Below are 106224 nucleotides of genomic sequence, written 5' to 3'. Positions count from 1 at the left end.
AAAAATGGGATGAGATGTTTTTGGGAGTGATTTGGGATTGATAAATTTGAAAGTTTGCATCGAACAGTTCTCTCTTCGAGGACAAAGAGTGAAACACAAACAAATGATGGGTACTCTAAAGTCAAAACCTAACTCGTGGGATATAGAATTCCTGGAAAATGGAAATGTGCTGGTTCTGCATCGGATGAAGACATGTTTGCTTCTATGAATAACATTGTAGCCAAGAAAAGTAGAAGGTTTAGATTTTGAAGCAAACTTACTGGTGGCCGTCCTAGCAAGTCTTAGTCCAGGCCGTTTGTAAGTGGCTAGCACTATGTCTATCTATTTCTCACTTTCCAAATCACATTTAAACCCAAAACCAAATAGATTGCACACTTAGGGACCATTTGGATACCTCCCATTTTGTATTTGGATTTGGAATTGAGTTTTGAATACAAAATTAATAGATCCGGCAGCTCATGTAGAGGGAGACAGAGAGGAAAGGGGGTACTTCCTAGCGTAGGGGAGAGGTTGAGGAGCAAAGAGGGTGAAAGAAACTTCCACATCTGTGGATTTCCAATTTCTTATATCCACTGCAAACTTAGAAATCTGATTATTTTCCCTGTCAGCCGCTGAATTAAAAATCCAAGAATTTGATCCGATCCAAATTTCAATGCAAAAAGGGCTGCAAATGTGAGAAATCCAAATCTTCTCGGCATCCAAACGGGCCCTTATAGTCCGCATTTAAGATAATTATATTTTACCGTATTCCTACAATCCGCTGCTGGAGAGTGCAAATTTGAGAATTTCTCAAAGGTTTCGTTTGGAAACCATTTGACAAAATGGGTTCTACAGATTTTTTTGCTACAGAGAATGAGAAAATCTAGATTATTCAGTTTGGCAAACTAGATTCGACCAGTCCATTTCTCTCGTTTCTACTTCACTCAAGGCCATAAAATGCGGAAAAATGAAATTTTCTGCTTAGGAAGATTCTTGTTATCCTGTTACGTTTCTTCAGGAGAGAATGGGAAAGCCTTACCGAACAGGTCCTAAGCTGTTTTTTTTTTTTTTTTTTTTTTAACCTGGAAAGATAACGACCCCGGGGTGGATCGGCAAATTTATAGATAAAAAGTTGGGACCATACAAGAGGAGGAAAACCTCCTAGCCATCAATACAGGAAGCCGTAGCCCTAGAAAGAGAGAAAGGAGGAGGGGAAGCCTCTAACTCGACAAAATAGCAAGTAAAAGCCATAGGAAAAAGACAACAATCAATGCTTATAAGGGAGAGTGCCCTTAGATGATCTTGCTTCTGATGTTGGGAAGGCCAAGTGCATCACATCTTGCTGCCCCTCTTACCAGGCGAGGCATGGAGGCCCAGGAGGGATAGAACAAATTGGATCTTGATGAGCAGCCGAAGTTTGCAAGGGCATCTGCAACTGAGTTTCCCTCTCTGAATTGGTGTTTGCAAGTGGGAGACAAAATGCAAAGAAGTGGTTGAATTTCCTTCCAGAGATATTGGATTGCCCAAGGGATTTGCCCTTTCCCGTCGATGAGATCGATCAGAACTTTGCTATCAGATTCCACGATTATCTTGCTCATATTAAAGGCCATGCAACAGCGGAGCCCGTCCAAGAGTGCACGAGTTTCCGCAACCATGTTAGAGCCTTTCTCGTAGTAAAGAGAGAAAGCTAAGATAACCGTAGATTTTTCATTTCGAATAACTCCTCCTCCACCTGCTTCTCCAGGGTTCCCCTTCGAAGCTCCATCTATGTTGAGCTTAAGAGTTCCTTTAGGTGGTCTCTTCCATAGAATCCAGCAATCCTTTTGAATCCTTGGACGGCAAGGAGAAATGCCAAGCTGGGACAGAGAAAGAACCTCTAACAAGATTGGTTCCTTGAGAGGAGAATTGCTACAATCCAAGTTTCTGATACCCTCTGAAATGGTGCTGATGATTCTATTGGTGGAATTAGATTTTCCATCCATTCGTCTGCGACACCGCTCTTTCCAAATTTCCCAAGCTATGATGGGAGCTGTGAAGCTGAATAGATGGGCTGCTTGAGTTTTTCTTTTAGTTCCTGCTTTCCACCAACTTATAATTCTAGTCTTGATAGACTGAAATTGGATCAGATTGAAGTTCCAAAGGTTGGCAAACTCTGACCAAATAGATCGAGCTAACTCTCCATCTATGAATAGGTGGTTCATGGTTTCCTCTTTATGGATCGAGCAACAAACACATTTGGATGGCGCCTGAATGTGCTTGCTTTTTATTCTTTCATCTGTGGCAATGGCATCCTGGAAAACTTTCCAGAGGAAACAGCTGATTTTTGGAGGGATAGATCCCCAGGTTGGTGCGGCCCAGTTCACATTGCTATTTCTAGTTCTGTTGACGATCCATGCTGAATTGGTAGTAAAGGTGCCTGATGGGGTGGGACACCAAATCAAAATATCTGGAGATTCATTCAATTGGAGCCTGGTGTTGAATAACACCTCAAGCCAGACTGTCGAGAGGTGTGGTTCAATGATCTCCATGTTCCAGCCCCCTGATGGAAGGAGCATGTCTTTGATAGTAGCAGTGATGTTTATGTCTTCTCTATTTTCAGCCAAGAAGAATAATGGGGTGCTACCCATCCAGAGATCAGCCCAAAAAGAGATGGATCCATTTCCAATAATCCATCTCGAATTTTGAATCCAAGTAGCTCGAACAGATAAGAATTCGTTCCACATTTTTGAACAACCACGAGATGGTTGAATTAAATTCAAGTGATGTTTTCTGCAGTATATCGATCTGATAAGGGAGCTCCATAACGAGTTGTTAGAGTGGAGGTGGTGAAGAGACTTTAATCTGAATGCTGAGCTGAGTTCCGAAAGGGATTTAGTAGCCAGGCCGCCCTCCACTTTGGGCTTGGATATACGGCTCCATGATACCCAGTGCATTTTGGCTCCTTGATCACTGCCGCCCCACCAAAAACTTGACAACAAGTTCTCTATTCTCTTTAGGACCTCTTTGGGAGGACACATTGCTGATAATGTGTGAATAGGAGTGCTGGACAGGACATGATTGATGAGAACTAATCTCCTAGCTTGGGAAAGAAGTTTACCTTTCCAGCCCTCTATCTTTCTTCTTATCTTCTGAATTAAATCATCGAAGAAGCTGGATTTCACACGCCCTAGATAGAGAGGTACTCCCAAGTAAGTGATTGGTGGAATTTTATTAGTGAATCCAGTTGTGCTTGCGATAATTTTTCTTCTAGATGGAGAGGTTTTCTCAGAAACAGCAAAGCAACTCTTTGATTTGTTAACTAGTTGGCCTGATGCTTGTTCGTATTTACCGAGGAAGGACATGACTTGCTGGAGGCTATGTTTACTCCCATTTGAGAAGATTATGGTGTCGTCCGCAAACAAGCAGTGGGTGATCGGGATGCTGTCTCTGCACCTTTGAAAATATGTTGCTCGACCGTCTCTAAAAACAGAGGAGAGCCCTCGGCTTAGAACTTCCTCTGCTAGAATAAAAAGGCAGGGCGACAGAGGATCTCCCTGTCTCAATCCTCGTGAAGATCTAAAGAATCCATTGGGCTCACCATTCAGAATGACTGAGAACCAGCAACTTTGGGTAGCCTCCTTGATAAGCTTTCTCCATTGATTAGAGAATCCAAACCTTTTTAGCACATCTTGCATGAATTTCCAGTTGAGTCTGTCAAATGCTTTGGCCATATCTATTTTTAGCATCACATTGCTGCCTCTTACTTTTTTCTTCAACCCTGTCATCATTTCTTGAGCGATTGCTATGTTGTCCGAAATGAACCTGCCTTTGACAAAAGCTCCTTGTTCTAGGGAGATTAGATTTGGCAATACTTTTGCAAGTCTTGATACAATAACTTTGGAGAAAATCTTATAACAAATGTTACAAAGGCTGATGGGTCTGAAGTCTGAAAAATCTTTTGGGTTTTCCAACTTTGGGATCAATGAAATGAATGTAGATGAGTAGTGTTTAGATAATTTACCTCCCGCCAGGAAAGCTTTGGAAGCAGCCACTAGATCAGATTTGATTGTGTCCCAGCAAGTGGAATAAAAGAGCCCACTGAACCCATCGGGTCCAGGAGAGCTTTCCTGAGGCATGCTAAAAGTGGCGACTTTGATTTCCTCCTCTGAGGGAGGGGCCAGTAACATTTGGTTGTCCTCGGTAGAGATCAACATGGGGATGTGATTAAGCAGTTCTTGATTCTGCCTTGAACCTTCTTCTGATAGGGCCTTTTCAAAGTGTTTTCTTGCTAGCTCTTTGATCCTGCATTGGTCTGTAATCCATTCTCCCGAGTGTCTGATTTTGGTGATCCCTACTCCTCTTCTTTGGTGTTGCATAGAAGCATGAAAAAATTTGGTATTTTGATCACCTTCTTTGAGCCATTTCTCCTTTGATTTTTGTCTCAAGAAGATTTCCTCATGGAGAATAGCTTCATTCAAGTTAGATCTAGCCCTGCTTAGAGCCTCAATATTTTATGGGTTTGGATTGCCTTGGTGAGCAACTTCTGCTTTCAGGACCTCGTCCTCTTGACTTTTGATGTTTTGAAATACATTGCCAAAGATCTCCTTGTTCCAGGTTTTGAGGACTCTTTTGGTATTTTTCAGTTTTACAGAGAGTACCTCCAGTGGGTTTCCATCCACTTGGATAGACCAAGCCTCGGCTACAATTGCCTGGAATTGGGGGTGCCTAGTCCACATGGCTTGGAATTTAAATGGTCTGATGATTGGTGAAGATGGAGCATGGATGCTTATTAGGAGAGGACAATGGTCAGAGCATGTACGAGATAAGTGGGTAACTGAGGTAGCTTGAAGTCATTCAGCCATTGGGAGTTGAAGAGCGCTCTATCAAGTCTAGTCCAAACACAACTTCCATTTCTTTGATTGTTACACCTGGTGAATCTCGATCCTGTGAAGCCTGCATCAATCAGACCCGCATCATCAATGGCTCCTTGAAATTCCCTGCAGGAAACAGGGTTTGGAGGCCTCCCACCCAATTTTTCTCTAGCATTAAGAAGGGCATTAAAGTCCCCCCCCACCAACCAGGCCGTGTGAAATATCTGGCTGCAATCACTAAGATAGGACCAGAGCTCTCTCCTCTCTACCATAGAGCAGCTGGCGTAGACGAGAGAGAGAAAGGCCACACGTCCAGAGTGGAGGTGAGTTAGCTCAACTGACATGGCTTGAGACATGGTAGATACCAGTCTCATACTAAGGGATTTGTTCCAAAGAAGCCAAATCTTAGAATAACCAGTGAGGTTAGTCAAAGAATGCTCGAAATTCAATATTTTGGCAAGGTTTTGAATTTCCTGATCATTTACTAATGGTTCCATCAAAGCTATATAGCTAAGGCTGTACATCTTTGATATCACTTTCAGTCTCCTCCGAGTGAGGCTATTTCTTACCCCTCTGATATTCCATATAATGCCGCAAATCATGGAGAATACCTTCCTGAGGGCCTTCCTGACGGCCTTCCTGATCGGGTTGAGGTGCTTGTTTTTTTTGTTTTTTTTTTTCTGCCCTCTTGGAGTCTCTTGAAGATTTTGAACCGCTAGGACAATGTCTGATGAGGGTTCTAGGGGAACATGGTCTTGCAAAGGATCTTCAGTTAGGAGAGCTGCAAGTGAAGGGTCTGATGAGGGATTAGGTAGAGTTGTGCCAAAAGATGGATTTTCAGGAGGCAGAGTAGCCAAGCTACCGGTTGGACAACTAAACAATAGAGATTCTGTTGGAGTGAGGCTTTGCATAGGTTCTTCTGAGGGTTGCAAAGTGCTGTCTTTATCTAAAAGGATAGCAATGCGGATGTTGTCCTCTCTTACTTTTTCAGAAAGCTCTTGTATGCGGACATCAAAAGAATCTTTTCCTGCTATTAGTTCTGAATACGAAGGATTTTTTGATGGGATTGAACCTACTGAAGCTGGGCCAGGGTTGAGGAGGTTTTTTGACGATTTAACGGGAACAGATACAGGTAAGGTAGAGGGTTTTTGTCCTTTGCCTTGTTTTGGCTTTGGGTTTCACCATGCTTGATCAATGATCTTGAATCATCCGATGAAGGTAGGATCAAGGGCAATAAGACAGACTTGGGATGCGTTGGCCCTGATCTCCACACACTTGGTTGGTCCCATCTGCACATGGTGGTTTTGGTTAGGCTCTATTTCTTTCGAGGTGTAATAGCAGTAAAACAAAATTTACACCCATATGGTAAAACAAATTTTCTGTCCATTTTACTTCGAAAGAGACAGATCTTTAATGAAAACAATGCTCCTCTTAAAAGATATCTTCTTTGGAATTGAAGTGAAAGTATTTTTAGACCCCTCTCTAAAAGGGATATATTCAGGTGGAGAGCGAGAGAGGGTAGAATTTCTCTAACGTCCCCATCTCAAAGTTCTACTTGTTAGATATTGATTTCTCCAATCGCCATTGGATTTGCTAGGGACCATAGCTGATGGCATTTCACGGACAGGCTGTTGCATGAGACAGCAGCCACATCGGCTCAAATTTTGTCTTATTCATTTAATCAATCTGAGGTGGCAGCTCTCTCATGCAACAGCTCGTCCTCGAAATTCCTTATGCAATGGTCCCTAGCAAATCCCATCGCCCATTTATATTTGTCTCATTATGGTCCATGAAAAGCAAAGAGAAATCAGCAAAATATCTTCAATTTAGTGAGAAGGGCCAAATTGAAAACCAAAATCCGTTCTGTAAACAATAAGATTTTGCAAATTACGATAAAATTAGAGGGTGGGGTCAGGTTTGCGTGGTCCCAAGGCTTGAACACTAACCCAACCCAAAATTAAATCAGGCTGGTTTTTCCCAACGCCACCCAAGCCCAAATTGGGTTGAACCCGTCCCGTTCAGTTTGAGCCCGGCCCAAGTTGCACCACTAATAATGATTACTGTATAAGTTATACAAGGTCAAGCTAAATCAAAAGGAGTCATATGAAATTTATGCCATGTTTAGTCCAGGGAGGGTTCAGCTCGTGCAACATCTTCCTCTCACCCATTGCCACCCACTCACCCACCCGTTTAATGCCCTTCCAAAACTGATCAAATTTGAAGGTATGAAAAAAGATGGTGTTATATTTCCAATATCTTCACTTAAAACACAAGTGCGTCGCTTGCCCTCTACACTCTTCTTCTTCGAAGCCTGCCATACTCTTAACAACTTAAAATGCATTTGTCCCTCTTCAAACAGAAATAAAATGACATATTCTCAAACTCTTTTTACGGGGAGTGCGAAATTCACCTCAAACAATTAACACTGTGATTTTGGTGGTGCAAAAACTGCAAGCAGTAGCAATACATTGGAGGCCGCGTGCACGTACGGACTACATATATAGTATTCCTGTGAGTAAAAGTAAAAGCAAATCACTTTATTACAGATAGATAGTAGGCGAACGTACTCTCTTTGTTAGGTACTTCTCCTATGGCCCAATGGTAGTGGTGGCCTTCTGAGAAGCCTTTAAATGTTAAACTGAAAAGTAAATGGTAGAGGAGTGTTATTACTAAAACAAAACAAGGGGGTGCGGATATTATTTTCCACTGTGTATAAATAAGTAGAGAAATGATATTATAAAAGGGGGTGAAAATATCATTTCCCTCGTCCACATAACTATACATATAAATTTGTGTATTTATAAGTAAAGATCTTACCTTAGATTCGACCCAATTTGGAAGAAGGGACAAGGAAGACTTTAAAAAGCTTAAAGTTGACAAGCACAAGAAGACATTGATTGGAAACAAGTATAATCCATATGGAAAGAACCCTCCATTTCTTCTATATTCTTCTATATATATGTTTATATGTATGAAGAAGACATGGAAAGGTTTTAAGGGAGAGGGGAAACTAGCACTTAGAATAAAAAGCACATGAATAATTGAATATGGGATTTGCTAGGGTGGTCTCCATTCATGAGGTGGGTGGTCTGACATGCGACAGATCAGCAGCGAAATGCCTTTTGCGATGGACGCTAGCAATTCCCATTGAATATAATGTAATTCTCCTCATAGAGTAAAGACCAAAGAGGACAAATGCACCCTTCACTTCTTTGCTGCTGTAATTTGTAAGCAACTTTGTTAAATGAATAAATGAAGAAAGGTAGAGCTATTCCATTTACTTTTAGAACATGGGCAAAGGAGAATGTGCAGATATCATATCTTATGCAAAGATTGGGATTTTCTACTTTCTATTTTACATTTTACCACAAGGAATGAATGAAAAAGGGAGAAGGGGAGAGAAATGAGAGGGAAAAGAAAGGTTCTTCATCTGTTTTTTGTGGTCCTCTCTAGTCTCTCCATTGCCGAAATGGGAATGGGTGCAATAGAAGCATTGATGGCAGGACTTCCTCAAATGTGGAACAACTGTTAATCTCACATGCCGAGGAAGAACTGGGATCTACCCTAAAGCTAAAGGCCCAAAACGCAGAGGAATCCTCCAATAATATTGCATTCCGAGTGCAAGCCAAAGTCGGCCCAAAACGCAGAGGATGTACCCTCTCTCTGCCTTTTATAAAAGCTGAATAGATTTCCACCATGCAAATCTCGTTGGATTTTTATATGATTTCGTCGTGTTATATACCCATGGTTTTAAATTTCAACCCAAATCCGAAATTTCGGGTTTCGGTCAAGGCCAAAACCGAAATCGGGTATACCCGTAACGTTGCAAAATTTGGACCGAAATTTCGTCCGAAATTTAAGGAATTTCACCCAAAAAACTCGATTTTGTTCATTATTTAATATTTTCCCAAAATTTATGGGGAAACTGAAATTTCAGCCAAAATCTTGTATGAGATAATTTTCCCGAAATTTCCTCGGTCCTCACCAAAATCAAACCATTATATACCATGCGACATGTGTTTAATTGAAAGAGATGATATATTTGCCCCTGTTTTTAACTTAGGAGTTGGGATAGCCCCTCTAGTGTAGAGGGGTAGTCATAATCAAGGTTTTAAATTTCGGTTTCGGGGGTAGTTTCTGTCCTCATCGAAACCGAAATTTTCGGGAAATTTTGGGCAAAATCCACAAAATCAGATAAAACAATATTTTATTCCATAGAAAATTTTGGCTGAAATTTAGAAAAAATATTATTTAACGGAAAAAAAATCTACTTTTTGGATGAAACCCCTAAAATTTCGGCTGGAATTTACAGGGAAACCGCCGAAATTTTATACCATTTCGTGTATACCCAATATCGATTTCGTTCTCGACCGAAACCCGAAATTTCGGCTCGAAAGTTTGGATTTCGGGTCGAAATTTAAAACCTTCATTATAATACACTAGAGGAGGCTGTCACAAGTAAAAATTGATCCTATTTACATACCAAATTGGTGAGATTTTATGTGGTGTGCACGAGAAATCCACTATTTTTCAAAAAGAAGAGTGGAACCCACTTCATAAGTCGATCTAAACCGTCCATTTGTTCAGCATAACATAAATAGGATGTACCCCGAAAATCATTTACATAGGATGATCATAACCTCTGATCGGTAGAGGGTTAAGATCATTCTATAGAGATGATTTTACAACCTATTTAGGTTGTAGAGCAAAAAATGAACGTTGTGGATCACCCTTTGAAGATGTTTTCAAAAAATAATGGACTTCAGGCTCACACGAAATAGCCTTATATGAGACTAGGCTTTGTGCTTCGTAGCTTTCTTACAGGAAGAAAAAACAAAGAAAAATGTACGAGTTCAATATGTGATTTTAGTTGTTTTTGTTTTTATCCCAACTCCACGTTAGAAAATTCTATCCGTTCGATCAGTGGACTGTGTATATAAGATCCAAATCTGAATTGGAAGGGCCCATCTAGCCCTAGCGAGAATGTGAAAGATGAGGAAAATGTGGTGGGGGGTCACATCGAGGCATGATTTCATCTGAGCGCACGAGAAAGGGAAAGGAAACTACTTGGGACCACCATGAAAGAAACCCACTTTTTTCCGTAACCGAAGGAGAAGCAAGGAACAAAAACTAGAAAATTTCTCTTTTCTAACACCACCGGGTCCTTTCCTTTTGGGTCCCTTACCTTACGTAATCCTCTCTCACCTCACAATCTCTCCCTCTACACTATTCTAGGTAGGGCTGCAACTCGAGCCGGGTTTTACCCGACCCGCATCGACCTGACCCGAAAATACCCTGGGTTGGGTTCAGGTTTCATGGGTTTCGGGTCGAGCCGGGTTTAGCATTCAAAAGCCCGCATGAATCTTGGGTCGAGCCGGGTTTGAAGGGGCCCGACCCGACCCGACCCGACCCGAGTTACATAAGTTATAGTATGTACATTTTTTTCTATTGTTAGTTAAAAGTTAAAAGTGAAAACCCACGCACCCACTGTTACTGTATGTGAGTGTAATTTCTGCTTCTATGAGTTGAGTTGATTCAAGTGTTTGATTCAGCATTGTTTGATTGTAATTACAACATTGTTTGATTACAGCATTGTTTGATTCAAGTGTAATGTGAGTGTAATTACATCATTGTTTGATTCAAGTGTAATGTGAGTGTAATTTCTGCTTCTATGAGTTGAGTTGCCTTGCCAAACAAGAATTTTCCTTAAAAAATTGCGTCAACGTGAAAAAATCTGACCCGACCCGAACCGACCCGAGATTTATCATGGGTAGGGCCGGGTTTGGGAATCATGGGTTTTCCGAAAAAAAACCCGACCCGACCTGACCCGAGATATTTCTCGGGTAGGGTTGGGTTCTCCAAAACCCGACCCGCCCGACCCGAGTTGCAGCCCTAATTCTAGGCCAATAAAGCCATGTTTTCTATGAAAATGAAATGACCTAAAGGACGAAAGGTGTTGTATTTGCCAACTTCCTCAGCCCTTTTCTAGGCCTGAGAGCCTAAAGGTATGTGAAAGCCCAAGGGGCCGTTTGGGTACGCGGATTTTAGAATCTTGGATTTCCTCAAAATCGTAGGTGGGAGAGAAGAGTCTTAGCAGACCAGCCGTACGTTGTTTTCAGATTTCACGCCCTTCTTTTCGTCAGCAAGAGAGCAAGATATCATCCCATGTTTCCAGGTTTTAGAAATCTCTGGATGTGGCAGAGATTCTAAAACCTGGATTTCGTACTTAGAATCCAAGAAACTCTGTGAGAAGAGCATGTAGCAGCTTGATCATGACCCCTCTTTTACATTGTTTTCAAACTAAAACCTGGATTCTAAAATCTGCATATCCAAACGGCCCCTGAGAGCCACGAATTTTCTTGAAATTTCATGCAGCAAAGAGAATTATGTAAGTTTATATATAGTAATCAAATATTACTCGACAAGGTAAACAAGAAATGCAAGAAAAGTTATAATTTGAAATTCTTCTCTTCACTCCTATCTTCGCTTAGCCTCTCCTATCCCCTCTCTTCTAGCACTGTGGCATCAAAACTCTAATTACCAGTACAACACAAAAGAAATGGTATATTTACTAGTATATGTGAAAGGGCAGTGATAAATCGACACCCAAATGTCTTAAATTAACCCCCAGAGGAGAGAGAAAGAGACATAGGGTGTCGATTTAAGATATATGGAGGTCGATTTATCACTCCCCTATGTGAAATTGTCTTTTCTATATGGTGTTTTAATTTGGATAAAAATACATATTAACAGCTAGAAGTACTTATTACAAAAGAAGAAAATAAAATCTATAGGTTGACCAAGGCTCTTTATGGACTAAAACAAGTGCCACATGGATTATGATATAGTGAAATTGATCGATATTTCATTAAAAAGGTTTTCAAAAGAGTAAGAGTGAGCCTACCTTATACATCAAGACCCAAAAGTTCAACTGCACTAAAATAAAAGTAAAATGATACATGACTTTAAGATGGATGTGGTGAAGTCAGATGTCTTTCCTTCTCTTTAAGGTTGCTCTTTTATGGTTCTGTTCAAGGGAAACTTGAGACATTGATGATACAAGGATGACACAACCAAGTTAGTTAGCATACTTAATGAGTGATATGTGTCTGATACACTAAGTCAAGAAGAAGGTAGAATTTCTACTTTTCAAAAGAAATATGCTAAAAGTATTCTAAAAATTTTCATGACGGTTGGTGGAGGAAGATGGGACAAAAAAGGTAAATGTTGCTGACTATCGAAGCTTGATTAGATGTCTATTATACTTGACAACTAAACATTGTGTTTGCAACAAGTTTACTTTCTAAATTCTTGAATGACTCTAGGCAAATCTATTTTAGAGCAACAACAAAAAGAATTTTGATATTTGCAAGGAACTATTGATTATTAAATAAGATGCAATCTTAAATCAGATTCAACGTTATTTGGATACACTTACATTGGCTGGAAAGGTTCCTTCTGCTGGAAATTGAAATTGTTTATGGTTTTGTTAAAAGCCTTTGTGGTCTTCTAGGATGGTTATTAGAGTTTCTATATGGTGCCCAAGTGGGCATGCTTGTGCAAGAGGCAGCACCCTTGATATTTGATCCATTAACATCACGTTTTTTAAGATGCTGCTGTTGTATCAAATATCAAGGGTGGCATGCTTGTCGTACAGCTTGCACGAGAATGCCCGCTCGGGCACCATATACTTTCTCTACTTATTATGTGTGGAAAATGTAAAAGTATAGAGTTCTTAATGTCTAGACTAGATTATTAAAGAGTCAATGGGAGCTCCCATGATGCATGTTACTTAGGATACCTAAAGGACTAAGTGTTTATTGTATTTAGCTAGTGTTTTCTGTCTATAAGTATGAAGTCATTTGTGTAGAGATTGTAAGCTTAAAGAGTATAGCGTCAAGGGAAAAGGTTCAAGGGAGAAGAAGTGTAGAGATTTTAAGGAAAAAGTGAAAAGAACACCAAGTCATTTATAAGGTTATATATATATATATAAAGTCCTTTTATTATAACTGTTTTATTTGTGTTTTTAGTGGAGCCCTACACGGGCCCTTTGGCCGTGTATTTTCCAAGCTTCCTTACGTTGATCTTATGATCACAACTAGGGCTGCAACTCAGGTCGAGCGTGCCGGATTTTGAAGAACCCTACCCTACCCCAGAAATATCTAGGGACGGGACGGGTCGGGTTGGGTTTTTTTTTCGGAAAACCCACGATTCCCAAACCCGGCCCACCCATGATAATTCTCTGGTCGGGTTTTTTCACGTTGACGCATTGTTTTACATTATCTAACTTCAGCTCATTGAGATTAAATGCAAAGAGAAACAAACTCAGTGGCATGGGATAGCATAAAGGTATATATGGGTGTATGAGTGCTTAGATGCTTGCATTTAACCTTTTCTATACAAAATACTGGTTCTGTGCTTATTAAGCAATGACTCACTAGCAGCAAAATGCAAACATGCATCAATCATACCGCAAACCAAAGAGGGTAACCATAACTTCATATAACCGCATAAACAATTCATTTAAACATGCAACAACAATAGCGTTGATGTTAAATTCAATGACATTTACTAACATGCGCAATACTCAATTTATCTGTTTCAAGTCGGGTCGATCGGGTGTTGGGTTTTTCAACATGAAACCCGACTCTACCTGAGATTGAGTTGGGTTTTTCAACCTGAAACCCGACCCTACCCAAGACCCATGATTTAAGAACCCGACCCAGAGTATTTTCGGGTCAAGTCGATGCGGGACGGGTAAAACCCGACCCAAGTTGCACCCCTAATCGCAACACTGCATAATCAATCTATTTGAGGGAAAAGATTTGCTTGGAAATATTTTTTAGAATAGAGAATAATCTTCTTCTCTATGTATACCTGTGGGTTTCCATTTAATTACTGGTGCAAATTTTTTAGTGGCTTGCGAAGAGAACTCATTTCTCTTATTTTTCAAGAGTTGATCTATAGACAAGTGTCCACTTTTGTGTATTGGGAAAGAGAACGGATTTCTCTTATTATCTCGATGAATGTTATCATTTATGTACAGGAAAAAAGTATAAATTTAATTTTTTATCCCGATGATGTTGCAAGAATGCAATGATTTTGGTCTTCGTTTATGCAGAAGCACTATATAAGCCGTTTCTGTCAAAGTTTCGTTCAAAGTATTTCTAAAGGAAGCTACTCAAAAATTGAATCTAATTCCTCCCATTTATAACGTTTAGAAAGAAGGATTAGACCACAGACCCCAAGACTGAAATTTTCAATGAATTTTCAGGAATGCGAGGAATACCAAGAAAGAAGCTGAAGAAAGAGCATGTCGTCCTTCATTTCTTGCCGGAATGCTATTCGGTCGTTTTTGTCAATGCTAATCATCACAATTTTGTAGAAGAGAGAGAAGAAGTGAAAGATTTTGATTTAAATAAGGGTGTTGGAAATTGTAAATAAAAATCAATGTTTGTGGTTTTGTGAATAGTCTTTGTGGTCTCCTGGGATGTTATTATGTGTGGAAAATGAAAAAGTCATTGTATGTTCTCTAAAGTTCTAAATGTAAGGCTAGATTATCAAAGAGTGAATGGGGCCTTCCTATGATGTTGCTTAGGATGCCCAAAGGACTCATTGGGACTGCAACAAAGTGTCTAATGTATTTAGCTATTTTATGAGTGTTTTGTGTCTATAAGTATGAAGCCATTTGTGGAGTGATTGTAAGTTTAAGGGGTGTTGCTTTAAGGGGAAAGATTTAAGGGAGAAGTGTATAGATTCTAAGGAAAAAGGGAAGAGAACACTAAGTCACTTGTATAAGTTGGTTCGATATATAAAAGTCCTTTTATTTTGGTGTTTAATATGTGTTTTTAGTGGAGCTCTACACGGGCCCTTTGGCTGTGTATCTCCCAAGCTCCCTTACCTTGCTCCTATGATCACAACACTGCATAATCAATCAATCGAATTGGGGTGAACAACTTTAATGAAAAAATTAAGCATATGGAAATGCATTTTCTTTTGAAAGTGGTGAGTTTTCATGGGCCTCAAATAAAAAAAGGACAATATCTTAATCTTCTACCAGAGCAATATATTGCAACAGAAAGCAGCTTCTCAAGCAATTTGGCTTTGAAGGATCTTTGAAACTATTGGCCAGAACTAAATAAAATAAATTAAAATATTTTTTGATAAAAGGCTTAATTATTTTTGCAAGGGTTTCAATTGAACAGAACGAAGCATATTGCTATAAAGTATCATTTAATAGAAGAGACTATTGAAAGAGGATAAATTTAATTAAAGTAATGCAACATGGATGATCAACTGGCGGGTATCTTCACAAAGAGTTAATGAAAAAAGTTCCATTATCTCAAATATCTGTTAAAAGTTTAAGGAAAGTATATTAATAATGAATGTATAAATGTAATGCATTCAAGAAGTGTTTAGAAATATATTTTGGTTTCTAAAAAAATGTCATTTTTTATTCTTGTATTTGTATTTCGTAGAAACCTATGAGTCTAGAGATAAGTGATAGTCAATGTGAAACTACAAATTACTCCAAAAGCTTAAGCTGTTGGAGAAGGTGTTATTTAGTCTTTCATACTTTAACACTCCCCTCACGCGTGGCCCCTCTTTTTAGGGTTGGCCTACACATGGCACATGTGGCCCCTCTTTTGGTTTTGCCATTACATGTGGATTTTTAACAACAGGGAGTTTTGAACTCTGGACCTTTCCTCTGATACCATGTGAAACTACAAATCACTCCAAAAGCTTAAGCTGCTGGAGATGGTGTTATTTAGTCTTTCATACTTTAACAGTCAAAGAGTCTAAAGATATTTGAAAACCTACGAGTGAGTCAAGAATTCTCTAGGGATATCATGCAAGTTGCAAAGAGGGTTTTGTAAGTCTATAAATAGTTATCAAACTTTAATCATCAAGGCAATCAAGAAATGAAAGAAAAGTTTAAATTTGAAAATCTTGTCTTGAAAACCCTATCCCCTTAAGACTCTTTTCTATCCTCATCTTTTTGACTTCCAATGAAAAAATAGCTATTGCATATGGTCCCCTTTATTAGGGACAAAGAATATTAATGTTAATAGAGAAAACTCATAACTTGCTTGCTTGTTTTCACTTCTCCAATTATCATGAAGAAAGTAATATTCTCCAAGGTTGTGATATTCAGCTGTGAATCTTCATAGGGGTGAGAAAGGAAACGTTTGTGACCTCAACGTATGGATTGGATTGCTTGTGTAAATATCATATGTGCTTGTAGGAGCATTTGAGTCCATGTGTTTGGTTATTTTTGTGAATATGAAACATATATGGGGACCCAAATGTTTACTATTATTTATTTTGTTTAATTGAGCTTAATTCATTTTGTTACGATTATTATATGAGCCCTTGAATCACATTTTAAGAGATCATTTGTGTAATTATGATGCACCTAACTCCCTTAATGTGGACAGGTAAAATGAATCCTAGTACTCTGTACTTGCATGATGCTACTCACTGTCTTCTTTTCCTATTGCTATGGGGACAAAGTTTTAATCCATGTACATACCCCCTAGTCTGAGATAAAATGAGATTCCTCTCAGTCGAAATTAAAAATTCATAGGCCAGTATGGAGATATAAAAAGTAAGAAATATATGGAACTTCTTGCATTGTTTGGCCACATGGTTTTACGTGGAAGGAATAACTATAAACTTGGAAAGAACATCATTTCTTCGGAAGCTTGTTTGGTGTAATTTTTACTTTATGGGTCGAGTATAAACTTCTTCACTATTGTTCACAAGCCATTTACAAGGGAGACAAGAGAGCCAAAGTGTGTAAATGTGAGTAGCTTTGGTGAATTGAGGAGAGGTAGTTGGGCAAGCAATCATTGGTTGTGGAGGGTGGACAAAGAGTGCTGCAATTGAACAAAAAAATGGATATATATCTTCGGCCCTCTTTTTTTACTTGGGACAGCCCCATCTAGTGTATTTATGACTACTCTTTTTACACTAGAGGGTAGGGGTGTAAATGGATATTCGGAAATTCGATTACCGTCCGCATCCGAATCCGTTTAAAGCGAATATTATCCGAATCCGTTTCAAGCGGATATTATCCGAATCCGTTTATGAGATATCCGGCTCTTAGCAGATGCAAATCTGGTAAATGGTATATCCGATCCGTTTAACATCCGAATCCGAGAAGTAAATCCTTTTTATTTATTATTAATAATATCATTAATATTTATTTTTAGTAATGACACACTATCTTTTGTTTCTATAAGAAAAGTGAATATTCTTTTTAGAAAAAAAATAAAATAGCCCAAACCCATTCCATCAAAATAACCCAAACCCATTCCATCATATATAAAAAAAAAAAAGGAAAAACCCAAAGACCACTACCAACACTATCATCCATCCTCATCGCCTCCCTCTCTCTCTCTCTGCCTTTGTTTTAAAAGGAAGAAGAGGATCTCATATATTTTAGGGTTTGAGAGTTAATTTTGTGAAGAGAATGTAGAGGTCTAGTTTTAGGGTTTGGAAAATTCATTCGAGTAACTAGGAGAAAAAAGATGAAGTGCTGCAATAAAATGTTCGAATTTACCGGATAAACGGATACGGATAATATCCGAATTCGTACAATATCCGACGGATACGAATTCGGTAATAGATATTAAATATCCGTCGAATCCGAATCTGAATTCGGATAGTGTATACTGTAATCGAATTCGGATATAGCCATATCCGCTCCGAATTCGATCCGTTTACACCCCTACTAGAGGGGGCTGTTTCTAGTAAATAAAAGGGGTGAATATATCACTTCGCTTGAACAATCACATATAATCACCATAACATGGCACTGCTAAAGTGGGGCCGGACGATGATGTCGTATAACTACTCTAGTAACTAGTACTTCCAAGGTGGATGCACATCTACGGTGACATAGCATCGCCAAATCAGCAATGTGTGGGGTGACAACAAACAATGGCTAGGTCCCACTCATGTGGATAAGCCATGGGGGAATGCTAAGTTGGATGCATTGGCACAGTCAGATAAGTGGAACGTTGAGTTGGCCATCACTTAAAAAAGAGAAGGTAAAATAACAACTTAGAATGGCTACTGAGGCTTCCTTTCTTACAATAAATGAGGCTAAAGAATTGGGAAATGGAGGGCAGGAAGTCACATGGGAGTCACCCTCGCTGGTGTCACAGCCATATGAGAATGAAAAAGACATAGTAGATACTGTATATATATTATATTTTTTTAGCATACGATGTCACGCATCCTCGACACATTTTATTAATTACCATGCTTCCTAGTTTCAATTGTATGTTTAGGGTTGACCATGATTTACCTAATCCATTATTGTGGTAGACCCTGCCTTAGATGGTTCATTGCCCAAAATTTTTTACCGTTCGATGTTCCAAACTATCTAATCGGGTCCATAAAGAACAGGAAAAGAATATAAACATGCATTTACCCAGATTCAATCACCAAAGAGGCCATTGAACACACGCTAAACGTGCTTCATTTATGGGATCTTGCCAACCTAATCTAAACCCAGCAGTGTGAGTAGTTCGTATCAATCAATATATAGACCCTATGGGCATGATAGAGCTAGGAAGTATTGTAATACAATGGATGCTGTGTGATCATATCCTCCTCCTCCTCTTCCTAGTACTAGTACTACTAATAATGATGATGATGATGATGATGATGATGATAGAGGAGTGCTAAATCGACCCCAATATATCTTTAATCGATCCCTTTTAACGGAAAATGTTAGGGCGCGTGAGTTGTACACCTGTACAGTATTTTGACGGTAGATGAGAACTTTATTCACATGCCCTAACATTTTCCGTTAAAAGGGGCCGATTTATCACTGCCCTAATAATAATGATGATGATGATGATGATGATGATAGGGGGGGGGGGGGGGGGGGGGGGGGGGGGGTGTTGATAAATTGACCCCCATATATCTAAAATCGACTCCTTTTAATTGAAAACCTTAGGGCGTGTGAGTTGTACACTTGTACGGTGTTTTAACGGCAGATGAAAACTTTATTCACACGCCCTAACGTTTTACATTAAAAAGGGGTCGAGTTAAGATATATGGGGTCGATTTATCACTGCCCTAATAATAATAATAATAAAGTGAATAGGAAAAAAGGAAAATAGTAATAATGAAAATGAGAAGGCTTCGTGTTGATTGAGGGAGATGTCACATTCCTAATGAATTTCGACCTACAACCAGATCAGGAAAAGAATCTTGCAAAAAAGTAAAAGAGAACCCAAAAATAAAAACAAAAGGGTCACCTCCCTCTTCACCCTCCCTTCATTTTTTTTTCTCTCTTTTTCCGTTGGTATTAGCTTGAGTGCAACTTAGCCCAACTTACGTCCTATTCACCCCATTAATACTCACTTTCCAAAAGTCCCTTTCTTTTCTTCCCCTCCCAAAACCATCATTCATGAAATGGGTGGTAATGGAGTCTGAGTAAATATCAAGCCCTTGCTTTGTTTTGGTTTATGCAATACAATAAGAGAGAGAGAGAGAGAGAGAGAGAGAGAGAGAGAGAGAGAGAGAGAGAGAGAGAGAGAGAGAGAGAGAACAAGTAGATGATGAGGAAAGAGAGTCCCTTTTAAGCATATAAACACTAAAACTCTTGCAGAAAAAACCCTTCTATTTTCTTCATCTATTTGAGTGCAGGGCCTCTCACAAAAAAGAGGGGGAAATAGAGAGAAATCCTTTCTCTCCTGTCCTCATATTTCTCCCAACTTTCTTTCCTTGTTGAACCCAGTAAGTAAAACCAGAACAAAATTCAAGCCCCATGCCTTTCCTCACTCTTCTTAGATCCATCTTTTTTAGCTTCCACCCCAACTCAAACCTAACTATTTTGCTAATAAAAACTAATCTCATCTCTTGTGCTCTCTTTTCCAAATTAGGGAAGGGATAGAAGAAGAATCCAAGGAAAAATGGGACGAGGAAAGATCGAGATCAAACGGATAGAGAACACGACCAACCGGCAGGTGACCTTCTGCAAGCGCCGAAATGGCCTCCTCAAAAAGGCCTACGAATTATCAGTCCTCTGCGAGGCTGAGATCGCCCTTATCGTCTTCTCCACCCGTGGACGCCTCTATGAATACGCGAACAATAGGTAATATTTGTTATTTCTTATTACCATTCTTCACTATCTTCTTATGTGATCTTTATATCTTCCCTTCAAGATCAGATATCTCTTTCTATTTATTTTGTGAAGTTGGGTATCGACCTATTCTTTGCAGATTGCTAATCTTTTTATTCTCCATGGAAGATTTGAATTATACCCACCCATACCTGTTTCGTTTTAGTTTCAAGGCCTTGTTCTCTACCTAGATGGTAATAATAATTGTTTCTCTTAGGATACAATGAAGTTTCTGGATTTTTCCAAGGCATGTCATTTACTTTATATGATTTCCCAATGACAATCCAGCTAAAAGTTAATCATTTTTATGCTGTTTTAGATTGTGCTTAGCAAATGCTCACTTGGTTTTTTCTCTATTTCTATTTATTTGATTTCTTTTCTGGGTCAGTTTTATTATTTTTAGTTTTTATATTATATATTTTTTTTCTTTTGTTTATTTCTTTGGAAGATGTACAGATCTGTTAGGGTAGAGAAAGAATAAGAATTTGAAATAAGTAGGGCTTGGGAAACATCCAAGAGAGGGAATTAGCATTCTTTGTGTATCTCCTTCCATTGTTTTTTAGCATTGCCATTTCCTCTCTCTTTTCTTTAGCCTTTATTCTTTCTGCTGTTTGTTCCCTTCCTCTCTGTTGTTCTTCCTTGATGTCATCCATCAGGCATAAGAAAGCCTGCTACAAAGGTGTCACCTTCTCATTAGCCCATTCCTAAACCGAGGAACTATTCCATTTGACATTTCCTTAATAGCACGTCAGTTTTTAGTTTTTACAACATAAAGGAAAAGAGAATATGAACAAGAGGAATCCCATGCCTTGTGCTTTTTCTTCCTCATCAGTCATCACCCACCAAAACCCAGATTAGGTTTTCATGTAGGGGTACAAAAAATCCAAAATAACCTGGATTTTTCTAATAAATATCTGATTAGGTTGTGTCAGAGTTTATGGGTTTCTCTCTAATGGGTGAGAGAGAAAGGGATGACGAAGTCTTACACCTTCCTTGCCTCATTTGAAACTTACACCGTTTTACCCTTATGGGTCTGGGTTGGTTTGAAGGAGGTATAGTATGAATGTATGTATTTTATGCTCCAGTTACAAAACTTAGGTCACGTTACACAAGATTTTTCACCTCTCCTCTTGTCAGAAAAAGGATCAGTATCATGATTTCTACTGTGTGTTTTTTTTGTTCTTTTTCTTCTACGTAATGAAAGTGAAAATGGTATTGTTGGTCTTCTATTGTTCAAGTATATGAAACACTTGAACAAGCTCTACCAAAGAGTTAAAGGTGGGGTAGAAGTTACAAGTATAACACTTTCTTTTTGACATGAGAGAGAGAGAGAGAGAGAGAGAGAGAGAGAGAGAGAGAGAGAGAGGGAGGGCCAATGAAAATGGCTAACGTTGTGTATTGATAATCTCTTTACACTGTCACCAATAAGGTTCGTGCTAGAAAGAGCAGACAGGGAACGAGAAAAAAGGGTTTGTCTTTAACCAAATTGAGGTCGGATTTGGTGGAGAGATTTTATAGATTTGTTCAATATAGTGCAGTAAAAAAGAGCTTCAAATCAAAGAAGAAGAGATGAAAAGGAAAAGAAAGGTTTGATAGAAAACGAGAGGTACGAATACTGGTAACCAATGGGGGTTTTGTACTTTAGTTTTTTCATGCTGGGGTTCTGTTGTTTGTCAGTGCAAAAATATAATATAAAAAGACAAGACCAGGTCTGCCAGTGGCAATTTCGTGATTTTAGCGTTAATCGAGGCGGCTAATAGAGGGTATTTTGATAATTACACATTTACAGTCCGTGTAAGAGAATCAAAGTTCTCTGTGTGGGCTTGTTTGGAAGGAGAGCCAATCATATCGTGGGATCTCGTGCCAGCGTGGCATTGCTGACCAATCACCGTATTGGGGAAACTAAGGTAATAGAGCAGATATCGAGAAAAGAGATAAGGATTTGTAAATTATTTTTTAATGTTGAACTCAGTCCCTGACTTTTCTCAGATATGTTATATGAGAAAACAGTGTAGATAAGTTTACTACACACTTGCTTAAAACACAGTGTAGGGCATATTGTTTGGGTGATCCAAGCCATTCATTTGATTGACCCTCACATAGATCGGGTGTCCATAAAAGATAAGCTTCATAGGATCATCCTAACCCTTCGAACCGTGGAGGCAAAAAATGGACAGATTTGTGAAGGTTTATACACGTCCATTTTCCACAAATCGTACGGTTGGGATGATCCTATGGAGCTGATTTTTTGTGGGCACAATATCTATGTGAGGGCCAATAAAATGAATGGTTTGGATCACCCAAACAATATGCCCTCCACTGTATTTTAAGCTAGTGTGTAAGTAACTTATCTAAACTTCTGTGTAGAAACCGTCTTCTCATGTTTTATTGCTGTTTCAGTTGCATCTATACTTTTGAAGCTCTGTATATGTAATATATCTTGCTGTTTTAGGATTAGATATGGCTTCTCTCATAGATTTCCCAGGGACAATCCTGCTAAAAGATAATTAATTATTTTTACACTGTTTTACAAATCCTCACTTGGGTCTTTCTCTAATTCTACTTATTTACTTTTTTCTAGGTCAGTTTTATTATTTTTGTTTTTTATATTATATATAATTTTTTTTCTTGTGTTTCTTTCTTGGGTAGATCTTGTTAGGGTAGTGGAAGAATAAGAATTTGTGATAAGTAGGGCTTGGGCTTTGTATATCTCATTCCATGGTTTTTAACATTGCCATTTCCTTTCTTTTTTTCACCCTTTCTTCTTTGTACTGTTTGCTCCCTTTCCTCTCTGTTTTTTTCATTGTTCACATCATCCATCAGGCATAAGAAAGCCTGCTACAAAGTTGTCACCTTCTCATTAGGACATTCCTAAACCGAGGTACTATTCCATTTGACACTTCCTTAATAGCACGCCAGTTCTTACAACATAAAGGAAAAGAAAAAAAAATAAGAAGAGAAATCCCATGCCTTGTATTCTTTTTCACCAAACCCAGATTAGGGTTTCATCTCTAAGGATATGAAAAATCCAAAATAACATCAATTTATCTAACAAATATCTGATTAGGTTGTGTAAGAGTTTATGGGTTTCTCTCTAACGGGTGAGAGAGAAAGTGATGACGAAGTCTTACGCCTTCTGTTCCTTACCTCATTTGTAAATTATACCGTTTTACCCTTGTGGGTCATGTTTGGTTTGAAGGAGGTATAGTATGAATGTAAGTATTTTATGCTCTAGTTACAAAAGTCAAGTCATGTGTGTATTTTGTTGTGTTTTTTTGTTCGTTTTCTTCTAAGTAATGAAAGTGAACCCAGCTTATCAATAAAAAAAAGTAATGAAAGTGAAAATGTTTTTATTTTTTTGGGCTTCTATTAGTCAAGTACTTGAAACACTTGAACAAGCTCTACCGAAGTGTTACAAGTAGGGTAGAAGTTACAAGTAGAACTCTTCTTTTTGACATGAGAGAGAGAGAGAGAGAGAGAGGGAGAGCCAATGAAAATGGCTGAAGTTGGGTAATGATAATCTCTTTGAACTATCACCAATACGGTTCAAGTTAGAAAGAGAAGAGAGGGAGTGAGAAAAAGGGTTTGTCTTTAACCAAATGAGGTTGGATTTGGTAGAGATATTTTATAGATTTGTTCAATATAATGCAGTTAAAAAGAGCTTCAAATCAAAGAAGAGATGACAAAGGAAAAGAAAGGTCTGATAGAAAAAGAGAGGTACGAATACTGGCAACCAATGGGGGTTTTGTACTTACTTTCTTCATGCATAGGGAGTGAAAAAATAATAATATAATAATATAAAAAGACAAAACCAGGTATGCCGTGGCAATTTCGTGATTTGAGCTTTAATCGAGGTGGATAATAGAGAGTATTTTGGTAATTACACTCCGGATAAGAGAATCAAAGTTTTTTGTTTGGCAGGAGAGCCAATCATATCATGGGATCTTGTGCCAACGTGGCAGTGGTGGCCAATCAGTGTGTCGAGGAAACTAAGGTCAGAGAGCATATATAGACCGGGAAGAGAGATAGGGGTTTTGGAAAATGCTTATGGGAAACTGACACGTGGAAGTCAGTACCTGAGTTTTTTCTCAGATATATATTTTTATTGTGGTTTCAGCCTTTCAGGTGCATATATACACTTGAAGCTCTATATATATGTACCAACGAGATGTACTTTCTACTAACCAATGGGAGTTCGTAGATGCATATAGAAAGAGAAGGGGGTGTTCTTATCAGAACAAAGCGGAAATAAGAAAATTTGGAAATCAATATGCTTTTATTTTTTATTTTTAGGGAAAATTACATTTACACCGCCTTTAGTTTCTGACACATCCACTTCTACCCCTATAGTTTAAAACGTGACAACTACACCCCCTGTAGTTTCAATTTCTATAACGTAGCCCCCCTTAGTTGACGGTTCGTCCACATATTGAAGGGTTAGGATGATCCGATGGAGCTGATTTTTTTGGCACACCATATCTATGTCAGGGCTCATCAAATGAACGCTTTGGATCATCCAAACAATGTGGGCCCACTGTGTATTTTGTAGTGTATGTATTAACTTTTTTTAGTTAATTTCGGGTTTATATATGGAAAAAAAGTTAAAAAAAAAATAGAATATATGAAAAATATATAATTTAAGAACAAAATTAGAACATCAAACAACATCATAAATTTAGGGAAATATTATCAGCACAACCATGTTTTGATATTTGAACAAACACATCTTATCTTTCATTATTTAATGAGCTGTCAAAGGTCATAACCGTTCCCAAAAAGCTCTACAAGCCAATGAGAGAGAGAGAGAGAGAGAGAGAGAGAGAGAGAGAAGGTGCATTTGTGCAATTCTTAAAACATGGTTGTGCTGATAACATTTCCCTAAATTTATTGCAATATATTCGTCATATCTTTTCTCTTAAAAATAAAATATAGAGATATCTTGATGATTTATCATAATCTCAAATTTTTTTTTTGGAACTTTTTCATTTTATAAAAAATTGGCAAAAGAGTGATATTTTTGAAAATATCCAAGATATTCGTGACTATGACTATTATTATACAATTGAATGAGATTCAAAGCATGGTCAGCATTACCTCAGTGGTATAACGATGTGCTTCTGTATGAGGTGAAATGCGCGTGAGTACGTTTCAATTATAAATAAGGTGAAAGGGCGCCCCCATTGGTTTAAATGCCTTCAGTTTAGACTACCTCTTATGATTGTTAGCATTCTATCACATGACTTGTGTGATACTATACTAGGTATGACTAGTTTATTGAACACATCGCACTGAAGTAAGTCATGGAGGTTTGGATGTTTTGCGATGATGTATGATGTATCTTTCTTTTATCTATGTATCTATTTACATATTTATTTATACTTATGTGACAAAAAAAGCAGATATTTTTATTGCAAATGTTGTTATTGTTAGGGGTCCCATGCGAAAGCAAAGATCCCGCATCGTAAAAGTGAAAGAGTGGATGGGTTTATAAAAACTTGGGTGCCCTCTTCTTTATGGCTAGCTTTTAAGGGTAAGTTCTACCGGGTCCACAACAAGTGGTATCAGAGCCGGGGCATGGTAACCCTGTGTACGCTCGAGGATGGAGACAATCCCTTGTGGAAGATCTCGGTAATCCCGGTGTACCCTCGAGGACAGAGAAAATCCCTCGGAGAGGATCTCGTAGTTTTCACGTTGCTTCTCCGTGGAAGGAGGGGATTGTTGGGGGTTCCACGCGAAAGCAAATATCCCACATCGGATAAGCGAAAGAGATGAGGGTGGGCTTATAAGGCCTTGGGTACCCTCCCCTTAACGGCTAGCTTTTAAGGGTGACTTCTACCCAGGTTCACAACAGTTATCTCCTTGGTGTTGGGAACTAAGGATCGATTGGTTATGAGAGTAAATGGTTCTTTCTTATGCTTTCGTTTTCTGAGAAAGGTCATGAGGTGATTTAGAAGAACCCTTAAATTGCCCAACTGCACTTGATTCAAGAAATTGCAGTAAAAGGTCCCCACAAATCCAACGACTGTTGTGCCTATCCTCCCAAGGGGCAAACCTAACCCCCCCGGGATGCTTGCCTGAAATGGGAACAGTTCCATTCATGTCAATACCCAAGAATTGATTACCTTTTGGACAACAACAGATCAAAATACTCCATATATCATTTGGTAGTTGGTTGAGAGATAATCTAAATATAGTCATGGGTTTGAAGACCCACCAATACAGTCCCATTATCTAGGTTTTGAAGTTCATGAACAAGATTCAAACCAAGAACTAACCCGCCTACGAGGTCACTTTGCATGATGCAGAAGAAGCTTGCAACAATTGGTTGACTCCAATGGGTTATTTAGCAAGTAATATCCCACAAACCCTAGAGACTAAAGCAGTCTCCTCATTCGCTCGTCGACATTTTCTAAATGCCATTATAAGTAATGATGAATACACATCACAGATATGCGCTCTTTATATAACACTTTCCACAGCCGGCGTTTATTTGATCTTGTTGCTTTTCCTATCTTACCAAAATTTTATTTAATGCTAAATCACAGGTACTGTTTGTTCTTATATATATATGGCATTAGCCCGACTTTCTTTATGCAAAGGGCTTTAGTTTCTTCACTTCATTTACTCTATCTCAGAGCCCTATGTTAACCTTTATGTTTTCTGGTACATTCTGCATTATTAATATGCTGAATCAATTCATTATTTATTCTTCACCTCAGCACTATTGGTTCTTTTAAAACATCTAGTTGTTTTTTTTTTTTTTGGTTCATTGTGTAATACCCACACCTTTATATGAGGAGACTTTCTTGAATATGTAGTTCTCAGTTCTCACAACATTAACTTATTCAATATTTAGTAAGTTCAGCCCAAATGTATGTATGCACCTAGCTTCTCCCATATATAAAGGACCCATGATTTGGAGTTTTAAGATATGTTGAAGCATTAGATGTGTCTTATATATTCTTTTTTATTCCCTATTTCCTCTGTAAGCAATAGAAATATAATAAAAAAATGAAGTACATACACAAGCTGTCACCCTAACATATCTTAGTATATACATAAAACTTCCTTCATTCTCCACAATGGCATTTTTGGTTCTTCTGGGAACGTACAAGTCCAATTAGTTAGTTTACTCTAGCGTATCAAGTCAATGATAATTTGATTCAGCATTCTAATCAGAAAATTTATCAAGGTGTTTTTTTTTAATAGCAATATGTATCACGGTTTTAAAGCATAAAAAATGTTTCAAGTTCATATTCATTTCATTCAATGTTGTTTTATCTCTCCCTTAATTACCTAAACTTAAAAGTGTAGGATTGTTTTACATCTTTTGGAAGAACATTCCTTTGTTTAGTTGTGTAATAATTAAATGTTACAATAAAGTTATTGTTCCAAGCTATTGATTCTCTTGACAATTGTCTTAGGAGAACTTTATTCCGATATTTTCTTTGGTGCTTAAAATATTATTTCACTCTAAATCATTTTGTTACGATCCCGAATCGGTTCACAACAGATTTGATCTTCTTAGAGGGAACACTAGCCTCTTGACCCAGTTTGAGAGACGGATCAATCCTCCTTTGTGCAGAAAGGCACACTTTCTGGAATAATATTCTTCATTCCTTTAAAAAAAGACTGTTTACATATTAAATAGAAAAAATCTAGCCACTTACCATTTGCTCTAAAACTCATACCCTAGCTAATCTAGATAACCCTTATCTCTAAGAATCCTACCCATAAAAAACAAAGAAAGCAAATCTCTAAAATCTAAACTGATTTATTCCTCCCTAAGTGGGACCCATATAAGCATGTAACATTCCTCTCCCTTGAAATCAATCTTGTCCTCGAGGTTTGATTATTGGAGAAAATAACTTATTCCATAGGGGTCCCATATGTTATTGGGCATAATCTTGTTGAAAAACATTGTTGGCATTAGCCTTTCATGTTCTTCAAAAATAGCAGTCCCGATCATTCGAACCCTGCCTTTCAAATCCATCGTGATCCAAGTTGGAAATAAATATGATTTTTCATGGAGTTGCGTTGAAATTACAAAATGACCGAATAGTTGAACAAAATCAATATGCTCTTTGGTAATGCTCTTCTATCGGTTTTGAAATAAATGCTTTGAACTTTGAAAAATCCTCACGCATGGAATCCAAAATCTCCCCAGTCATAGCCATGGCGCATGATGGATTGCTCTGAAACTAATTGTTACAAACCCGAATTGGTTCGCAACAGATTTGATCTTCTTAGAGGGAAGATCAGCCTCTTGATCCACTTAGAGGGAAGGGACAATCCTCCTTTGTGCACAAAGACACATTCTGGAATAATATTCTTCATTCCATTAAGAAAAGTTGTTTACATGTAAATACCAATTGTTACTACACTTGCTCTCCCTTGAACCTTAACCCTTGAAGCTTCTCTCTAATCTTCCCCTTGAAGTTCTTAAGCTTACAATCTCTACACAAAGACTCCATACTTATAGACTCAACATACACCTAAAAATAGCAAATACATTAACAACATAGTTGTAGTTCCCATAAGCCCTATAGGAATCGTAAGCAAGTACATAGGAACTAGGGCTGCAACTCGAGCCAGGTTTTACCCGACCCGCATCGACCCGACCCGAAAATAGCCTGGGTTGGGTTCAGGTTTCATGGGTTGCGGGTCGACCCGGGTTGAGCATTCAAAAGCCCGCATGAATCTCGGGTAGAGCCGGGTTTGAAGGGGCCCGACCCGACCTGACCCGAGTTACATAAGTTATAGTATGTACATTTTTTTCTATTGTTAGTTAAAAGTTAAAAGTGAAAACCCACACACCCACTGTTATTGTATTGAGTGTAATTTCTGCTTCTATGAGTTCAGTTGATTCAAGTGTTTGATTCAGCATTGTTTGATTGTAATTACAACATTGTTTGATTACAGCATTGTTTGATTCAAGTGTAATGTGAGTGTAATTACATCATTGTTTGATTCAAGTGTAATGTGAGTGTAATTTCTGCTTCTATGAGTTGAGCTGCCTTGCCAGACAAGAATTTTCCTTAAAAAATTGTGTCAACGTGAAAAAACCGGACCCGACCCGACCCGAGATTTATCATGGGTAAGGCCGGGTTTGGGAATCGTGGGTTTTCCGAAAAAAAACCCGACCCGACCCGACCCGAGATATTTCTCGGGTAGGGTTGGGTTCTCCAAAACCCGACCCACCCGACCCTAGTTGCAGCCCTAATAGGAACTCAACATTTGACTCTTTGATAATCTATCTAGACTTTAAGACTATAAAAAAACACAAAAGACACTTACATTTTCCACACATAAATAACTATCTAGAAGACCAAAACGACTTTTCAGAAAACCAACAAATACTAATTTTGATTTACAATTTCCAACATGAGGTAGCTTTTCATCAAGTTGAGGTGGCCTGCCCTAGGAGCACTTGTCTATGAGAGAAATATTGAAGGGGTCGGAACCATTTTGAATATTTTCTGTGCTGGTTTATTTTCATGGGTAATTAGGTGTACAATTACAATTCTTTAGAGGCAAATATTGTCATGGTTAAGTAGGTGTACAATTACAATTCTTTAGAGGCAAAGACTACCGCAATACACTTTTTTTCCTCTGAGGTAGTTATTAGTTCATGCTGCATTTCCATAACTTAATTGTACTGTAACAGTTTTCATCAGCATCTAGTCTTACTTTTTACTTGACGTATCATGTGATCTGCACCTTATTCAAGTGTTGGAGCCAGTCATACGGATGGGTGATGGTAAAAATTCTCGAAGATCGAATGAGCAAAGTAATTTGATCAATGGTCTTTTTCTTGTGTAACCCAAGAATTGATCTGATGAACCTATAGTCATCTGTTAGTATTAATTTTGCCCATTTGCAAGCTCAGATAAGATGACCGGGACCATACCTGGTTGATGAGACTTTTGGATAAGCTGACAAAATGTTGGGCACGGCAATGGACTACCAACTTTCATAGTCCAAAGGCTATGAAACTATTGCCACATGTTCTTATGGCTGAAACCATACAACTTTATAACCGAATTTAAAAAGAGAAAGAGAAAGAAAGAATCCTATTTGGCTGCTTTGACTAATTGGTACGACTTTGCTTACATATGGGTGTGATTTTGATGGCTGGTAATCGATTGAGAAACTAGAAATAGGAACTCAAATCCTAGTTTTGTTGTAGTAATGGCACATCACTTATGTCATGATATGTTTGAAGTTGTTTTCAAGATTTATTGGTTTTGAATGCCATTTCCTAGTGATGTTTAGAAACTGATTGTCAGTGGTATTTGTCATTATGCAGCGTTAAAAGAACAATTGAGAGGTACAAGAAGGCATGTGTGGATACATCGAATTTGGGATCTGTCTCGGAAGCCAATGCCCAAGTAAATCTTTCCTCTTTTAGTGTGCATTTTGTTCATCTTCCAAGTTAGAAGATTTTCCATGCAAGAAAAAGGAATTATCAACTGCGCAGACATTAAACTCATACAAACTCCATTGTAACCTTTTTTTTTTGTTTGTGTTGTTGATCCAACGGCATGAAATAACCCAACAACCCATGGAAAAATCCTTTACTAGAATTTGGTCTGAGAATTGAGGGGTGAACATTAATCGTGAATGCATTTAGTTTCACCGAACTATTGTGCACTTTCAACAGGGAAGCCAAATATTTTTATGGGTTTTGCTAACGAGTGCCCTTAGGCATCATTTAATTGCCCTTGGGAACCTGAATTTACACATACTTTTAGACTTTTACACATGTTTTGAGGTTTTTTCCTCAAAGTATGTGTAAATTCAAGATCCCAAGGGCAATTAAATGATGCTTAGCAAGTACCCTTAGGGCACTCATTAGCAAAACCCTATTTATATATCATGCAGAATTTAGCAGGGTTTAACATAAGTTGTACCGGGCACGAACAAAATAGTGTTGGAATTCTAAGCTGGACCACTTGACCACTCCCTTCTCTTGGAACTTGAGGTACTTGGGGCTTGTCACCTTCTACATTGGAACCTTGCTACGATGAAAATTTACTCCTAGGAGTTTGCTATAATGGAAATTTGCTCTCTTGAGAGTTTATTATATTCTTGGGACTTGTTTTTTTCTCTTGAAATTGCATACGTCCTTTAGGCCACGTTTGGATACCAACAAGATTTAGATGTGGATTTAGTTGATATTTTGAATTGGATCAGATCCTTAGACTTCCAAATCAGCTCCAACAGTGCAAAAAATTCTGATTTTCAAATCTGTTCTGCGAGACATTATTTGGAAATCAATATTTGTGGCAACTTCCTTAACTGTCGCTGCTCCTCGACGTTGCTCCGACAGCAGCGAGACATCCCTCCCTCCTTCCCTCTCCCTCTTTCTCTCTCTTCAAAACAAGATCATGAAGATGACTGATGTGTTTTGTATCCAAAACTCAAATCCAAATCAAAATACAAATGCATGAGGTATCCAAACGGGCCCTTATTTTATTTATGTTTTGTATTTGATACAGTATTAGTGGTTGCTTAGGAAAGCTAGGTTTAATTAATGTGCTAGCTCAAATTTGAAATTTAGCCTATAATTTGAGTTTTATGGTGAAAGTGGAAGTCTTTTGAGTAGTACAACAACTTGAACTTTAGTCTTTGTGTGTTTAGCATTGAGAGAACAAGTTTCTTCTCTTGAATATCTCTCTCTTCTTCCTCTAGTTAATTGGTTTCATTCCTACAAATAGCAGGTAAAATCCATTCCAAAGAAGGGAAAAAATGGCAAACAAAATTAAAGAAATTCGAGACAAACATAACATGTCGCATATGGATGTCTCTGTTACTCTTAGTGACACCATATTGTCTGGTGAGAACAAGAGACGTGATGATGAACTCTACAACTATTTAAATTAACGAATGGAAATCATATTTGAGACAAACTCGACGAGCTTCTTGCCACTGTTAGTTTGCTAATCTCAATAGTACATGACATGAAAGATTTGAGTTAGTACATGACATATGAAAGATTTGAATAGACAATATTAAAGACTTTTATCTATTCAAGTCACAGCCTAAAAATAAGCCTAAGACACTGTCCTAGTGGTTCCATATTGAGTTAATACATGACATAAAAGATTTGAATAGACCAAAGTCTTTACTGTTACACTCCACCAGATACATCTACATCAGTGTAGAGCATCTATCACCAATAATAACAAAATATATGTATAACTACAAAATATAATTTCTGAAGTCCATGCTAAATGTAATTGTGTGAAAGTTAGAAATTATCTTTCTTCATAATGTAGATTTTCTGGTATTAGGGCATGGGAGATATATTATGATGTGTGAGCCGATCCATGGAGTCATGACCTTTCATTGAAGTAGGTTTTCTGGGTGTTTTCATAGTGAGGCAAGTGATGATGACTCATTTAGATGGGAAATTGGTAAGGTGGTATGAGTGGTTAGAATTAGATTATGACCGAACTTTTTTGAGAAGTGAAAATGGTGCGGGAGCTCATGGGGATGCCTGATTTGACCTATATACTGATAGGCAGCAGAGAACTTCGCTTTGAAAGTGGTGTTCAGATGGTGTAGTTCTTGAATCAATCCATTTTTCAAATAATGGTGGGGATACGCATGTGCTTCCCGTCTCATCAAGATTGATAATGGAAAATCCTGGCGCCTCCTTGAGACATTTTTGTCTGCTCAACGACATGCTTGGGAAAGATCCTCATGGTTCATTCTTTGAGAAACAATGTGCAGGGTTACCATTAACAGTTATGTCATGTGTAGGGTCGATGCAGAGGCTGGGCAATACGTTGTTTCATCTATGATCACCCCAAATACGGCTCTGACACTACTTGTTAAGAAATCCGACAGGCAAAAATGATCTGATTGAACACAAAGTAATAGAAAGATAATATAGATATGCAAAGATGCACAAGCATAGATATATGTGGTTCGTCAATGATACCTACATCTGCGGGAGAGTTTTGAAGTATATATGAATAAATAACACCAACTCTAACAGCTTAAGCTTTTGGACTAATTGATTGGTTCACATGGTATCAAAGTTATTGCCTCACAGCAGGATTTGGATTCAAACCCAACAACTCCTTGATATTAAAAATCCATGTGTACAATCAATCACAAAAAGAGCATGTGCCACATGTACGTTCAACACAGAAAAAGAGGGGGGCCACTCATGAGGGGGTGTTGAATTATAAATGATTAAATAACACCAACCCTAACATTCAGAGTAATTGGTTGTTTCACAGATTTTGTATTCTTTCCTAATGTTACATTTGTGTTTTAGTGGAGCTCTACATGGGCCCTTTGGCTGTGTATCTTCTAAGCTCCCTTGCCCTGCTCTTATAATCACAAAACTGCATAATCTATCCAGCCATTTGGGGTCAACAATTTCCTTCTCTTCTACCCGATATTATTATTATTATTAGTAGTAGTAGTAGTAAAAGCAGTAGCAGTAGTAGTAGTTGTTATTGTTGTTGTTGTTGTAGTAGTGGTAGTATTTTCTCATGGATCCTTCTTCACTGTTTTTATAACTTCTAGATTACTGGATCGACCTGGAGCCATGGAAGGCTAGCTATAGCTTGATGACGATGGTGGTGGCTGAGACTCCCCCGGCGGAGTTAACTTTTGTGGAAGAGACATAAAAGGGATTGGAGAATGACCCGCCGCATTTTGGTGGTGGTACGAGGTGGAGGCCGCCGAAGATGCGACAGTGTTGTTGGGTGGTCGGCTATCGTACACGGTTAGGGGTGCACAATAGCTCTTGACCTTCGAGCAGGATTTTTGAAAATCGAATTCGGAATGTGGTGGAGAAGTCTGTTTGACGTGGTAGGTCACGATCTTGACTTGGTTTGCCCCACAATATTTTTGTTGGATTCGTTACAATGGAGGCTATTGGGTAATGTAAGGGGTAGTATGAGAGAAATTGGGCTTTTCTTTTGGGCCAAGGAGAATTCTCCTGGGCAATGCATACTATGTAAATCTGGTGGGACTACTGGTCCCCATTGTAAAGTTTGCTAGTATGAATATATTTGTCAATGGCTATTATGGATCTGGAAGCCACTAAAAATTTGTTTCGGTTTATGGCTATTAGGGATCTGAAAGAGTGAAGGGAGGTTGGACTTGAGAAGGATGATGGTGAAAAGGTGGATGAGGGTAGCAACCCTGAATGAAAGGCCTTTCGGCCCCAGAAAAAAATGGCGAAGAGAAAAGAGAAGGGAAGAAGAAAAAGGACAAAAGGAGAAGGAAGAGGAAAAAGAGGAAAGGAAAAAAAGAGAACAAAATGAATAGATAGAGAAATGAAGGAGAAATGAAAAAATAATTCAGTGAGAAAATTGAAGACCGGACTATAAGAAAGAGATAGGTATTTTGGGATTGCTTCACTAGAAGCGTTTTCTTCTGTGGGAGGCTCTTCCCCATAGGCTTGAGAATCCCTCAGTCCAATGCCTTTTGGTGGCAGTATAGGTTCGTTTCTAATCTGGTGGTTTTTTAATAGAGTTTTAGAATTTGGGACTGTAGGTCGTTAAAGGGTAAATCCCTTTCATAATCTTCCAGGATACCTAACGCTTAATAGCGCTGCGAATTTCCTGTCGTTATCCAGAAGTCGTCATTTTTCCATAGCCATAGCTTGAGATATTCGTTCTTTCGCTTAGGTTTTTCTGTCTGGATATTTAACTTTGCTATACCTTCTTGGAGTTTTACATCAGATATGGAGTTTTAGAGTTTCAGGAGGCAGATTTGGTAGTTTCAGATGAATCAGTCAGCTTGAAGTTTCAAGAGGTTTTTGTTTAGGAGATCTACAATTATACGCAGTCTCAAAAAGGTACAGGTGAAAGTTTTAAAAGATTGCTATGAAAGATGTAAAGAACGCATACTACAGAATAGAGGAAAGGAATGTTTAGTTTCTACTGCAATTTTTTGTTACTTTTGAATTGGTCTCGGGTATGCCCGTGCCAATTCACCTTAATATTTTGTATTGCAGGTTGGGACTTCTGATCCCGAATGCTATATGAATATTAATGAAATAGGTCACTTTTCAAAAAAAATTTTTTTTTTCAATTTTCAAAAAAAAAAAGAAAAGAAGATTACTAGACCTAGGCTTTTACAATGCTGCAGTACCCAAATATTTTTTGCACAGATATTTTAAGCCAAGAAGAGGGACGAGGCATGTTTAGTATACACCAATTTTACTAACAAGATTATCTTCGGACGGTTTTCCGTTTCTTTTATCTACGTCTTGGACCATTAAAATATCTTCCCTTTTTATAATGTAGCGTATACCATAGAAATTCATTATTTTGTTTAAATGTCTGAAGTTCTAGATGGGTTAATTTGAATAAATTTCCCTTCCAAATCCTCTCCCAAAAGAGGTTTTCTAACCCAATTTTCTTCACATTGATCTTAGCACTACCAACAAGAAGCCAAAAAACTGCGCCAACAAATTGTGATTTTACAGAATGCAAACAGGTAACTAGGTTGTCATTTCAGCTCATTCTGTGATTATCTAAGCAGTGAATTTTAACACAGATTATATTACAGGCATTTGATGGGTGAGGCTGTTAGTTCTATGTCAGTTAAGGAACTCAAGAGCCTGGAGACTAGATTGGAGAAAGGCCTTAGCAGAATCAGATCTAAAAAGGTGTGAATGTCTTACAAATCACCATTTCTTGCTAGGCTTTGCCTGGTCAGTTTATCATAAGATTGATGTTTGTGATCATAAGAACACTTTCTGTATTCTCTTACTAATGTGCTTGAATTTTGCCAGAACGAGTTGCTGTTTGCTGAAATCGAGTACATGCAGAAGAGGGTAACTACACTCTTTTCATAACCTCAGTCTTGAATTGCAAACATCGACCAATACTATAAGACTGTTGTCTTATACATGGTGTATCCATCAGGGCTTATATTCTGTAGCTAGAATGTGGAATAGTTAAATGATTTTGTTAGGGGGATGATCAAATGGGCTCTTTTTAGTCTTTGTATGACTGGAGACAAGATGGTTCAATAGTCATATAACCATTACAAGGGGGGCAGAAAAGGGGTGCATTTATCATCACCCACTTTTTATACTGATTTAGTTTCTTATAAGCCATATATTACAAAAGTTTTTTTTTTTTGTTTTTCTTTGTTTAACCTTAAATTTATTGATAGGAAAAAAATAGTTACTAGAGAAGCACATAGAACCTCGCCTCTAACCCATCAAGATAATAGAAGAGGAAAATAAACATGCTTTACAAATAAATAAAGCAACATTTATTTAGCGGGAATATAAGGAATACATAATCGATCGCATCCAGATCCAACCGCTCCTCTTGAGTTTATGGGGAGAGTAACCCATTCCCAATAAACGGCATTAAAGTTGTTATCGCAAGCATGATTGGCCAAGCTGTTTGGTCCAAGATTATTTTCCTTGAAAATATATGTAATAATAAAATCCATAGCGGATTGAATATTTCTTGTTTCTTTTAAAATATAGTGAATGTGCCAAGGTGTATATTACAAAAGTTGTTTCCACAGATTAAAAAATAAGAAATTTTCTGATATAGTTTTCTCTTTGGTATGCAGGAGATAGACTTGCAGAACAGTAATCTGTATCTTCGAGCTAAGGTCTGTGTGTGTGTATCTGTGTGTATTTTTATATAGAGAAATGTTAAACTCGAGTGCCCAGGCAAACATCAGACGAAAGGGCGACCCCGTTGGTTGCACGTAGGGCTGTAAATGAGCCGAGCCTGGCCTAAATCGGGCTCGGCTCGGCTCGTTAAGGATTCGAGCCGAGCTCGAGCGAGCTTCTGAGCCCGAGCCAAAATTGACACCCTTAGTTGCACGTCATCATAACGCATTTAATGTTCTTTGATTTTCATTTTATAAATGCACTATGGTGTGCAACCAATGAGGGCATTATCAATTTTGTTTTTCCTTATTTGTTGTTTCTGCCTTTTGAGTTGTTAAGTTAGGTCTCTTCCCACATGTTTTCTATTTTAGAAGATTAGTGGAGTTCGGAGAATTAATTAAGATAGCTTTATGCAAAGAATCCATGCACAAAATTATTGCCAAAAGTGTGTCTTGTGCACAAAGGATGACAGACCCTTCCCTCGAAGCTGGTCAAGAGGCCGATCTTCCCTCTAAGAAGATCAATTTTGTTGGGAATCGAATTGGGTTTGTAACAGCCGTCCTTTCATTTGATTTTTGCAAGGGCACCCTTGAGTCTAGAATTAATCCTTTCTATATACATGGGTAGTTGAGATGCTTTTGTGCATTGTCAGATTGCTGAAAATGAGAGGACCCAACAACAAATGAACATGTTGCAGCATCAGCATGGGGAATACGAGGTGATGCCTGCATTTGATTCTCGAAACTTCTTACCAGTAAATCTTTTGGAACCCAATCTCCACCACTACTCTCGCCAGGATCAAACAACCCTCCAACTTGGGTAATTAAATTTCTCCATTTTATTATTTGCCTTGGAAATGAGTTCATCATTTCCCATATGTTAGGTAACTCCCCATCTTTGTTTTTCTTGGAAATATGAGTTCATCATTTCCAAATTAGCTCGCATAGGTCTTTAATTTATGTACTCTCTGATTGTAAGACTAATTACAAATCTTTCTTTAATAGATTATTTTTGCTTGAGTGTCTGTGCAGGTAATATGCGGGAAAATTCATGTTCTCTGAAGGGTGGAAATATCAAAATCGAGAGCCTTAGCGTCCTCTATTTGTAGATGGTCATAACTCATAAAACTCATGCTGTGGTAATTAAGAAAACAACCAATTTCCACTTAGCAATATTTTGTACCCTAATGTCGTCTATGACCATACATTTGATGTTTTTCCCCTCCTTACACCTCTCATTCACTGACATATTTCTGTTTTGGTATTCATCTTCTCTGCTTCAATAATATTTAGGGATAATTACATTTACACCTCCTCTAGTTTCTGACACATCCACTTCAACCCCTATAGTTTAAAAAGTGACAAAGACATCCCCTCTAATTTCGTTTTGTTTAAGGTTTGCCCCCTCAGCTGAAGGTTCGTCCATAGATTGAAGTGTTAGGATGATCTGATGGAGCTGATTTTTTTGGCACACCGTATCTATGTCAGGACCCATCAAATGAACGCTTTGGATCATCTAAATAATGTAGGCCCATACCCGAATCCAAACACTACCAAATGCTTTGGATTCAGGTATGGGCCCACATTATTTGGATGATCCAAAGCGTTCATTTGATGGGTCCTGACATAGATAGGGTGTGCCCAAAAAATCAGCTCCATCGGATCATCCTAACCCTTCAATCTATGGACGTACCTTCAGCTGAGGGGGCAAACCTTAAATAAAATGAAACTAGAGGGGATGCCTTTGTCACTTTTTAAACTATGGGGGTTGAAGTGGATGTGTCAAAAACTAGAGGGGCGGTAAATGTAATTATCAGGAGAGTTTAAAAGAATTTTATTTATTTTCCTCTGGTAAAGCAAAAGATCGAGTAGTTTGTTGGACTCTCATCAACACCATACACGTGGCACAATGGTTGGTCATCCGACTTTTCCAATTAGATATAGTATAGATAACAAAATTATTAGGGAGATGATATTTTCACCCCTTCGCAGTACGCATTCGCCCCACTTATAACTGTTCTGGGCAACTTTAACGCTTTTTTACTTCAAATCACATTAAAATGGGGGCGAATGCGTACCGCAGGGAGGTCAAAATATCAGCTCCCAACTATGAACTACATCATAACCCCAAAAACTTGAAATCAAGAGACCTACTCTCTCTCTCCCCTTGACCTGCATATTTCGTTTCGCTTTCTTTTTGTCCGTTTACGGAAATGTTATCACCACAACCATATTTTGATATTTGCACAAACCCAGCTGTCTATTCTTTTTTAATTGGCCCCTGAGAGCATTTTTTGGAAATGTAATAACCTTTTGACAGCTCTTTAAATACTAAAAGACGAGATGGTTTGTGAAAATATCAAAATATGGCTGGGGTGATAAAATTTCTCTTTGTTTATTGATCATACCCTCAAAATCTCCCCTTCTAAATGTACGTTCGTTATCCTTTATATTTGCTCACTGATTGCAAAAAGTTTTCTATAAACATTCATTTGCGGACAATGACTTAAAGGTTAAAGTTTAGGGTAGGGTTGATCTCGAGGGCTAGGTTTCCTTTAAACGTTTCTGTGACAGCCTCAACATTATCAGGTAAAGGGGTCACAGAAAAATCGGGTGGCTTCATGTTATAGGCACGCTTGTTGTGGTGTCATGGAGAGACATGCTAGGACCAAGGAAGAGTACTATGATCATTGAAAAAATGTTCCCAACTTGGACTTTTCCTCATATATTAGACGGAATTGTGCTCAAAATTCTACCTTTCTTAATTAATTCAATCCTTTTGCCAACTCTTTTCATGCTGAGGGCTCATTATGCCTTGCCTTTATAATCCCAACTTGAGCCAGATGTTTGATGGGTTTTTCCTATAAAAAATAAGCCCTATCAGATTTTCAATCAGGTCCACAAAATAAGTGCCATAAATGGCCCAGCAATAGTCCTTGCCCTATTGCCCCTTACATCCCAGCATCAACTACTTCTTAATGGAATTGTAATTAAAGCAAGCCCAACCAAATTATGTGGTGGGTGTACACGATAGCTACACGGCCCATGCCATTAGTTTTGTGGGCCAGTAATTTAGGATCAGACCCAACTCATTTAGCTTATGGTGAATCTCAAAAGCCAACCCAGCGCAACCTTACTATTGCCAGCGCAACCTTACTATTGGGACCCAGATAGAACTTGCCCTTAAATGCTAGCCATTAAGGGGAGGGTGCCCAAGTCCTTATAAGCCCATCTACATCCATTAACTTTTCCAATGTAGAATCGTTGCTTTCACGCGGTGCACCCAACACTTGCAAATTGTGTCAGAGTATTTCTAGCTCCCCCACACATCACAATTGTTTGTTCGTGATCAATTGGCATTGAATATTACATTATATGCCTAGTGTCTATCTCATGAAACCGTATTGTTCCTCGTAAATAATGCTTAAGATTGATTAAAGTATGTAATTTGCATCAGTTTAAAGCTACAAAAGCTTTCATTAAAACTCCCTTATACCAAAAGCATAAAAACTTATAAATGCAGAAAGCACGTATACAACCCTCGTTACCCAAATAATAAGCACATGACAAAGTCACGTTTATTACCCAAATGTGTATTAATACAGAAACAAATGATAAACCTATTAAGAAAACCACAACCACCACCATTGTCATCATCTCTATCTTCAAATCTGAGCAAGATGGCGGATGTCGATCGGGTAAGCATCGGCCGAAGATTCAGCACTGTAAGCTCTCCTACCAAATATCTCGTTGAAAGCCTCCGTTGGATGGAAAGCATCCCAGAAAATATACTCCTCTCTGTTTTGGCATGGAGTTTGAAAAGGAAGACAAGTAATTTGACCGTTGTTCCTTCCGATTCCACAGCACCCGGTATTTTTAACAGTAAAACCTGAAAAAAAAAAAAAGAGAAAATAATACATCAAATTAAGAGAGAGGCGTCTTGCGAGGGCATGCTGAGCCCCCTGGCACGAACTCATGAAATGCCTAGAGATTGGCTTACCCACAGAGAAAAAAGAGAGGGAGTAACATAAATTATAGTGGCTAATCTTTCCTAATATAATAGAGAAGATGTTGTAATATTGGCATCATAATTAAGACAAATTAAGAGTTTAAATAAAGATATGGGTCGTTTATAATTGAGATTATTACCATAGGATGAAGCGCTTTGCAAGACATCGACGAAAATCTCGTACCCATTCACAAAGATGAATTTCGCACCATCTAGATTGTTGTTAAAATCATCAACGAGAGATCGAATCCTGCCATTAAATATCTGGATTGCGCTGTTGATTCTGTATACACATGTGGCACCGTTTGGGCTATTTTGAGCTAATTCATTTGGGCTGCAACCGACTGCTCCCACGCCTATCAGGGCAACTTTCCGCGCCCCATAATTGTATAAAGTCTAGAGAAAACAGAGAAATGGGCTATTATTAAGAATATTCACAACCCATTTCACTATGCTTTTCTATGTATGAACGCTTAGCCAAATAATTTATTTTTTCTATAAGATCATAATGAGCATTCTCAACAACAGCTCTCGGATCTATCGATACTGATATACCAAGTATCTGATGATACGAAGTATGCCGGTAATCCCAATGATCCGAGCCCGGGCTGCTGGAATTGGAATAGGTCCGGCTGCAGATCACATAATCTTGGCGATTTTGTTATAAAATGCACTACATTATGTATTAATATTTTTTCTCAGTTTCCGTTCTTTTGGCCTAACACTGTGGAGCCTCACACCTTTTGTCATATATTGGAGGGCAGTTTAGAAGTGAAAAGTGATTCCTCTAATACTATTTTGTGAGCTGAAGGGATTTGTGAAAGGTAGTGCAGACTAACCAATATCATAGATGAGATCAAAAATCTGTGTTCAGGTGATGTTTTTTCTTTTTTCTCTCATTCCTAGAAGTGCCAACGATTTAGCTGATCGTTTAGCCAAATCAGGAGCATCTATCACCTCATTTTATATGGGGCAATCTTTACCCCCGGAAGTGCACTTGTAATCTTTTCTGTTTAACGACTTCGGTCTCTTTATCAAAAAAAATAAAATCTGTTGGATTATAGCTAAGGAAAGAACTAACCCTTAATTGTTGTGAATATTGTTGGATGAGAACATCGGCGTACTGTTCGGGTGTGTATGTACGGCTAGTCGAGTAAATTGCAGGCATGAAATAGTTGTTGAGGTAATCGTTGCTTCCCATTCCGACCGAATACATACATTTGCTCAAGTAATTAGCGGCGGAATCTTCGTCGCCCAATAAATTCACCACTTGTTCCACTGTAGTCTGGTAATTTTGTAACTGCCCGTTCATAGTGATGCGACCACCCTGTAGGAAAATGAATTATTAAGTGTTAAATGCCTAAATATAACTTCATATATAGCTGAATTTTCTCATGGGTTTTTGTTCTTTCAAGGAATAGTAATCAGCCTTGTACAAGAACAAAATCGATGAATTTGTGGGAATGAAGCAAAAACAAAAAATTGTATATACTTTGAGAAGAGATTTGTTGTACTAAATTTGTTTAAATTGTATATACTTAAGAAGAGATTTGTTGTACTAAATTTGTTTTAGGTAATTACCAATTGTTGCCCTGTTTCTTCCCTTATTCCGGCAGCCGCGGATGCATAATTTACGCCGGTGAGAATTTGTTCTCCTCTTGTACTTACATAAGGCGGAATGTAATCATCAAATCCCAATAGTTCAGCTGTATCCCACAAAACATTGATTAATAAAGTATTTAATTTTCTTATAAAGCTATAATTTTTTATAATGCTATAATTAAAGGTGGGAAATGTATGAACATAAAAAAGAATTCACTTTACCGTGAATGTTTGAGATTGGTCTGAAAAAAAAAAGGTTCTTTAATCAAGGGAAAGTGAATGAGCCGAGTCTCGTGTTGACTCACCGAGTTTTAGTACTAAAGGCAGGGAAATTACAAAGATCCCTAAAGAAAAATATATGGATTCATAATGCATAAACAGGCAAGATGCTTAGGCCCTGTTCTTGTTAGATTGTTGCAACTCTTTGGGGGCCCAAACCGATTATTGGGTCTAAGGAGACTCTTCACATGGACAAAAGACTCAAACGTACCTGCACCATTCTTCATTAACTTAATCCACAAAGTAACTCGAGACATAAAGCATAAGATAACTTTCAAGTTGACTCACCTAGATTGAAGAAGCTACTCGAGACTAAAAGCATAAGTTTCAAGTTGACTCACCGAGTTTTAGTTTTATGACCAATTAAGGGGATGTAAATGTCATCAACCTCTAGGCCAGGGAGTGTCTAGGCAATTTGGAATAAAGCCAGCTGAATTTGTCTTATTCATTTAAATCAAATGAGGTGGCACTTGGGTCCCAATTTCTGTTCAGAATTGCCTAGGACACAAGTGCACAGGGGTCAGCATTGTATAGGGTGCCACACACACAATTCTTTAATGTGACCAGTGCTATCTAGAAGCCATATTTATTGTGATCATTCAAATTCATTGAATTTAATATTTTCTCGGGTCAGTGCTATGCAAAATTTCATAACACTGTGTGTAAAGAAATGCCCCCAATTCAACCATGTTCACGTATATTGCAAGAGCGGCAAGATTGAATGAAAGCATGGCAAGAAATGCGTGAGGAAGGGAATCCTTGGCAAAAGAAGTCAAAGTTTCTACTAAAAAGGTAAAGTTTTAAATGCTTTAACGGTAAAAATAAAAGACAAGAAGCAAATGGGTACAAATCCAAACAGTGAAAAAGTTACAGTAATGAAATTTTTCCTCTTGGCAAAAACTAAGAAAAGACTTAAACACTGAAACGAAGATTCTCTACTCTAAAAGACCAGAAAGTTTTTCTTCATATATAGTAGCTAACACTGAAAATTTGATGTAGTTGATTACACTGGATCATTTCTAGTATTGCTTGGTTTCTTTCAACTCAAAATGCATGGGTGCGCGCCTAAAACAAAAATTACACCCAAAATTTTTATGTTGAAAGAAACTTATCCTAATGCTCTGTTTCTTTCGACGTAAATGGGTGTGAAACAAATTTTCTGCTCATCTTTCAACTTAAAAATTGGGGTAAAATTTGTTTTACGCCCATTTTAAGTGGAAAGAAACAGATCCTAATGCTTTGTTTCTTTCGATGTAAAATCAAGGTAAAAGAAATTCTATGCTCATTTTTCCACTTCAGAATGAGCGTAAAATTTGTTTTACGGCCATTTTATATTGAACGAAAAACATGCCTCCTAATGTGTAGCTAATGTGGTCTACTGGTCTACTAGGAGCATAGATGCAACACAAATTCAGTGTATGATTCAAGTCATCCCAGACAATTGAGGTATCATGATCCATTTCACCATACTTCTATTGAATCCTACAGACATAGAAGAGAAGTGAAGACGAGACCATTACCGATAATATCGACCGTAGTTCTACCATTGCAGAACCTTCCAGTGGGTCCGCGACGGAAGTCGATTCCATAGGGCTGGTAGTTGGCTCTCGCCAATGAGGCAATTACATTGTTATTGCCATTGTCGACTAACGAATCCCCGAAAATGAAGTAGCAAGGGACTTGGGGGTCTGATTCAACTCTAGGAAGTGAATTTAAGACCAAAAATAAGAGACCCATAACCCACATTTTGCTAAATTGAGCAGCCATGAGCAAAGGGAAAGAGAACAGTACAGTTGGGTAAAGGGAGATAAGGGGAAAAGATGTGTGAGGAAATTAAATGAAAAGATGGAAATATATAGGGATGGATTTAAAGGAGTAGGGCAGAAGATGAGTTCGTCCTTGCTTTTACAGTTGAGAGAGTTGGCCGATGCATTCATTTCACGCGGACATAACGTGGATTAAATATGACAAGTCCTTACATGCGTACTTTGAGAGCATGAAAGTAGATAATGTGTACTTTTGAACTTCCCAAAGTGCCGCTATTGGCATATTAGAATTACATGTATGCCTTGGTTGCAATTATTGAGAAGTGGCAATGTTCGTGTGACACCTATGATCACCGTTTCTAAGCTCATGCATGGTTAGCAAAAACGTCAATAAAAGGGGAGGGGAAAATTCAAGTTTAATATTGTTAAAGTATAAAAGATAAATAACGCCTCTATCCAACGGCTTAAGCTTTTGGAGAAGTTGGTAATGTAACATGGTATCAGAGTCAAAGGTCTCAAGTTCAAGCCTCCAGGATAGCAAAAATCCACATGTGATGGTCGGCCCAAAGTGGGACCACATGTGCCACGTGTTTGCCAAGTGGGTCACACGTGCGGGGGAGTGTTAAAGTATAAAAGATAAATAACGCCTCTCTCCAACGGTTTAAGCTTTTGGAGAAGTTGGTAAGTTAACAAATATGATATTGGCTCAAAAAAATGTAGTAAAAAAATGGCCAAATAAATGAAAAACAAAAAAAAATTACGTTTAAACTTTATCATTTACAAAATATAACCGAGGTAAATTGGAAAATTGGTTGAAAAGTGCATTTTATATGTTCAGAGTGCGTTTTAAATGTTTTCATTAAATATTTTTTTTTGTCGTAACATGTTTTAAAGGAAGTATTAAACGGGAATACTACAAAACACTTCCCTTTTATTTTTTTTGGAAAAAACAACGTTTAAAACAAAGTTTTGCTAACTATGGCCGTGAGCAGCAATGCAGCCTTAGTCCAACCCAAGGACCCAAAACCTCAACCGAAGTAGACACAACATGAACCTCGAGTCAAGGAGGGTCAACCCTAACATAACCCACCCTTTAAATGTCTAAACCCTAACCAAACCCGATTTTCTAAATCGGGTCGGGTTGGGTCGAGTAGGAACGAACTGGGTTTCGGGTGCTCCGAGGCAAAACATAAAAAAAATACAAGAAAACCCCATAAAACTGAGATTTTTATATCGCGATAAAATCACGATAATATTAGTGGGATGGGTCAGGTTCGAGCCAGATCGGGTTGTCCAAGGCCTCAACCCTAATCCAACCCCAAATTAAATGAACCCATCCAGTTCGTTCGGGTTGAGCCCGACCCAATTTGCACCCCGAGTCGTGACCTAACTAGAACATACATGATCCTAATTCAGATACAGATTCAAGTTGGATCATACTGTCCCATTGGATTTAATCTATTACCAATTGAAATTTCTATCGGACTATATATCTGGATTTAACTAACATTTTTTTTTGGTAGGTAAGCTGGAGTTTGGCGGGACCCCTACCGGTGTTTAAGAACAAGAATAGAGTTACAATGCGGGCATAGCTCTCCACACTTCTATCGTGGGATGCAAAACTTAGGACGGAAGGGGGGGGGGGGGGGGGGTATATCATCCGATTTAACTAACAGTAGTCAAAGATAGAGGCATATCAATGAAAGAAAAAAGGAATGATTGAATGAAGGGCGCCCTTGCAAAAATCAGCTCCAAGGGCACCCTTATTTATTGATTTATGAAAAGTGCAGCACCGAAAAAAGTGGAATGCGCCTAAATAAGTGGAAATGTGCCTAAAATGGGAGTTTGACCTGGATCAAAAATCAAGGGGAAAGTAAAAAAAAAGAGTTTGACCTGGATCAAAAACCAAGGGGGAGAGTTTTTTCTCTCTCCGCCCTTCTTGTTTGACAGTCGGCTACCATATAAATTCTCCTAATTAAAAAGGTGGAAAACTTGTCGACTTTGCAAAAATCAACCAATAGGGCGCCCTTGGAGCTGATTTTTGCAAGGGCACCCTTCATTCTATCATTCCTTCAATGGGAAATTAAAAACGACCTAAAATAGATTCAAGGGCAGTGATAAATCGACCCCCTAATATCTTAAATTGATCCCCATATCTCTCTCTTTAAGCACTGCCCTAAATGGGGGTCGTTGGGGAGATCCAATCACTACCTTAAATTTAATTGCATCTTATAATTTCACTATTGATGTGATTTTTAGGTGGGAGATCCAGCATGTCCTATAATGATCTTATAATTGACTATTGACGTGATTTTTAGGCAATTGGAAGTCCAACGTGTCCTATCACATGCACAACTAAATGTGGGTCCATTATGCAAGTGGTGCAGCTCATTGATTGACCATACTTTTAAAATCCATTCGAAGGCAATTAATCGAATGGATAGGTTCATAAAACCAGCATTTATTTCAAGAGGAATGATAGATAGAAGGGAGCCCTTGCATAAAGAGCCGCAGGAGGGCTCATGATTGGATCCACGTCATCAAATGTTACTGATTTTTCTTTTTCAACTGATTTTAAAATGTAACTGAAAATGATGTGGATCCAATGAAGAGCCCTTTTCCCACTCTTTATGCGAGGCCTCCCTTGTATCTATCATTGCTCTTATTTCAAACTCCTCTAAAGACTCGCATATAAAAACAGTGGGACCATTTTGTTAGGGGAGTGATAAATCGAGTCCCAAATAAAGACACATGGGGGTTGATTTAAGATATTTGGGAGTCGATTCAGAGGAGAGAGAGAAAGACACATGTGGGTTGATTTAAGATATTTGGGAGTCAATTTATCACTGCCTCTTTGTTTATTACAAAGAAAGTCAAATATGTGACTATATCTTCTGGGAATTGATATCCCCGTTCCATTGTTTCAATAATGGCATCTTCACGTTACACCTTCTAAATTGCTTTTGAAGGTTGTTATAATTCTAACTATATATTCTCAACACTCAATCAGGCAATTAGAAAAGTAGGGTGTCAATAGATTTACTTTGGATTGGATCCACCTATGTCCTAGTAGCGATCCGTTCAGATCTTCTATAGGCACGATCAGAGTGTTCTTCGTATCTTACTTTTTTAGTTTGAGTCCCGATTCATTTCAAATCGGACAGTTCATTGGAGCATCCTAGGTACTACTTATGTTATACGAAGTTAGAGCTCAGAGAGAGAGAGATAGAGAGAGTAGGTCATAATCATAAAAGAATGGAAATATGAAGGGTATTTGCATACATTGGCACTAGGGGTGGACATGGTTTGGGTCCAACCCGAAGAACCGAACTGAACTGAACCGGCCTCTTTAGTTTGGCTTGGATCGGTTCTGAAAGTTGGTGGTTCGGTCCTGGGTCCCAAATTTGGGAACCATCGGTTTTCGGTTCGGTTCTGGGCTTGAGGTCTTGGTACTCAAAACCAAACTGAACCATTTGACGGCTCGTTAAATACTAAAAGACAAGAAGCAAGAGTGTAGATAACAAAACAATTTTTGTACAATTCAGGTACCTGTGTATTGCAACAGCAGTCCATGCATCTCAAGTTCTTGGTGATGCAATTTTATTCAATTTTCTTGAAACCTATATAAAAATCTTTTTGGGGTATCTTATACTCTTCTCTATTTAACTCTTCGATCTAGGCTTATGAGTTGCCACAGATTGATCATGAAATACTGGCAAACATTAGAGAACACTGCATCTCAAAAATCTTGAAATTCATCAGAAAAAGTTGGGTAAACCCAGGAGCGAACTGAACTAACCCGATTAAGATGGGTTCTGGTTCGATTCGGTTCCATGGTTCGATTCTGATTCCCAATATTAGGAACCGATAGGGATTGGTTCGATTTTGGGGATACCCCAGATCCGAACCTACCCGAACCATGTCCAGCCCTAATTGGCACCAGTCATTTGGATCCAAGATGCTCCATTTGTTCTTGTAGCTATGTATTGGTCAAGATACGAATTAACCTTAGGGTATGGATCCAATGGACACAGTTCACGATCTGCAATTGTGCCTAAATCCGATAAATTGATGTTGCCCAAAGGATCCATGATCCTCATATCGGACCTTCTGGGTCCACTGACACCCCTACATGAAAATGAAGATGAAGAGTGGAATGTGGACTGCCTTTATCAAAACAAGGAGTATGGATATAATTTTTCCCTTTCACTCTCCAGCTGGCTGAAGAAAGGGTGTTCTGATAGCCATTAATATGTGTTGGGGTATAATAAGGAAAGCCATTTTAATGTCAGGTTTAAAGCCAGCAACATGGGTCCGGACAAATCATGCGTATGCACAAGCTGTCATCACCGACTTCCACGTCCCAAGACTAAGGCCTCTAAACGAAAGTAGCTAGGAATGGCCTTTCAAGACTTGAATGGGCTGTATTTGAGCACCTTTCTAATCACCTCACCTTCCTATGTGGTAAGCTGATTTTTGGGATTGAATGAACCATCAAATAAACTCAAATCTTATCAGATTAGAGGTGACATAACCTAGTTCTTCTCCCCACAATATAAATATAAATATATATGAGGAAAAGGATTGTGAGCTTCAGCATTGGAACATATTCATGAGCTTGAGCTCAAAAACCATTGAGGCCCACATTGTTAGGATGATCCAAAGCATTCACTAGAAAGGGCCTTACATAGATAAGGTGTGTACAAAAAATCAGCTCCATAGGATCATCCTAACCCATCCATTTGTGGAGGTCAAAATGGACAGACCACAAATCTGCCCATTTTTGCCCTCCACTTTTGGAGGGGTTAGGATGATTCAATGGAGCTGATTTTTGGTACACACCCTATCTATGATAGGCCCTTGCAAATGAATGGTTTGGATCCTCACAGAAATTGTGGGACCCATGTGATTGGTGCACTCAAGCGCACCATTCCTTATTAGAGCTTGAGCGCACGAACATATTCCTCTATATATACATACGTGTAGCTAACTTAGAGAGAGAGAGAGAGAGAGAGAGAGAGAGAGAGAGAGAGAGAAAAGTGAAGCTACACCGCCGGCTTAAAATACAATGGGCCCACATTGTTTTGGTGATCCAAAGATTTCATTTGATTGGCCCTCACATAGATAGGGTGTCCACCAAAAATCAGCTCCATAGGATCATCCCAACCCTACGATTTGTGGAGGCAAAAATGAACGTGTAAAAACCTTCACAAATTTGTCCATTTTTGCCTCCACAGTTTGAAGGGTTGGGATGATCCTATGGAGTTGATTTTTTGTGGACACCCTATCTATGTGAGGGCCAATCAAATGAATGGTTTGGATCACCAAAACAATGTGGGCCCATTGTATAATATATATATATATATATATATATATATATATAATGATTTTTGCTGGCTGATATCAGCTAGGGGTGCAACTTGGGTTGGGCCCAACCGGAACCAGACAGGTCCAACCCGATTTCGGCTTGGGTTGGGTTGGGTTGGGTTTAGGGGTGTAAACGAGCCGAGCCGAGCTTGGCCAAGCTCGGCTCGGCTTGTTAAGCTCAAAAGCTCGGCTCGGGCTTGGCTCGGGCTCGGCTCGGCTCAGTCAGGCTCGCGAGCGGCTTGCGAGCCTTACCGAGGTCGGGTTATATTATGTTCACACCCTCATCTTCCCTGGACAACCCTCTTAGTGTAATTTGACTACTTTTTTTACACTATGGGGGGTGGTCCTAGTAACAAATGGGGTTCCAAAAATGAAGTGATATATTCCCCCCCCCCCCTTTCACTCCCTGGACAACCCTTTTAATGCATAAATTAATATATAATATATATATTTAAATATATTAAATTCTTAACGAGCTGAGCTGAGCCGAGCTTGGCCTAAATTGGGCTCAGCTCGTTAAGCTTAAGGAGCCTGGAGAGCCGGCTCGGCTCGGCTCGGCTCGTTAAGGATTCGAGCCGAGCTTTTTTCGAGCCGAGCTCGAGCGAGCCTCCGAGCCCGAGCCAAAATTGACACCCTTAGTTGGGTTGGGTTAATGTATTGAAAAGCTGACGTGAGTTAATTTCCGGTTGGGTTAAGGTTGAGGCCTTGGGCAACCAGAGAAGACCCTAACCCGACCTTCATCCTCTAACTTTATAGTGATTTTCAAAATCTCAGGGTTCTGTGTGCTTTGCCCCAAGCTAGTCTAATCTGAACTCAACCCTCTTAATTGGATAAAAAAAAGGGTTAGACAAGTAAGGTTAGGGTCGACCATCCTTAAACTGAGGCTAGAGTTAGGTCGGGTTAGGGTTGAGTGGTGCAGGACTCTAATAGAGGGATTCTAATTCATTACCAGTAGTTTCGTAGGTCTGTTGGGAGCTTTTAAGTAGTTGGATTGTGTTTCTTAAATTTAGTAGTTGAGTTGATATTTTTTTTCTTTTATAGATAGACATTGTCAACTCCAAAGGGAACATCCCATATTGAAGAAAGCTTTACACCTCTCTCTCTCTCATCAACATCTCAGAGATATGTGAGCCTAGATCAGGGGTTCCCACATGCAAGATAATATTTCACATGTGGATTTGCACATGTGTAAATAATAAGATAAACGTCAATGCAATAATGAGCTGGGAGGTCTCTCATTTATTTTGTTGGAAAGAGTTTCTCTTAAGAAGGGGAAATAGAATATCTCTGGTAGAAAATATCTCAAGTAAACTTAATAGTTTTAGCAAGCCTTCATCCACAATTACTATTTATGGTAAATATGGGATTGAAGGAAAGGGGAATGATATTACCCCTCCCCCTGATGGAGGTGTTCTTTTTTTCTTTTTTTTTTGCAAGCTTTCCAAGAATGTACGTTTCCCATATCATGTAAGCTTAGCAAGTTTCCATTTTGTCAAAACACCTCCTTATTTACGAAAACTTTCCGTATCTTCCACTTATGAATCTTCCTAAAATGGCCATTTTCAAAATTTATTGCTAATTTTTGGATTACATCAGTAAACCACATTTTTGGATTGCTAATTTATTGCTAAAATGGTCACTGTGTGGGATATTTGTCAACCACTCGATGAGTCATCATCATCAAATTGACAAATACATATTCCATGTATTAGATAATGAGATTCATTGAGAAAATTAATTTGTCTATAAAATAAAACGCATTTGGGTGTGTGCACTGTGTCTGGAGTTGAGCCTTTACCTAAAAAAATGTGTCTAAAATACGCGTCTAGGGCTTATCACATGATTGTCACCAACAATGGTCAATGGCTACCCGGATCCATCAATATTTACAGTGCTCATATATAATTATTACAAACATCCATTTATCAAGTGTGAATTTTGGGCATTCGAAACAATCTATTTGCCTTTTCTTCTGCCCGACCCTACTTTAGGACCCTGGCGGTCATGTGGCCAGTTTCCCTTACCCATGTTTCTCTCTCATTTTACTTGATGGAGTCGTCTTTGTCGTGCTTTTGTGTACTTAATGAGGAGCTGCCTGTGTGCATGTTTGCCATGCACGATTCATGGACCTTGCCGCCATCATGGTTTCAAATTCAGTTTCGGAATGTGTTTCGGTCCTCACCAAAACCGAAATTTCAAAGTTTCGGCCGAAATCCCATACACGAATTAAAAATAATATTATATTTAATACTAATTTTCGGTTGAAATTTCAGGAAAACATTATATAATTAAAGAAACCAGATTTTTGGGTTGAAGTTTCAAAATTTTGGCTGAAATAAAGTACCATTTCGGGTATTCCCAATTTCGGTTTCAGTGCCGATCAAAATTTAAAACCATGGCCACCATAAGGTGAGCGTTCAATTGACTTTTGCTCAAAAGTACCTTCAACTTAATTCGTGACCTACAAATTTGGTTGGCTTTTATATGTACACATTCTCAAAATATCCTAGGCATAACGTCAAGTCAACTAAGCATGCAATGCAATTGAAGGCAGCCATTAAATAGCCAATTGGAACTCCAGTATAAAAAAAAGGGAGTGATAAATCGATCCTCATATGTCTTAAATCGACCCCCTATGTGCCTTTCTCTCTCCTCTTTTTCTCTCGAACTCAGAGGAGAGAGAAAGACAAAGGGGGTCGATTTAAGATATTTGGGGGTCGATTTATCACTGCCCTAAAAAAGCTTGGTAGATAAGAGGGGAGTAGCTCGGTGCATGTGTTTACAGTGCCTAATAATAAATGAGAATATGTCAAGAACATGGCACTAGGCTTGAAGCTTGTTTCTTCATTTTTGAACAATGTAACAGATCTTTCTGTAACTTGCTCCCGACCTTGAGAAAGCCAAGGTGTTAATAATAGACAGAATGTGATGGGAACGATCCAAGAAATGAAGAGGCCATCACTCATTATACTTCCCAATCTCTGTCATTACTTCCCAATCTCTGCCATTCCTCTCCAAATTTACCAATCAGTGGGCATCCCACGCATAGGGAGATGAACATGCACTCCTTCATATTGATTTTTCGAGATATATATAAGGGACTTATTTTTAAATAGGGGTTTTGCTAACGACTGCACTCGTTAAGGTGCATTGGGTACACCCATTTTGAGAATGTTTTGGGATTTTTATCAACCGTTTAAGACTCTTTTGTTGGAAATAAGTGTGAAAACCAGTGTTTTAAAACACGGATGTGACGCGGAACGCGACCAAGAAAAATCCTTCTCGACTCGGAGCGAACGCGGCCAAGAACTCGGTTGACGCGGTCATAACTCGGGCGAGGCAAAGGAGATTATTGACTTTGTAGGGCAAAACGCGGAATTAAGATGTGGTGCAACGCGGAATAGGAGTGGACTCGGGCCGGGCGAATTCCTTATCGAGTCAAGGAGTTTTTTTAAACAATGGTGAAAACACATTCCCAATGCATCTTAGCAAGTACCCTTAGCAAAACCCTTTAAATAGAGGGCTGCTAGCAAAATCGGACTTCGTCTGATAATAAAGACTAAACCCCTGTCGTGACATATGCACATGAACATAAGTGAGCTCGAATCCCCACAAATGCAAAATACACTGGAAAAGTCCAAATCGTTGGTCAATTGCACTTTTGTTTATAGCAGGTAGCAGCCCTCTTAAATATAGTTCATCACCTTACTTACTAAAAACAAGGAATCTGCTAGGCAATTTCTCAGAAAACCATTTCACAGCTCCTTTTGCGTGAATTAAATGAATAAGACAAAATGTGGTAAAAAGTCAACCCGTGTGGCTATTCTTACGTGCAAAAGTGCACTCTTAATGCCTTTATGTGTTGCTCCCTTCAAGTAACCAATTATAACAAGAGATTAGTTAACTACAACTATTGCTAATAATAGACCTCTAGTTAGGATTACCGTAATTAGCCTCAAACCTTATTTAGGTTTCTAACATTGAAGTGTGGCTGGTTTTGTTTGTGATGTTTTTAGTGACGTTTTGGTTTTATATGCTTTTCTTTTAAATTGTTGAAAAATAAAATATGCAAATGACATAGGCACTTCCATTTTTTATAGGGATTTGCTAGCCTCCATCGCATAAGGCATTTCACGGAGCGTCTCTTGCATGACAGAGCAGCCACCTCAGATGAATTAAATGAATAACTCAAAATCTGAGCCTATGGCCATTAAACTAACCAAGCATGCATGTACTTGCCATGAAGCATAAAAGGGATTTTGCAAGTCATTAGGGGGCCATGGCCCCCCTCATGCTTTATGTGCCTCCGCCCCTGGGTGAGTTTTACCCGATTAAGTTCCCTACAAATTGTATCAGAGCTCAGGGCGTGGTATCCCCGGTTTGCCTCCGAGGACGGGAATGTCCCTCGGGGAAGATCTCGGGTGTAGTTATCTCGTGGTTCCCACGTTGCCACCGTGTGGAGGGGTGAGATGGTCAACGTTGCTTCCTTGTGGAGGGGAGATTGTTGGCGTTCCATGCAAAAGCAAATAGTCCCACATCGGATAAGGAAATGGATGGGGATGGGTTATAAGGGAATGTGTACCCTCCCTCTAACGGCTAGCTTTTAGAGATGAGTTCTACCGGTTTAGTTCCCTACAGAGGGGGTGGAAGTAAAGTTAATGATCTGATTATTCAAAGTGAGTTTGAAGGTTAGATAGGGTATTGGGGTTGACAGGTTGGAACAGGTGTAAAGGCCTCTAAGGACAACTTGTTTCATCGATGAAACGTTTCAATGGCTAATTAACCATTTCAGATTTTGGAGTGGGTGATTTTGTTCCATTGTGGATATCAATAGGCTGCAGTATGTAGACATGTTAGGGTTCCTCGTGTCAGCCATTAGCCACAGAGCTCTTAATTTTAATTGCCAATGGGTATCAATTGGTGGGTTCAGGCCTGATGGAGAGAATGTATAGAGTTTTCCTGGGTATATGATATGACTGATTAGATTGAATGTGAAGATTGGATGCGCTCAAGGGTGGATTGTTGAACAAACACCTCTTAGATTAGATCCCCCAACCAGCCATACCCCTCTCCACAATCCCAACCCTTCTATGAGCTTCTGCGCCATCTTGGAGTGGCAATTTCACGCACTCAAACATAAACTGACTTTCCTATGCGTTGGAAGTACTAAATCTTGAGTTTCTATATATGGGGAAATGATACATTAGCCCCCCTTTCTTCCTCGGTACACCTCCTTGTAGTGTAAAAAAGGAGTCATGAGTCATAACTCATAAATACACTAGAGGGGATTAGGCTTTAGAAGAAAAAGGGGCAAATATATCACTCACCTTTATATGGTGTCCCCACGGGAAAAAACATAGTGGGATATACATTATTGGAAGGTAGAAACCGTTCATTTGTTGTCCCAAAATTTTATAGGCATTGCCCGGAAAATTCTCTACATGGACAATCCTAACACTCAGATCGATAGGGGTTTTTACCAGGCAGTCCTACTTAAATCTCAAAAGATTGGAGGTCAGGATCGTCCTAACATGGCCTAAGAAGGGACCCAGCATATAAACAGTTTGGATCGTCCAATCATGTGGACCCCCTCTTCTTTCTGGGTGTAATTGGCAATAAAAAAAACGGGAGATGATTTTTTCAACAACCCGCCCCCAATAAGATTGCGCGCCCTACTTTTAACGTGATTTTAAAGTCCGCCCACAATTCCATTAAAAGGGGGGCGCATAAACCTACATGAGGGATGAAAAAATCATTTCCCTAAAAAAAGTCCTTTATATCACGTGAGGCATCGGTCCGAACAGAGATCTGTCAACATTGGATCTGGAGAGGGTGAAAATGAGATGACATGCAGTTCCTCTATACATCATAGGGTTGGGATCATCCTATAAAAATGCACCCCCACCCCCCCAATAGGATTACGCGCCCCACTTTTAACGTGATTTTAAAGTCCGTCCACAATTCCATTAAAAGTGGGGCGCATAAACCTACAGGGGGTGAAAAAATCATTTCCCTAAAAAAGTCCTTTATATCATGTGAGGCATCAGTTCGAACAGAGATCTGTCAACATTGGATCTGGACAGGGTGAAAATGAGATGACCTGCAGTTCCTCTATACATCAGAGGGTTGGGATCATCCTATAAAAATGCGCCCCCCCCCTTCCTCCAACCCAATAGGATTACGCTCCCCACTTTTAATGTGATTTTAAAGTCCGCCCACAATTCCATTAAAACTGGGCCGCATAAACCTACAGGGGGGTGAAAAAATCATTTTCCTTAAAAAGTCCTTCATATCGTGAGGCATCAGTCCGAACAGAGATCTGTCAACATTGGATCTGGACAGGGTGAAAATGAGATGACCTGCAGTTCCTCTATACATCATAGGGTTGGGATCATCCTGTAAAAATGCAACCCCCCCCCCCCCCCCCCCCCCAACCCAATAGGATCATCCTATATCACGTGAGGCATCAGTCCGAACAGAGATCTGTCAACATTGGATCTGGACAGGGTGAAAATGAGATGACCTGCAGTTCCTCTATACATCAGAGGGTTGGGATCATCCTATAAAAATGCGCCCCCCCCCCCCCCCCAAATAGGATTACGCTCCCCACTTTTAATGTGATTTTAAAGTCCGCCCACAATTCCATTAAAACTGGGGAGCATAAACCTACAGGGGGGTGAAAAAATCATTTTCCTAAAAAAGTCCTTCATATCGTGAGGCATCAGTCCGAACAGAGATCTGTCAACATTGGATCTGGACAGGGTGAAAATGAGATGACCTGCAGTTCCTCTATACGTCATAGGGTTGGGATCATCCTGTAAAAATGCCCCCCCCCCCCCCCCCCCCCCAATAGGATTACGCGTCCCACTTTTAACGTGATTTTAAAGTCCGCCCACAATTCCATTAAAAGTGGGGCGCATAAACCTTTAGGGGGGGGTGAAAAAATCATTTCCCTAAAAAAGTCATTTATATCACTACAGGCATCAGTCCGAACAGAGATCTGTCAACATTGGATCTGGACAGGGTGAAAATGAGATGACCTGCATTACATAAGAGGGTTGGGATCATCCTATAAAAGTGATTTTGGATGGGTTGGATCATCCTATAGCGGGTCCTTAATTTACTTTTAAAAAATTGTGGCTGCTGGGATTCGAGCCCAGGTCTCCACGGCCACAACGTGGAATTCTTACCACTAAACTACAGCCACTCTTTGTTGCCTATGTTTTGCTCAAATGTTTATTATTTTAATGTTAATCATCAGCGCAACCATGTTCTTTATAGTTGCACGGCCCAGCTTGTCTTTTAAGTACTAAAGGACAAGATGCTTGAGTGGAGATATCAAAACATGGTAGTGAAGATAACACTTCCCTTATTTTAATAAAAACATTTTAGCGCCCTGTTTTTGTAAGACAACAGATGAACCTCATACAATTCTCAAAATTGGGAACCAAATAGAGGCGCCATGCCCCACTTCTATCCAAATTAAGTAGACAATTCAACCGTGAAACAGACATCAATCACCATCTATCAAAGTTTTACCAAGATAAGAAGTGGACCCTCTTGGAAATGTGGCGTAGCCGGTAACCGGAAGCGTGAAGAACGAGTCGAGGATTGATCTCTGTCAACCACTGATCAAATAAACCTTCGAATCCACGAAGGGCGCTCGTCGAATCCACAAGAGCTATTCTTCGAATCCACGAAGAACGAAATAAACAACTTTCTCTATTAAGAATGAAGAAAATTTCTTTATTTTATAAAACAAACATGAACTGTGCAACAACCCTTGCACATAGGCTTTTATAAAAACACTAACTTCTTATCCAAGTAAATCTCTACTTTCTAAAATTATTTGAAGCCAATTCCTCCTAATTGAACTAAATTTCTAAATCTGCATAGAGTCAAGTCATAAGAAAAGGCAATAAGCCATATTTATGTTGTGGATTTAGGGAATAGTACAGCTTACCAGATTTCTATTGAGGAAAAGAAACAACAAACAAACAATGTTAGTAAAACCTTTTCCGATGCGGCGAGATGAAGCACGGACTATGTCGCTCTCTTTAAGGTGAATTTGCGCCTCTGCGGAAACTAATTTCTATGCAGCAGATTACAACTAGGGGTGCAACTCGGGTCGGGTTGAGGCCAACCCGACCCAACACAAGGAACCCATTTTTCCAACCCAACCTGATTTCCAATTCGGGTTGGGTCGGGTCGGGTTGACCCGCCCATCATGCACATGTTTTTTTTTTGTGGACCCCACTTTTTTTTTTTTGCTCACATTCCTACATAGGCATCCACCGTATAAAAACTCTCGTAACTGTAGGATAAATTTATGTTGAAATTTAAGTACATTTCTAGCTTCATAAGGATAAATTTATGTTGGAATATTCACTCGTTTGCTGTTTTAACTTTTAAAATTAATATATATGGGAATACTTGTCGGGTTTCGGGTCGGGTCGGGTTGCCCGACACCCCAACCCGATTTCCAATTCGGTTTGGTTTTTCCCAACCCAACCCAACCCGATTTTTAAAAAAGCTTAACCCGACCCAACCCAAATTTGGGTTCGACCCGTCGGGTTCGGGTTGACCCGACCCGAGTTGCACCCCCAGATACAACAGCCCGACGCACCGTCGATCTCCAAGAACTGAACGATCAAGGAGATTCGAACCCCCAAACACTCCAATTGCCCAACAAAAATACTTAAAATAAAAGAAGAAGATAGAAATTTTTGTTTACAATTTAAGAAAATAACCGTTCAAAAGACGTTACAGATGCCAAAGGTCGCATCCCAACATTCACAACGTTCAGGAACGGCGCAGTTATTCGTAAAAATGAACGACAACGTTATTTACCCAGTTAATTGACGTTCCAGTAAGCTGGCTTACTTCAGGTACGCCAGCTTACCTTATCAATAACGGCGAAGGTAAAGAGAAGTTAAACGGATGGAAACAAAAATTACAATATAGGGGAAGGAAAAACCTTGACTCACGCGCGCGGCCGGCCGAGCCGGGCAGCGTGCGTGTGGTATAGCCAAAAGCCCACCGGGTCCACTTGGTGGTTCATGCGCGTAGACCCCTATTCTCCTCTTCTCATTCACAAAGCTTAAGAAGTGAAAAGCTATATAAGCACATGAAGCTTTTCTCAACTTTCCAATACGGGACTATTCACTTTTGTGAAGGAAGTGAGCAAATCATTTTCCAAAACCAAAGTGGCTTCTTTTTGTAACAAAAGAATTTTGTAAAATACCAACAATGCCTATTTTTGTATTAAAATACCAACAATTTGTCTAAAACTACCTAATAGCTAGAATGACACAAATAAATTAAATAAAGAAACTCTATTTATACCCACTTCATGTATGTATTGGATTCTTAGAATACTTTCTAAATTTTATCCTTTGGAGCCAAAAGTAGTGGCCACGTCAAAATGCAAGAGAAGTTTATGTATAGCATTCCCAGCCCTGTGTGGTATGTGAAAAGAGCAGTCAAATGCTCCATGATCTTGAAAGACCAACTTAAAATGTTCAATAATCAGTTTTGGACTCACGATAGGTTCTCAAAATCCAAAAAACAAACACAGCCAAAGTGAAAAACAACCCTCAGATTGATCACTCTATATCCATATCCATATCTATATCCAATGAACAATGACCCCTTCTTCTCTCCTTTGTTAGGGTAACTAAGGAAGATTACTGACAGCCCTTATGCCACCGTATACATAAACCATATGATTACTCCTTTTGCCACTGTTGTCATGGAAATCTAAACTTCTCAAGTGGTGAGCAACATTAAGATGGGTCCCGGATTGAAGAATTGCAGCCTGCAAGCACGAACAAACATCAGAAAGCCGCCTGGACTCAAGGGAGGCTCTCTAATGCCTAAGTCATAATGAACAGGCAACAGATATGACTGAGCTCTCTGCAAGCTAAGTGAATTGAAAGCAAGAGAATGAATGGGAATCCGTAACTTTGAGCCTTAATCCTCTTTTTATAGAGCAGTAGTCCCTAACTCGGGTTTCTAAATTTATCTTTGCAGAGTCCTTGTGAAGGCGGCTAGGGTTTTTAAGGCTTCCTGAAGAAGAGCTATGAAATTACTCTTTCGTTCCTGTAGACACCCCATTTTGACCGACCTCCTTTCTTTTCCCATAGATGAATAAATTCCCGAAGTTGAAAAATACCCATTTACAAGTTATTGCTAAAAGCCTTTTCTGAAACGCGAGTGACCCCTGAGCTCGGCAAATTGGCCCAAGTCGTACCCCAACCCATGGTCTTGGGTTTAATCCGAGCTTAATATAAAGAAATGCAGAGTGGGGTGGATCAGATGCGTAGGAGTGCCCTGCAAGTGAATTAAAGAAGAGAAAGTGTACCCTGTTTTATACTTGGCCCCCCCTGCAGAGTTGAAAAGAGCATTCATTATACACTAGAAGGGGTTGTTAAGAGTAAGAGAGTAGGTATAAAATACACTTGAAAGGGAGTGCCCTTACCGGATTTTTTTCATGTATATTTAACTAAGAAAGAATGGAGTGTGAAATATCAAGGTAAGAATGTGCCCATACCGGTCCCCATTTGTGCACAAGAATAAAAAAAAATAAAAATGAGAGCATTTACCTCCCCATCATTCTTACCCAGACCACCTTCCCGTGTCTAAAAGAGTAGTCACAAATACACTAAAAGGGGAGTGTCCCTGGGAAGAAAGGGGTCAAATATATCATTTCTCATCTTTGTTTCTTCCTCCTTTCTTCACCCGAGCCACCCCCTTTTGCTGTGAAAAAGTACTAAAAATACACTTAGATGAGGCTGCCCATGGGAGAAAAGGAGGCTAAATATACCATTTCCCCTTGCATAAAACCCACGAACTAGGGTTCTCAAAGGGAGGAAGAGGTTTCGGTTTTTCTTCTCCCAACAGGGGAGCCCCATTTGCGGCTCCCAGCAGGGAAGAGTAGGAAGAGAGGGAGTTGCAGGGGAGAGGGCGATGAAGGAGAATCGAGATAGAGAAGGAAGAGAGGAAAGCCCGGCCACCATCACCATCACCCCTACCACATCCACCATCCTCTCTATGACCGCCGACCACTGAACCCAAACCCACTTCACTTTACTCCCACTTCAAGCCCCGACCCAAAACCCATTCCATTCTCTCCGGCCACAACCCACCGGAATCCGGTAACCCCATTTGCCTCCACCTCCATCTTCCATTTCCCATCTCCATAGATTCCGGCAATTTCGCCGGAATCCGACCGAACCCCTCTTTGCAATTCGCAACCTCCTATACCACCATCTCCTTCTACCCACCATTGAAGCCACCATTTCTGCCCAAGCCATCCACCACCTCCTCAAACCCCATCTTATTAGAACCCAAAACCCCTTTGTTTTCCCCATTTTCTCCATTTTCAGAACTAGAAAATGAGCTTGGGTTTGCTCTCGATCTGTTAAACCTTAACCCCTTTGATCTATCTCTACAATGCGTCTTTCCTCCTCCTCATCCTTCGCATTTCGAAGTACTAGAGAGCGCCATAGATCTGATCCAGATCAAGAAGATCCAGGATCGTACGGAAGCAGATTTTTACCTTCGAAATCTCTCTGTTGGGGTTTCAGCTCTTGAGTTAGGGTTTGTTCGGGTGTTGATCCCAAAAATTAGCGGCCAAGATCAGAGGTATTCTCTGCAGGCCGAGATTAAAGGAGCTGAGAAGGGCGAGATTGATCGGAAGTACAAATGGACGACTGAGATCAAAAAAAAAGAAAAGAAAAGAAAGGGTGTGGGAATTGAGGGAGTGGAAAAGAGCTATAAATGGACGGTTGAGATTAAAGGGAAAGGAAAGAGCGCTCCGTTCTCGCGCGCATATACGTTGAAGGTGTCGTCGGCTCCGGTCGGCGGCAAGCCGGAAAAGGCGAAGAAGGAGTCGAAGGGGAAATGTTCCGATGCCACAACTGTGGTTGAGAAGGGTTCAGGGACTGCACATGTGGGGGAGATTGAAGATACGGATCCAGCAGGTCTTGCTGTAAAACAGGTGTTTGCTAAGAAGAGAGCGAGGAGAGTAAACTGGCATAAGGTATCCATCTTATATTTTCTCTCGTTTTTGATGTATTTACTCTTCGATTTGCCCCCTAAATTTCATTTTGGTGAATGTTATGTGGGTTCTCAATGTTTTTTTGAATGGGTATTAATGCCTTGATTTACTCTCTATTTGATTATTCTCTTGGTACTCCAATCTGATGAATGGCACAGATGAGGTCTTTGTTCCCCCCTTGGTTTGATCCTCCATTCCGTTGTAGTTTTAGCAACAATCACTTGCTTTATAGACCCACCCATTGTCTCGGTAGATCCTTGATTTCACCCTCACATTTTACTCTGAAGTTTGGGATGTTTGTATGGCTTCTATGATTTTGGTCTTAGTGCGTGATTCCTATAGGACTTTTAGGATCTTCTCTGTCCCTCAAGATTCATCGTAGGCTTCGGGATTACCTCCAGAGTGTCTTCAAGATCTTCCTCTCGTGCTTGGGGTTTATCTCTTGTCTCCTTCGGCATATTAGGGTTGTTTATAGGGTTAGGGGTTCTTTCTTCTCTAGGATTATCACTTTCTACAGGGTTTGGGTTTTATTCCTCTCTTCTCTTTCGGAGCTATTTTTTTGCATTCCTCGGGATCCTTTTCAAGTTTTGAGATTTCATCGATTTTGGCGATGACGGAATATTTCTTGAGCCAGCCCCTTGCCCTTCTTATCATTTCCCCATCTTAGGGTCTTCGCAGGGTTTGAGGGGTTTTCTTTCTTTTTCGGGACTGTCCTTTGCGTGTTCCTTGGGATCCTTTTCAAGTTTCGGGACTCCATCTATTTTGGGAACACTTCTCTTGGGTTTGGCTATGACGGAATGTTTCTTGAGCCAACCTCTTCTCTTCCTGCCTTAGAGTTTTCGCAGGTTAAGGGATTCTCTCCTCTTAGAATGTTTAGCCAGTTAGGACCCTTCCTTAGTGGCTGATTGTTTAATAGTTCTTATTATAAGGTTTTTGTCTGGCTCTTTTGTTTAGTAGGCCTACCCAACCTTTTGGATTTCTTTTAACCTTTTTTTTATTTTTAAAAGAACCCTTCTCTGGGCAATGATAAGGTTACTTGGAGCCCGTCTTTATGTTTTGTGACTCACCGCTTCGCACTTGGATCTGCACAAGTTGATGTCCCCTGTATGCACTAAAATTTTTACTAATTGGAATTATCATAATCTTTTGATATTTCTAATACTCTTCTTATCTTAAGCATTGAGTTAGGTTCTGAAGACAATAATGAATGGACTGTTCAGATGAGATTATCTTGAAGCTTATCATATTTGTTTAATTTAAATAAATTGTTTTAGGAAAGAAGGAGATCAGATGACTGCTCTATTCGATATTATCGACATGAGTACTGTCTGATTTCAAGGCGGGATTAGAAATATTATCATGTGTATTATGATATCAGATGATTACTTTAGCATCATCTGATTTCATCCCCATATTGGGGTGGTGTTCGTGGTTGGGCATAGAAGTGTTTGATATTATTTTCTTTTACTTTATTAGGCTATCCAGCGGCTGGTCTGGACTAATTAATGTTGTTTATCATTTTATGATTGTTATAGATTGTGTATTTTTTTTATTGAAATTTTTTCTTTTTGCTTAGCACTTGTTTTATTTTTATAAGAATAGAATGAGTTTGCGATTATCTGGTAGCCTTTTCTTCTCTCTTTGATAGACTAACACAGTCTTATAGATTTCTGTTAATTTTCTTTAGACACTAGAGTCCCCTCTCATTGCGAGGGCGATGAAGGCGCTAGCCCAAGCCCATCCTTAGGGGACTTGCTCAGTCCAAGTAGCATACCCCTCATTTGTATATAGGAGACTTGCCCAGTCTTGCGAGCATTTTTCTCTATCCTACCTCTGTGTCTAAGAGACTTACCCAGTCTCATTCTCTTGCTAAACCTCCTCTTTCTGCGTCGTTTGGTTTTGGGACAACACCTTACTCGGCTTGACAGCATACCCCTACCCTTATGGGTATTGGGTTGCACATTTGTTGCACCCTTGGGCTAGGTAGCTGTCCGGCCCGGCTGGGTGTTTCACCTTTGCCAACTATGCGCAGGGTCTTTTATTCCTTTTTACTTGTGAGCTTCTCCTTATTCGATAGTCCTTTCGCATAGGAGTCAGCCCTGATTAGAGAGTCTTTGACTCATTCATCCTTTGTAGTGTTATTAGAGTCTCTGACTCATTTGTACTTCCTCCCTAGTGTTATTAGTTAGGAGTTTTTCCATTAGAGACTAACTCAGTCATATAGAGCCTTCCCTGCTTAGGATCTTAGATTGTTTTCTCTGTTCTTGGGGCACTATCTTTCTTGTTGTGGTTTGTCTCTTTGAGACGCCAGTTTCTTGTTGTGGATCGTCTCTTTGAGACCTTTGTTGCTTGTTTGGGGTTTCCCCTTTTCGCTTTAAGGCTTTGCCTTAGTTTATAGTATTACTTGCGTGTCCCCTTTAAGATTGAAAGCATTTAAAGGTTTAGAGCATTGGAAAAGCTTTAAAATCCAAAAACATTAGAAATTTAAAACTCAAAAATATTTGAAAACTTTAAAAATATCAAAAACATTTGAAAAACATAAAAAAACCTTTAAAAATCTAAAGTGTTGAGTGTTTCTTTTAGAAGCGTATTAGGCGAGTTCGATTTTCGAACTACGTTGGCTTGATCCTCTTCCACGAGGTACGTAGTGCAGCTTGAGATCTTCATCCCAAGTCCAGCCAAACTTTGTAAATAAATGCTTTAACCTTTTTTTTCTTCAAAACCTTGTTTTCAACAAAATCTTCCTCTAGAGTTAGGAGTTTGTCCTAGATAGAGAGTTTTAGAGTTAGGAGTTCGTCTTTGATGTGTTGTGTGTTTGTTGTGTGTTTGTGTTAGAGTTAGGAGTTTGTCCTAGCTAGGAGCGCCTCCGTCCGGTCAGTTGGCGATTCACATCGCCGACTGATGACTAGGTCTAGGATGCGCCAGTGACCCCTTTGTTTTCCTTAGGAAGCACAGCCTAGTTACACATAGGTTGTAGGAATCACCTGCGTTAGCTTATGGCTAATCTGCATTTAGTTAGGGCATATAGGGCGTCCTAAAATTCATCATTCACTGGAATTTAAATAATCGTATAAGAAACTTTAATAACTAGTCCGGTCTTTTAGATCGAGTCTAAGATAGAGGTCTAGGTGTCTTAGGCATCCTAGCTTAGAATAGGCGCGAAGAACTACGTTGCCTTGATTCTCGTGGAAGCGGGGATACGTAGGCTTCTTTGGATGAATATCAGACCATCCGAGGACTCGGGCTAAATCGTTTTAGAGTCTTAGGATTTGTGGTGTTGTTATATTGTATATTTTGTTGTGTTTTCTTACTTTCTTGTACTGATCTTATACCTTTAGTTATAGCTTGCATGTGTTTGCACATCAGAACTTAGACACCAGTTAGGTATGTCACTCATAACCTAGTTATCATTATGTGACATTTATTTCGGTTCTTTTGTGTGTGCTTATTTTCATCTCCGAGACATGCATGATTAGATAGACGTTTTCTCGGAGATGCGTGTTCCCATTTCACATGATTTTCGCTTGAAACTCTTCAAGGTTAATAATAAATGGCATAAGAGACCAAGTGTTCGCACTCGGGCGAATTGGGGGCGCTCTTCGGACCTTCTCCATTCGTCATCAGGCACGGACCTTTTGTATCTCTGGTTATCCATTGCAAACAGAGCATTTGTTTTGGTTCCATGGCGTGTCCATGGATGGCGACTCTGAGTTATTTTTAGATATATCTTGGTTTCGAGCTCTGGCTCCGGATCATGATGTATCTCTTTCTTTTTATGGCGCCACTCATGCTATGCTGTGAGGGTGGCAACAGTTTCGAGAGTTCCTTGGCAGAGCTCTCCTTCACATTGTGGAGATCTTAGAGGATTGCAGGAGGGATCTCGCGTCCCCTCGGCACTCGTCCTCGGATCGGGGTCCACAGTTCCTAGCACCTTAATTTGTGTCCGCGCGCACATGCCATGTGTTGGCCTGTGTCAAGGATTTTGTCACAACAACTGGATCAGACTGTGTCCATTGGATCTATATCGTAAGGTATCAAATTATTTTGAATTTTTACCCAAGCATAATATATAACAAAATCTGATGGAGAGTCCTAGATCCAAACGGAGAGCCCTAATGTATAACAATACCCTTCATATTTCGGTTCATTTCTGTCTATTCATATTCATGAGAGGTATTTTCATAATATTTGAAAATCTTCTCATAATCACAACATTTCATTTTCCAGCTTTTGTTTCAATGATAACTTCACAACATTTCATTTTTCTAGCTTTTGTTTCAATGATAACTCTCTCTCTCTCTCTCTCTCTCTCAACCCTATAGATGGTCGAAATAGATCGTGACACAGACTCAAAAAGTAAGATCCAAAAAGTACCTCAAAAAGGACCAGATCAATAAAGGATCCAGATCATGACCAAGACATAGGTGGATCGGACCTGAAGTAAGTAGGTCCATTGGCACCTAAAAACATAAACCGTTGGTGCTATTATTCATTTGTCGTGAACACAATTGAACCCATATCGCACAATCCAAAGGTACTACATTGTTGAGTTTCACTCGCTGCGAAATTCAAAGAACCATGAATCAATTTAAGGAAGAAGAATCAAGGAGGATAAGGTGATTCAAGCAAGAGAAGCTAGAATTTTATTAAAAATGAAATCTTTGTGGGGTGAAACTCATGGCCCTTGTGTCTACTTCAAATCCTTTCACATATTTATTATCAAATATTTTCAAAACTTTTGCATGAAAAAGTTACTCAACCTTCAAAAATATTGTCAAAATTGTCCCCTCAACTATAGTTTGGAAAATCTGGTTAGAAACATGCAAAAGAAGAAGAAAATCAGAAGGCCAATATCAATCATAGTAAAAATAAAATCATGATATGGCTTAAAATCTAGGTGATAAGGTTAAATCCATTTCCAATTACAACCTCATAGAAAGATTATCTCTGAAGCATATCAACTTTAGAATTAGAGTCCCATGATGAAAAAATTTCCTTCTTTACAAAAAAAACCTAGATATGAGTACTAACCTGATGGATGAAACCAGAGCAATGACAGATGGTCGTCCCTAATGTTCTTCTGCGCCTTTAGGGATTGATAAAATCTGGATTGAATTTGATACTCCTGTCCTTGTCAAAATCATCAAAGGTAAAGAAAACACATCTTGGCACATTCACTATATTCTAGAATAAAATATATATTCCAGGAGAAATAAGAAATTTTCTTCGGACTATGATTTTTGTTATTACACACATTTTCATGGAAGGTAATATTGTTGCGGATAGCCTGGTCGAGGGTGCTTGTGACACCAACATTAATGTAGTTTAATAAGATTGTGCTACTCTCCCCAAAGACTCTGTTAGATGTGACCAATTATGTATTCCTTATATTCACACTAAATAATTATTGCATGTTTCTTTGTAGGTATTGATTTGCTAGAGATCATCGCATAAGGCATTTCGTGGAATGGCTGTTGCATGTGCGAGCTGCCACCTCAGATGAATTAAATGAATAAGGACAAAATTTGTTGAAAAGTGAGCCTGCATGGCTGCTCTCTCATGCAACAGCCATTCTGGGAAGCCTTAGGCGATGCTCCCTATCATATCTTTCTTTGTAAAAGAGTTTTATTTTTCCTCTTCTTGTATCTTACATTAAAGACCAGGTTCTACGTCTCCTCCTGTAACTATTTTTTCTTCTCATCAATATTTAGGGATTTGTTAGCCCATTTTGCGGAAAGCCATTTTGTGGCTGGCTTTTGCATGTGAGAACAGCCACACAGGTTATTTTTTTCGGAGATTTTGTTTTATTCATTTAATTCATTTGAGGTGGCTGTTCTCACATGCAAAAGCCAGCCGCGAAATGGCTTTCCGCAAAATTGCCCAGCAAATCCCTAATATTTAATGTGCACCCTGGCTTCCTAGTTAAATTCCAGGTTAAAAAAAAAACTTTAAAGCTATCCTTATTGGAAGTGATGTATTATTCTCCCTTTTCTTCCTTGGGCCATTCCTCTAGTGTATATATGACTACTCTTTTACACTACAAGAGGGTGACCTAGGAAAGAAAAAGGAGGAAAGTATCATTTCCCTTAAGAAGCCAAACTACCTTGATGGGGAAATGATAATGCTGCTCCCTTTTCCTAAATCCGCCACCCTCTTGTAGTGTATTTCTGACTACTCTTTTTACACTACAAGAGGGCGGCTCGGTGAAGAAAAAGGGACGGATATATAATGGGAAATGTTATCAGCAATACTGTATTTTGACGATCGCACTCCTCACTTTATTAAAAGTACCGTATGGCCCGCACCATAGGATGATCCAAACCGTCCATGTGATGGGCCACGGCCTAAGTAGGTTGTGCCTCAAAAATCATTTCCATAGGATGATCCTAGCCCTCCGATCTATAAGGTTTCCATAATATCCAGTTCATCTACAGATCGGTGGGTTAGGATCAACCTATGGAAATAATTTTTGGGCCATGCATCTAATGGACCGTTTGGATCATCCTATGGTGCAGGCCATACAGTACTTTTAATACTTTTAATAAAGTGAGTAGTGCAATCATCAAAATACAGTAGTGCTGATAACATTTCCCTATATAATTTCCCACTCGATCCTCTCAACATTTTTAGTATAGTCTCGGATTACTTTCTTTAGGTGAATGAAAAAAAAAATTCAGTTTGATCCCACATCTATGAAACATCTGCATCTCAATAATGTAATAGAAGCCATATTCCCACTTCCATGTCGTTTTCTTCACAAAACTACAAACCCGGATTAGGGCAAAACCTGAATAGGAGAAAGGACATCCTTTTCTTGAAAGCATATGCTCTTGTGTAACGATCATCTCTTTTTTTTGATGGGACGACCATCTCTCTTCTCATTGCTTTTGCTTGGGGATGTAAAATTCATTTAAATTGACATCAACGGAACAATAGAGGCAACGTGGGCCCACTCATTGAAGTATTCAACTTGGCGCCAATGTTCTGGATAAGCTTTGGTGGCATTAGGGAAGAGGACCCAGATTTTTTTTTATTATTATTTTTTTATGGGATTTTCTAGCCAATTTCGCAGAAAGTAATTTCGCGGCTGACATTTGCATGAGAGAACAGCCACATAGGCTCACTTTTCAGAAAATTCTGTCGTATTCATTTGATTCATCTGATGTGGCTCTTCTCTCGTGCAAAAGTCAGCCGTGAAATGGCTTTGTGAGAAATTCCTTAGTCAATCCCTTTTTTTATTATTTTATTGTTAAGAGGAATTAAGTGAAGTCACTGACCAAAATCATGAGTTTTAATTATTTTAGGGCGCTGATATCCCCCTCCCCCCTTCACGGCTGGCTAACGTTAAACGTTAGGGTTTAACGTATTTTTATGTTACTTTCCCACCATTTGACCGGTCTCTCTCTCCACACACACACACAACAGGAACAGTTGGTGGGCCCAACAGAAACCGTTGGTGGAATGGTGGGCCCATCTTTGAACAACGTAGGCCCCGCCCATACCATACCATAGGATAATCCAAACCGTCCATTTGATGGGCCATAAACGTAAATAGGTTGCGTCCCAAAATATCATTTCCATAGGCTGATCCTAGCCCTCCGATCTAAATAGAAACTCATCTTATGCAACTTCTATAGATTGTAGGGTTGTGATCATTCTATGGAAATGATTTTTGGGGCACAACCTTTTTACATTGTGGCCCATCAAATGAATGGTTTGGATCATTCTATGGAGTTGGTCGTAAAGTAACATTAAGGCCCGTCCACAACATAGGACGATCCAAGCCGTCCATGGTTTGGATAATCCTATGGAGTCGGTCGTACAGTAACATTAAGGCCCAATCATAGGCCCCACCGATATTGTTTCAAATTGAAGCGTACCGTCCACAACATAGGATGATCCAAGCCGCCCATGGTTTGGATCATCCTATGGTGTGGTTCGTACAGTAACATTAAGGCCCAATTTAGGCCCCACCCATATTTTTGAAAATGAAGTGTACCGCCCAGACCATAGGATGATCCGAGCCGTCCATTTGATGGGCCATAACGTAAATGGGTTGTGCCCCCAAAAGGGTTGGCCCATCAAATGAATGGTTTGGATCATCATGTGGTCATACAGTAACATTAAGGCGCGTCTCCAACATAGGATGATCCAAGCCGTCCATGGTTTGGATAATCCTATGGAGTTGGTCGTACACTAACATTAAGGCCCAATCGTAGGCCCCACCGATATTTTTCAAATTGAAGCATACCGTCCACAACATAGGATGATCCAAGCCGTCCATGTTTTGAATCATCCTATGGTGTGTATGATGATCACAACCCTACAATCTATAGAGGTTGCATAAGATGTAGTTTCTTTTAGATCGGAGGGCTAGGATCAGCCTATGGAAATAATATTTTGGGAGGCAACCTATTTACGTTTATGGCCCATCAAACGGACGGTTTGGATTATCCTATGGTGTGGTATGGGAGGGGCCTACGTTGTTCAAAGATGGGCCCACCATTCCACCAAAGGTTTATGTTGGGCCCACCAACTGTTCCTGTTGTGTGTGTGTGGAGAGAGAGAGAGAGGTGGGAAAACGTTAGCCAGCCGTCGGGCGGGGGGGGGGGATATCAGCGCCCTTATTTTAATTGGATCCCAAAGTATAAATATTTATATCCATAGCTGTGCTCCTTCCTTCAATATCGGATAAGCTTACGCAGTTAGAGTTAGTGTTATTTAATCATTTATACTCCAACACTCCCCTCATATGAGTCATATGGGCCCCTCTTTTTGTTTTTTCTTACAGATTTTTAATATAAGCTGTTACAGTTGTGTTATTCAATTGCTTATACTTCAATAGCTCTGATCAATGAATCACTTGTGCCTGTGTTTGTTTTGGCTTTTTAGAATCCACTTTGAGTCCAGAACTGATTATTAGACTCGAAAATACGTTTCAGCCAACCCTGTTCGATTTTTCACTTAATGGCACCTTCAGTTTATGATTATATTCCTCTGAGTTAACAAAAATGTTATCATTTTCCATTTAAAAAGCGGAAAATGAAAAGTTTCCAAGAAATTTTTGTTGTCTCAGAAATGTTTTTTCTTGCAATCCAAAAGGTTGGTAAGAGATCACATTTCTGTTGCCTCCTCTTTGATTGGATGAACCCAGACATTTGATTTCTTCCATGTATCTAGTTGATCATGATGACCCATCAACACAGTCTTAATTGAACATAGGGGTTTAGCCTCTAGCTCAATTGGCAGGAAGAGGCTTTGTTCCTCAACCAAAGATGAGAAAGAAGTCCATTACATTAACCCTTATAAGTGGCCCCCATTTCTGCCTCATTTATATGATTGGATCCTTTGATTCGAACTTAGTTCATAACGATGCGTAATTGGTGTTGAGAATACCTTGATCAGATGATTATAGGTCATTGATCGATCGAGCCTAGTTTAGGGTTCCACCAAGAGAATCTAAATACTTGAATTTTTGTAGTCTGTGATCTTACGCATGAGATGTTTGTTCGGGATGGGATTAGGATCATGTGGGCCCTTTCATGATGCTCTATAATATCAACGGCTTTGATCTCACATATATGCTCCCAGACGCCCTCTCGTGGCACCCAAAAAATTTGCCTAAATTATGTATGGTGATTAGGGCCATTGATACAGTAGGCGACTACGTAACTGTACAAAGAAAAGGGGAATGATATCCACAACCGTGTTTTGATATTTTCACTAACACATCTTGTCTTTTAGCATTTAAAGAGTTGTCAAAAGGTCATTACATTTCCCACAATGCTCTCAGGAGGCCATTAAAGAAAAAAAGACAAAACAGGGTTTGTACAAATATCAAAAGATAGTTGTGCTGATAACATTTCCCCAAAAAAAATATCCTGTCAAACTAACATTGAAGTAGCAAATAACTTGCTTTAACTAACTCATTGGACAAATTAAAATGGGTGTCGTCCTTAAGCTCAATGGTGCACCTCTAAATGCCCTTTAATGTTGTCTCTTTTATTACTTTCCTTTAAAAAACATGTTAGGTAACCTGAGATTGAACTTGGTAGTCAAAAACGACAAAACGGGGGCGCTCCTAATAAATAGGGGGGGGGGGCTCTTTTAATGTTTCTATCTCGGCTTATAGTTAGAAGAGAGTGCACCACACATTTCCCGCGTCTATAAATCAACACCCATTTGTCCATTGCCTAAGAAATCAAAATCAGTGAAAAAAAAAAAAAAAAACCAAACATCTTCATTTCCCATTCTTTGTTTTGAGCTATGGAGGAATTCCAAGAATCTGATATGTTTTGGGCTGATCATGGCCGAGAAGAACGCAATCTTCCAAAATCATCTTCCTCTTCCTACAATAAGAATTCGCGGGGACGGAAAGAATCCGTTCCGATCAGAATTCCTGCCGTGAGTTCGTGGAATCTTGATTTTGTTTGCAGGGAATCAGACCAAGAAGAAGGAAAGATGATTCCACCACACGCTCTCGTGGCTCGAAGAATCGCTGGAGAGATGGAGTTCTCAGTTTGCACCGGGAATGGAAGGACACTTAAAGGAAGGGATCTGAGCCAAGTTCGGAATTCTGTTCTTCGAAAGACAGGGTTCTTGGAAAGTTGACACACAAAAAGACATGATAGTACCTTTAAATTCCATCTTTTTTGTTTCTCTTTTCTTTTCTTTTTTGTTCTAATATTTGTAAAAGAAGAAGAATGACAAAATTAACGAAAAAGTACAGTAATAATACATAGTAAGTCTTATATCTATATGGGTTTTTCATGTCTCCTTTCTTAGACTTTGATTTGCAGTGTTGAGACTGATAACGTTATACCCACTGACCCACCACAAAGAGGAAAATAAGAACGTAAAATATTGTCTGGAATTATATGCCAGGAACTGAAAATTTTGCTTATGCCCCTGATTTGGTGGAAGCATCGCTTTTCTTACTCACTGTTCCAATTTCCATCTATTGGTAAACTATAGAACCCAATGCCTGTTGTGAAGAACCCCTAAGCTCTCAACCCTCTTTTTTCTTTTTTTTTTAAATAACAAAAAATCCTCACAACCCTCTTACCCCTTACACAAAGTGGGTCAAAACAAGCTTACCCAACCCAGTTCGAACTCACTTAAATAGCGGGTTGGGTCACTCTCGGGTCAGACATATTTTTCAGTCCCAACCGGATTGAATTAAGACACCCAATTCAACACCCTCACAATCAAAGACCAAGGGGGAACCAACTAAAAGAATGGAAATAAACAAAAGGAGTATATGTTGGGACCCGGGTAGAACTCCTGATAAAAAGGGATAGTGCCAGGTCCTTAGAAACCCATCCACATCCTTTCACTTTAGCGATATGGAATCTTTGCCTTCACGTGGTACCCCCAACAAGCTCCGCTCCACGCGGAAGCAACGTTGGATCTACGGGATCTTTCCAAAAAGATTTTTCCGTCCTCAGAGGCACACTGACTAGGGTGTCAACGGATCCACTTCGGATCAGATCCACATATGTCTTAGTCACGATCCATTCAAATCCCTTATCGATCGGATCGGATTCGGAGTGTTCTTCGGATCCTACTTCTTGTGTCCCGGTCACGATCGATTTCAAATCGGACAGTCCATCGGAGTGTCCTAGTAGGTCTTACTTACAAAACAACAAAAATTCTCACCCTTCTTCATTTGAAATGAACTCCAAAACTTCCTCAATTCAGAAAAGAATTAGTCACTATATCTAATAATAACCCATAATTTTGATGAAGAATAGGATTTATTGTTGAAAATAACTCCAATGTTCGAGGGTGCGTGATGATAAAACTTTTGAGTAACTAATCCTTGTTGAAGGAGAGTGGCAAGTTTACAGGAAGAAAAATCGATTGAGGATAGGAAGAGAAAAAGATGCCTGGAAAAGGGGGGGGGGGGGGGGGGGGAAGTGGAAAGTTGTTAGCTAAGTAATATTTAGTTCATTTTTATGAAAATACCCCTCCTTTATTAATATAAGAAATATTTTGAACGTATTTTAGTAAAAGGATTTCGGATCATGACTATCCATAGGATTTTTTTGCCATGTCTTGATCACGATCCGAAATTTTTCGGATCTTACAAAAAGGATTCATAATATGTCCATGGACCCTTCTCATGTACCTAGATCCCGTTTATTAAGGTTCGGATTCGGACTGTCCATCGGACCGTCTGGGTCCATTGACACCCCTAACACTGAGGTTACCAAGATCTTCCATGAAGGTTTTTTTCTTCTTCTTCCGTCTTCGGAGGCACAACAGGGTTACCATGCCCCGGCTCTGATACCACTTGTTGAGACCCAGACAGATCTCACGCTTTAAAGCTAGTTGTTACGGGGAGGGCATCCAAGTCCTTTTAAGCCTATCCACATCCTTTCACTTTTCCGATGTGGGATCTTTGCTTTCGCGTGGAACCCCAACAGTATAAATTGTTCAAGTATATTTAATGATTAAATAACATTAACTCTAATCGCTTCAACATTTGGAGTAATTCGTTATTTCACATAAATATAAGAAATTTCCATTAACAAGTGGTATTTTGGTCCCGTTAGGGAGCATCAATGTGGGTTCAAGGAATGGAGGTGATTTCGTCTTGAGCACATAATTGATATGAAACAAAACAAGGGAAACCGGTAAAAATTAACCAAAGGGGAAAGTCTTATATATGGTCTTTTCATGGCCAATTTCTAAATATTCAATATGCTTGAACAAAGCTTTCTTCAAGTTTGATTTGCAGTGTTGAGATTGGTCGTGTTATACCCACCACAAAGAAGGAAAAAACCTAAATATTGTCCACAATTAAATGCTGGGAATTGAAATTGTGCTTACGCCCAGTAGAAATATATCTCCTCTCCCTGTGTAGACGTGTTTTCAATATCTCCAAGAAGTGGGCCCCACGGAGTGGTTTGGGCACGGTTAGTGCTGCTGGAAAACAAAACCGGAGAGGGTAGATGACCCAGAAAAATTTCTACACAGTGGGGTCGGGGCGTGACATTATTGAAAGATCCCACATCAGAAAGGGAGAAAAAGTTATCGGGCTATATATGTGAATTTCTCCTTTCCCTGTGTGGTAGACTATAAAACCAATGCAAGAAAACTCTTTAAAATAATTAAAATAATTAAGAGAAGTCTTCCCTCAAAAACAAATTGCAAGGGTGTACCGAACAAAGGAAGGGGTATGAATTGTTGAGGTGTAAATGATTAAATAATACCAACTCTACCCGCTTAAGCTTTTGGTATAATTGGTTGTTTCACATAAATATAAGAAATTTCCATTAACAAGTGGTATTTTGTTCCTGTTAGAAAAGCATTTACGTGGGTTCGAGGAATGGACTTGATTTCGTCCTCTGCACTTTATCAATATGAAAGAAGACAATCCAAACCCGTTAAAATTAACCAAAGGGGAAAGTCGTATTCCTTGTCATCCTTACTAATTCTTAAGGATTGTTGTACAAATATCAAAATAAGGTTGTGCTCATAACATTTCCCAAAAATAATCATGTCCAGTAATCAAAGATTACAGAAGAGATTAAAGAGATCGGAGAAACTAAAAACAAAGACATGGTTCTCGAATAAAATATTTGGGAATTGTTAGTGTCCATCGCAAAAGGCATTTCCCAGGTGGTCTCTGGTATGCTAGACAAGCACATAGGTTAACTTTTTTGCAGCTTTTGTTTTCATTCACGAGGTGGTTGGTCTGATATGTAACAAACCAACCAACTGCGAAATGCCTTTTGCATGGACCCTAGGGAATCCCAAAATAATTCAAAAAAACAACTAGATCTCTACGTATGTGGAAATTGAAACGAAACCGATAGCCCATATGAGGAAAGAAAGAGAAACCCCACCGGAAGGAGTGCAAAGTCAATGAAGAAAACCATGGAACACGTAAGTGTCACGTTGGCCTTGTCGTTTTGTGCTTTTCAACTTGTTGTGAGCTGATGGTAAGCATACGTAGGGTGTATAATTTCATTCGGGTTGGGTTACAGTTAAGGCCTTGGTTAACCTGACTCGACCCAAACCCGACCCCACTTCCTAATTTGAACAAAACCCATAACTCATCCTGACTTTTGGGCAACCAAACGTCCTTTTTCGAATTTAAGCAAGAACATCAAGCAAACATATAGATAAAGAGGCATTTGAACTTTGAAGTTGTAAAGCAATTCCACCTTGTAAATTAGATTACAGCGTCTCTAGGTGGGGAAATCGACAAAGACGTCCACTTTAGTAGAGCACATCCATTTCAGACATGACTAATCAAAGCTTTCACAACTTTTATAGGTAACCAATAACATGCATATTCCTAAAAATGTTACAGTTTTGGCCACGAAATCAAGAGTTTAGAGAAATAGTTATAGATAAATCTTCATCTTTTTCAAGGAAAGGACAAGTGTCTAATGAGCCAATAGGGGTCCCCGCCAAACCCGAGCTTACCTATCAAAAAAAAAGTAGTGGACAAGTGACTGTTCTGGTTTGCCATATCCGATGTTAGAGGTTAGTCAAGGTTGTTACACATATTTCCACCCCCTTTTGTTTGTCTTTTAGGTTCCATTTCTTTCGATGTAAAATGTGAGCAAAGCAAATTTTATGCCCATCATTCCACTAAAATTTGGTGTAAAATTTGTTTTACTCTCATTTTACGTCGAAAGAAACAGAGTCTTACTCTTAAAGTAATTTTACATCTAAGAAAAGAGAACAAAAATAAGGCGTAGACAAAGTTATTTTAGGAATTTACCAAAAAAGATGATGGAAATGCAGAAAATGGGTGAAAATATCTTTCAGTATCTATGTATAGATATGCGGATGAATTGAGAAGATGATATTTTCACTCCCCCTGCATTACGCGCACGCTCCCCTTATACCGTGATTTGACGTCAAAAAACATTAAAGTTGCCCACTATTCACGTCAAATCACGTTATAAGGGGAGCGTGCGCGTAATGCAGGAGGAGTGAAAATATCATCGCCCTATCGATTAACCCAATGATTAAGGCTCCAATATTATGTATTTTATTATCAGTATTTAGAAATGATAATATAAAATCATTTACTTTATTAGGATTCTTAACATTGTCTACAGATACGTAACAAATACGTATGAAGTGCATATGCGGTTGTACTCTTCCTAAGGCTATTGTCTCCGTGGTTGATGCAATAGTTTTTATCTAATCTTATGACAATGTAGCAATGAGAGACCTTTGGCGAATAGGTCTCCTACCTACCTCTTAATATTAGAAACACAAGAGACGCCAAGCAGCTCAAATGAAATATTGTCTGGGACAAAGTGATGGTCAATCTCAATATGTTTAACTAGTATGTGGGACAAAATTTAGAATTTACAATATCCAGGTATCAATCTCAATATGTTCATGCCCATCTCCAGACAAGAACAGGAATGCACTAGTGTATATGTTGGGGTCATTATAGAGATGTTGAGCATCCATTATGTCGAGTTTCTTAAGAACCTAAAATGCAAATACAAAATCGTTCTTCTCTATAAAATGGATTGTACCCTGTTCACCATATGAGAAGCTTACATGAAGGACAGCTAAATGACAAAACTTAAGAAACTAATAAATAGGCCACATAAACAAATTCAGCACTTGGTGTGTGAACTCCTAGGAATCGATCACTTGTAGATTCTACTAACTCTATTGCAAGTTCCTAAGGTTCCAGAAATTTAAGGATGGGAATTGAAAAACACTAAAGAAGTCTGTTACCCAAAACAGGTTGACTTAGTATAAATGTGAAGGCATCGACTACGGGAAATGAATGCATTTTTGTGCCCCAAATCACATAAAGCCAGCGAAGCACACTGTGGTGGGTTTTTTCCAGGTATCTAGAGGGGTTTATAATAACTCCACATAAAGACAACATTTTTGTCTTAGACTCTCAAAAGTGTATGACAAATGCATAGGTCTATCATCGGTTAGACGAAAATGAACTTTAATAGTGTCTTATCCTTAGAAGCACGAAGCGGGTGCAGGGGTGGGGACGGAGGTGGGAGCAGGGAAGCGTGGGGTCTAGAAGAGTCTAAGTTTAGGATCGCCATGGAAGCGTGTATGTAATATTTTCTTTATATATCTTTCAAAATTCAAGTACATCAAAAAATAATAGTTTCTAACCATTTTCGTATGTATCATTTAAAATTTAAGTACATCTAAAAGGTAATTTCTAACCATCTTCACCATCTTCATTTGTGTGGCACTCGTTCATCGTGCCTTCTGAAGATACACAAGCCTTTGTGTTTGCTCCAATGAAGTACTTTGAGGAGTTTGATGTAAGGAAGTTGAGGATGCCATGATGGTGGGACTTATAGAGTAATAGAAGTACGATGGGAGTGTCATTAGAACGTTTCTCATCTCTCTGGGATCGCGCTCCCTAGAAGCTCCTTCCTAAGAAGTGCCGAATCGAGGTTCCGAGGTGGGAGCGGCACCCCGAGAGAAGGTTCCTGCTTCTAAGATCTTATCCATAAATAGCTTATTTTGCACATAATCCACATCAACTCTTCGAGGCAACAAATTGAAATTAGGAACACAAATGCAGATAGTTGCAAAACCATCAACTATAAATAGTGATAGCAAGAAGTTCAATTACAAGAACAATGTTAATGCGACTTTGAAAAAAATAAAGCTTTGTAAATAAGAATTCAAAATGATGCCTGCAATGAATCCATCGATCATCTCTTCCTTCACTGCAAAGTGCCTTCATCTGCAACTATGTTTTTGAGTGGTTTGGGATCAATCGTGTGGCTTTGAAGTCTGTTATGGATTTGATGACAAGTTGGTACTTTAGCAGAGTTGGCTCTATGGGAGTGATTATATGCGATCTCAGCCCTTTTGCGGTTATGTGGGAGATTTGGATGGAGAGAAGCTTGCTAACTTTTGAGTACAAACACTCTTTCCTCACTTTCGACGGTGTGGAAAATCATATTTACGGTGGCTAGCGGAGCAATGCAGCACAAACTTTCTATGGTTTTTCTGTGAATAACAGTATTAGGAATTGGAAGATGAAGATGAAAAGCAGCATTCCTAAGTTGAAGGTAGCAGCTAGATGGAAACCTACCCCTTCTAATGTCTTAAAACTCAATGTTGATGGTTGTCCTCTTGGAAACCCCAGCAAAGCTAGGGTTAGAGGAGTTGTTAGGAATTGAAATCGGGGGTGTCACTATTCATTCCTTTTCCAGTCTGATCAGCTTGATGAACTAGACTGAGGCTGAGGCCCACACACTCCACCTGAGCACCAGTATTTTCCTTAACTATGTGGAAGGATCCCTCGACGTGGAAGGTGACTTCTCTAAAGTCATCTCATGGGTCAATGGTAGTGATGACATCCTGTGGAGATTAGCCAAATACATTGATAATATTAGAGATATGTATCGGTATAAGAATTTTCGTTTGTTCATATTTCAAGGAGTGCCAATCATCTGGCCAAATCAAGCACTATTTTATTACATAACCTTAGCAAAAAGAATGTTTGATACAACTTGGAGATGGATTCCATATGAACCAATGGATCGTGATGAGTCGTCCCTACTAGCAATGACTTCCTTTTTCATTACTTCATCCTTTTTATATCCCTCTCCCTTGCTCTCAATGACTTGTCAAATGGCACTCAATCATATATGTAAGTTCGATCATTGACAAGGGTCAAAGAAAGGGTCGGCCATTGATAAAGAATCTTTCCCAAACCACAATGCTAGCAGATGTGGGCTTCACTTTTCTTTAAATCAATGAAGCCTGGCAGTTATCATGGACTCCAATCAAAAGAACAAAAATGGAGGATTATGGAGGCCTTTGCCTCTATGTTCACAATAAAAAATAGATGCGGGTGGCCTGTTGTGGTCCAACCAATGTTGGTCCAATCAAGCAGCATTCTTCTTTTTCTCGAGGATAGCCCGGAGATTCTTTGTATTCTAGGCAGCTCTTGCCCACTGATGTGCATCAATAATCCCTTTCTTTTTTAATTAATTTCCATCCATCTTCTTCAAAAAATAAGCAAGCCCAATGTAACAAAGAAATGGAAAAGAAGTACAATGGCCTACATAAATAATTATAGATCCAATACAGTAATAATAGAAATGATGATAATGATAACAACAATCAAACTGATAGCAACAGGGGGGAGATGAAAATCCCATCAGTTAATGCAAAATGGACAGTTAGTCTTGAGGCCTAGAATCATCAACAGCTCAATTTGTTATGGCACCCGTCACACCTTCTTGTTGGGTTCAAAAACATACTTGATCAATGAGTCCTTGATGGAGAGCAACTCACGAAACTCATTCTTCAATTTCGAAGCATCCATTTCATTGTTGCTTCGAGCGGCGACAATAACTTTGGCTTGTTCTTCCAACGTGAAGTTAGCCCACTTAAATTCAGGATCGATATACTCTTTATACATTTCCAGAATCTCATTATGGCTCACGACGCCAGGGTTTGTGAAGTTCCATATACCCCTGCAATTCCTTTTGGCCATCTCCACTGAAATGGGCAAGAGTTCATCCAAGACAGTCATGCTGTTCGGAATGTTAACCACTTTGTTATATCGGGAAATCTTTGTAATGAAATTGCGAGGATTGCTAAGGTCGGACGATATTGGCATTCTCACTCTAAGGGTGCAGACATTGTCATATTCCTTCAAAAGCTCTTCAACCTGGGTCATGGATGATGAAAAACACAAAATTCATCATTGAGCTGTTCAATTTTCAAATAAAGCAAAAAGAACTCAGCTAGTGAGAACTAGAAAATTTACCATGGCCTTAGTCTTTGAATAGAAAGAACCAGCGAAATTGGGTTTGTCTTCCTCCTTGAATCCAAAGCCTGAGCCCTCTGGGTGTTCATTATCATACTCAAATATACATCCAGTAGCGAAATTCATCATTAGCAGACCCTCCTCTCTGCAAATGTCAGCCAAATTCAGTGTACCGACAACATTGGTACGAATCGTCTCCGGTTTGTGAGACTCACACCAATCAACATTAGGTCTACCAGTCACACCGGCAGCATTAAAAACATGGGTTGGCTTCACTCTATGAATATCTGCTAGGAGCTGTGATCGCTCGTCCAATCGCCCTTTTCCATACTCAAAGAGTATCCCTTGTTTCTCACATATCTTGCCAAGTAGACCCCCAATCCATCCAGTCCTACCATAAATCAAGAACTTCAAAGATGGCTTTTGATCAGAGCTACTGCTCCTTGAAACTGGAACCACCATTCGATTATGACTAGAATTACTTGATACATCCACAGCCACTTCACTGGAATCTTCTGACCCGTCAAATTGTCTTTCAATCCCGGGCATCATCAGCATTCTTGGGTGAGGCAACAAAGCCCCAGAAACATCACCCCACCAATCGGGATGTGTAGTGTACCACTCCATGGTCTTCTTCAGCCCCTCTTCCCATGTCGTGTGTTCTGACCACCCCAAGTTCTTCAGCTTCTGATCATCCAAGAAATACCTCTGATCGTTAAATGGTCGATTCTCAACAAATTTAATAACCGAGTTAGGATCCAATGAGAAAAGTTTACATATATCCTTAGCCACGTCGATCACTCTCCTTTCCTTCTTGGTCCCAATATTATAAACATGCCCAACTTCTCCTCTGTGTAGAACAACTTCAAAAGCCTCAGCAACATCCTCACAGTAGAGATAACTCCTCACATTCGTTCCATCTCCATGAATTGGAAGGGGCTTCCCTCTCATGGCCAAAAGGATGAATTTTGGAATTAATTTTTCAGGAAACTGATTGGGCCCATAAACATTGTTACCTCTAGTAGTTATGACAGGTAATCCATATGATCTTCCATATGCCATCACAAGCATTTCTGCCCCGGCTTTAGTTGCAGAGTATGGATTTGTTGGGAGAAGCTGAGAGGCTTCGTGGTTCCCAACAACGGCATCCTCATCAGTCTCTCCATAGACCTCATCTGTGCTCACGTGAATGAACCTCCTGATCTGACCGGTGACTTTGCAAGCTTCAAGAAGGACATGGGTGCCATAGATATTATTCTTGGTGAACTCAAAACTGTTGCCAAAGGAGTTGTCAACATGGGTCTGGGCAGCAAAATGCATTATAGTGTCGATGGACTCGGTGATAAGGAGGAAATTGACAAGGTCAGCGCTGCCAATATCACCCTTGACGAACTTGAAGTTAGGAGATGATTTCGAAGGAAGGAGGTTTTTCAGGTTCGAGCAATAGTCAAGCTTGTCGAGTACGACGATCTTGTACTCGGGGTAATTTCGAATAAGCCGGTTGGCAACATGGGATGCTATGAAGCCGGCAGCCCCAGTGATGAGAATGTTCTTAGGTGTGTATGTCGACATTTTTTTTATCCAGATCTACAGATAATAAACTTTAAATTTCAAAAAGCAAAACCCAGATCTACAGATAATGGCAAAAATGATACATAATAATGAGAGAAAATCTCCAACAACAAACAAACAAGGAAAAAGGTTTCTTGAAGTGACAAAACCCTAGAAAATGGATACTTCAGGAACAAATCCAAGCAATAAGCAATAAAGAATACAGCTGATTCTGCAAAACTAAACTAGATTTTCCCAAGAAATGAATTTTTGAATTAAAATAAGAGGAATTAGATTTCTAAAAGCATTTCGACAAATAAATTCAGCAACCCTAGAAAATGGATACTTCAGGATCAAATCCAAGCAAAGTGCAATAAAGAATATAGCTGATTCCACAAAACTAAACTAGATTTCACCAAGAAATGAATTTTTGAATATAAAACAGAGGACTTAGCTTCCTAAAAGCATTCCAGCAAAGATTCAGTACAAAGTCCAAATCCACTAAAGAGTTCCTACCATAGTGAAATCGAGCAAATAGATTATTCTATGAAATTAAATTAGATTCAGCCAAAAAAAAAAAAAAAAAATTCAGAACCAACACCAAAGATATTAGACTCCTAAAACACAGTTAATCATAAAAGGAGATCCAGATGGTAGTTCATATCTGATCACGAACCGCAAGCAAAATCAATAAAAAAATGTATGATACAACAGAAAAATACAGCATTCATACAATCTCCTCTAATTTAGCATCTCGAATAAATGCAGCTAAAACACAACATGAAAGCAGAAAAAACCTAAGCCTGTCATTTCCATTTTTCTTTTATTTTCCCAGATCTGTTTTCAAAAAAAAAAAAAAAAAACAGAAATAAGTAGGAAAAATCAAAACAACAAAGGAATGACGATTAAAATAGCAACAAATTCCCAGTTTCTGCGAAGATCTGTATAGATTATAACGGTACTAGGTTAAAAAGCATAAAAAAACGAAATCTTGAAGTTACATTATTGGATCTAGTAAAAAAAGGGGGGGAAAGAGAGAAAAATGCCGCTCATTCAAGCCATTTTAGAACGAAAAAGGGAGAAAAAGGAAAGTAAGAGATTTTCGTTTTCTATAAGATGATTTGATGGCATGAACATTTGAAAAACCAAAACAGAGATCAGATAGAGAGAGATTAACTTACAGGTTTCAGATCGAGATCGCTTTAGAACGAAGAAGGAAATGAAAAAGGAAAGAAAGAAATTTCAGATTTCTATAACATGTTTAGATATTTTAATGGGGAGATGATTTTTTCACCCCTCCTGTAGGATTATGCGCCCCACTGTTGTGGCACTTTAACGCTTCTTGATGTCAAATCCAAGGTTTTAAATTTCGGTTTCGGCACTGATTTCGGACCCCACCAAAATCCGAAATTTCGGGCCGACATTTGGTAATAATAAAAACATATTATTTAATTAATTTCGAAATTTCGGTCTGAAATCCGACAGGGGGGCGCATAATCCTACAGGAGGGTGAAAAAATCATCTCCCAATTTAATGATGGAAATTGATCTCCTGTACTGACCAATTGAAAAAGGAAAGAGCAATGATATGAGCACAACTATGTTTTGATAATGGGTTTTGTTAACGAGTGCCCATTGGGAAAGGAATTTTACAATCATTTTTCACTTCGTTTGATAATTTTACAAATGTTTTGAGTCAAAATATGTGTAAGGAGCTATCAAGGGTTGTCACAGTTCACAAAAAAAACTCGAATAAACCAATTAAAAATGAAAAGAAAAGCTCCGTCTTTGCAATTATTAAAGTATGTTTGTACTGAATTAGAGCTTTCACACAATAAATGTTAGTTTGTACGTGGGTTTGCTTTAACCTCACTTCGGTTGTTTCTCTTCCTTACAACCCCGGGACCGGGAGGTGGTAGCTATTAGTAGAGGTGTAAATGGATATTCGAAAATTCGATTACCATCCACATTCTAATCCGTTTAAAGCGAATATTATCCGGATCTGTTTCAAGCGGATATTATCCAAATCCGTTTATGAGATATCCGGTTCTTAGCGGATGCGAATCTGGTAAATGGTATATCTGATCCGTTTAACATCCGAATCCGAGAAGTAAATCCGTTTTATTTATTATTAATAATATTATTAATATTTATTTTTAGTAATGACACACTATATTTTGTTTTTAAAGAAAAGTGAATTTTCTTTTTAGAAAAAAATAAAAGGTGTTTTGGGTAGTGTAGACACCCCATTTTGACCGTACCCTAATCCCTCCCTATTTGAGCAACCCCATCAAATCATTAAATTGGAAGCCCAAATCCTACCCTGGGCTAGTTTAGGGTCCCACCAAGATCCCTGTGAAATTTCGTGAAGATCCGTGCATGTTTGCCTAGCAAACGAGCTGAGACAGTGTCGTGGTGCAAGTTCAGAAGGGGGAGGGGTGAAATATGTCATTTCCCATGTACAAGAGGGCATTCTTGGAAATTTCTATTGCTTTCTCTACAAGCAATCTCTAAGAACCATTGGATTAAATAAGAGAGCTAGGATTGTGCAAAGACAAAGGAATCTTTACCCCTTTTTTCTGCTTAGACCCCCTGCTAGCCTAAAGGAGTTGTTGAAAATGCATTATATATGGCTGTCTAGAGCAAGAATAGGGGTAGGGTGTGAATTCATCATTTCCCTTTTGATCATCATTGTTTTCTCCCCAGGACACTCCCCTGTTGAGTGAAAAAAGTACTCATATTTATACTAAATAGGGGTTTGTCCTGAATCAAAGAGGGGGGGGGCACGAATTTATCATCCCCTTTCTCTTTAAAAACCCATCGACTAGGGTTTGAAGAGAAGAAAGGGATTTTTTTCTGCAGCCTCATTTTTCCAGAGACAGAGGAGAGGGAGCCGCCGGCCGCACCACCTCCGACCACCATCTCCGGCCTCATCATCCTCGCAGCCACCACCACTCTCACCATCCTCCTCCCCCTCCGCAAACCCATTTCCATCTACCCATCTTCTCCGGTGGATTCTTCACCGGAATCCGGCTCCATCCCCACCCTCTCCTCCGGCCGATACCCATCTTCTCCGGTCGTGCCACCTCCATCCACCGACCAACTCCAACCACCTCTGCAAATCCGCCACCTCCATCCCACTCCGGCCGGCCAACCCCGTTAATTTCGACCAAACCCACGTCATTCCTACCCCCATCTCTACCATCTCCAGCCACCTTCCCATTCTCATTTCTCTGTAAAAACCAAACCCCTTGTCATCTCCCCCATTAGCACCACCAAAACCCCCTTTCATTTACCCATTCACTTACAACCTCCATGGATTCCGGTGGCCTTGCCGGAATCCGGTCATTCCCCTCTACAGAACCCCCAATCTAACCTAAACCCCATCTCTTTCTCTCTCCAAACCCATTATCCCCAACCCATATCCCATCTTCTTTTCACCTTTTATTAAACCCTAACCACCACCCGATCCTATCCCCACCACCATCGCCACTACCATCCAAGTTCCGATTGGATTTTCAACCCAAACCTACCACCTTCTCCTACCTCTAGCCCTAGACCTCAACCCATCTTCCATCTTCTCTCTGCAACCATTACCGTTCCATCCCCCACAGCTCTATTTCATTAGCCACCTCCTCCATTTCATTCGAGTTACCCTTGTCATCTTAGCCATCATCTTCTCAGGGGTGATCCATTTTTTTGAAGAAAAATTCAGAGGGCCAGAACTTTGGAGGTAAAATCAGAGAGCGAGGGAGGGAGAGCTGCTGTGGAGAAGAAGCTCATTTTCTGTGGAAAAAGAAAATTGGAGAGGGGTTTTCTTGATTTTAAAAAAAAAATCTGCAAAGAGATCGAGGAGGAAGGTACAATCGAAAGGATCATCGGCATAGCAGGTGTAATGTCTTTCCAAAAAATTTCAATTCTCTTCATTTTCTAGTTCAGGTAAATCCCTACTATATTACACATGGTTGAATGATTTATATTCCTTATTTTGTTTGAAGGATTTGATTAATTCCTTGGGCTTAGATGATTTTCATTTTTTTTTAACAATCAAATGATCTATGTGATTCTACTTTGGTTAAAGGATTCGTTTAGTCCCTGATGTACGGGTGATTCTCACCTCCTTGAAATGGATTGATTGTTGTAGTGGAATCTTGGCTGAAAGATCGGTTCAGTCCTTAACAGTGGGATGGGGTTCATGTTCTTATAATTGATTTATATTGATTAGTTTTGATTGAAAGACTGGTTCAGTTCTTATGGTGTTCAGTTTTTGATTGATTAGTGTTCATGAATATTACACTGATCAGAAAATAGAATTCATAACCTTGCTTTAAGTCCTAGTGCTTATGTTGTTGATATCAAGTTGAATATGCCTCAATGTGTGCATAGTTTATTTGGTTCATTGGTGAGTTAACATATGTAAGTGATATCAAATGGACTGTGTTTCAATGCGTATATACCATAGCTGGTTTCCTGTTCACTGAAACCAAATTCGAGCCATTAGGTGCCAAAATTCTGTTCAACTTTGTAGCTGGCATTAAGCTTTGATAATAATGCTATTGGATCATAAAAGAAAAAAACTCATGGGATTGTCTGGCGAATTGTATGTTGTTTTCCTTTCCTCATGTCAGTGGGTCTAGCTTTTGAGAGAAGTTTGTCTTTTAAATTCATTATTTCCTCAACTTCTTATCGGAGTGATACTTGTCTGGGAGAGGTAAGATTAACACTTCATTTCCAAAATAAATTGATTCCTAATTGCTGGTATCAAAATATGTGCATTCGGAGAATACTATCATAAGATGTTGTCTCATATGGTATTCCTTGTCTTCTTTTTGGAAATAGATGATGAGTGTGTGTTTGAAATATCATGTATTAGTAGTTGGCATACGATCAAAATTTGCTTAAGATCCGGCAAGCTCCTATTATCTTTTCCTTTTCTTAGGAGAGCCTAGCTCAGTCATGTAGCGCCCTTGTCATTGTAGGGGGCGATGAAGGCGCTAGCCCAAGCCCATCCTTAGGGGACTTGCTCAGTCCAGTAGAGCACCCCTCCTTTGTATATAGGAGACTTGCCCAGTCTCATCAGAACCCTTGTTTACGTCGTTTGTGTCTCAGAGACAAGCCTTGTCTCATATAGAGAGTTTCCCCTTTAGGAGGCTTACCTAGCCTCATGTTAGAGTGGCCTCCTCTTTTAGAGCGAGTCTTAGACTTGGTAGTGTTATTAGAGAGTCTCTGACTCATTTGTACTCCTTCCTTAGTGTTATTAGTTTGGAGTTTTTCCATTAGAGACTAACTCAGTCATATAGAGCCTTCCCTGCTTAGGATCTTAGATTGTTTTCTCTGTTCTTGGGACGCTATCTTTCTTGTTGTGGTCCGTCTCTTTGAGACGCTAATTGCTTGTTGTTTGTTCGGGGTTTCCCCTTTAGATTTATGGCTTTTCCCTAGTTTGTGGTGTTGCTTGCGTGTTCCCTTTAAGAGTGAAAACATTTTAAAGTCCAAAAGTATTGGAATATTTGAAAACTCAAAAACATTAGAAATTTAAAACGTCAAAAACATTTGAAAGCATAAAAAACCTTAAAAAAATCTAAAGTGTTGAGTGTTTTTAGTAGCGTAGTTGGAAAGTTCGTTTTGAACTACGTTGGCTTGATCCTCTTCCACGAGGTACGTAGTGCAGCTTGGGATTCTTATCCTAGGTCCAGCCAAACTTTGTGAATAAAAATGCTTTAACCCTTTTTCTTTAAAACCGTGTTTTCAAAAGCTCTTCCTCTAGTGTTAGGAGTTTGTCCTAGATAGAGAGTTTTAGAGTTAGGAGTTTCTTTTGATAGGTTGTTTATTTGTTTGTTTGTTATATGCTTGTTTTAGAGTTAGGGGTCTGTCCTAGAGTTATAGGAGCGCCTCCGTCCAGTCAGTTGGCGATTCACATCGCCGACTGATGACTAGGTCTAAGATGCGTTAGTGATCCCATTGTTTTCCTTAGGACGCACAGCCTAGTTACACGTAGGTTGTAGGAACCACCTGCATTAGCTTAGGGCTAACCTGCATTTAGCTAGGGCATATAGGCTGTCCTAAAATTTACAATTCACTGGAATTTAAATAATCATACAAGAAGCTTTTAAGAACTAGTTCGGTCTTTTAGATCGAGTCTAAGATAGAGGTCTAGGTGTCTTAGGCATCATAGTTTAGAATAAGTGCGAAGAACTACGTTGCCTTGATTCTCGTGGAGGCGGGGATACGTAGGCTTCTTTGGATGAATACCAGACCATCTGAGGACTCGGGCTAATCATTTAGAGTCTTAGGATTTATTGTGTAATTATTGTATTTCTTTTGATATGTTTTCTTACTTTCTTGTACTGATCCTATACCTTTAGCTATAGCTTGCATGTGTTTGCACATCAGAACTTAGACACCCTTTAGGCATGTCACTCATAACCTACCTATGCTTAGGCAACACATCTTTCATTTTATTTTATGGGTGTTTATTATCTTTATCCTCAGGAAATGCATACTTAGGTAGACGACTCCTGAGGATTGTTCCCATTTCACATGATTTTTGCCCAAAACTCTTCGAGGTTAATAATAAATGGCATAAGAGACCAAGTGTTCGCACTCGGGCGAATTGGGGGCGCTCTTCGGACCTTCTCCATTCGTCATCAGGCACGGACCTTTTGTATCTCTGGTTATCCATTGCAAACAGAGCATTTGTTTTGGTTCCATGGCGCATCCATGGATGGCGACTCTGAGTTATTTTAGTTATATCTTGGTTTCGAGCCCTGGCTCCGGATCAGGATGTATCTCTTTCTTTTTATATATCGCCACTCATGCTATGCTGTGAGGGTGGCAACAGTTTCGAGAGTTCCTTGGTAGAGCTCTCCTTCACGTTGTGGAAATCTTAGAGGATTGCAGGAGGGATCTCGCGTCCCTCGGCACCGTCCTCGGATCGGGGTCCACAGGTAGGAAATAAAGTAATCTCTCATTTTAAGAGCATTCTTGGAGTTTGACATGGCGTCTTTATGGAGCAACAAATGTGGGTTGTAGGATGAAAGAGACAAATGGATGATGGTGATTGAAAGAAGATGTCATAGTTTCTAAAGAATTCTAAAGCAAAAAGGGCATCTAGGTCATTGATGGTAAATAGATGGCTCTGATCAATTTTCGAACTTAGGGTTATAAAAAAACCCAAAATGCAATTAAAATAGGGAACTTCTAAGGTTTACAAGGAGAAGCAAGAGAGAGGAGAAAGGAGGAGCTTGAGACACCATCTTTGGCATTCCTTGGTGCCTCCAACCCCACCAAAATCCACCGCCACCCCTCTCCACCTTCTCACAGCCACCTCCATCACCGCCAGTCACCTCCATCTTTAACCCAATCCCCATCTCCATCCCCATTTCTCTTCATCTTCCGCAATCAGCACTCACACTTCCCCTGTTCAAAATAGCCCAAACACATCCCATCATATACACACACAAAAAAAGAAGAAAAAATCCAAAGACCACTACCAACACCATAATCCATCCCCACCGCCTCTCTCTCTCTACCTTTGTTTTAAAAGGAAGAAGAGGATCTCATATATTTTAGTTTGAGAGTTAATTTTGTGAAGAGAATGTAGAGCTCTGGTTTTAGGGTTTGGAAAATTCATTCGAGGAGTAAGAAGGAGAAGAAAGATAATGTGCTGGAATAAAATATTCGAATTTACTTGATAAACGGATACGGATAATATCTGAATTCGAACAATATCCGGCGGATACGAATTCGGTAATAGATATTAAATATCCGTCGAATTCGGATAGTCTATACTGTAATCAAATTCGGATATAGCCATATCCGATTCGAATTCGATCCGTTTACACCCATAGCTAATAGTAGTTGTTGTACATTAATTGTTCTTGGTGTCAATTTCTCCTGATAGCCATATTGTTTGCCTTGTTTCGCATGAATTCTAATTGGGGTAGGTGTTAGAATATGTGAGAAATTGGATTGGATTGAGATTCATTGTTGGATCGTCATGTTCTTAGATTAGGCAAGTGGATTAAGAGAGGTAACCTAGCTAGATTAAGCAATTATATTGAACTAGTTGCAGACCCGTGCGACGCACGGGGCGACAAAAAACAGGAAGCAACATTACAGATTGATGGTTAGTTAAAAGGAGGATTCAAAATATTGAAAATAGAGAAATTAATTAATTGATAACGTTGCAAATTGATTAAAAAATTATAAAATTAAATTAATAAAGCTACATTTGACATTGAAGAATGAATAAAGAATGGAATCTTAGTTTTTATTTTGAGTTTCTTGTGGAAATTACATATAAGATATGATATAATGAAAAAACTATTCATAAAATTTGAATTTAAATAAGTATATCGATGAATTTAAAATTGCATTGATTTGCATTGCCAAACAGGATACTGATCTATGAGGTTTGAAAGGATCCTACTTAGCATTTCGCCCGATCTCTTATAATAAAAAAAACCATTGAAAATGGTTAACTCTGCATACATACTACCGAGAGTGTCCTTTCTTTCAAAATCTTACCAACTTTAGAGAAGTGCCTCCTAATTTACCAATGTTCAAATGTATTGAACAAACTTATGTAAGGATGCAAAAAAAATAACAAACTTATGTAAAGACCAAAAAAAAAAACACCCCCTATTTGTTGCCTTCCAACCCAATGCAAAGAAAAGTCATCAAATGCAATTATTTAGAAGTAAAACAAAGAACTACTAACAACTTTAGACTTAAAATGGATGAGAGGAATTTCAGGAAATGATATGGCTCAAAGGCAAAACTGTAACTGCGACGGTCTCTTCTATAGGGTGAATAGCGATAAGACACACGCTCGCTTCTACGGAACTGCCGGGGTCTTGAAGGGCTAGGGCTGCTGCTCCTACTCATATTGGAAAATCCAACAAACACCACCTCCAGCAATCACCGATCCACAACCGCCAAAGCTCCCTCCTCCCTATCCGCAGCACAAAACCAAGCCACCCCATAAGTCCAAAAGAATCTCCCATCACGCCAACAGAACCAAACTCACAACAGCCAAATTTCCGTATGCACCGGTTCAACAACACCCAACTCAATATCCATAAACATCAAAAGAAATTGAAAGTAGTAAAGAATATGTTGATATGGCCCATCTCAAAAGCAATGCTAATGTCGGTGAAAATGACCATGCATCCTGACTCCTGGCCATAGTAAGCATAGGCACGTATGTGATGTTCCGTAACACAAATACCTGGAATATGAAGGGGAATTCAGACGCAACAAATGCCTTGATGATGGAATACTAATTCAAACGAATGAATTGGCATCTAATGGGGTTAAGTCTTGATATATAGAAATAATAATTTTGTCCATGTCTCTTTTGTGAGCAGAAAATCACAAAAGACGCAGATTTATTATATCCTTCAATTTAAAAAACCATTTTATATGTGATTCAAAAAAGAAGAAGCAAATGCTCAATTAAAAAGAAGAGTAACTCTCACCTAGGTGATTGGCAACTGCCATAGGACTGTCAAGAGCAACTACACGGTCTAAACATGATCTGAAGTGCGCTCATAGAGTTTCATTTGAATATTTCCTTGCATAGATTTTCATGCTTACATGTCTCTTATAAATTTAGTAATAAAGGGAAAATGATTGGGAAAGGATACCTATGATTTACAAAAAAAATTGGAAGATGGGGAAATAAACATATGTGATCGTACCTATAAAAATGGCAAGCAGATGTTCAAGGGTAATGGAAAAAGTTAAAAAATCGCTCATACTACATATACATACCTGACATCCTTTGAAAGTTGTACTGTTGTATTAATTGAATTCATAAGAGACCCTAAACTACACAAAAAACCCATGCTCGAGAGATAACAGAGGGGTTACAAATGATATAGCAAAGAGCTTAAGGGTGTGTTTGGCGTACCGTTTGAAATAGCGTTTGGAACGCTGTTTTGCAAAATGGCGTTTTGGTTCAAAACATCATTTGGCAAAACGGCGTTTTCATGTTTGGTTAGCCATATCAAAGCGGTATTTTAAACCGCAAACGGAGGTATTGTGTGTTTGGTTGCAAATGCCCCAAAATGGAGTTTTAGTGGTAAAATGACCAAAAAGGGCATTGTTTTAGGGAAGTTGCAGAGAGAGAGAGAGAGAGAGAGAGAGAGAGAGAGAGAGAGAGAGAGAGAGATTGGGAAAAAAATGGGTGTAAAAATAGGTTTTGGTGAGGGCAAACACGTAAAAACCCACAGCCCAAAAAACTCCGTTCAAAACGGCATTTTGCAAACAGACGTCCCCCCCCCCCCCCCCCCCCCTCTCCATTTGCAAAACACCGTTTTGAGGGTTCAAAACGGTGTTTCAAATGGCGTTTCAAACGGTAGCTGCGCACCCAAAGACTCACAAACGGCCGTTTGGCCCCAAAACGGTGTTTCAAATGCCAAACGGTGTTTTAAACGGTACGCCAAACACGCACTAAGTATTTTACATAGAGTATAGGCCGCATGCGCTCTCCATATGATTCAACTAAAATATGAAAAGTAGGTCATTCCAATAATGAATATCTTAACAATTAAATAGCTTTATGATTTACGTTTCATAGCCAGAACTCCTTTATCTTCAGTGAAAGAATACCAGCAGCAGGAGAGTAGATTGAAATCCTTTGGGCAATGGGGAAGGTATCCCAACCTAACCTCTTCCATACCTTCTTCTCTCGGCCTCCACCGCAACTTCCCTAACCAGATTTGCCTTCTTCCTCCATCAACTTGCCGCTTTACTTGATCCACGTTGGTGCTTTCTAATTTTCTTCTTGGAAAGAGATGACAAATTTAGTAAGAGAGGTAATCAAAGGGAAAATGTAAACGTCTGGGTAGGAGAGTAAATTTATGGAGAATATCTATTTCCTCGCAATTATTTAGGGATGAGACGTGATTTGGCAGAAATAGAAATGAAAATATGAAACGATATATAATTGAGTTGTGTTTAATAAAAACTTTTGCGCTATATTTATGGAGAATATGTATTTCTGGCCGTTATTTAGGGAAGAGACATGAGACTCTAGGCTTTTAGGAAGATGAAGAGACAAATATTCTAGGAAAGTTAAGAGATATACGTTGAGAGGATTGAGGAATATTGGCATAGAAAGAAATCAATATTAAATGCCTTAAATATAGGCGTTTAAAGTCCGCAAATATTCTAGGAAAGTTAAGAGATATACGTTAAGAGGATTGAGGAATATTGATTGGCATAGAAATAAATCAATATTAAATGCCTTAAATATAAGCATTTAAAGTCCGCACAAAGCCTATACGTAGAAATTGCATGTATAGGAGGGGCTGACACGTGGCACCACCACAGCTTAGAGGATTCCGTTTTACTTATATATATAAGATTAGAAATGAGGGTAGACTGAATTTGAAATTAGGCTAGATTAGAATGTTGCATTCTCATCTCCTTCTATAGTTATCTTGATTCTATTCTATATTTATCATGTAAGTGCTCTATATAAGCACCATTAATTTTCTTTGTAATGCACCATCGTATTAGAAGACTCCTCTGGAGCTATCTATTGTCGTCTGTAATTTTCTCTCATTTGTAATCTTCTTTTTTATTCAATATATCTGGTGGGGATCTGCCGTCCATCGCAAAAAGGCATTTCATGGCTGGTATGTCATATATCAGACCAGCCACCTCATGAATGGAGACAATATCTGTTGTCTCCATTCATGAGGTGGCTGGTCTGACATGGGACAGACCCGCTGCGAACTGCCTTTTGCAATGGACCCTAGCAAATCACATCCTTATACAAAGCCACAACCGGTACATCTCTCTCTCTCTCATCATGAAACTCTGGTGGGGGCTAACAAGAAAATTGTTCATATCTTTGAACAAGGTCGGCCCCACCTGTATTTATTCTCATAATAGGTGCTCTTTTTACTCTCTTTGAGCACAAACCCTTGGTGGGGGCAGAATGAACGGTTACTAGCTCTGCAATGAGAAAACGCCATGCGTATCTAAAAATTTTACTTTTTATTATATTTTCCTACATCCAAGGGCTTGCTCACGCCACTTAGCATATGTGGCAAAAGTCAATTTGTTGGGTTGTAGGTCGTACTCTCGGTTTCCTAGCTTCACTCGGGTGAAGAAAAGCGTGGGAGAGAGACGGTGACAAAAACGCGAAAGGCGTCGTCCCTTTCGAAAAGCTCCATCTTTTCAGTTTAAAAAAGGAAAATGTTTTCAGCACTACTGTATTTTCACGAGGGCACTCCTCACTTTATTAAAAGTACGGTCTGGCCTGCACCATAGGATGATCCAAACTGTCCAATAGATGGACCAAAGCCTAAATAGGTGGTGCCCAAAATTATTTCCATAGGCTGATCCTAACCCTCTAACATTCAGATCGGAGGGTTAGGATCAACCTATGGAAATGATTTTTGGGGCACAACCTATTTAGGATGTGGACCATCTAATGGACGGTTTGGATCATCCTATGGTGTTGGCCATACCGTACTTTTGATAAAGTAAAGAGTGCCATCATCAAAATACAGTTTTCAGACTGAAATTTCGGATTTCAGTGGGGACTGAAACCAAAATTTGGCAAAATTTCAGATTTCGCCCTTTATTCCGAAATTTTGGAATTTCGGTATGAAATTTCGAGTTAATGTCATCGTTTAAAAAAAAAAATTGTTACAAAATTTCCTGAAATACCAAATTTCAGCCCGAAATTTGGGATTTCGGTGGGTTTCGAAATTGATACCGAAACCGAAATTTAAGACCTTGATAACGGTTCGAGTGGAAAAATGCCAGCGGTATATTTAATAGCATTGCCGTTTCTGATTAGGGCAATTACTGGATATAACCATTGGAGTGGGAAAAACGCTGGCGGAATATTTAATAGTGTTGCCGTTTCTAAACTACCGAATGATTATTTCTCTTAATCAATTCGGTTCAAGTGGAAGAGATGATGATGGTACACTTAATAACGTTGACATTCTTAGTTTAGAGTTTTCGTTGATTGGCAACAACAGGTCAAGAAACATTGTTGATATGACTAATAACATAACCGTTTTTAATGGTAGGGTTTCTATTGAAGGGCCAAGTCATGAAGGGAATCGATGTGTGTTAAATGCTACGTGAAATAGACAGTAAGAAATAATAAAATATTCAAAATGAGAGTGCAAAGAGAATGATTGAGGTTAGGCTCTGATAGTATCAAGAAGGACAAAAGGGCCTTTGTACCTCCACTTTTTCAAGATTCATGCGTGTTTTGAACTAAAGTCTAAAATTACCCTCACTGCATATTAGTTTGCAATCTTTTATCCGTAACACGAAGTAAACTCCTATTCTAAGACAAATTCAACTCCTAAATTGACTGGAATCCTTGCTGAAAATAAAATCTAGGAACACACTGCTAGAAACAGTCAACAAACAATTTCATACTACCCTTTACTCAGATTCCTCCAAGATTCAATTGAAAATCATGATAAATCAGAATTTTAGGGTTCCCTAACTTCAATTGTCAGTTGACTGCTCTGTGGGCATGTGGACCCCCTGGAATCGCATCAGTGTCTAATGGGATAATAGATGTTACCATCATTGGTAATGGCGATATTTATCTTTTTTTCTGCCACAAATACCTTGCAAGGGAGGAATGGGTCCCATGCACATCACCGTTGCTTCAAAATCCTTTGGTGTTACTTGTGTAGGAGCTTTGCTGCTGTTGGAGTGGATCCCACAGTCATGGGAGTTGCGATTCCCGCTGCAGTGAAGTCTGCTGGTCTTGAAATTAATGATGTCGATCTCTTTTAGATCAATGAGGTAATAGCTCCAACCTGGACTGCTCTAATTTTTTTTGGTAAAAATTTCATTAAATCAAGAGGAAGACCGAGTGGGTCCACCCAAATAAAACACTGGAGGTCTAATTTTTACACTGGAGGTCTAATTTTTTTTTATCTCCTTGAACTAAAGTTTAAGTTTTTGATTGTTTGCAATGTCATCGCTCAATTTGTAGGCATTTGCATCCCAATTTGTATATTGCTCCAAGAAACTGGACCTTGATCCAGAAAAGGTGAATGTTAATGGAGGTGCAATGCCTCTTGGGCATCCTTTGGGCGCAACAGGTATTTGTAATAACTGATTCCGGTTTATAATGGCAATATACCTACATTTTGATATGCTTCCAGTTATTATCACTAAGAAAAGTAGTACTTGCTAGTGTTGAGTGTTAACCTTGTCGGATAATGATGGTTGAGGATTGATATTTGCATGGTGGGTTCTCTATGTTTTCCATTTATGTTTTTTTCTCTTTTGAGAGGTAGTTTTTTGTATATGTTTTTCCCCCTTACGTTTACAGGAAAAAAAGTTACTTTCCGGTGCACCACCGAGGGTTTTGATCCTTAGACCATTTGGCCAAATGGTAACATTTCTACCAAATCGAACAAGGTTGGGTAAAAAAAAAGGTTATTTTGCCTTTAGTTTGTTGAGAGAGTGTACCATAACATAAAATGGATGACCAGGGTTCAGCCGAGCTTTAATTGGAATACTTTGATAGATACTTCTAGTTCCTTCATTTCTAGAAATTAATGAAATAAATCAGGTTTGAATCTTCAAGAGCTGAAAATTTCTTCGCCAAATATTTGCAATATTCTTAATTATGTGGACATTCACCAAGTTAACCCAAGTTGGTCGTTGTTTCTTGCCAGCTTTTTTAACTTCATTTGTGGACTCACGTAGGCTAGGTCTAGATTTATATTGCTGTCTCTCTTCTCCCCTCCCATTGTCACACTAGCTTCCATGTAGATTAGACTATGTTGAAATCCATTGAGTTGCTATATCTTCTGAAAAGACTGGTTATTTGTTTCTTGAACTCATGCAAACTGAAATTCCGTGAAAAATAAAAATTAACACAAATGAAAGAAGCATAAAAGAAGTAATAAAACCAGTAAATGGGCATCTAATATAACTCTGCATCTTAACTAATGATCAAACAATTGGAATGCCATGCCATGTTGTAGCTTCTTTTCTATGTGAGAAGCATTTTAAATTAATTGGAAAGAGGTTGGACTTTATAGTGGGTATCATATCTCCGAGACTCCTGTAGCCATGAATAGTACACTTGTATGTAGATTAAAAGAGTTATTTTGGGTCCAAATATATGGCTTGATGAAATTTTATAGTATGGTGAAGAGCAAAAAGTATAAAATGCAAGAGAAGACCATCAAAACAATCAAGGAGAAGGCTGGATTCATTGCCTTTGACATTCATACCTTCAGCAGTCTTTGTGTGTATTTCATTATATACCTCATATTTGATAATTGGTGGAACCCAAGACACTTTCATGCAGTAAAACTATGTTGTTCATCAAGCTTCAAAATCAAAGTAGTGACTGATTTATAGACTTGTGGAAAGAATATTGCTATCGGAAAATGCTGCATACTCAGAAGGGATATGCTACGTTGCTGTTGAATAATGTTGTTTCTCCATGTTGGTACCACTAGGCCGTATTGGGGTTTATTTCTATTTATTTTCTAAATTCCTATTAATTTCCTTTATGCGTTCATTATTCAATAATAGAAAATAATATACAGTTATGTTTTCTTCTAAAAGTAGTTGTAGCATTTTCGAATCTTTCATCTTAAACGTCCACCATGTCCCTGGATTTCCATAAGCTTCCATCATTTTTACAAGATCTCCATCGACTTCCATTAGCTTCCACTTTTATGGGGACCGAAGTTTGATTCCTCGTCGGTGTGAGGGTCAGATGGTCCACGCAGTCCGCCCAAACTTGAGAAAACGTTTTGATACACTAAGGTTTTCTTCTAAAAGTAGTTCTAGCATTTGTGATCTTTCATCTTAAATTTCCACCACTTCCATGGATTTCCATTTGCTTCCATCATTTTACAAGATTTCCACCGACTTCCATGAACTTCCCCTTTTTTTTGGGGGGAGGGGGGGAGCGAACGTTTGATTCCTTGGGGGTGAGAGGATTGGATGGTCTACCCCCCACTCCACGCCAGCACTTCCTCTCAACCAACCCCAAACCCTAATACATAACTCATGCTCCCTTTATTGATATAGCTAATCCAACCACTTCTAGTATTTGCTGATCCTTGATTAGTCATTACTCCCTTTACCAATCCCTTGATAAGTAACCCTGGAGTGGGCCTCCCACTTTTATGGGACCAAAGTTTGATTCCTTGTTGGTGCGAGGGTTGGATGGTCCACGCAGTCCACCCAAACTTAAGAAAACGTTTTGATACACTAAGGTTTTCTTCTAAAAGTAGTACTAGCATTTTCTGATCTTTCATCTTAAATTTCCACCACTTCCATGGATTTCTATAAGCTTCCATCATATTACAAGATTTTCACCGACTTCCATAAACTTCCACTTTTGGGGGGACCAAAGTTTGATTCCTTGGGGGTGAGAGGGTCGGATGGCCTCCCCCCCCCCCACCCCACCCCACCCCGCCACCCACACACACACACCCTACCCACCGGCTAAAAAGTAGGACAAAAGAAGGGGAGGGAGATTTGGGAATTTTGTTAGGGTTAAGAGGGGCAATTGTTCTACCCCATCCACCGATTTACTTGGGAAAACAATTTTTATTGCGTGGGGATTAACCAACCAAAGTTACCAGATGCGCCCCTGGAAAATGAGGAAACATAGAGCTTCCTAAAAATTGGGAAAGCATGTTTCCCCGCGCGTTTCTCCACTCTTTGTACTGCATCCGGTACATAATTACAGGGAAACACATACATGAAACGTGGTATTTACATGCAAAGTCATTTAAGTAAGATTTACATGTAAATAGGTAAATACCATCCTTTTGGATTTATTAAAAATAGTTTCAAGGCCCAAATCTAAGGCTCTGTTCACTTGCGTTCTCGGGAAATCAAATCCAGGGAAAACACCTCTTTTTTCCCAAGAAAGCTAAAATAGTGTGTTCACTTGTTTTCCAGAGAAACCAACATTACATAGTTGGAAAATTGGGGAAAATTGGAAAAATGACGTGGAAAATGGTGTTTTCTCGCTAAAGAGAGATTCCATTTCCCACCAATATTGCAAGATTTTTTTTTCCTCACACGGAAAAAAAAAAAGACGGGCTTCCTTCTCTCTTTGATAGTTTCTCGGGATTTCCTGCATGCAAGTGAACAGGCGCGGGAAACCTTTTCCTGCACAGTTTCTCGGGATATCTTTTCCTTTTTCCACTTAGTTTCTCAAGCATCCTTTTCTTTTCCTTTCCCGGAAAAACAAGTGAAAAGAGCCTAAAAGAATAAAAAGTCAACTTTCCATTTCTAATACAAAATCCGACATTTTTTTGTTAATCTGGCCGGATCAAAATCTTAACTTCCAAACAACGTGGTATTTTTTTCAATTTTAAAAATTCATAATTTCTATCACATCCAAATATTATTTAATCCCAAAAGTCCGGTAAATAATCTCATAATTTGGTCTCTATTTTTTTTTTTCATCTACTAAGGCAATGGTCAACACAGGCATTTCAAATTATATAGATTTGCATGTGGAGATTCATCTGAGTGTCTAGTGTGGCCAAGTGAAGATTCATTCTTGGATATACAATGTGGTTTATTCCTTGTTATTCATAATTCCATATACAATAATAGGATGACCAGTCTTCCTTGACTCCTCACATATATGCTCTGACTGATCTCTGCCACTTATAAGTGGATTGATGAGATGTTTTCTGTATTGGGATTTCATTTATTATTCCAATTTGTAGTTCATCAACAATTTTTAGACATTCTACTGTACTTTCTGTATGTGTAGGTAACAAGTGATGTGAATTGTCACCAATAATTTCAAGTAGGTTCTGTTAAAGTATAAAACATAAATGACACATTTCTCTAACAGCTTAAGCTTTTGGAGAAGTTGGTATCAGAAGGTCTCGAGTTCAAACCTCCCGGATAGCAAAAATCCACATGCGATGGTCGGCCCAAAGTGGGACCACATGTGCCACATGTTTGCCAAGTGGGTCACACGTGCGGGGGATTGTTAAAGTATAAAAGAAAATAACGTCTTTCTCCAACAGCTTAAGCTTTTGGAGAAGTTGGTAAGTTAACATGGTATTAGAGCCAAAGGTCTCGAGTTCAAACCTCCCGGATAGCAAAAATTCACATGCGATGGTCGGCCCAAAGTGGGACCACATGTGCCACGTGTTTGCCAAGTGGGCCACATGTGCGGGGAGTGTTAAAGTATAAAAGATAAATAACACCCTTTTGGAGAAAGGTGTTATTTATCTTTTTTACTTTAACAGGTTCAAACCCGAATACTTATTTAGTGTTTACTGCTTGGGTTGAACTCTTCCTCTTATTGGTTCAATGCCCATATCATCAAGCAAAGCATTAGGGAGTAGTGTCTTCCTTCTCTGCAGCCGAGTCGATTCATTGACTCCTGTATTTTATATCTTGGTAGGCTCTTCTTTAAACTTCCACTTGTACATGATAGAGTATTTTGCTTTCACCAAGAAATATGACCAGATGAAAGCATGAAACGATCGGACAATGAATAGCTGTGTGTCACTTTCCAAGGTAGTATCTCCTAATGTAGTTTGTGTAATATTGTTCAAAGGTCTATCCTTAAAGGTATGTGTCCAAAAGTCGGATGATTACAGACTTTATCGAATGGAAACTGAGAAATATCATCCGGATTGACTGTTTATTATTGCCAAAATTGTTTCTCAAATATTAAAAAAAATGTGTCTTTCATTCCACTTTAGTGTTTGTCTATATTGAAGGTACTCAGTCTGTCGTTTAAGTGTAGCATCTATGCAGTTCCAGGTACTGTGCCACTGGCCGTCAAATGTCAAAATCCTACAACAGTGAGCCATTTAGGAGTTTGCATCCCAATTTACTTTTTTTTTTTAACTCCAGTGCAGGTGTTCTTCGAGGGTAGTGTCTCTATCCTTCTAAGGTAGTGCAAGTGTTCTTCTAGGGCTTTGGATGTATCTTCTAAGGGTGTCGTCTTTCTAATAGTTACATGTTTCCCTTTGTTGTTCCAGTATACTCTGCTTCATTTCTACATCTTACTAAAGGTGTAGGTTACCATAAATGGTTAAAAGAAGTAAACAACTTTGATCAGTTCAAGGAGGCATCCTTGATTGTTTCCATGCATACATCTCGAGAGTCCATGCATACATCTCGAGAGGTATCTTGGGGGCTCCAGAGGCCTATGCAGTTGGCACTTTTTACCTTGTAAATTTGAGGCTTGTCTTATTACATTATGAATACCTTTTGACATCATATACAATTAATTACACATCAAGTCTAAACAGTAAGTTAAATTCAAGTTGGAGCAGGGATGAGGAGAGTTATCCAGATAAAATAAGGTTATCTGGAAACTTCCATGACCATGATTTTCTAAATGCCTTATTGGAAACTTCTCCATCTGGGTATGGTGATTTGGTTTGAATTACAGTTAAAGACACTTTTTAAAGACAATCTTGCTATTGCTTCTTGTCACAGGTGCCCGTTGTGTGGCAACACTGTTGCATGAGATGCGACGCTGGGGCAAGGATTGCCGATTTGGAGTGATATCTATATGCATTGGTGAGTCTCTCTCGCCCGTCTACACACACACACACACATATAGGGTTAGTCGGGGGTTGTCAAGGTTAGTCGTGGATATTTGACAACTTATCCAAATGTTTGATATCTTTGACAGGTACGGGGATGGGCGCTGCAGCTGTTTTCGAAAGAGGTGATTGTGTAGATGATTTGAGCAATGCCCGGAAGATCCAACCAAACAACTTCCTTTCGAAGGACGCCCTATAAACTATCCCTCCCTCCAGCAATCCCCACATATATATCTCCGTTTGCTGGACTTGAATAAACGATGATGGAATAAATTTAAGTGGGTGGTATCAGGCCTCTTTTTTTTCTCTTAATTTTAAATTTGACTGTAAACTTATATCAATCATCATGATAGAAGTATGTGTTGTTGGTTTACTTGATCTAAAGCTTAAAGCAGAAGGTATGCAAAACTGGCCTCACCTTGCTCCTTTTGAGAATATTTTTACGTTTCTTGCATGGTGTGTGTCGGGCAACAGGACATAAATCATTGTAAACATGGGGGGATTTCTAAATGGCAAGTACCAGGATGGGCTTTGATTATGTCTACACACTCTGCACAGAATGGACCAGTGCACTTTCAAAAGCATTCTAAGGTTTTACAGTTGCATCTATAAATGAGAAAGAATAGGCAGGAATGTAGGATCAATGGTGATGATCGATCTTACAGTTCCACATGGGGACATGTGCAAATGTGCAATCAATACCGTTGAACTTGTAGAACATAATGAGGCAATTCTCATTGTCTTCGTCCCATATCGGACATCAAATCAATGTTTTAGCCGCTGTTGGTGGACCCTTAAAGCGGCTTGATGGATGGCGGACCTAAGATCATCAGATCAAGGTGTTCTCAAAGGCATTTGTTCGGGGACTAGAGATCCTTAGAAACGAGCCTAACTGTGTCTTTTTCATTGTCTTTTTTTCATTCTTTTTTGCATTTTCCTCTAGTCGTTATTCAAACAGAGCGCACTTCCCTCACCATCCGATCTTGGTTTGATGGCGTAGGATTCACTCTCAGTCTACATTTTGTTCCTTAGAATCTAGCTCTCTATAATCAATGTATGTATGTTTTTCTGCTGCACAGAAAAAGTTAAAAACAGAATATGGCTGAAATAATAGAACATTTCTTTCGCTTTTCAGAAGATAGTTGTCATCTACTTTAGTTTTACTTCCAATTTTCGGTCGAGTCATGAGTGCGAAGGTAAAAGTAAGAAACACACTCATTAGTGGGGAGGCATGGTTGTCTTTCTTGCTTTTAAAGCTTCCCCCCCCTTCTTTCTCTACCCCACAAATCTTTTAAAGGTATTTTTTTCATCTTTCTCTACGCCACAAATCAACCTTTCAAAATGAACCTCAAGAGTAATCATTTAAATCCAGCTAACATTCACAAATTGCATAAATTATCTCATATCTTCTCGTGGTTTCCTTTTGATCAATCTAAAGTTTCAAGCATAGAGATTCTCTTCCTAAGAAGTGAGTTATCTACTCTAATTTGATGTGTGAGAGATAGATTGATAGATAAAAACACAGAGAAAGAGAGAGACAATTCGAGAGAGAGGTGGCCTTATTGTCTGTAGTCTGTACTACTGGCTGAAGCAGCGGCGCAGAACAAATGCACCTCCCTAGTGTGCTCTTGTTATGCACCAACTAGGTATCAAAATAGCCATGAATTCTCCTCTAAGCAAACCATTTCTACTCATGAAGCAAAGGGTCAGCAAGTTAGGAACAGCCAGAGTAGCAGTAAAGCAACAAGTGGGCCAACATCACTCATAGTTAATGGCCCTCCTCTCAAGAGTAATCTCAAGAAAACAACCATAGTGGAAGAACAACAACTAAGGAATGGGAGGAGGAAAGTAAGTTGGCCAGATGCCCATCACAAAGATCTTGCACATGTTCAAGAGTTTCATTCAAGGTACATATATCCCCATCTTTCCCACTCCTTTTTTTTTAATGGGTTTGTTTAGTTTTAATTCATTTAATTAGTTGAATCTATTTATAGCTTCATAAAGGTGGCTTGAATTAGACTGATCCTAGATAAATAAAGGGTCTCTATAGCCTTGTCTGATAATTTGTCATGCACTTTAGATCTACTTCCTAATGTTTCTCACCTTTTTTTTTTTTTTTGGCTTTATGTTACAGTGGATTGGAAGATGAGGAAATTGGGGGAGTGAGGAATTCTTGCGTTTGTGTGGTTCAATGAAAGGGGGGTGTCTAAAGGAAAATTGAGATATGATTTCAATTTTCTAAAGGATTATGGTGGGATTTTTGTTCCAATGTGGAAAGTATTTTCTTGCAACGGGATGACTTTTCAATTTTCTAAGGATTGGAAGATGAGGAAATCTGGTGGAGGTCGGATAAAACTCATCTCCCATATTGTCATTGATTAATGCCCTCTTTGGATAAGAGTTTGAAACGGGATGACTTTTCTAAAATTTACTGTTTTTTCACTCCTTCTTTAGGCGTGAATTTTTATTTTTATTTTTTTGAACAAGTTTTATTTCGAGGGACCTTTTAAATCGATCAAAGCAATTTGATACCAGGAAACCATTTAAGTTTACTTTATTTTCCCTATTTTTGGTTCAACCGAACGGACCCTAAGGCCCTGTTTGGAATGTAAGAATTTTGTAGAAAAGTTTGGAAAGGGAAAATATTTTAAATTTATGGGTCCAAGCTAAGGCCCACTTATACATATGGGCCGACCGGTATGCCTATAACGGGGCTCCTACTATACGAGTCTAGTTTGGGCTCATGCGTCCTAGGTTGTCATGGCTAGAAAAAGTTTGTTTTGTTTATGGTCCAAGGTGGGCTTCCTAGATTGTCTGTGTTGGGCTTAGATTCATGGGCCAGAGGTATCGTGGTCATCAGAGGTCTAATACTCACAAAATCATGTGACAGTGGCATCGAATTCTAAGAATACATCTCGACCGTGCAATTTATCTCAACTGTGAATAGATTATATGAAAGAATTGCCAATGGGCATAGATTGTGGCCTTTTCTGGTTGCCAGCAAACTCCGAGCTTATGCTAAGTATGGGTGTAAAATTGTGGGCCCCATATCAGCAAAATGAGGTGGGGCCCACCCTATAAAAACCTGAGGTGTAAAATGTAGGCCCACCAAATAAAAAATAGTGGGCCCATCCTATCAGCAACATGAGGTATAAACTGGTGGACCCCACACTAATGCATGGGTTTAGGTGGAAATGGTGGCCCGCCATGTCAAAACATAAGGTGTAAAATGGTACCCCGGTACCATCATAGCGTGTGAGAGGGCCCCACCATATGCATGGGTTTGGGTTAGACCTGGCAAACGGGTGGGCCTGGCCGGGATTCACCCAACCCATACGGGTCCGGGTTTCACCCAACCCATAGGGATCCGGGTCATACGGGTCGGGTCATAAATGACCTGGAATTTTACATGTCGCAGATTGGTGAACCCGGACCCCACCAGTACGGGCCGGGTGACCCACGGGTCACCCTTTTTTTTTTCTTTTTTTTCTTTTTTACTGTTTTTATGCCCAGACTAAAATAGGATGACCCAAATCATTCATGTGATGAGCAATAACATAAATATGTTATGCCCAAAAAATCATTTCCATAGGATGATCCTAGCCCTCTGATCTATGGAGGAATTGCATATTATTATTTATGGAAACCTCTACAGAGATGTGAGGGTTAGGATTATCCTATGGAAATTATTTTTGGGGCACAACCTATCTAAGTTGTGTTTTGACATGACCCGTACGGTCGGGTCAAATTTCAAACTATTAGTGACCCGGACCCATAAATTATTGGCGGGCAGCGTCGACCCTTGGGTCCGGGTCACTTTTTACCAGATCTAGTTTTGGGTAGAGATGGTGGGCCCAGTCATTAAGTTAAAACGGTTAATATGGTTCGGTATAAAATGTTGCGCCCCACCCTACCCTATCAAAACAGCACATGCCGTATAAAGAAGGGGTGATGACTAATGACAAAAGGAAACACAAGGGACATCGCATAAGGCTTTTCGCAAAACGGCTGTTGCATGAGAGTTCAGTCACCTAGGCTCATATTTTGTCTTATTCCTTTAATTCATTTGAGGTGGCTGCACTCTCATGCAACAGCTGTTCCACAAAATGCTTAGATTTTTTATTATTCATTTAATTATCTGCTCATATTTTGTCTTATTCATTTAATTCATCTGAGGTCCGCGAAATGCCTTCTGTAATAGTCCCTAGCAATTTGCTATTACAGATAGATTCAGTATAAACTAGGGAGTGCCCTTGATGATAGAGCGCCACCATTGGTTGGAACTCGGAAGCATGATTTTAAATTTCGACCAAACTCCGAAATTTCGGATTTCGGTCAACACCGAAACCGAATTACCAATTCCAGAAACTGTACTAGATTTCAGCTGAAATTTCGAGTTTCTATAATTTTGTTTGAAGTTGCAAGAAATTCAACCCAAAAATCTCATTTTTTTTAATTATATAGCTAATTTCCCCACTTTGAACCGAAATTTCGGAAATTTCGGTTTTGGTGAGGTCCGAAACGCAATACCAAAACCAAAATCTAAAACCATGGTTGGAAGTGACCAATGTGCATCAAGGGTGCCACTGTTAGTTGAAAGTCACCAAAGTGCATTCGATGTAATTGATTTTACAGTTTCCGGTGCTGCTATTATAAATGCACTTTGGTGACTTTAGA

At 39.2% G+C, this 106224-nt stretch overlaps 5 protein-coding genes, 1 non-coding gene and 2 pseudogenes across 6 annotated transcripts; 4 read left to right on the top strand and 4 right to left on the bottom strand.

Moving 5' to 3' along the window:
• Nucleotides 1-4747: 4747 nt before the first annotated feature.
• LOC143891329 (uncharacterized) lies at nt 4748-5185 on the bottom strand. The gene has a single exon (XM_077395922.1). It carries the CDS (start codon nt 5183-5185, stop codon nt 4748-4750), a length of 438 nt encoding a protein of 145 aa, XP_077252037.1.
• A 13954-nt stretch (nt 5186-19139) lies between these two features.
• On the top strand, nt 19140-37853 carry LOC143890315 (agamous-like MADS-box protein MADS1). Its single transcript, XM_077394950.1, has 9 exons — nt 19140-19586; nt 19733-19944; nt 30281-30362; nt 35381-35442; nt 35515-35614; nt 35741-35782; nt 36541-36582; nt 37239-37405; nt 37618-37853. Exons 2-9 carry the CDS (start codon nt 19763-19765, stop codon nt 37619-37621), a joined length of 681 nt encoding a protein of 226 aa, XP_077251065.1. The 5' UTR covers nt 19140-19586; nt 19733-19762; the 3' UTR covers nt 37622-37853.
• Nucleotides 37854-40015: 2162 nt separating this feature from the next.
• On the bottom strand, nt 40016-44310 carry LOC143889263 (GDSL esterase/lipase At4g18970-like). The gene is made up of 5 exons (XM_077393437.1): nt 43996-44310; nt 42176-42300; nt 41676-41921; nt 40735-40990; nt 40016-40474 (listed from the first exon to the last, which is right to left on the bottom strand). Exons 1-5 carry the CDS (start codon nt 44240-44242, stop codon nt 40251-40253), a joined length of 1098 nt encoding a protein of 365 aa, XP_077249552.1. The 5' UTR covers nt 44243-44310; the 3' UTR covers nt 40016-40250.
• Nucleotides 44311-54217: 9907 nt separating this feature from the next.
• LOC143891327 (uncharacterized) lies at nt 54218-67109 on the top strand. Its single transcript, XM_077395921.1, has 3 exons — nt 54218-54296; nt 60996-61651; nt 67095-67109. Exons 1-3 carry the CDS (start codon nt 54218-54220, stop codon nt 67107-67109), a joined length of 750 nt encoding a protein of 249 aa, XP_077252036.1.
• TRNAH-GUG (transfer RNA histidin (anticodon GUG)) lies at nt 56744-56815 on the bottom strand. The gene has a single exon. It is a non-coding gene; the product is annotated as a tRNA-His (tRNA).
• A 4826-nt stretch (nt 67110-71935) lies between the features above and the next one.
• Nucleotides 71936-72280, top strand: LOC143891326 (protein S40-3 pseudogene; annotated as a pseudogene).
• Nucleotides 72281-79692: 7412 nt separating this feature from the next.
• On the bottom strand, nt 79693-83289 carry LOC143890314 (trifunctional UDP-glucose 4,6-dehydratase/UDP-4-keto-6-deoxy-D-glucose 3,5-epimerase/UDP-4-keto-L-rhamnose-reductase RHM1-like). Its single transcript, XM_077394949.1, has 3 exons — nt 83159-83289; nt 80427-82013; nt 79693-80327 (listed from the first exon to the last, which is right to left on the bottom strand). Exons 2-3 carry the CDS (start codon nt 81996-81998, stop codon nt 79884-79886), a joined length of 2016 nt encoding a protein of 671 aa, XP_077251064.1. The 5' UTR covers nt 81999-82013; nt 83159-83289; the 3' UTR covers nt 79693-79883.
• A 12268-nt stretch (nt 83290-95557) lies between these two features.
• LOC143891325 (3-ketoacyl CoA thiolase 1, peroxisomal-like) lies at nt 95558-101781 on the top strand (annotated as a pseudogene).
• The last annotated feature ends 4443 nt before the right edge of the window (nt 101782-106224 follow it).

This window comes from Tasmannia lanceolata, unplaced genomic scaffold, assembly GCF_043159265.1.
Source record: "Tasmannia lanceolata isolate RefF3 unplaced genomic scaffold, GAP_Taslan_0.1 ptg000013l, whole genome shotgun sequence".
Lineage (NCBI taxonomy): Eukaryota > Viridiplantae > Streptophyta > Magnoliopsida > Canellales > Winteraceae > Tasmannia > Tasmannia lanceolata.
Note: the sequence above shows the minus strand (reverse complement) of the source record. Positions and strands in the feature narration are given on the sequence as shown.

Coding starts and splice junctions, on each gene's coding strand:
- LOC143891329 (XM_077395922.1), bottom strand. CDS start 5,185: ATGTCTCAAGCCATGTCAGTTGAGCTAACTCACCTCCACTCTGGACGT.
- LOC143890315 (XM_077394950.1), top strand. CDS start 19,763: ATGGGACGAGGAAAGATCGAGATCAAACGGATAGAGAACACGACCAAC. Junction 19,945..30,280: donor TATGAATACGCGAACAATAG/GTAATATTTGTT, acceptor GTCATTATGCAG/CGTTAAAAGAACAATTGAGA. Junction 36,583..37,238: donor ATCTGTATCTTCGAGCTAAG/GTCTGTGTGTGT, acceptor GTGCATTGTCAG/ATTGCTGAAAATGAGAGGAC.
- LOC143889263 (XM_077393437.1), bottom strand. CDS start 44,242: ATGGCTGCTCAATTTAGCAAAATGTGGGTTATGGGTCTCTTATTTTTG. Junction 40,991..41,675: donor AATATTCACAACAATTAAGG/GTTAGTTCTTTC, acceptor TGTTTTCTCTAG/ACTTTATACAATTATGGGGC. Junction 40,475..40,734: donor GCAAAGCGCTTCATCCTATG/GTAATAATCTCA, acceptor TTTTTTTTTCAG/GTTTTACTGTTAAAAATACC.
- LOC143891327 (XM_077395921.1), top strand. CDS start 54,218: ATGAGTTCTACCGGTTTAGTTCCCTACAGAGGGGGTGGAAGTAAAGTT. Junction 54,297..60,995: donor TATTCAAAGTGAGTTTGAAG/GTTAGATAGGGT, acceptor CTCCATTTTCAG/AACTAGAAAATGAGCTTGGG.
- LOC143890314 (XM_077394949.1), bottom strand. CDS start 81,998: ATGTCGACATACACACCTAAGAACATTCTCATCACTGGGGCTGCCGGC. Junction 80,328..80,426: donor ATTCAAAGACTAAGGCCATG/GTAAATTTTCTA, acceptor TCCATGACCCAG/GTTGAAGAGCTTTTGAAGGA.